At 45.1% G+C, this 124,569-nt stretch overlaps 3 protein-coding genes and 1 long non-coding RNA gene across 8 annotated transcripts; all 4 read left to right on the forward strand.

The window, feature by feature from the left end:
* Nucleotides 1-8,463: 8,463 nt before the first annotated feature.
* Nucleotides 8,464-17,734, forward strand: LOC125720240 (uncharacterized). Its single transcript, XR_007385398.1, has 3 exons — nucleotides 8,464-8,662; nucleotides 15,469-15,664; nucleotides 15,861-17,734. It is a non-coding gene; the product is annotated as an uncharacterized LOC125720240 (long non-coding RNA).
* A 46-nt stretch (nucleotides 17,735-17,780) lies between these two features.
* Nucleotides 17,781-90,141, forward strand: LOC125719904 (actin-binding LIM protein 3-like). Of its 3 annotated transcripts, XM_048994750.1 has the most exons (24): nucleotides 17,781-18,077; nucleotides 18,456-19,620; nucleotides 46,107-46,244; nucleotides 61,842-62,025; nucleotides 68,089-68,198; nucleotides 70,363-70,489; nucleotides 70,641-70,734; nucleotides 72,122-72,209; nucleotides 75,175-75,233; nucleotides 75,311-75,382; nucleotides 75,967-76,122; nucleotides 77,020-77,049; nucleotides 77,555-77,684; nucleotides 77,919-78,017; nucleotides 79,349-79,399; nucleotides 82,293-82,409; nucleotides 83,316-83,380; nucleotides 84,123-84,276; nucleotides 86,287-86,316; nucleotides 86,816-86,874; nucleotides 87,442-87,502; nucleotides 87,712-87,719; nucleotides 88,244-88,324; nucleotides 88,514-90,141. In XM_048994750.1, exons 2-24 carry the CDS (start codon nucleotides 18,459-18,461, stop codon nucleotides 88,625-88,627), a joined length of 3,189 nt encoding a protein of 1,062 aa, XP_048850707.1. In that variant the 5' UTR covers nucleotides 17,781-18,077; nucleotides 18,456-18,458; the 3' UTR covers nucleotides 88,628-90,141. The 3 variants fall into 3 exon arrangements, 2 of the variants coding, with proteins under 2 accessions (XP_048850707.1, XP_048850706.1); XR_007385239.1 differs by lacking the exons at nucleotides 46,107-46,244; nucleotides 61,842-62,025; nucleotides 68,089-68,198; ... (17 more) ...; nucleotides 88,244-88,324; nucleotides 88,514-90,141 and adding exons at nucleotides 22,395-22,552; nucleotides 22,936-22,997; XM_048994749.1 differs by lacking the exons at nucleotides 46,107-46,244; nucleotides 61,842-62,025; nucleotides 68,089-68,198; ... (17 more) ...; nucleotides 88,244-88,324; nucleotides 88,514-90,141 and adding an exon at nucleotides 22,395-22,565.
* A 648-nt stretch (nucleotides 90,142-90,789) lies between these two features.
* LOC125719875 (actin filament-associated protein 1-like 1) lies at nucleotides 90,790-111,111 on the forward strand. The gene is given in 20 exon segments (XM_048994670.1): nucleotides 90,790-91,265; nucleotides 98,000-98,125; nucleotides 99,183-99,266; nucleotides 99,863-99,939; nucleotides 100,145-100,180; nucleotides 100,182-100,257; nucleotides 101,230-101,328; nucleotides 101,637-101,848; nucleotides 103,815-103,994; nucleotides 104,099-104,230; nucleotides 104,699-104,795; nucleotides 105,488-105,631; nucleotides 105,854-106,062; nucleotides 106,458-106,603; nucleotides 107,111-107,183; nucleotides 108,050-108,155; nucleotides 108,606-108,773; nucleotides 108,951-109,141; nucleotides 109,712-109,840; nucleotides 110,030-111,111. Coding segments are annotated over 20 exon segments (2,334 nt in total). The 5' UTR covers nucleotides 90,790-91,243; the 3' UTR covers nucleotides 110,057-111,111.
* Nucleotides 111,112-111,506: 395 nt separating this feature from the next.
* LOC125719905 (grpE protein homolog 2, mitochondrial-like) lies at nucleotides 111,507-117,214 on the forward strand. 3 transcript variants are annotated; one of them, XM_048994753.1, is made up of 4 exons: nucleotides 111,507-111,665; nucleotides 115,017-115,176; nucleotides 115,333-115,414; nucleotides 115,502-117,214. In XM_048994753.1, the coding sequence occupies exons 1-4, from the start codon at nucleotides 111,583-111,585 to the stop codon at nucleotides 115,828-115,830; spliced, it is 654 nt and encodes a 217-aa protein (XP_048850710.1). In that variant the 5' UTR covers nucleotides 111,507-111,582; the 3' UTR covers nucleotides 115,831-117,214. The 3 variants fall into 3 exon arrangements, with proteins under 3 accessions (XP_048850710.1, XP_048850711.1, XP_048850709.1); XM_048994754.1 differs by having other exon boundaries at nucleotides 111,625-111,715; XM_048994752.1 differs by lacking the exon at nucleotides 111,507-111,665 and adding an exon at nucleotides 111,723-113,158.
* Nucleotides 117,215-124,569: the final 7,355 nt, after the last annotated feature.

A 124,569-nucleotide genomic window follows, 5' to 3' on the forward strand; every position in this document is an offset into this window, starting at 1 on the left:
CGCTAACCACTGCATCGCCGCTCTAACCACTGCGTCGCCGCGCTAACCACTGCGTCGCCGCTCTAACCACTGCGCCGCCACACTGCCTCATAATGCTCATACATTCCATCTCATTTTCTCAAGAGACACACCAATGAGAGCAGAGCACGGGTGCAGCCATTTACCGAGCACTTTTCAGACCCCAGCAGTGACACAATATCTCAGACGAACCAACTCGTGGGATGTGAACCAACAACCTTCCGATCAAAGGTACAGAATCCCAACCCACAGAGCCGCACGACCTCATAGCTTGCAGCTGCCGCCCCAGCTGTGTCAGGCCAGAAGGGAAAAATAACAACGCCGTATAGAAGATTTGATTTTACATGTTGCTAGAAATGCGAAAAGTCAGTCGAGCCTCTTCGATTTGTGAGCATCCACCAGCATTATGTCCATAAAGACTAAAAGCCTTGTGACACTGTGAACTGTTATTACGATCTAGCCGTCCATTAGACATACTTTATGCTGCCCTTCCACTACCAAGACCAAATTGCTCAGACACAACTGCAGTGCTACTGGTACACTGTGTCCTCCATCTATGCCTGTCTGCCTGTCACTTACCTGATATTCATGTTTATTTGGCTGTGTTTGTTTTTTCTCCAGAAAACTTTATGCTCTTATTTTGCCGCTGTTGAAACGCAGTGTCTGCATTTTTCTTTCCGACTTATTCAGGCTAAAAATAAACTTGGTACCACTTTACTTGACGGGGCACAAATACTTATTAATAACTCAGTTACTACTGAGATACGAAACAGGAACAAACATAGTAACCGCCTGAGATGAAAGATGCCTCACGGTTTATTAACGATGAGCAAACATGAGATCAGAATTTCACTTGTGTTGTTCATTACTTGTTCCTTCAGTGGTTCACAAAGGTTTGCAGGATTAACAGATATAGTAACAAATACAGTAACTGCTCGAGATAAAACGTGCAACATGATCATTAGTGGTGAATTAACATGAGATCAGTGTGTAACTAAGAGTTAGTTTGTGGTTAATTAATACATAAGTAATAGCATAGTACTTTAATTGTGCCCTGTCAAGTAGAGTTACTACAAATGCTCTCAGGAGAATTCACCTGGTGTAAATTACCTGCAGGGAGGCCTGCTGATACTAAGTGTCAGAGGTTAAATATGGCTCTTTCGGCTGCTGGTCTGTCATTAGTGGGCGTTTCTGCTGCAAACACCTTCTCCTCGCCAGTCGCTTCCTCACGTTCGTGTGTGAGAATTCTGACGAATCGGCATTCATCTGGCCAAAATCTGGCGCCACTCTTGTTTGTGCAGCGGGAGCCCGTTCAGTTCAGACATTTAAAACCTAAAATCATCCTTCTGTGAGCTTGCGTTTGCTCCTTCCGTTCTGGGAGCTGTTCGTCTTGAGACGTGAATGAAAAATTGCATCAGGGGTTTCTCAGTGCTTGATGAGACAGCAGGGAATATTTAAGAACAAGTACAGTAACTTAACAGCATAATCACAGTCATTTACATAAGGCTGAGAACCCAATAATAACGTTGTCCTTACTGAGATTGAGCATTAGCTCCTAGCTAGCAAGTATTAGCTATCCATCCATCCATCCATTTTCCAAACCGCTTATCTTACTGGGTCGTGGGGGGTCCGGAGCCTATCCCGGAAGCAATGGGCACGAGGCAGGGAACAACCCAGGATGGGGGGCCAGCCCATCGCAGGGCACACTCACACACCATTCACTTACACATGCACACCTACGGGCAATTTTAGCAACTCCAATTAGCCTCAGCATGTGTTTGGACTGCGGGGGGAAACCGGAGTACCCGGAGGAAACCCCACGATGACATGAGGAGAACATGCAAACTCCACACACATGTGACCCAGGCGGAGACTCGAACCCGGGTCCCAGTCCCAGAGGTGTGAGGCAACAGTGCTAACCACTGCACCACCATGCCACCCCCCTAGTGTTAGGTAGCTAGTGTTAATTATACTTTTACAACTCGCTTTTATATGTCAAGCTAGCTCTTAATCTAGGAGACCTACATGGTACCTTCATTAATTAGCCGTATCATAACTGAAATATAATAATTATTGATTAAATTATGGAGTGTGTCAAAGGAGAACAGGCTGAATTCTAAGAGGATGGAGTGTCGGAAACGCACAGAAAACAGTCTGGAAGTAATTTTAGGGATTTTTTTTTAATCATCACGTTCGACATGAGCCGGCAGACTGCATCTTCCCCTTAGCCATTTACTGAATTTGCAGTTCTGATGATGAGAATCGGCATCCATACGCACCGGACATATAGGTCAACGTGCTGAAATCCGAAGCCGTCTCCAACTGCGAAACCCGAAATAGCATTAATGGGACCCTCCGGAGTTCCTCTTTTCTCGGAGCTGTGAATATCCAGTGGCATCACATAACTGTATCTGAAAAGGGGCTGGGGTTCGATACACAACATGTGACCTGCATTATTTCCCAAAATTGACAGATATGTGCTCGTCCAGCAAAAGTGTTTCCCAACATTTAGAAACCATGCATGGTTTCTAACTCATTATTTATAACATATATATTTCAGTATTTCCAACCAGCTATTCATTACACACATACTGTACACATATGACACATGATTAGTTAAGTAATGCTTTTCTGTTTTAATAATAGATATTCCCCACTTGAAGACTTCTGGTAAAGTCTTTCGTCTTTCCTGTGGGGTTGTTGATACTGACAGACCTAATCAGCTGATATTTTTTTTTAACAACGTTATCAACACTCCAAGGGTACTTCAGACAGTCTGTTGGACGCGCCGCCTCACGCTATATTTAGTCTCATTGAAATTCTGTAAGTGTCACTGATACTCAGGTTCATGGCAGACATGATACTCTATGTTCCTCCCTAGTTCAGGGGGTGGGAGGGGGGGCGGGGGGGGGGGAGTTGGGGGAGGGGGAAATATGACTCAGTTAAGAGGGTCTGAAGGCATTAAACAGACGGGTGCCCTGGGAGCAAGCGAGATTTTCTCATCAGTGTTTGATCTGTGGTGATGTTACTGAGCAACAATTTAAAGGTGGGTACACAGGGTCTGCAGGCTGCAGATGTTCCATATTCCGGAAGGAGAAAGAAACGGTCGCATGTAAACGCACAAATCCTCATTCAAAAAATCCTTTATAAACCCTTTTTAAATATTCCTTTAGCCTTTTTTTTCTGCATTTGCAGATGCGTTCTGCGGCGTGTAAAACATACAGAGTGTAAACGTTGGCTCCAAACTCCCCGCAAAGAGCCGCCGTTGCCCCAAACGCAGCCTATTTTCTGCCCATTGGATCGTTTTACACGGCAGGGAGGAAGGTGGGGGTTTAAGTGCCGAAACACAGTGTGGCCTTCGAAAGGTCACTGGAGCACAGCCAGGCCTGCTTTTTATATAACACTTTAATAATACTGGTAAATCAGCTGTGGCGACTATCAAGCCACTCCTACGTCGTGCCGACTGCCGCATGCTGTACGTCACCGTGGTCCCTAAGCTTCAAGGATTTTCCGGCAAGCTTCCGGCAGACGCCAGTATCTCCCAGTATCGACTGCCTGCCCCCAGAGGCCACGTGCGGCCTGATCCGGCTCGGTGTCCCACCCCGAGTTGTGCAAGGCGGTAGCTCCCCCGCGTCACCGCTAACTTGGCTAAAGGCCGAGCAGGCCTCGGCGCGATCAGAAGGGCTGTGACAGGCGCCGGCCAGTAACGGGCTTAATTGGGGCAACCTTCGGAGAGATTTAGCCCAACGAAGGAGGGATGAAACGGCTTTTTTTTTGGATGTCGTGGTTGGATTTGATAAGATACGGGGGCACGAATTATCTTCAGGCAATTGCACTCTAAGAGAACCGTAAGAACACCTTACATAAGTAACCTTTCGTGGTCCTTTAGGGCTCTCTGCTTGAGGATCAGTTCATATTTGAAACATTTTCTACTGTTCTGTGCTATAGATTATGCTGAAAGAATAATCAGTCTTTATTTGTTCACGAACAGGAGAACGTATTTTATCTTATGATAAAACCCCATAAAATTAGATGTTCCAGGTCCAGCCTCACAACGAGCATCAATGGCCAAAACTGTGGAAACACTTCCAATCATTCGAGATTCTTCATTCAGCTGCTGCTCCAGTTACTTATCTAATCATCCAACGTATGATGTCTGTGACAGCCTTTGATTGTTTATAAACAGCACCGGCAATGTAGTAATTTTTAAAACATAATGCCAAAAATTCTAAGTGTTACCACACGTCTAACAAAATCTCACCTTCAGGCCGCAGCATTTAGCGACTTCGGAGGATAAATTCACACTCTGTCTTCTTCTTAGACAGTGGAAGACCCCCCCCAACCAACCCCCCCAAACCTTGTGCCTCTCTGTGTCGCTCATTAGATTGAGTTACAAGAACATGCAGGCTGTCAAGAGTATGTGCTAATCCACCAGGCAGCGGAGTCCGAAATGGAAGTTCAAATAAACAACTCGGACATCGTCAACGCAAAAACCTGAAGAGTCATACACTGAAAATATTGTCACCATCATGTCTAACTGCTTCAATCCATCCCTCTCCGCTTAATCGCTCAACACAATGGCCGCCAAACTTGAGCAATTTAAGCGTTAGCTCCTAATTTTCAACATGTCCTGTAACAAGTTAATTGAGGCCTTACAGTGACACCTGAGCTTTTACATACTAATGTCCTTACATCTGGTGTTCAGTGAGCTCTCTGACAAGAGGGATTGCCCAGGTATTCGGTCGCGGCAAGTCACAGCAAGCAATGACTCGACTGCTGAGTCATACTCCGACTATGTAGTTAACTGCTGCTCCAGCATAGGGTCAGAGTGAAGCTGCCCCCATAAAGATCCACACACACTAAAATATGTGGAAAATGTAGGAATGGTGCTTATAGTATAAAAATAAGGAGCAATTATGGGATTAACAGAAGCTGGAATGTTGAACCAAATTTCTGCAGTGTATAAAATACCTTTTTAAGCGAAAGTACTCTTTCTGAGATGCTTCAGTGAGCAGCCAATCGGACCAAGCAGATCTGCACCACTGAAATGGGAAAAATGGTCAGTGTGCATAATCAGCATATCGGAGAAACGCGAAAGTGTTCAATCAGAACTCAAACGTCAAACACAAAAGGAATATTAATTATATAATATAATAACATTATAATGCTAACTGCAATATTTCTGAATGTGTGGTTTTAAAGCATGATGCCCACATATTGACTAGTGTGGAAAACTCACAGTACTCATAATACTCACAATACTCGCGATACTCACGATACTCATAATACTCACAATACTCGCGATACTCACGATACTCATGATTAGTGAGGATTTTCATTGCTATCGTAGCACATATTGTCACGTCCGAGTGTTGGGCGAAGCGAACAAGGAGTGAAGATGAGGAAGCCGAGATGCAGGAAACGGGGTTTATTCAGGACCAACAAGCAGACAAGGTGAACCGCGGAAAAGACCTCAGTGACGGAAATGGGGAAACAGGCTTGAACGTGGACTTAAATACACACAGGACTACTCAGAAGTAACAGGAACCGGCTGAATACAATCAGGAACTCACGCGAGGTGACGTGGGGGGCGTGGCACACAGGACTACTCAGAAATTTCAGGAACTGGCTGAATACAATCAGGAACTCACGCGAGGTGACGTGGGGGACGTGGCACACAGGAGGATCGGACGAGCAGATCATGACACATATCCCATGATTCTCTCTTCATACGTATATGAGTAGAATGTATCTTCCAAAAGGGTTTTTGACCTCATAATATGGAAGGATCAGCTAAACGGTTGTGAAGTCACCCTTTGCGAGGTGTGCAGTCAGGAAGACCAGCGGGCTGTCTGGGATGCCTCAGTCGCCATGGTTAAGGTCCCCCTTCCATGGCGACGGAAGGTGACAAACTCAAACCGGCAATCTGCTAGTGTGGCCTCACAGGAATGTCGCCATAGTAACAAACTAAAAAAAAACATCAATTGCTATACCTTATCAACTTACCAGAAACACGCTCAGTAAGCTTAGTATAGCACAGTGATGGGCAGCATCCATTCATTGATAACCGATTATCAAATATAGGGTCACAATCAGTGAAAATTTCACTGAAATATTAAGGCTTATAGACACAATACTTGGGGGCGGCATGGTGGTGCAGTGGTTAGCATGGTGGTGCAGTGGTTAGCACTGTCGCCTCACACCTCTGGGACCCGCGTTCGAGTCTCCGCCTGGGTCACATGTGTGGAGTTTGCATGTTCTACTCATGTCGTCGTGGGGTTTCCTCCGGGTACTCCGGTTTCCCCCCACAGTCCAAAAACATGCTGAGGCTAATTGGGCTTGCTAAATTGCCCGTAGGAGTGTATGTGTGAGTGAATGGTATGTGAGTGTGCCCTGCGATGGGCTGGCCCCTCATTCTGGGTTGTTCCCTGCCTCGTGCCCATAACTTCCGGGATAGGCTCTGGACCCCACATGATGTAGTAGGATAAGCGGTTTGGAAAATGGATGGATGGATGGATACAATACTTTATTTCAGTGATTAACGTTTTGACAAGGACTTCTCTACCCAAATATGGATAAATGTAAATCCTGTTTCTGCAAGCAAAAAAATATGAGCATTATCCTTTAGTCAAGTAATTCTAGCTGACTGGCTGCTCTCTCTATACATTAACTGTGTCTGTGTCTGTGACTGAAATCTTTGGGAGTTTTCTTACATATTGAATGAAATTCATGTGAATGTACATTTATGTTCAGATAAGCTGAGTCTTAAGAATAGTGAAGCGAAGTGAATCAAAGTGAAGGGGAGATTAATCACCAGTGCCCTGAGCACTCCTGAAAACTGAACTGTTTAGCAGGGCAATAGTAAAAACATTCACCGCTCACAGTTCTGAACCCAGTATTGTTACTGAGACGTTTTGAACTGTGGGGCATGAGTGTTTATATTGTTATACATGTGTCCACTGTATGGAATTTCAGACTCAGGAACTACAAATCCAGACCAAGATTTTGTTTGTACCAACCACTTGAGTATTTTGTGACTCTTTATGCTCAACTGGTTGGTAGAAACAGAATCTTGGTCTGGATCTGTAGTTTCTGGACCAAAAATGCTCAACACTGTATGTGCCCGACTGTGTAAGAGTAGGGGTGCATTTCCTGTTAGCAACTAGCATAGGACCCATTCAGTTGCATGGTTGCAGCTAGATAAGTTACTAACATACTTATCTGCAACCCATTTTAACCCTAACCTGCACTTTCTTTGGTCCTGTTCCACTGCCATTTTATCAAACCAGTCCCTACTTCTCTACCTAAATAATGCCCCTAATCTACCCTCATATCACGGGTGTCTGTATCTCATCCTATCCTGGGAAAGTCTTACATTTCAGTCATCGTCTCCCCATATTTTGCTGTGGTCCCTTCTCAGACATTACATTGCCCATCCCAGTGTTTCCGCAGGTAGCCAGGCAGTACAGTTCGCAGTGTCTGTGTAACTTGCAAATAGCTAACAGGCCTGAAGGATACACTTTTGCTCCAGTGACACTATATGGACAAAAGTATTGGGACACCTATAGTAATTACCTGGCCGCATAAGCCACTCCCACCGCTGACATACGGGTGTATAATTAAGCACACAGCCAGGCAACCTGCAGCATCAGACCATGGTATCAGAATGGGGGGGGGGTCACACAGAAGAGGTTCGTTATCTTGGCATCATTCCAACAAGTCCGTTCTGCAAATGCCTGTCCTGCGTGAGCCGCCCTGATCGGCCACAAGTGAGGTGGAACCATCTGGTAGCAAGTTCAGCTGCAAAGTTGGGGGCCACACAAGCTCACAGAGAGGGACCCGATCACCCAGCATCCACACCCAACCTGAACGGCAGCAGATCCCATCAGCGATGGTCCAGCATCTAATGGAAAAACCTTCCCAGAAGATCAGAGGCTACTACAACAACTAAGTATGAGCCAGTTTCATATTAAAACCCCTTGATTCAGAGGGATATGTTGGACAGGCTGGTGCCCCAGTACTTTTACCATGTAGTATAAATGCCCCCATGCCTGTGTTTGAATGATACCAGTACTGTTTTTTGACAGCAAACCTCCCAGTCTTGACCTGTAGATAACACACCCTGAACTTCTGCCGTTAGCTTTGCATGCTAAATTTAATGACACAAAGCAACAAGCTGTTTTTTTAAAAACTGTGGTTCCCCTTTTAGGCATCAAGCAGCGTGAAATGCTCTGAAATTGTCCCAGGCAACCTCCTTAGCATCACCAATTATGCCAGATAGATTACAGACTTCAGTGACGTTAAGTTCATTAATTAATTCTTTCGGCAACCAGTTCATGTCTGTTTCAGATTTAGCTATCAGTTGCTGATGGCTGTTTGTCATTCAAGACTTTGGACTGTAGACCTTTGTACCGGTGAATGTAAATATGGTCGGTCCATGCATGATACAGCACTGAACCCTGGGGGAAATGTAGAGGTGTGGAGAGTTCAGGTCCAGAAAGTAAAGATTTGGTTGAGAGTTGGTTTCAGGAAGTTTCAATAACCAGGAAGTGATTCTAATCCCGAACACTGCTGTTCTTCAAAGTGTCGCATAAAATCTGGAACTGGATTAATCTCCATCTCAAAGACTCCTCCGCACCCTGTGGTAAGTCCTGGTCATGACTCGCGAGGCAGCATCACCGGCGGAACCTTAAATCACCGACGCCGCAGTCGCATCTCGCTAGCGTCTTACGTTCCTGCCAACGCATACGTGCCGGCGTGTGTGCGCGTGTATCTCTGTTTGCGCGTGTGATCGCGTGTGTTCGTATACGCTCGGATCCCGAAGACGCTGCAGCAATGAGCAGCAGAATGATGCGTCAGATCAGCTCTCCTGTCTCTACAGGACATCTGCGTCAGGAGACGCCCGACCAGAGCAGCCAGGATGGTCAGGAACTTGTCTGTTTCGTCTGCTGAAATCAGGCAAACGTCTCTGGAGGGTTACGGGCAAAACACAGACTCAGGAGGAGTTTCAATCCAGAGACCATAAGACTTACAACCACTGCCTTTAGTACTGTCTCACAATTCCAACTACATTCATATGGAACTATCTGCTGATGCTGACTAACCTCAGGCTCTTGCTCACTATACAACACAACTGCACCTTCGCTTTAATATACATGGATTGCGGTACTTTAATATATGCGCACTGTACATCTTCTATGTCTTCTATATTTTCTATATCTATGCACACGTCTTTGGAGGGACCACATGTAGCTTCACTGCATGTTGTTCTTGTGTAGCTATGTACGAGAAATGCGCCCCCCCCCCCCCTCCCCCCCCCGAGCTGCCGACTTATACAAATGTAGATTCTGATTTGTAAAGCAAGCAAAACACTCATATGTAAATACATGCACGGCAGCTACTGCGATAAGGAAAAAAGTTCAGTGTATTTCTTTGACTAGAACATGAGGAAATATTGGTTTAGAGAAACTTCCCAGGAGGCTGTTTGGTTAAAACCCTCCTACTCAAAATACACATCAAATCCCCAGTCAGCTCATTCACTGCATTACAACTGAAATATTACAATTTCTTTTTCAAAATCAATTAGTATTACGATTGTTTTCTGAATAAGAAAGGAAACATTAGACCTACTTTCTTTATAGAGTCTCTGCAGAAATTACACCACTGTTTTTTATACATCACACACAGAAAACACCGGTATTGATAATTTAATAACTTATTAACTGGATAATAACATATTTTTTTGACCACTCACGTGTCATTACATTGTGTTATTGACACAAGGATAACAAACACTTTATTGTGACTGGTCGGTTACTGGAATCACTGGAATAGCTTACAGGGGAATGCATATCCAAAATCCATCCATCTATCCATCCATCCATCCATCCATCCATCCATTTTCCAACCACTTATCCAGTACAGAGTCTGTGGGGGGGTCTAGGCCAGTAGTGTAGTGGGTATATTGTGATGATTCCCCCCACACCCCCCCTCCACGCACATGCACACCCCAGCGCAACACCACACAACCCCATAATATTCATTCTAAATTCCCAACCACAGCTGCATTCGCCCAGCGTCTGTGCCCCAGTTTCTGAAACGTGCTCTTTGGTGGTCAGGGTGAGTGAGGTGAGGGAGTGAGAGCAGCCGCACTGGCCGTCTCCAAATCCAGTGTTTGCGAAAACAATCAGCTCGTGAAACTTCCCTCACAAAACATACGCTTCCTTAATTCCTCGCATATTTTTATCCATCCATACATTTCCTGAACCCTCTTGCCCTTGATACAGACATCCGGAGCTTTCTTAGCAGGTATACAGCCATATCATTTAACAATACACACAATATTTCAAACAATATTTTAAACAATACATGCAAATCCTGGATTGTTTTGGCTTCCCAGGACTGCAATGGAAATAAGTTACAATGCAGAATGGATGTATGTATGCATGTTTAATTTGTCATTCACTGCCCCTTTCACCCCATTTTTTGGCATTTCCTGATGCCCTGGTCACGCCCCCTGGCCACCCCCATCAGCCACACCCCCCTGGCCACACCCCTCAGCCACACCCCCTGGCCACACCCCCGTTCCCTGTTCCAGCACCATGAAAAAGTCTATGCACGTCACTAGCCCTTACTCCTCTCTCATTCCCTCTAATCCATGTATATATTCAAATACACCCCAAGCACAAAAAAAGTGAAGTATTTACCTCTTAGGAGTGAATGAGCAATACCATCTACGCTAATGTGCCTGAGTGAAAGCGGCACAGCTGGAACGGCAAGGAGGCAACGTTGATTTCTGAGAGCGAGGGAAACACTTGCTGCGATCACGTTTTTCATTTGCGTTACTAATGTAATCACAGAGACGCTTTAACCAACGACACTCGTTGCCCTACAGAGGAGCTGCTCCATCACGGCATCTCTCGAAAAGTCAAGGACACAGTGTGAAGATTTATGGACGTTTTATTTATTTTTTTTTGCATAAGTATTGCCGCCGTGCATGGAGGAGTGCCAATTAATTCACATATTTGCTTCATGCTTTTGTCCAGAACAAGTTGTGAATAAAGCATCATAAAGCTGGATCTTTTGGGAGCAGCACTCGCGGGGAGTGTGGCTCAGCAGGTTAGCATGATGTACCTGTAATCAGAAGGCTGTCGGTTCAACACCCAAATATCTGTCAACTGAGCGATGTCACCAATGTACCAATTTTTCCAAAGACTAGCTGACCCCTTGCTCTCAAAAATGGCATGTTGCTTTGCATAAACGTGTCTCTTAAATAAAGCACTTTGATTCAGGTCCTTGAATGAGCAGATTTCAGGGTCAGAAGGCAAGCGAACATCATTTTGTCTTAGACAGGGGGCGCCAGCGGTGGAGCTTGCACACAGCGCCATATGGGTACTGAGTCAACTCCCAGCTACTACTTCACCAGGCTTCGGGCGGCTTTTAGTAAGCGGAGTGCTGCACTATTTATATACACTCACATGTAACACATGGAATCATCCATCCATTTTCTGTGACCACTTGCCCTATTCAGGATCATGGGGGTCCAGAGCCTAACCTAGGGGCCACAGGTGCAAGACAGGGAACAACCCAGGATGGGGCACCAACCCACGGCAGGGTACACTCACCACCATTCAGTCACACACGCACACACACACAATGCACATGTCTGTAGTCCAATATTTGTGCAGGCTTTACATTCTTCTATGGGTATAACCCTAATCCCAGCAATGACACCCTTAACCCCCCAAAATGGTCCCCACAACGTCAGAATAACAGATTTTTATCACATTGTGGGGACATTTGGTCCCCTTAATGTAATTTATGCATACAGTAACCCACAGACACACAAAAGGGCAGAGACAGACAGATAGACACACACACACACAGTGGAGATGGAAGGTATGAGGCCAACATGCCCCCCCCAGTAACTGAAATATAAAATAATAGTCCAAAACAGGAATGCAATAAAACCATTTTCGTCTTCATTGCAAAGTGATATTATGAAATATCTGTTTATTGTTTTTTTTACTCAATGAAATTACTTTTTCAGCTCATTTTAGGAGAAAAACAATCACTGGCCAATTCCTGGAATGAAGGACACAGTGTTTACACGCATCATGAATTGGATGGGGTAGAGGAAATATTCAGGCCACCAACCTTTTTAGATATTTTGGTGGGGGGTGTTCAGATTTTGTTGCACACAAGCTGGTCAATAAGGATTTTTATGGCATCGTGTAACTGTTTGTGCTATTGGTCTGGGAGGTTACTAATGTACTGTAATGTCCTGTGCCGGGTGTAGCATGTACCCATGGTAGCCTACTCCTGTCTGAACTCTTATCTGTACTCCTATCTGTACTCCTGTCTGAACTCCTATCTGTACTCCTATCTGTTCTCCTATCTAAACTCCTATCTGTACTCCTATCTGCACTCCTGTCTAAACTCCTATCTGTACTCCTGTCTGAACTCCTATCTAAACTCCTATCTGTACTCCTATCTGCACTCCTGTCTAAACTCCTATCTGTACTCCTGTCTAAACTCCTATCTGTACTCATATCTGTACTCCTGTCTAAACTCCTATCTGTACTCCTATCTGTACTCCTATCTGTACTCCTGTCTGTACTCCTATCTGCACTCCTGTCTAAACTCCTATCTGTACTCCTGTCTAAACTCCTATCTGTACTCATATCTGTACTCCTGTCTAAACTCCTATCTGTACTCCTATCTGTACTCCTGTCTGAACTCCTGTCTGTACTCCTATCTGTACTCCTGTCTGAACTCCTATCTGTACTCCTGTCTAAACTCCTGTCTGAACTCCTATCTGTACTCCTGTCTGACCTCCTATCTAAACTCCTATCTATACTCCTGTCTGAACTCCTATCTAAATTCCTATCTGTACTCCTGTCTGTACTCCTATCTGAACTCCTGTCTAAACTCCTATCTGTACTTCTGTCTGTACTCCTATCTGTACTCCTGTCGGTACTCCTATCTGTACTCCTGTCTGAACTCCTATCTGTACTTCTGTCTGTACTCCTATCTGTACTCCTGTCTGTACTCCTGTCTGAACTCCTTTCTGTACTCCTGTCTAAACTCCTATCTGTACTCCTGTCTAAACTCCTATAAGTACTCCTATCTGTACTCCTGTCTGAACTCCTATCTGTAATCCATTCTGAACTCCCATCTGTACTGCTGTCTGTTTTCCTGTCTGAACTCCCATCTGTACTGCATACCCTTGTCTATACTCTTGTCTTTACTTCTGCCTATACTGTCATCTGTACTCCCATCTATACTCCCATTTGTACTCTTTTCTATACTCTGGTCTATAATCCCATCTGTCCTCTTTTCTGTACTCCCATCTATACTCCCATCTGTATTCTTTTCTGTACTCCCATCTATACTCCCATCTGTACTCTTTTCTGTACTCCCATCTATACTCCCATCTGTACTCTTTTCTGTACTCCAGTCTGCTGTAACTATTGTAAATGTGCTTATTGCAAGGTTGTAGTCATTATCTCCTTGAAAGTATACTAAGAGATCACTGGGCAGCCAGGTTCCCAAACTAAGAGTCAATATGGAATTTTAACAGTGGGTTTAAGTCTCTTTGTGCATCATTAAGGAACCTTCCAACAAGAAAAGATTTCCCAAACTTTCTGCATATTTATAATACTAAGACATACTGTTTTAATACAGAGACGGTTATATGCACTGAGACTATTTAATTGGGACCAAGCATGAATATTTGTATCAGTTACATGAACATTAGACCGTGTCTGTCCCATTTTGGCTTTCTGTGTGAACTTTCCATGACCTGGGACAAGTGGAGAGTGGGGGAGGGGCAGGATTGGTGTGTGGGCAGAGGGTCTGTGTGGGCCTGCTTGGGAGCCACGTCTCACTCCCTGGGCGGGAGGAGTGAGGTCACCAGGTGTCCCATGAGATTGGCTGAGCTCAGTTTTATGGCAGCCAGCTTGACACTTTCTTCCCCCCTGGGGTGAAAATCAGTGCAAGGCCCGTGAAGTCAGTAACCTTTCAGGTTGTTATGGAAAGAGATGGATTCTCTGGGAAAACGAATCGTCTAATCAGAAAATTTATGTCATGTCCGGAACAGGGAAGCAGGCGAAGGTAGCTGTGGAAACGAATAAATGGGATTTATTCGGGCTGACATACTCAAAACAAAATTAATGACCGGACTGGGGAAAACATAGGTAACGCAGACTTAAATACATTGGACTAATGACAACAACAAGAAACAGCTGGTAAACACGAGGATTCCACACGAGGTAGACGAGGGGGCGTGGCACATGGGAGGAGCAGACGAGCAGGGCATGACGATTTAAATGTTGAATTCCTGGACAGGGAATAATTTTATTAGGTTCTTGCTTTGTTAGAAGTTGCTGTGTAGCTCCTGTTTCCAATCCTCCGTACACTTATACCAGGGCATCCACTGCAAGCTCAGCCCAGTCGCATTACTGCCTTCTCGACGGCACGTATGTCTGTAATGTGCTGTTCGCCTCACTCCTATGCCGCTTTGGACAAAAGCATCCATTAAATAAAAGTAACTGTATAATTTTAAAGAAGCATCCTTTGTCCAATTATTGTTACTTTGGTGCAGATGGCGGACATGATGACATCACTGAGGGCACAGGCAGTGAACACCAGGGGGTCACGGTGGGTCAAGCCAAACACAGATCATAGAGGTGCTTTTCTGATAAAAATAACAAAATAAACAAAGCTGGGCGGATGAGAGGGGGGTCAATAAAAGCAGGCGCTTCATTTGCCTGACATCAGCACTCCAGTCTAGAGCTACTAGGGGCCAAGACAAAAAACAGAGAGAGTTACTGATGTTGGCAATGAGAGCCGGTGGTCGCTTCTCATTGGTCATCACAGTCACATGACTCTCCCACTCGCTCTTCTCTTTTTATTGCAGCCATTTATATTAATAATATGAAGCCTTTGAATGCCAAACAAGACATATATACAAGTACCACTTGTGAACGGCAGTCGTGTTTCACACCAGTTCGAGCACATTAGTGTTATTTTTAATTTAAAAAAACTGTAACACTATACAAATAGGACAAATATAGCAAGATACTATTACTTATGCATTAATTAACCACAAACTAAGTCTTAGTTACATACTGATCTCATGCCTGTTCATCATTACTGAATGATAACACATCTATTATCTCAAGTAGCAACTATATTTGTTTGCGATTTGTTCATAATTTGTACTTCACTATTAACAGAGTTATTGTTAATTATTTGTGCCCCATCATGTAAAGCGTTACAAAAAAATGTTTAGTTAAGTGAAACAGTACACGTTTGTTTCATAAGACAGTTTTTGGGCAGGGAGTTACAATTCCTGCCGGGCAGATGTGGGTCTGTGACGAACTCCCACCGTACCACTGCCACTCCATTTGTGTGTGAATGCTATAACCGCCTACTTTCTGACTGCAGGATCCGAAGAAACAATTAAAGACACGGCACGTAACAAAGAACAACTCTGGTCTCTATTCCACATCGGACCAACAGGGGAGCCACGGTATTCTGGAAGACGCACAGACACAAGACCCTTACCGAAGTGTGAAACTGGCTGCCTGCAAGCATTTAGTCTGAATGCTCCTTCTCTCAGCTTTACCTCACACTCGGTCATGTAAGACAGATTCCATTCTCGCATCTTCTACATGTGCACCTTATTTGCCGCTTTGCTTTCCTTGTTGCAGTGTCTCCACCGTAGCTTTTATACAAGGAGCATAATTGCATCAAATAGTCAAATAAAAGCTGATATTAAGTATGATATTATTATAATGTGAGGGGAAATGATCTAACTTTCGTTTTACCCCTATTAGGGCAGCCTGCATAAACACACAGAAGGCAGACTCAGCAGATACCGACTGCAATGTCATCCTGTTTCCCTACGAAAACATCGAAGGTCCCGAAATCTCGCTGTCGCCTGGCGGGAGCCCAGCCAGGGCCAGACACGCGAATGTCACGCAACGTGCAGCGGAAGGGTCTTCGGTGGCATGAGGCGACATTTTTACAGGAAGTGGGGCGTCCACACAGGACGTGGCTGAGAACACAGTCTGAGGGGTTCTGAAGGAAGGGGCAATTTCATCCTGACACTGATGGTGACATCAGAGGCTACTGTCCCTTAACAGCTAGCCAAACACATAACATAATGAGAGGGGTAGAGGAAATGGCACCTTTTAAGGTTAAAACCTGAAACAAACTGGGCTCTGCGAAAATTAGGCCCGTCATACTGATTTCAGACTTTTCCTTACTATCCCCTCTTACTATGATGCACACGGAAACGAACATGAATAAGTGGAAGGGGATTAAATTTAGTCAGAGCATCTGTGGACAGAAGGTCATGGGTTCAGATCCCATGGTTGTGATGTCATTGTTAGGCCCCTGAGCAAGGTCTTCAATCCCAGTCGCTGCCGGTATTGGCCGATCCTGCTCTCTCAGATCTTCCTTGTGAGAGTAAATAAAAGCTAAACAAACAAATCCAGTAAAATTTAAAGGAATGAAAAGGTAGAAGTTAAGAAAGCATGAGCTAATACGAACTGGAAATAATTAATCTTGTATTTTATGGATACTGCAGCAAAACGGTGAGATTAGGCTACAGATTGCTGATGATCATGCCGTCCGGGTTTTACGACCCGATAAAACGACTTCTTGGGCATAACGGGAACAGAGCTTGTTGGATTAAGAGAAATCGTGCGGATATAAATATGGAAAGCCAATCAGATACTGAGCTCTAATGACAGCGAATCACGCGGCAATAAATCACAGCGGAGTAGGTTAGGGACTGAGACGTTCCCTGCTTCTGCGGCTCAGAAGCGAGCGTTTCATTACACCTTCATCACCCTCTTGCACCAGGGCCGCATCCAGAGTCTCTGTGAACGTCGCCTGAGGCAGGGGGCCGAGGAAAACCCCGTCGACAGAATCGCAGAGGCTATCGCCAGTGAGGACATTTCTCACATACCCAGTGGTGTCAGGACACGCATAGTGGCGTAGATCTGCCAGAAAATTACATCTCAATCTGCCTTTTACAGCAATACTCAAAACTCAGCGATTAGTAAGGACTTTTATAAAGGGTCATGCTACCTTTCTTTTAGGGATATTGTAATGAGGTTAATTATTCTCTTCAAAAATCTCCAAGGTTTTGCAAACATAGACTAAAAACATGCGCACAGCCAGAAACGAATGCTGACCAGAATTATTATATTCCTTGAATAAATAATATCGGGAATTTTATTCATTTATAAACGTTCACATACATTTTCATCCCATGTGCTTTACTGTCACACCATGTTATATTGGCAAATCTGTGCACTTCTTGAGCTCTGGGAAGAAACGCTTAATTGAATTATACAGCCGTGGGTATTAATGCAGCTGCTGCATATTAATATTCGACGCTGATGAGATAAAGAATGCAGAGTCAGTGCAGAACCTCAAAAAAACACACCCAATGTGCCTCTCAGAGAAGAAATCTTGTGAGCTTCATGATGGTAAATAAGAACGTATGATAAAAATGTAAAAGAATTTCAGATTGAAATACACTTCGGCATACAAATTTTTGATATATCCTCTTTTTCGATTTTGCTGCAGAAGACAAACCTAAATCATTTCACCCCAGCAACCCTAAAAAGTCAAATCTCACAAAAAAAAAAAAAAAAACACTTTATTACATTCTGACTTCAGCACCAGCGCAGTTGCAACTGGTATTGCCGATGTGGGGGGCGGGGGGGGGGGGGAGAAAAAAAAGTTCTTTCTTTCTGTCAGCCTGATTGGCTGCTGCTGGTGTCTGATGTCACAGGCTCATGTTATAAGTGCTCTGACGAATAGGCAGAGAGCCATAAGCGATGCCAGAGCGCTTCCTTTGACTTTGCAAGTGGGCAAGATAGATAGATAGAGAGAGAGAGAGAGAGAGAGAGAGAGAGAGAGAGAACCCAGCAAGCTAAATGAAATGAGAGTCTGAACACTTATGGGAACTCTTTTAGATTATCGCTTTCCTTTTCATAAGGATTACACCTGAATCAGAAAGAGCAGCACTCACAGAGGTTTGTAAATTTACCTGCATTTACCTTTCATTTACTTTGCTCTTTGCAATGTATATTGTAACAGATCTTCGGAAAATTAAGAAAAAACTGAAATATGCTTGGGTTTTTGATGAGACTGCAAACAATAACATCTACATTAAATATATGAAATTTCTTTTGTTCGTCTTTTATAATCTGTAATAAAATTCTGATGTGGACGGGGCTTAAGTTTACTACTTTAGGCTTTTGGGTGTGAAGTATTTAGGGTTTTCTGTACCTTGAAAATGTACCGAAACCGTGTTTTTTGTGAGGGATTTTACTCTAGCGTGTCGCCCTCGTGAAACGCTCACTGCTTCTCCCATTATTTATTTTTTTTTTATCGCCTGCCGTGGATGTCAGATCATGGAAAGTACGGAAGCAGGGGTGGAATTAAACGATTCCGCCGAGCTGAACGGCTCTTCTGCAGACGCGGTCGCCCCCGGATTCAGCAGCGCCGAGGCGGCCCTTCTGGGCCTGCTGATGGCGCTGTTGGTGCTGGGCATCGTCTTCGGTAACGTGCTGGTGATAACGGCCATCGCCAAGTTCCAGCGGCTGCAGACGGTCACCAACTACTTCATCGCGTCGCTGGCCTGCGCCGATTTGCTCATGGGCTTGGTGGTGGTTCCCTTTGGCGCCTGCTACATCATCCTCAACACGTGGCATTTCGGCAGCTTCTGGTGCGAGTTCTGGACGGCCGTGGACGTGCTATGCGTGACGGCGAGCATCGAGACGCTGTGCGTGATCGCGCTGGACCGCTACTTGGCCATCACCTCGCCGTTCCGCTATCAGATGCTGCTGACCAAGTGCAAGGCCCGCGTGGTGGTGCTGACTGTGTGGTTGGTGGCCGGCCTCATATCCTTCCTGCCCATCCACATGAAGTGGTGGATCTCCGATGAACCGGAATCCCTCCGCTGCATGAACAACAGCCACTGCTGCGAGTTCAACACCAACGCCGCCTACGCCATCGCCTCCTCCATCGTCTCCTTCTACATCCCCCTGGTGGTCATGGTCTTCGTCTACAGCCGCGTCTTCCAGGAGGCCAAGAAGCAGCTGTGGAAAATCGAGAGGTGCGAGGGTCGCTTTCTCAGTCACGGCAGCAGCCTGGCTAAGGAGAGTCACGGCATTGAAGCCAGGAATGGAAAAAGGACCAAATTTTGCCTGAGGGAGCACAAGGCCCTGAAGACCTTAGGGATGATCATGGGGATCTTCACCCTGTGCTGGCTCCCCTTCTTCGTCCTCAACGTGGTGACGGCCATCTGGAAGATCGAGAACATCAAGCTGACCTTCAGGATACTAAACTGGATAGGCTACGCTAACTCCGCCTTCAACCCGCTCATCTACTGCCGGAGCCCCGATTTCAGGTTTGCGTTTCAGGAAATCCTGTGTCTGAAGAGGGTGTCCTTCACCAAACAGGGAAGTTCCAACGGATACATATGTGGGGGGACCAGCTGGCTCAGTGAACTGCAATCCAGGAACAGGTGCGACTCGGGCGCCAGGAATGTGGACGCAGGGAACCTGGAAAAGGGTGAGAATATGTTGCCCCAGAAAACTCAAAGTCCAACTGAAACAATCAAAGCTTTAACCACTGCCCTTTAACTCTAAAAAAGCTCACGTCTCGTTGGTAATATATATATATTTTTTCAAACAAATGACCAATAACACACACAGGTTTAGAAAAGAGTTTTAATTATGTGTTTTATTCTGGAAACTTTGCCATAAAGTTGTATATATACAGGTTGGGCTGTGTGTTGTACTTGAGTTACGTGTAAATAATGTCCATTTTAGTAACATTTAATTTTCAGTTATCTACCTCAGTTTGTAATGTGAGACGTCCTGGGTGTTGTTATTTATGAAAAGCCAAACGCTCTTAACACTTTCAGACCTTTTTATTTCTACACTCAATAGCAACTTTCAGATCCTTTGATTTAAAAAAAAAACAACCATTTCATTGAACATTAGTTTCAACGTTGTGTTAAATTAATTATTTTTATACTCGAACAGAGTCTGACAGCTATGTAGAGTAAAGTATCCAGTTTGTTCTGGATAATCAGGGAAATAGGGTCAAACTGAGAAACATTCCATAAACATTGGGGGCTTTGTCTGAACGAACAGATGACCGCACGATAGTGATCGATGGCGCAGCAATGAAAGAGGGGAGAAAGTAACAAGCCGCTGATGGGAAGAAACAGGTGCAGAGAGTGAAACCTGCACTTACAACGGGCGCTTTTTCCAAAAACGCTTAAGCGTCAGATAATAATAATAATACTAATACTAATAATAATCACAGCCTCGGAAGACATTCAGGTTGTCTTACTGCTAAACTCTGTACTTAGAGGTTACAGATGCCCGCGCACGTTGCGTCATTTTTCACAGACTGGCGAAGTATTGAAAACAAAGCAATAGCTATACTTTCTGCTGGAAGACTAACTAGAATATGTATATACATAGTAAGTTCGTGTGTTTTTATATGTAAGTGAAGCATCGCAAAAGTGTTTTTTACATGAATGTTATTGTCTTACTGATCTGATGCTGTTGAGAAGCTGCACTGTGCCATCGTACTGTGGTGTTTATATATATATATATGTTTATCTGCATAAATGGCTGCTATTTGAAATCTAGCCAGGCGTCGGTGAACTTTCAAAGCATCTTTTCCCCCTCTCTCTCATAGCTTAAATGGCTAGTAGTTAGAGATCCGTGAATGTATACAGAGCTGTTTTTCATTTACAGAACGTGGTAAACATTTTCTGAACCTGTTACGCCTCGGGATTTGTCTCGTAAACGCACCAACAAAACGTGCGGCCCCTACAGACGACTGAAGAATTTGCTGCATGTTCAGAATGACGATATAAGTGCAACTTGAATTGTGTTTATGTGGATCACGTTTGTTCCTCTCCAGTCACTTCGATGCACTTTTATTGGTATATGTCGCCCCCTTATGGTTGCACTGAACACTGCAGGCTGTCTGCAGCAATTAGCCCATCAGAAAAGCCCGGAATATGAATTTATAGTCTGTGAGTTTGTATAGTGTATGTTCGATATCGTGCTTGAACTACATCGACACAGCAGCTAACCAGCTGTCTTTGCATTCCTTAAGCAATATTGAAAGTAGATTCCGCTAAAATGTACTGCTATCCTTAGAAACTGACCTTAATACTGAGACTGCATGCCTGTAGCAGAAGCGAAATCATTTCACACGCAGCTTCTTTCTTAATTTCATACTTTTTCGTAATCTGTCTGATTGAAATAATCAGCTACACCGCATCAAAAAGTAAAAAAAAAAAAAAAAACAGTCTTAATGGTGCAGTTGTTGTTGAGACAGTATCATGCTAAAATATTCTGTAAAATTAATAAGTGATGACTTGAACCGGATGTGCTTCTATTTCCTCATGGTGTAACAATAGCCTGTGTACCTGTGGTCCTTTGCTGCTCAGGGGTCTGGTTATCAGGCTATTTTTTTGACCAGCTGCTCGATGCATATTTAAAGGCTGTTAAAAAAAATCTCTGTGGCAGCTGATTACGGAGAATTCAGCATACATGTTGCATGCGATCAAAATGCACGTTTACCGTAAGCATTAAACCACTTACACGAGTCTGCATATCGCTGTGTTGAGCAAAACGTCAGTGTTCAGAGATCACGTGATCACATATTTATTAAACAAATGTCCAATGAAGTTTGTATTTCAGTAATAAATATCTTTAATGCGTATCATGTTGTGATTTTTTTTCTCCTATCCTTGCATCATACACAGTCGCAAAGTATATCGCAGAATTTAATTTCCTGTGTTGAGATGAGATGAAACTTTTTTTCCTAATAAAGATAAAATTGACCCAATAAATCCACACAGAGTATATGCTAAGCAGTCTCTCCTTAGTGAAACTCTCCCCCTCTCTCATACAGGCAGATTTGCAGCATTCACCAGTTAGCCCTCAAAGCATCTTTTTAAAGGTGAATTACCCAGCGTTTAAGCAGGATTCAATGACACAACCGTGAATGCATGAGAAAATATGGACCAAGTAGCTCGATACCCGAAATGAAACACATTATTTTGCGAACAGGAGGGGAAAGAGTTCCAGAATCAATGTGCTTTGTCATTCTTAAAAACAGAGAAAATTATGAAAGACATTCGTTAAAGGAGCCCGCTGGAGCAAACTAGAATTCAGTGAGACATATAAGAAGGTGCGAGGCCCTTTCTCAGGTATATTTCTGCAGCTAAACACAGCCGAGTCATTTATTAAATTACAGTGATTCGCTTCGTTGCTTTCAGATGCGGCTAGCTAATTATTCTTCTTTTGAATCAGAACTGGAACCATGAATGTCGGTCCAGCGTAGAGAATTGCTTTTAAAGAGACGTGGGAACCAGGACAGACTCACCCCGAACTGATGGGAAAGGGAAGGGTCACGTGACCACGTGACGCAAACTGGAGCCTGGAGCAGCGTTGAAGCGCATGTGCGAAAGGTATAATAAAGACACTAAAAAATATAATAAACTCTGCAAAATCTCCATTTAAACTCCTTCTCGGTCATCTGGTCTTTTGCAGCAAAACGATGTCAAGAGAATGTCGTGTTATTTTTGTAATTTTTATTTATATTTATTTTACCATGTCAGCAATCACACCAAAGGACGCAGGCTGTGCATGGCAAATAAAGATTATTCAGATTTTTATTCTTTCAGAGGAGTGAATCTGGTTGATGATGTAATGTTTTCATATCTGGGAGTTGATTGGGGAAATTCAGAATAATTTCAGCATGACCAATCATGGCACTTGATCAAATAACCTCCAGGTTGACATTCTCCACCCTAATCTATTCTTCTGCTTCTCTGCCCCCCTCATTCTCTAGGTATACAAAGCCGGTTATCAGGCAGCTCTTATCTCCGGAGTTTGCACAATGCCGAGGCTGCGGTCTTAGCTACTGCAGGTCTCCTCGCATTAACCCCGCTCCATCAGTGTGAGTCAGTGAGGAGTTTAATTCAATTCCATGCAGAGTTTCCAGGGCTGAGTTACGAAAGACGCAGGCAGCGTGCAAACAGAGACGGATCACCGCAGACGAGCAACTTGCATTATGCTGCCGAATTCCTCCTAGTAAAATGAAATATACGTATTTAACAAAAGAGGCGAATGTTTAGCTCAAATATTTCTGTACTTTTTTTTCTGTCGAGTGCCCCGAGACATCGCACATTCAGACTAGGGTCTTTTAAGGAAAACTCCCTTAATTAATTACCCAGGTGATTAGACGCCTGAGTTTAACATGTCCTGAACTCACAGGAATGTAGGCTCCTGTTTCTGATAAACCAGAGATAAACCTACCTGCTCCAAACCGAACACATATGAAAGCAATACAAAATAATGCATGTACACCCTGAGGTTGTGTAATATTATAGAATTATGACCATAACTCCTGGAAAACATGTCCCTCCATTCATCTTCGAATCAATTATCCCGACCAGGGTTACAGAGATAGCATATAATATGTTACCAATAACATCTCCAAATTGTAATTTATCAAAATATTTTCTCTAACAGTCTAAGACACTGGAAGTTGCCAAGACCACACTGTAACATCGTAACAAATTGTGTCTCATTTATTGGCTCATGACATTTTTGCAAAAGGAGAGTTGAGTCAAATATAAGCTCTCAATATCCTACATCCGGCGGTAACAAATCGGCGCCGAATCGTGTAGGTTCCCAGAGAGTAATGTTGTGATTTACCTGTCATGTACAATTCATAAATTCTGCTTAATTCAGAAATTCCGCTTTAAAATCCACATGCAGGATTAATGTTAATGAGTCATTAATGAGTCATTCTACCGTTATATTTTAAGTAAATTACCAAAAACAAAACAATAAGATCTGCAATTTTCAATAGTTTTAATGGCACTGAAAAAATGAATGAATGCATATCTTACAAACCCAGGTCTTTAACCTTTTTAATATAGATGGGAGTTGAGGGAAAATGCCAGGGCAGAAAGGGGGCACGGTCTGAAATATGAATCTTGCAAATGATCACAGATATAAACATTGAAATACTAGACTATTGATAGAACTATATTTGTATTCAAAATATATTTCCACCATAAAGGTTAAATTATGTGGAAGAAAAATGATTGACACAAAAGTTTAAGTAACAAAAGTTTGTTATTAAAACAGTTCTCCAGGGTTACGTCTCCAGGGTTACGTCTGCTGAGATGCACTCGTTCGTATATATAGTGTTGCATTTTTCAAGAATCTAGCGGTGCTTCCAGATGAGTATATTCGAGTCAAATCCAAATCTGCAGACCTTAAGACTACGTGATTAAAATCCGCCGTCTGAAATGTAAACATGAAGCAGTAAATCTGAATTTAATCACACCAAAATGACACTGACGTGGTGAGAAAATACGAAACGGAAGCTGTAGCCAGTGAGCGTTTGAGGAGAACTGAAATTATTCGCCCTTTAGCAACCTTCACCGGAAGCCCTGTAGCTGAAGTAACTTTTTATGAGTGATGTATCATTCCGCGCGATTTTCAAGAATTAACATACATATTGCAGAAACAAAAGCAGGCCTGCACATCAAACTTAAAGGACTCGCGAGATCTAAAGCACAGCTGGTAGATGGAGCCCTGCATATTTACCCATAAAATGAGCTCATATCATATGCACACTCTACATAAGACCTCTCAGTACACTGTGGTGCATTAATGGGAAGTAAAACAGGCTGATTAATCATGAACCATAAATATCTAAGTTCTTAAGGATGCACTTTGCTTTTCTCAAAGAAATGCCAAGAACCACAAAGGAAACTGGGTTGTGCTGCATGAAAACGGCTTAAAGAACCTGCCACTCATTTCAGAAGCGTTTCCTGGAACATCTGGAATGTGCCGGTCCTTATTCTAATCAGAAAGACAGGAGTTATTTCTGTGTAAGGCTTGTTACAACACAGCATGTAATAATGCCGCATAATGTGGTAACTTGACAAAATGCAAGAAAATGTCGTCACATAACGTGTTATTACATAATGCATTGTAAGAACACATTATGTAATTACACTGCAAAATGTTACAAATTTATACTACATTAAAATTTTATATTGCAACATTACCCTTTTATCATTATTGTTATTGTTACCATCATTCGGTTTGTTACATTCTATCGAGTTACTGCACAATGTAGCATTATTACATAGCGTGTTGCTACTAAGCTTTTTCTTGTACATATATGCACCATACACAAGATGTTTTCTTCAGCCCAGCTTCAGTATTTTATAAAAGTAATCTCTGGAAAACAAAAGATCTTAGTTGGGTATTCTAGGGCACTGGCTGTGCAAGGAAACCATTTTCCAAAAGTGTGAAGACCGTGGATTTTTAACGGCTAAAAAAAGCCTAGATACAATCAGACAGGAATTTGTCCCAACAAACAGCAATAACTGCCACCATTTTAGTTCAACCAAGGCGTGGCAAGAAAGGCGTCGAGAGTGCCTTCTCATCATGGACAGCTAAAGTCCACCTTCAGCCATCTCTGTGCTGAAAAATTAATTCTGAGAGAAGTAAAATGTTCTGTACGCAATATTCTGGATGGATGTTCTGGATGGACAGAACTGGGGTGAAAAGGTGTCTAGATCAGCTGGGTGTGCCGAGTACTGGTGACAGGTTGCTGACACTTGAATAGAACGTGATCTGTTCACCGATAGTGACACAAGGACCAGGATCAAAGCCCGTCATTAAGCCATCAGCGATACAGTTCATCAGAGCCCCGGAACACGGAGGATTCTGTTCCAGATCTAACAAAGACTGAGTCATTTTACAGTTTAAAACCGAGCGATCGACACCATGTTAATGAGATTCACAGGGAAAAAATCTGCCACTGAAAACATTGACGAACGAGAAACCTGTAACAGTCAGAGAATGTGGCTTGACACTCTCTACGAAAACAGACCTTTTGCGAAATGAGCCGTAGCCGTAAGCTTAATAAGGCACTTTCTGAAGTGTGCATCAATAACGCATGAAGAGGTTTTCTTATGAATGAAACCTCTATTAAATGAGCTCAGGGCAGCATCTAAAATGAGTGACTCGCGGGCTCAGTGATCGAGGCCCCTGCGCCTGTGGTCAGAAGGTCGTTGGTTTGAGCCCAACTTGAGCAGAACAGTCAGATGTCTGTGGGCCCTTGGGCAAGGCCCGTACCCCCAAGCCCCATGGGCACTGCTGCTGGTGGCTGTAAAGCTCGCTCTCACCTACATGTGTGTCACGGAGAGCAGGATGGGATAGGAAAAATGCGATTTTCCTTGTGGGCAGCAATAAGTGTTATTATTAATCTTATGAAATTACACTGGCTCACGGGAGCCCAAGGGTCATCCATACACTCTCATCTTTATACCCATTAAATGCAGATGTAGATGGACGGCACCTGTGCTATCAACATGCTAGAAATGGAATCAGCCCAGAACTCCACCAACTGACGAGTAGGGTGAGATCAGTGTACAGCCCAGTTCGGTTCTTTTGATTGACGTTCTGGCCGGTTCCACCAAACGGGAGGTCTATATCCCTAACTATACACCAGAGAGAGACAGGCTTGTGGCTTAATCTCCCACAGATGGACCAGAGCGTTTAATACACTTCAGAGGTCGAAGTGACAGTGATAGAGCTTCTTCTGTTTCCTGAAATCGATGAATTAATGCCTCACACTTTAGAAATAGGTGAAGTTACACCTATTGACTAACAACTGACTAATCAAAATGAGAAATATCAGAGGGAGTGTGCCTTTCAGAGCCACTGGGTGGATAGGGGTTTACATTATTACATTTACATTTTTAGCACATGCTTTTATCCAAAGCAATATACATAAGAAAGCAGGGTCAGCCAGTCTTGGTCAGACAGTCAAGGTCAGTCAGTCTGGGTCAGACAGTCAAGGTCAGGTCAGTCCCTGGACCAACTAGAGTTTAAGGGCCCTGTTTAGGTGCCCAACTCTGAAATCATTCTGCCAACCCTGTGATCTGAACCAGTGACCTTCCGATCACAGGGGCAGCGTTGTAACCCAGTGAATACACACCTTTGCTTTGGTACGAAAATAAACATCTTTCCCCATTGGAATGTACAATAAAGGTTCATTGCAAGGAGATAATTGCTTGGGGCTGCTTCTGTTTATAACAGACACTTGTGTCAGAAAATGTTTCAAAAAGGGGTAAGGGGACATGTACTGTTTAGTGTGTCACTGCACCCACCACACGACAAACCATCTCAGGGATGAGACCCTGAGTGCAGCCGTGCAGTGGGTGATACCTCAGCACTGCACTAGTCCGAATGGACCAGTGTGAGTTTTTTTTCCAGTGGCTGGAGTGTCAGTCCTGCCACCAACCCCCCAATTCCCCAGTAAGTTGGAGGACCCCTTTCAGGGCTGGGTGTAGATTAATGTCATATCACTCTGTCTCTTCACATAGAACCTGGACATTGCAGATGTTAAAGACCACATTTACAAATGATAAAATGTGGAGTGAAAATGAGATCTTGTACGATAGTTCATACGTATCTATCCCTTCTCTGTGACCATTTATCCAGCAAGGGGTCGTGCGGAGGGTGGGGGCCTCTCTAGGAATGCTCAGAGCACAGCAAATGGAATATTCTGGGTGAGACACCAGTCTATTGAATGACACACATATAATTTCACAGAAAGCCTGTCTTTGGACTGTCAGAGAACGCCAGAGTCCCATAGCGACCCCATGTGGTCACAAAGAGAACTACGTAAACATAAAGCCGTTGGTGGGATACCAACCCAAAGCCTAAACAACAACCCATGCTAACTGGTCCGTTTATGCCAGCAAAATCACTTAACTGGTGCCTGTTGGGTTAATGTTAATTTCTGCATATCATGATTGTTGTAATATAAAATGTAGATTTTATTTTGGTCTAAGTAACCACAATTGATATGTGAATTCAGTCAGAGAGCCAAGTGAAAAGGCAGCCCTCCAGGGAACAGCGCCGCCTGTGGTCGCGGTAATAGATGTCGAACTACGTTCATGTTGCTCCTCCTTCCACTTTGTTGGTTACGCTCCTCAGACCTGCTCATGGATCCACTGCGGCTCTTTTCAGTCCTACGCACTGCCAGACAAAAAGACTTCAGCCCTGCGACAGATTCGTAGCCTCAGTGGTTCAAAAATGTTCCTCAGAGTCCTTTTCTGTACATTTAAAGTTACATTTACCTGCAGCTAAGGGTATAATTGGCAGACCCTTAAGGGTACAGCCCTGGTGACAAGTAATTGTACCCTCAAAGGCAGAAATTGGTACCTTGTTCTGACAGAGTACAGAGATGTTCAGCTAAGTCCCCTATATGTGAGAACACACTCTTTCGTCGTCTGTTGCCCGAAGTGTGTGACTGTGTGCGCGTGTGTTTGTGTGTGTCTGTATCTGTGTGTGTCTGTGTGTGTGTGTCTGTATCTGTGTGTGTCTGTATCTGTGTGTGTCTGTCTGTCTGTATCTGTCTGTATCTGTGTGTGTCTGTCTGTAACTGTGTGTGTCTGTCTGTATCTGTGTGTGTCTGTCTGTGTCTGTGTGTATCTGTGTGTGTCTGTGTGTGTGTGTCTGTCTGTATCTGTGTGTGTCTGTCTGTATCTGTGTGTGTCTGTCTGTCTGTGTCTGTGTGTGACTGTCTGTGTCTGTGTGTGTATGTGTCTGTGTGTGTCTGTCTGTATCTGTGTGTCTGTGTGTGACTGTGCATGAGCGTGTCTGTGTGTGTCTGTCTGTATCTGTGTGTCTGTGTGTGTCTGTCTGTGTCTGTGTGTGACTGTGCATGCGCGTGTCTGTGTGTGTCTGTCTGTGTCTGTGTGTCTGTCTGTATCTGTGTGTGTCTGTCTGTGTCTGTGTGTATCTGTGTGTGTCTGTGTGTGTGTGTCTGTCTGTATCTGTGTGTGTCTGTCTGTATCTGTGTGTGTCTGTCTGTCTGTGTCTGTGTGTGACTGTCTGTGTCTGTGTGTGTATGTGTCTGTGTGACTGTGCATGCGCGTCTGTGTGTGTCTGTGTGTGTCTGTGTGTGACTGTGCATGCGTGTGTCTGTCTGTGTCTGTGTGTGTGACCTGTCTGCCTGCGACAGGCTGCAGGTTAATACATCACCCTGTGCTGGATGAGTGCTTACAGAAGACGGGGAAAGGATGACTATGTCATAGTGGCATTCACTACCTTTTTAGCATAAAATCAGCTCGAAACGCATATTTGATATTAATACTAATAGCCCACATCCATCTGGCATAGTCTATAAGGTTTTATTCTCGGTATCTTAATTTTTATTATTATATGCAAATGTATGCATTGCACACACAATTGTATATTTCAAATTCAATTGCTGAATTGTTTCCACATGGAACACATAAAGCCCTTCATGTAAGTGTTGAGCACAAGACAGTGAATTATAGTATTTTGCTTACTATTTGTGTTTCAGCTCTTGGTGTCAGAATTTTTGTTTATACATAAAATGAATTTACTGAGGACACTGCTCTGACGGTGAGATATTGTGTAATACGCTCCTGGTCCACTAGATGTCGATAACCCATTTACCTTTACGTTTTCAAAGATTTCTTTATGTATAAATAGGAGTCTATCCGTGTGATAACTAGATAATTGTTATTAAAATAAATATGTAACATTAGCGAAACATTCAGGAGAAGCAATACTACAAAAACAATTTAATTAAACATAAGAATTACCCATTAGCAGCTACTGTAGCTATGCAATAGAAGAGAATATTTAAAATTAAATCTCAAGACTTAACAGAAATTCCGTTTACACTTAAGCCCAATATAACTGGAGAGCAATGCAATCAATTTTGATTTTCTTTTTATTACTTGGAGGGTTTTCCGCCCTTTAATGCTCGCAAACTTGGTGCGCCGTTTATTCGCAGTGGGCGCCCGGCGCCTCTTTTTCGGAGGAGGTCTTACTTCCCCTTAAGGACAGTCAGTGTCAGGCTACCTCCCTTGCAGGAGCTCTCTCCGCCCGTCACTTCACACTCGGCTGAGCCACTTCGGGCTCCGCATGTCAGATGCCTGGCGTTTGGCGGAACCTCAGCCCGGAACGTGTCCGGAGCGCGATGCTGAAAGCCGCCAGTCCACGGAGCTCTGCGCTCGCCGGATGGGATGAAAGCGGTCGGCGCGGTCTCTTTATCACGGTCCGGCTTCACTTAAGCCCTCATTAAACTGAATGTAAATGTAAATAAATGTATGCAACAGTGTTATAAGAAATCGGCATCCAGTATTCGCCTTTTTTCACGTGGAGACCCAGCGCCGTAGTGAATGACACCCTGCTAAACACCGGGAAATTGCAGGCTCATTATTGAACAAGACTGATACCATCAGCGACCGAAATATTAAGCGCGGAATTAATAACAATTTGAATTCCGTGTTTTATATTTTTAGGGGGTGGCTGTTTTTCTTTTATTTTAATTATTTTTTTTGGTAATCGAGGATTTCCATACACGCCGGTAACCTCGCATCATGAGTAGTAGTGGTAAGTACTGCCTGCTTCTTCTGCTCATGTATAAATCATGGATTAACATGGATCGCCTTTAAACGTGAACCTATTTTATGTTAAGTCCGTCAGCAAAAAGCCATATAGGATTTTACCATCACATATAAAAAATATATAATTTTATTTTAGTCATAGCGATGCTTTAATATTTAAGGTGAGGAATTTTCGTGTGTGTATTTAGCGTGCTCGTTTCGCTTTTGGGCAGTTGGTCTATAAAGGAAAGTACTACATAATCTGATCTGCTGTTGATAAGTTTATTTGGAATCGATTTTTAAGGTAGTTTCTTTATTCTATTATAATATGCCAAATGTGGCTTCTTACGTTTCTGTGATTATGCATAAAATGAATTGGATGGTCGACTACATGTTAATAATTTGCTTTCACACTAATGGACTTCAAATGCGTTTTTGTTGTTCGGTTATAAGTGATATGCGCCAACTTTATGCTACACTGTCAACTGTCACTAAAACAGGGAGGCAGAACATCGAATGATGTGCAGTGTACAGTGTAGCCTATATCTGGACAAACCTTCAAAACTCACAAAGGCCCTGTTATCCAGTTGTATTTTTGCCAGTCACTGGCCACTCGTCACCTTTATTCACCAGCATAATTCTTTGAAATTTGCTTCGTCGGACTGCTAAAATTTAAGCGATTGCCAAACGCTGTTAGTCCGTGTCTTTTTGGGGAGGCACTGTATCAGGTGGAGATGTGATAGTGCTCGATTTGGTGACCATCTATACGAAATGTCGCCCCAGTGCTCAAGCAAAAATACTGTGTTGGCCACGTGGTGCGCTTCGTTACAAAGTAACAGTATTAATTAGAGTGGAGTTTAAATAAAACTCAATCAATCGGTTACTTATAAGTGATAAGTCAACATTTTGACAGAAAGGTAGTGCGGTTTGGACCTGTTTTCTCTCGGCCCTTGTTGTGATGATGGAAGACACGTTAAGTTGAATTTGTTTTATGTATCGTGCCCCTTATAACAAGATAAGCCAATTAAGGAGTTTATCAATACTGCCATTTAATTACATATTGGAATCACTAAACGTTGGTCTGCAAGCTCTAGCGGTATGACTTTATGACGTGAGTTAACTTTCTACGTGAGTCATTTGATTCTGTCTAGGCGGAGAGACGCGGGGGTGTTTTTCTCTACCCGAAGACCGAGACGTGCGGCTTGTTTAATACGTCTGCATGCTGGATCCATTAAGCTGAGCATTTTGTGGTTTACTAGATGTGCAGCATGCTGTAGCCATATGGGTTGTCCTAGTACCAATGAGAGGGGTAGTTCAGTTAAGGGGGAGCTATATCGGGAATTAAAATGACATTGAAACCTTCCCTGCATTGTAGAGTAGAGGTCAATGTAGAGGTGACGGGTCCACGGTGATGAAACTGCACTCATCATTCAATTTATAGCACAAGTTGCAATACTTAATCACTAACGATAGTGCAGATAATTTAAATGCGGGTGACCGCACTGATGTGAGGTGTGTCCGTTTAGCGGTATTAACATTGAAGGGCATTTTGCAATTACGCTTCAATGCTTCACGTGAGGAAGTGAGGAATCTTCCGCTTGAAAATGACACAATTTCACACTTCGGGATGCAGGCGGACAGATCAACTGGGCATTCTGATAGATGTCAGATGGCACCCCCCACCTCCAGTCCCCCCCCCCCCCCCCCCCCCCGCCCCCCCCCCCCCCATCCCAGAGTGTGGATTTAGCCTGAGAAAGTTGGCCGTGTTTGTAGAATTCCCAAGGAGGCTCGGCGAGTGTCAGCGGAGATAAGTCAAGTACGGAGCGATAATTTAGGGTGGCGACACACATCCGACAGTCAAAGACCTTGAAGTGTGGAGATGAGGGAAGAATATTAAGAGTTTGTGGGCATTATGAGACGCCAACGGCTCACAAGACGTGGATTTCCAAACTGTTGTCCTTTAATAATGGGGAACATTCCCCATTTAAGGCCTCTTCTAAAACATACAGACATATGCAATGCAGCCCGGCCTTTATAATCTGGAGAAGTGAACCACGCATGGATGTTTGGATGGTGTAGGTGAGCAGTTGTAAGGGACTCATATTTGTATTCCTGGAAGACATGATGTACCTGCCAGTACTCCTGCTTTAATCTCTCAAAAGCTAATAGTGGGAGTGAAGTGATATTAATGACGTAAAGAAAGGAGGTTTGTTAGGGAAGTTCTTAATAGCAGCTAAAAATTTATAGCCTCAAATATTGCACATGCCTCACAAATCCTGTGCCTCCACCTCCTCATAATCTCTTCTTTCATCGGGTTTTGACGTCTGATGAGGTGGTTTAGGGCTCTGTGTCTGTATCCAGAAGGTCATGGGATCAAATCCCAAGGCTTTTCGCAACTTACGTGCTGCTTTCGATAGAGCTGTCAATAATGTTAAGGTCGTAAATGTCAATAAGATAACCGCAGATAATGAGCCTACAGGTAGAAGCTGATAAATCAACTATTTGTGTTCATATTCAATTTTGTACTTAATTTTTGGGAAAAAAATACTCACATAAACAGCTGAACATTCATTTAGGAAACTAATACACAACTAAAATTCAGGTTTTTTTCAGCAGGGCTGGATTAATAGTGTTAATGACCCTGAGCAACAGTGCAGATGATGTCACATCAGGAAGGAACGGACATGAGTGGCGGCTCGCAAAATTCGGAAATGAACAACTTTAATTCAACTTCATGCCTAAGCCTAATTCAAAGCCTAACCATCACCCTAAGCCTAACCCTAACCCCCTTCCCGCCCCACAGACGTGCTCAGATGCCCATATAGTTAATCCTATTTCATTCATAAGTGCCAAATCACTAGGCAAGTACTATTCATGGAGTGAATTTTTACCAAAACTTAGGCGTCAGATTTATGCAAGTAAATTCAGAAGGTTTCTTTTGCTCTGAGTAAATTTATTTAAGGATGCAGGGAGAAAATGTTAAAATTTTCTGTCTCAAACAAAAATAGAAGAAAAACACTTCACTATTAGTGGGCAGAATTGTTAGAAAATCATAAAGTGGCTGGATTTTTACCTCTTCGCAATCGGCAGAAATAAAAATAAAAACTATTTATTCAGTCTGCATAAAGAATGACAAAGTATCAGTCATTCTGTGCAGGCCACATTGCTGAGTTTAATGTCCAGTAATGGCAACCTTCCTTCTCAATGACCACCATGAGTCTGTTGTCCATTAAACCAGTCAGGTTGTTGGTTTGATGCCATCCTGCATTGGCTGAGGCGGTTAGTACCGCCTCCTAGAGGCGGCTCTGAGAAGTGAGCTGCTTGCTACCTTGGAAAATCTCACACTTTAATAAGGCCCAGTAGTTCTCAGTGAGGGTTAAGTCAGGTAGTGAAGGGCACCAGGTCATTATTCAATCACCTTTCAAGCCTTTCTTGGCCAATCTATGGAAGACTTTGATGCATGGAAGGGGCATTATCCTGCAGGAATATCATAACCTTTTTGAAGGCTGCTGACTCCTTCCTGTACCAGTGTTTGAAGAAAGTATCTTTGAATTTGGGAGAAATGGACTAATTTTCTTAGGGTCAGTGCAAGTCAGAAAGGTCTTACAAGTTCATCTCTGATAACTGCAGCCCACAACATCACTGCTGCACCACTTTGCTGGTGCCTGAAGAAGGCGTCCATCCACTGGCCCATCTACCTGCTCCATCAAGAGCCACTCTCATCTCATCTGTCCACAAACCATATGTAAATTCAGCCTCGCGACGTGTCCGTGCCCATTCTTAATGTTGCTCCCTGCGTGCCTTGTTGAGTGGAAGTTATGCATCATGTGACATGTGTCTTTGTGACTATGTCACGTAGCGCCCTCCGCCTCGTACTTCCGGATTCCACTCAGAATGCTTCTTCCGTCTTCGCTGCCTGTCGTCCACAAAACACTCGATTATGCGCTGATCGGATTGCTTTGCATCACTCTGACAGGCGCTGTACTATTTTTTTTCCACCCTGCTCTCTGTAAGGTCCTTTGTTTTGCCCTAATTTATTAGTAATAATAATTTGCTTAATAATTCTGCACAGGGAGGCGTCTTACAATTTCCACACAGAACCAAACACGGAGCATTCTCTGTTTTTAAGCAGGTCGTTCTTAATCGCAGACTAATCTGGACTGAAACTATTGGTCAGAAGAGAAGATGCAAGCAATGTATACACTTGATTAATAGCAAAGTATACGCTTGATTAATAGCAAAGTATACGCTTGATTAATAGCAAAGTATACGCTTGATTAATAGCAAAGTATACACTTGATTAATAGCAAAGTACATACTTGATTAATAGCGAAGTATATGCTTGAGTAATAGCAAAGTATATACTTGATTAATAGCGAAGTATATGCTTGAGTAATAGCAAAGTATATGCTTGATTAATAGCGAAGTATATACTTGATTAATAGCGAAGTATATGCTTGAGTAATAGCAAAGTATATACTTGATTAATAGCGAAGTATATGCTTGAGTAATAGCAAAGTATATACTTGATTAATAGCGAAGTATATGCTTGAGTAATAGCAAAGTATACGCTTGATTAATAGCAAAGTATACGCTTGATTAACAGCAAAGTATACACTTGATTTATAGCAAAGTATATACTTGATTAATAGCGAAGTATATGCTTGAGTAATAGCAAAGTATACGCTTGATTAATAGCAAAGTATACGCTTGATTAACAGCAAAGTATACACTTGATTAATAGCAAAGTATATACTTGATTAATAGCGAAGTATATGCTTGAGTAATAGCAAAGTATACACTTGATTAATAGCAAAGTATACACTTGATTAATAATCCTGCACGAGGTGTAGATCACTCATATTCTAAGCGCTTATCCTGGTCAGTAGTGTCAGAGAACCTGGATTTTGTTCCAGGTGGTACAGGTACGCCTTACATGGGGGGCCCTTGCCTCCCCAGACACACACACTCACATCCCAGGTCACACTCTACGGGCGACCTCCAGACACCTGTTAGCGTAACTGTATGTCTTAGGGCTGTGGGATGAAACCTGACTGCCCAGAGCACAATATGGGTAGAAGGACATACAAGGTCCATGCCGACAGATAGACTGGAGGTGTGAAACAGCAGCGCTGGTCTCTCAGTAACTCAAATAATTGAATTAAATAGCCACACCTGCTGAATGCAATCTAGAATTGCTACACCAGTCGGCACCCCATCCTGGGTTGTTCCCTGCCTTGCGCCCATAGCTTCCAGGATAGGCTTCCGATCCCCGCGACCCTGAGTGGGTACAGAAAATGTATGTATGTATGGATGGATGGATTACCAGGTGGTCCTCATCTTTGGTAAAGAACGTAAGGAATGTCATTGTGTGAAATCAGACCAGTAGCCGAGGCCAAAGGAACGTCAAGGGTGGAGCATTTTTCATTATCTGCTCTTTTTGATGGTACGTTTAGTAAATTACGAATGAATTGTCCAGCATAGAATAGGCTGCATAAACTCAATTTGTATCCCCTCGGATTCAGCAAAAGCGCGTTTTATTATGAAACTTTATGTATTGGTTAATGCAGACTTATTTTTAGGCTCGTTTGACCGCTACGATGGCTGGATGGGGGGCTTGAAGATAATCAGTGTACAAACGGGGGGGGGGGGGGGGGGGGGCACTAGAAATTTTGGGCCTCTAACCCCAGACCAATCCAACTATGTTCAAAATTTTTTAGGGCCCCCGTCACTGAGGAGCCCTTGGAATCATCCTAACTTTACCAGCCCCCCCCCCCCCAGCCCTGCCCCCCACATGGCGCCCCAGTGTACAAGCTCCAACGGTCTGTGAGATTTCCATTAAGCATTAGATAGTACCATCCAGATCCATTAGCGGCTGGGTCTGTCTCTAGGGGTCGGCCATTTTGTCATGTTGCATATCTGCCAGGACACTGGGCCCAACTGGATTTTGTAGCCCTCGAAAAAATTGTTCATTTGTGGATGTTTTTTTGCCAAGTTGGGCAGGTTAAATTCGGCATCGCTGGCATGTCGCTCTGCTTTGGTTCTCCAGTAAACTGCCCCATGGCTCCAGGGGATTCACACCGTGGCTGTCCTCTCCCATGCCCACCCCCCCCAGCTCTAGTGTGGAACTAGTCTTGACCAGGTGACTCTCCGGGGGCGATGTGGGCGAGCATAGCGTAAAAATGCAATAAGAAAAGCCTGTTGTTTTTTCTCATTTGAATCCTAATACAATGTAGTCGATATTAACGTTAGCATGTAGCTAAACATTAAAGTCACCCATGTTGCCTTTTCCAGACAGGACAGCACACTAGGCTTGGGCACTTTGGACTGGGCATATGCACACACTTGCAATCAAAAACTTTGGGCAGTTTAGAGGTGCCAGTTAGCATAACTACACGCCTAACTAAATGCAAACTCCACATACACAGGACAGGGGCAGCATTCTAGATTGCTTACTGTAGAGCACTGTTTCCCAATACAGTCCTCAGAGACCCACAGATGGTCTACATTTTTGCTCCCTCCCAGCTCCCAGTAGGGAGCAAAAATGTGGACTGTCTGACAGGGGGCTTGGAGCGAGCAAAAATGTGGACCATCTGTGGGACCGGATTGGGAAACCCTGCTGAAGGGGCTGGGCAGCTAGTTGTCTAGTATTTTTGAGCCACCCCACATTTTCGAGTTATGGGCCCACTCAGGTGTAACCAGTTTAAGAGTCTTCGCTCTGGTTGGGAGCATTTTTAGTAAACACGCTCCACTACTTACACCTGAGATACGTTCCCAACGGCCGCTCGGAACTTGAAATGTTCGTGAGTCGTTATTCAACATCATTTTAATTGTATATGCAAGTACAAAGAGTTAGGATGCTGGGCGTTCGCACGCTACGCAGCTGCGCGGCGGGAGTAGCGGTCAGAGGTCGTACCAGGCGGAATTGGTGTTGCGGACGGGAAACGGGAGCCCAATGAACACAAGTTGGACTTACAGTCCTCTTCGTTCGTATGTCTGAAAGTTCGTAAGTAGAGGAGCTTCTGTACTGTACTGTAGTTTCAGTAAAACTCACAGGACTTTGCTCGGTCGTCATCCGCAATCCCTGCTTGGGTTCATTTACTTCCCGGGAAACTTTAGCAGACACCCCTCTGTGGAAAGATCGCTAGAAGTTTCTTATTAAATTTTCTCATTAACTCTGCCCTACCCTGCGTTCTTAATCAGCAACAGCCCAGAACCCATTTATTTGTTTCTGCTGTGGTCTTGGGTTTCTCAAGTATGTATATATTGCATTTACTAGCCATATTTCCGCCCATATTCCTGTACGTGCTGATGTACAAAGTCTGATAAAAGCCAGACTGTGAGGCTTTTCGCTGTGAATCTGACGCAGAGGCGTTTCACGGACATACCGGACGGCTGCTCGCTCCCCTCAGAGCGCTCGGCCCCTTGACCTCTGCTTTACATGCGCATCGGAGCGGGAGTCGGACTCATGTCACAGGCAGTGACAGAAGATCGGTGAAGCTCGGGCCTCACTCTCAGCTCACCAATCAGCTGTCTGACCTCCCGGGAAAACTCATGACCTCCAAGACGCCCTTCTACGCAAAGAATATTAGCGACCTTATTACGTGGTAGTCATGTTACTCTAGTCCGCTGCCATTGATCGCTTTCGAGTCTCTCCGGCAGCTCGAAAGCAGCAAGCTGATTTACTGTTCATTTTATTGCCGGTCACATGATCTGGATAACGCTACATTTCGGTTACCTCCTACTCCAGACTAGGCATGTTATTTTTGCAAAGGGACTCTGTTCCTCCGCTTCAAGCCTGGATGCTTTATTACAGAGTGTCCTTGACAGCCTCTAATCAGGCAGTCACAGATATCTAAACACATTGCAGGTCTGATTAGAGTTTAGGAGGGAATTAAAAAGGCAGCCCAGTGCTGGGCTGAGGACGCGGCTCTGTCATAACGGAGCTGTCAGCCCGTATCACAGAGGCCATTACGAGTGCTGCCAGGACCGTCTGGCCTGTTGTCTTGATTTTCCCCTCCCTCTTCCGGCTAATGGAAATGATATCCCTATTTGGATAACCGGAGTGTTGGGAAGTGGGTGATGGAGGGGGCGGGCCGGTCCCCGCGGAGAGCCAAGAAAACCATCATGGATGCAAATTGCAGCCTGGTGTTGCGGCAAGAGGGAACACGTCAGAAGCGTAAAGTCAGACGCAGGTCCCTGCTGATGGCGGGTGACAGTCTCATCATGCAGGTTCAGCCTCGGGGTCCCCAGGGCTGCCCTTTCTAAGCAGACCTCATTTCGCACGGCCCAGTGCTCCCAGCTTGCGGCTGAATGGACGTCCCCGACCCTCCCCCACATTCTGTCCCTCGCCCGCCCTGCGTCTCAGCTCCGGCAGGCCTTCCGCAGCCTCTCGTGGAAGATCCGAGCAAAGCGCCGGCATGTAGTACCGGAGATGGAAAGTTCAGGTGCAGGGAACACAAATCCAGACCAAGGTTTTGTTTCAACCAGCCGATTGGATACTCTGTCAGTGTGGCTCTTTATACTCAACTGGTTGGTTGAAGCAAAACCGTGGTCTGGATTTGTACTGTCTGGGCCTGAACTCTCTACCTCTGTGCAGCCCCACCGTCAGCACCAGCTCCCCATAGCTTGGACCCTCCTCCATTAAGACTCCGCCCTCAACCTCACTGTCGGCTCTCCCGATACACGACACATGTACCAAAGCCTGTTTTATTTTACCTATCAGATCAACATTAACCCTGAAAGACATTGTGCTTATTTCCAGACCGGTTTTAAGGCTCATTATGCATTTTTCAGGACAGCGTCGGGAAAAAAAACTGAGTGACAAATTATTTTTTTGTCGTTAAATTTATCTCTTCTTTAAACGATCTTATCTTTTTTTAGCCTCCTCGTCACTTGCTTATCTCATCCCGAAACAATCCGCCGGTTTCCATCCATGTTTGCTGCCGTTTCCTGATGTCCCTTTCGGACCGCTGCCCGAATCGCAGGCCTCCATATGGGTGCGACATGCGGTGCTTTTGGCAACTCCCCCCGGCCCCTCCACCAATCAGCACGCCACCTGATTCCCCACCCGCGAATAGACTCTCCCCTGGTCTCTCCGGTCCTCTGAGGTTTCATTATGTAAGCGCGGTTTTCGTTGCACCCTGGCAAATAGGCATTCTGGGTGTAGCAGTTCTTCTTTTTTAAACCATGCTTCCCTCTGCACAGACTGCATTGGAGGGCATCCCAGTCAAACATGACCTCCTGCAGTTGTGAATGGAGGGATTATGAATCTTCCCTTCACCCCCCTTTCTCTCTCTTTTTATTGCATGCAGTGACGCCGATTAAACAGACTTGGAGAAACACAAAGGTTCCTATCATCATATTACAGGCCAGGGTTGGTGCTGTTGCATGCACCTGTGTGTCCATGTGCACAGCTATATAAGTTGCTGAAATGCACGCATGCAAAACTGCATCTTTAATGTTTTTTCTCGCCAGTGTTGTTCTAGGGGCGTGACGGGGAAATCAGAGGCATGTTCATCTGTCTCTGAAATTACTACTATGTTTTCTCCCAGGGTGCACTGCGGCAAGCATCTCGCCATGATAATTAATTATATTCATTTGTGTCTGATGATAAAAATTGATACGTGAAGCATGAGATGTTCTGTTTTGCTATGTGGGAGGCTAAGTTCAGGAGGCTATAGAAGATGGTTCTTAAAAGACAAAATTTAAGACATATTATCTTAGATTTAAGTACATATTGCTTTTTTCGCATCATTCATTTGTATACCTAAATATTTATTGGTGCTATTCAGGTAAAACAGGGTGTTATCTGGGTTTATAGCTGCACTGTTGTATGACTGTAATGGTGTAAGACTTATTCTAGTAAAAAAAAACGTTTTAACTGCATACAGCGGAGGCGGAATGCTTATCTGTGGGATTCGCTGTTGATCACGGCATGTCGCATGCCGAGGGTTTCAAGAAACGAGGAGTAGCTGCAGTGTGACGCGGTGAATTCATGGTGCAGCTCGGCGAGGGTGTAGTGAGGCGCGGCTGTGAAACGACGGACGCAGTGCCGCGGGGGCGGCGTGCCGAATCACCGGCGCGACGCTGTGAGGCCGCGGCACTGCGTGGCGGCTTGGTGGCGCGTCGCGGTAAAGGTTGCGGCCGCGCAGTGCCAGCGCAGTGAGAGGGAGGCCAAGGAGAGCAGCTTGCGACGCCACTGCGCCCAGCGGGGATGTCAGATGTCAGCCCTGGTTGGTCCGCGCCCCCTCTCCGGCCACGTTCCGCTCGAGGAGATCCGGGGCGTGATTTCGGAAAGGTGACGCGGACAACGGAGACGCAGGCGTACAAAAACACACGGAATTAGCACGCCGTTGGGCGACTGCCACAGCGTTTTGTGTTCACCCCTGAAAGTTTGACACCAGATTTCACGTCGGCTCTGCGGGAGCGGCAGCTGCAACTCGGGCAAAGCCGGCACCTGACAGACGGTTCCACCTAATCGGCAAGCTCTTAGCTCGTTTCGTGCTTTGGCACATAAATACACACACACACGTCACAGACAGACAGATAGACAGACACAGAGATGGGCAGGCAGACAGACACACACAAACACACACACACACATCACAGACAGACAGATAGACAGACACAGAGATGGGCAGACAGACACACACACACACACACTGATATACATGCACACAGACAGACACACAGGCACAGACAGACACACACACAGAGATAGGCAGATAGACAGACAGACACACACACACACACACTGATATACATGCACACAGACAGACACACAGGCACAGACAGACACACACACAGAGATAGGCAGATAGACAGACACACACACACAAACACACACACACACATTTGTACTCATATCATTGTGGGGACTATGCATTCATTTCGATGGACATACTGTAACCCTAATCCCAACAACCACGACACCCTTAACCCCTACCCAGCCCTAACCTTAACCATAAGTAACAAAACCAAATACAAGACCTTTGGTACTTTTAGTTTTTTATTGCAGTCACCCCCACCCACCCCCAGACAAACACAGAGACATTTTTCTGTTATGGAAACCAGCCTCTGCCACTGGGATGCTAGCTTCAGGACTCTTTCGCTTGGCTGCGTAGCAGATTGAAGTCGGGCGCGAGGGAAGAGGGCAGAGGGCCGAGGGCAGAGGGCCGAGGGCAGAGGGCAGAGGGAAGAGGGCCGAGGGCAGAGGGCAGAGGGCCGAGGGCAGAGGGAAGAGGGCCGAGGGCAGAGGGAAGAGGGCCGAGGGCAGAGGGAAGAGGGCCGAGGGCAGAGGGAAGAGGGCCGAGGGCAGAGGGCAGAGGGCAGAGGGCAGAGGGCCGAGGGCAGAGGGAAGAGGGCCGAGGGCAGAGGGAAGAGGGCCGAGGGCAGAGGGCAGAGGGCCGAGGGCAGAGGGCGCGAGGGAAGAGGGCCGAGGGCCGAGGGCAGAGGGCCGAGGGCAGAGGGCCGAGGGCAGAGGGCAGCTCAGGCCTTGCGGCTCTTATCGTGCAGCTGACGGTGTCGACATGCAGATCCAAGAACATCTAAAGGCACCGGAAGGACCTGGCTCTGTCTGCCACCAGTGTTATTAGCCAGTCTGCGTTAACAGAATGCTTGTATTTGCTGACTTAAGCTCGTTTTATTTTGGGCTTTAATGTTGTATAAATACTTTTTTTTTTTTTTGTGTCAAGTATATGCTAACAATTACGACACAGAAGTTGCACCTCCTGTTTTAACTACATCCTCCTAATTTGGGTCTGAATAACTCGGGGGGGGGGGGGGGGGTGCCCCTGCCCACCGATAAGTTATCGTGTCCTAGTACTGTCTGTGTGTATGATGAACAACTTTGCCGGGGGGGGTGGGGGGGGAGGAAAAAAAAATAAAAACACAGTCTGCAGACGCTCTCTGGGTTACGACGGTCCGTATTACGATATTTTGACTTTACGATAGATATTCCAGTTGCATTGTTTTTTTTCACTTTCGGTACATTATTCATTAAGTTACATGAAATATTCAACACTTTTTTTTTATATAAATTTGGCTTTGTGTTAATCATTTTGCCCGACTGTAGGCTAATGTGAGTGTTCTAAGCATGTTTAAGGTGGGTTAGGCTAGGCTATGACGTTTGTTAGGTTAGGTGTACTTATTAAAATGCATTTTTGCCTTACGATATTTTTATCTAGCGATAAGTTAATACGTAACATAACGCCAAAAGGCCAGGTCTTGTTTGTGTTGCGTTAGATGGGTTTATGAAGCAGGTGTCTGGGAGGGAGTCACAAGGGCTATTGAAGTTGGTGGTAATTGAGGTTCAGGCTCAGTGGAAAGTGGTCCTGGCCCTGATTAAACCAGGTTAAGAAGACCAAGGTGACGTCTCCTCATCTCGACAAAATAATTCCATTGATAACATGACGTGCATATTTTTGTTTTAGAAAGATGCTTCCAAAGACATTAACTGCTGAATAAAATGGTGAAAGTGTGGCCTGCGATAGCTTGAAGGGAACCAAACAGAATTTGTTTCAATGTCTGAGCTGAGGAATTGATGTGCGGCAGGTCCGTCAACAAGATATCCAATTCGGGACAAGTCTGCACAAACCTGCACAAGCTTTTCCATGTATATAGCAGTTATTTTACCTTGAAAACAGTCTATACGGTTTGCAAACTACTCCAACGCTTTTCATGTAGCTAATCTGAGGTTCATAATGGAATAATATAGATTTGCCGTAAGATTTCTTGTGTGGGTGTGAGAATCTGAAAGGTGCGAGCTGGCAGCCCTGCCCTGTGCATCAGAAACCGTGCAGAAGATCCTTCACAGAATCCACGCCATTGGCAGCCGCACACGCTGTAGCCTGACCCCTGTAGCTACATTCCTGGGGCGATGTGCATCAGGCTACAGTGTAGGCTAGGCGGTTACGCCCGACCGACGGCGTGGATTCTATTCAGGAGTATAAGTCACCCTTAAGGGTGAAGTTTTGGTTTTGTTGTTGAGAAGAAATCCAGGAATTTTAGAATCGTTTCGGTATATATACCATCTTTAAATGCCTTAATTGGATTACATCATGCAGCTACTGCAGATTATCCCTCAGGTAACAGTCTGTAGGCCCCGGGAATGAATCCGAGCCCAACTGTGCAATGTCAAGTGGAACTGAAAAAATATAATTCAGAAGGTAATGGGCTACAGACGTGGGGTGGGAGGCGTATTAAAAGGCCCTGCTTTTAACTTCCTGTGGTGCACGCAAGGCCAGCTTCATGTTGGGATACCCTTATGGTGACATTTTACTTAAAGCTGTCATCTATAATGCAGTATAGATACCTTCATAGTGCATTATAATGGTTGGTACAAGAATTAATAAAGCATTACGGCCTGTTCAATTGATAATCATAAAGCATTATAGTGTTATAATACTTCATAAGAGCCAATGAAGCTCTCATCTATAATGCACTATAAATACCATCATAATGCATTATAATGGTTGGTTTAAGAATTAATAAACCATTACGGCCTGTTCAATTGACAGTCATTAGGCATTTAATTGTTGATTATAATACTTCATAATCTCCAACGAAGCTCTCATCTATAATGCGCTATAGATACTGTCATAATGCCTTATAACGGTCGGTGTTCAGGATGCTTTGTACTGCATTATGACGGTATGTATAGTGCAAGATGAGATGGGAGATTCATGAAGCATTCATAATGAATAAACATGACTATAATGTGTCATGCTTTTATATTAATATTATATCCATGTTTATAATGCTTTATGAATGCATTATAATGTGAATGTGTTCATAGATTCTTATAGCATTCATAGAAAGTGTTGCCACCTTATATAAAAATCGTCTCAGAACTATGATTGTCTTTTGTAATTAATTCTTCACAGAATTCATCTCAGCCTGTGAAAAGCAGACAGTGTTTACCTCTGTCGTGCACAATGCAGGAAATCAGTTCCCAAATGGGAACAATACTGAATACTGTAGTAACTGCTACATTGTGGGGGAAAAAAACTCTACTAAAATGAGCTCAATACAACTGAAAGAATAGCATTTAAGTTTATATTTTTAGCAAGGTTTATTATTCTGTTTGCCATATCTGTATATTTTATCAGTCATAACACATTTTGTTTATTGCCTTGCAGGCATTACTCGGACGATACCATTGACCATATTACGATTATGCACGGAATATTCACTTACAGATGTTTGATCTCCAAACAGATGTGTCTTCTTGGCACCAGGCTGACACATCTGAGCTGCACGCTTCCCTTCCGTTTCCAAACCGCCGTGTCTTTCAACTCCCCCGTCACCGTGCCCCTTAATAGCCCTTTCGGCTTTCTGGACGAGACGGCAGACGATTCCAGAGGCGTGTGGCTGGCAGATGCGGAGCCGACGACTGAGGGAGCCATGACTGTGTTCTGCATATGCAAAATCAGCAATGGGAGAGAAGTAGCCTCCCAAGCGTGCTTGCCGTTTGCCCTGACTTTACAGGGAACCATTCGTTCGATTTATGTTAGCCGACGTCAGAGGCACAGGTGCTCAAGCGTAACTTTCGTTTAGAACGTTTCGTTTAGATTTGTTTCGTTTAGATTCGTTTCGTAATGTTTGCATTGATAAAAAGACCAGCTCTCGTATAAACAACACAAGATTGTTTCTGACAGAATGTTGCAACCAATATTTGGACTCGAATCCCTGATGTTTTGATACTTCAACAGCCAGCGCAGTCAAGCGACTAGTGCCAAGACTGCTAGTTGATCCAGGGTTTGGAGCCAATAGTGGAATTACTGGTGTGGTCCAAGAACTTCCCCAGGCACTGGGGCTTTACCCTGGACTGTAAAAGCAGCGTCAGTCTATAATGGTCTGGGTTGTTCCCTTAAAGTTGATCTAGTGACATAAATCCCACTGCGTGTGTTCTCAGAGCGGTGGTTGCCAAACCTGGTTTTGAAGGATCCCAATAGTTTTATGTGTTCTGCTTTGCCGCCAGTATGCGATTAAACAAATGAGCTACTCGTCAGTTCTAGATATTATAGAATCAAGTGGGCTGGATCTGAAATATGACAAATATAATAAAAAGCAGGAGGTACAGAAAGAGCCACTGCGGTAGTCAGAGAACATCTGAGGAAGCACAGCAGGAAGCCTTCAACTGGGCCAGAGCGACAGCAGGAGACAGACTGAATACTTCACAGTGTCTGTATAGCTTTGTATGTGAACATTGTTTAGCACCGTTGCGCACTGTGAATGACTGTCACCTGTCAATCTGCAGTTCAATAAGTAAAATGTTTCATTTCAAATAATTTATTCAAGTCCTTCTGTGTTTCATGTGAGTAGAAATAGGCCCGACCCTGTACTGAAGGAGTGGTATGTAAATGAATGGATGTTTGGATGGATGGACACCAGTTGGTTCCATCATATATATATAGTCGAGTAGATGATTGATTGTGACATACATGCAAACACCCAAACGCACCCATAAACACGCAAACTGTCCCATGTTCCGCCTGCACATAGACACGTGGAGGTGGGAACTGTGTGAAACTGTTCTTCCTGTCCCCAGCAGTGCCCTACCAGCACAGCCCCATGGGAAGCAGGCGCAGCTCCACGGTCATCCACTGCTTCCGCTGCCAGGAGGTCTGCAGGGGTGAGGTGGTCCGCGTCCAAAACGCCCATTTCCACGTCAAGTGCTTCACCTGCCACGGTAAGGAGCCAATTACGTGTGACGATCGAGGTTGAAAACACTGTCAACTGCTAAATTGATTATATACACAAAACTCTCTGTCATAATCCTATCAATGTGAAACCATCCTGTTTTTTTTTGTCCATTTCAGCTGCTGTTGCATTTCAGCAGCTAATGTTATTTCATTAGTATACCGTATAAGGTGTACGCACTGTATAGTGTAATGCTTGTAGAACCATAACTGAGAGATTGTTAGAAAGGTGTGTCACAAAGGAATTACTGCAAAGCGGTAACAGGAAATTGAGCAGCGTGTGGATTCTGTCTCAGAAATGTGGACTGTCAAGTTTGTTCACCCACCCTGTTTCTGTTATTTAAAAAGCTGATGCACACATGCTTTTGGTGATTCTTAGGAGTGGTTGCTGTGGTAACGGTGTGAAGGGGCAGCCTCCCTGGGTTGGGTGGCGGCTATTCTCAGCAACACGCTCCGAGCGGCAGCCAATTGGAGCGCTTCTCGTAAGCTCTGAAGAGACTGAATAGAGGGCAGCGGAATCACTTTGTGTACTGTGGCATTCAGGAATCTTTTGGAGCCGAGTGAATTTGCCTGGCATAATCTCTCCTCCTGCCGTATATTTTCATGAATTATACCACTTCTGCCCTTTATCACTTTAGTGTACGTCTTTGCATGTTTTCATATCTTCAATCCACCACTCCTGTATGACTGGATCATTTGAGGCTTGCATTACTGCACTCTATTTCAGTTCACTTAGATTAGACTCGCGGGAGTTTTACTTACGCAAAAATATTCTGAGGGCAGAAGGAGAAAATGATTGGCTTAGAGAGATAACCAATCAGATTGTAGAGGAGGCAGGTCCACGCAACTGGAGGAGACAAGACCAAGACATCTGATCTAAAATACCATATTGCATTTTATTATTCAATAGGAGGCGATCCCATAGTATACAGGACAGGAGGCAACTCTACCTTCAGCATTCCACCCCCTAACCAGAGGACGGGGGTACCCGATGAGTTAAAGGTTTCAAAAATTGTTGGGGGGTCCGTATGCAAAAACATGGGCCAAATTGCGTCCCATGCTGATCTGAAATGGAGCATGGCGTTTTATTCAATATGGGACGATCCTTTGAAGTACAGGACGAGTGGCAACACTAAGTTTAAATTTAATTGAACAAATTTAGTCGAGGCCCTTTTTAGCAGAACCTCCTGGGTTTCAGTGTGACCCCCATACCCCAGGAAAAAGGGTTACTTTACTACAACAAAATCCCTGACGGCACCTTGTCTAATTCAGGTGTCAGGGTTCAAGGTTAAACGCTGGAAACAGATCAAATGAACCCATGTGCCTCTGTACCTGTGTGTCGATGCCGGGCCATATGGCGTGCGATTCTGCCTGAAAAGCATCATGGAAAGAGGTTCGAGTACAGAGTCACACCTTTTTTTTATGGCGAAAACACAGACTAGCGAGCCACAGGCTCAGGCTAGCGTCCAAAACGAATGCAAGAACAATTGCATTCTGAAGCATTCTGCGTCTTTGTGCTGAGATACACATTCTGAATGGACAGAAAGGCGCAAATCCAACAATCAGCATAATAAATCGAAAATCGGCTCATCTGCTTAGACGTAGTTTTCAGAGAGGCGGCCGCTCTCTGAATTACGCTTTCTCACTGCGGGGGGGGGGGGGGGGGGCGTGGAGATTACATTTTTACAATGGTTTTCTTTCATATTTGAACATGACATCATCACGCCATTTGAATAATACGCATCCACTGATCTATTCCTGCTAATCCGAACAAGGTCAGTGCAATCCAACCCCAGTGGCAGGATGCATTTGGTATATGCATCAGGGTACAGAGGGCAGAATGTTGGTCTCGGGGTATTAACACAGGGATTCGAAATTTCCAGTATTTCCTACTCGTTGATTTGCCCGAAAGGCTTGATTCTGGATAGCCGACAGAAATGGCATCACCCAATGGACCCTCTTGCGAGTACAAAGAGGGTGTGCGAAGTCTCCACACACATTTTTTGTGGGGGTGTATAGCAACAGTGATGCATTCGGAGATTTTTTTTTTTTTTTACAATCCTGTCCCGCCTGCCCATAAATGTGTATCACAAAAATATCTACACAGAACCACTGCTGTAAGACCACACTAGCAAAAAGTCTACCCACACCATTTTGTAACGATAACCGGGTAAAAATGGTAGTTTGGATGCACCTTCTTGCTCAGACATGCTACAACCAGGCCAGTTACCTTCTATCTGATTACGTCCTACAACCACAAACACAAGCAGCTCAGGCATGACGGACGTAGACAACAGGATGCCGAAATAAAGGGAAGCGTAATAATTTTATCCGTCTAACAATTTTATTTTATAATTGTTCCAGATAGCTACAAATCAAAAAACAACAGTCATGTTAAATGGCAAACACAGACAATTATTTATATTACATATAACAGAACATTTGTTTTTCAATTTGCTGTAAGCTGGTATTACAACAGAACATTTTCTAATTATGTTCTTCCATTCCAGAAATAATAATGCTTAGGACATGCAACAGGTAGCCAATAAAAAGCTCTTACACAGTGCTAAAAAGAAGCTAAAATTTATATTCCCAAAGACTCACATACCATCTAGTAATTTCTACAATGAATTCCATGATAGTCTTACACCACATCCAGACCCCATGGGTAATATCCAGGTAAGTACATTTTTATTTGCTTTCTGTCTCATGCACTTCTGGGAAAATGTCTTTCTCTTTTATTAATACATTATTGTTTTTGAGGGTTAAGAATTAAGCTCTTAGATGGTTGTTGTTGTTGTTGTTGCTACCTGCCTGGTGCATTGTGGATGGTTTCCCCAGAAAGCACATTATATAACTAAGTCATGCAAAGATTCCAGCATATACTGAGCTGTCTGTCTTGCAGTCCATTGGTAGTTAAAATCGAACAGAGGCACTATGTAACTCAAAGGGCATGACTATGAATTGGAAAAGCCCATGCAAATGATGAGGGGAAAATGAAGGGAAGGATTGTCATATTCTGATCTGATTTGGGTTCAGCTATGGAACCTAACCCCTCCCCTTTCCTTTCTATTCATTGATATTTTAACCTTGCAGCTATTTTAAATGTATTTATACTGAATAGTTTATGAAAATCTCAAACTATATATACATGTAATAGTGCTTGTGTGTCACTGCAAAGAGCTTTTATTCTTTAGCCCTTTGTTTTAACACTATAACCGGCAGCGTTTTGTCGACCTCCTTCAGCTAGCGGTAGCGAAGTACTTTGGCATATCACACCTTTCATTTTTGTTAATGGACCGTCGCGTTAGCGTACTGCTCTCTCATCAACTAAACACTGGGACAGTCAGTAATCCACACTGCTCACAGTGGCAGAGTTGCTATCCCAGAAAAGACATAAAACCCATAATGTAGTGGTGTTTACGTCATATGTTTCTTGTGCTCATTGGTTACGATAATATTGTGAAATTAATCTTAATTCCACACCGGTAATAAAATAATAAAAGTGTTAATTGTGAGCTCTGTGCGCCTTCACTTAAGATAGTAGCTGCTTTGTCATTTGCGAGATCAGTCACATTCTCGTTATTTTCAAGGATACAAAAGCAGATTTGAAAATCCTCATTGTCTTAAATCGTCTATCGAATGAATTCCTCCCTTTCCGCTCTTGTACCGTTCCTGCCGACAATAGCTAAATGTTGTGGAATAACATGCGGCCCTTTGTCAGTGCTGTCTTCGGTTTCAGTAGAGCGTTTTTCCAGTTTATATTGATTTCGAAAGTTCACACAAATGTCCTTGGAATGCCTCCAACCACACAAAATGGTATTCCAGGGAGAGAAGGGCAGTGGAAGCTCAATCATTGTATCTCATATGGCCAGTAATGCATTCACTTTACTCTTCAGCAGTTTTTTAACGTTAACACAATGGGTGTAAATGAAGCAAGAGTGAAGTGTTGTTTTGGTGTGGGGGGGGTGACTGGCAAGGCAAGGTGGAAGTAATCTGTCCAACAGTGGAAGGGCAATGAATATGTGTGAGGTCACAGCCAGCCTCTTACATTGCCGGCATCTCCTTTGCTTCCAGATGCACTTTCATCCAGCTCTAAATCAAACATTAGTTAGTTCCTTATCCCTCCTTCCACTTGGAAATTATTTTCAGTAGAGGCATCCATCACTTAAAGCGTTGACTTTCCTATGCACCATGATACCCGATGAGCAGAGCTGAGAATGTGACGGAATGGCGTTAGCAGCCTCAGATTGGCTGGTCCAGGTGCAGAATTGGGCAGTTCAGGTCTAGAGAGTAAAAGTGAAGACCGAGGTTTTTTTTCAACCAACCGGTTGAGTTCTCTGTGACTGTGACTCTTTATACTCAGTTGGTTGAAACAAAATCTTGATCCGGACTTTTATCTCTGGACCTGAACTGCTCATTTCTGTCCAGTTGTTTTGAATGAATGTGGGGAAAGGGGTTTAATGTTGTTGTATTTTCTCCTTTACCTGGGAAAGGCATCGATGTCTTAGGGGAGGGGTTAAGTCAGAGTCCCACCCCCCCCCCCCCACACACACACCTCTAAGCAATTATTATAGGTTTAAAGTAGGTTTGCGGTGAGGGGATACTGTGACCAATGACCCACCTCTCATAGATTTCCAGGGTCCTCTGTTTGAGATCGAGGTTAAGGGGTTTTGAGCATTTCTCCAATTGTCTGTCTGCATCTTCCTGTGGTTGCCCATAGAAATACCTTCGACATGCCTCTAGACCATCATGAACTAGGAGCCATACCGATGACATGTGTCACTATGGATCAAATGTAAGAAGATCCCTTTGTCAGAAATTTGTACTATTTTATTATATATTTGTGATATCGGCTAACTACAGCATGGTTAACTTTAGCATTGCTCAGAAATAGTGCTCTGCACTAGAAAGAGAATTATCCAAAGGCAAGATGCAATTTAAAAATATATGACAATACTGTTGCTTTGATTCAAACCATCTTCCAAGTGCCAAGAGGTCATATACTGATCCACCTTGCTGGGGAATATTCAGGTTGTGAATATAAGTGGCCATTTTTCTGGATTGTTGACTGATAGTAAGATTTTGCCAATTGAAAATGCTGCAATGCGTGTCAATGATCCAAAGGATTCAGGATAAGAAGGTCTGTGTCCTTGAGGGGCCTTGTTGAGGTCATCATTTAAATTTTATCGATAATCTGTGGAAAAATGTGAAAAGTACTGTCTATAAGCGGTTCTTAAACAGCTTTATAGAACGTGGGCAAATCTGCCAAGTCAGAAGCCAGACATTTTTTTCTTCATGCATTCATGCATTATGGTAAATGCTTTAAAAGTCTTGTCTAATCGCAGACTTCACTCTGGTTTGTACTTTTGGACACTTCCTGTGTTCGCGTTTTGCGCTGGTATCAACGTCCAATGTTTACATAGCAAGATAAATTTGTAGAAGCGATATTTAATTATCACTGGTGGACCTCTGTGTGCATATTACATAAGAAGTAATTAACTCTGCGTTCTAATTGGCTGTGATGCACATAACTCTTCCATATTACCACGTTCCATATGAATCCCACAAACGAAGCTGAGATGTGACAGAACAGGTTTATTGCCTCTATCTTACAGCTCCTAAACCACCCCCTCTAGGCCACACATATTTCTGTCAGAAATGAAAAACATTTTATTTTCCAGAAAGGTCCTGGCCGGAGCTCAGTCATTTCTCCATGTTTTTTTTTTCTGTGCAAATCAGCAGTTTCTCTGCACTACAGCTGCATTCTGAAGAATGCGGATTATTTGCTAATGTGACGCTTTTCTTCCTGAAAGAACAGCTGCTTAAGTTTATTTTTTAACATTCTCCTTTAGTCTTTATATAAAGAATGAGACAGCAGTAGATACCGAAAGGGCGGAATAGAGAAAGGCAACATGTCTACATGTTGTACACTACAAGAAAAAAAAAATCGCGTGCTAGGTTTGCTTTGCGTTGGTTTGCAGTTACTGACTTGCTGAAAAGCTGGCAATAGCTAGCAGGGCAGGTTATTAGGTGATCGTATAACTTTGACGGCGTGAACTGATTGGTCCGCCGGGTGCCTGTCGCAAAGGGACCACCAATCCTGACTTTGTTTTTCTAGTGTTAAAGAGAACGAGAAAAGTGATAATGAGTTTTCACTCGCGTGCCTTCTGGGTGGTCCCAGTAGGCGGGAGCGGACGCATCGTGGGAGGTGGGGCGGCTCTCGCACGGGGGTCACAAAGGGCAGCAGGTGTGAGCGTGCCCCGTGAGCCCGCGGGTGGCGGAATGTGGCCGGCGACAGCCAACCCAGCTTCTAGGGTGTCCTGAGAACTCATGACTTAATGAACGTCATCTCCCGCAGATGGTCCGACCAGGTGCTCATGGATGTGGCTGACGGACCTGCCTTTCTGACTGCTTAGCTAGAACTGACCTCCGCAGCTCTCAGCTTGGCCTCGATCAGCCAAGGAAGTCGCTATGCAGTTATAATGTGCAGCGAGAAAGGATTTGGTTACTCGCTAATACATACACGAACCTGCTTTATCTGCATAGACCAACAGATAGTGATTATCCATACTGTACAGAGAGACATTGGTATATGTAAACCCAAAATGCTGTTTTGTTTGTTTTTTAAATTGAATTCAAATGTATTTTGGCTGCATTATTAGGCACATTTAAAACTGTTACATTATCAGGAATGTGCCCCAGACTGTAGTAAACTGAAGATAAACGGTATATGTATGCTGGACCTGAAGTATGTAGGTTACTCAAAGAAAAGTGAACAGTTTAGTTTTGTAGAAATGGTATGTGGAGATATTTAACATGGGATTAGTGAGCTGATGAATAGTAGGGGTGAGGCCAAATTGTCAGGCCGTCCTGCAAGTAGAGAATTGATTTTGTCTGTTGCTTATCGATAACCCCTAATACAGGCCTTGACTCCCAGTCACCTCTGAAAATAGCTCTGCCATTGACCCTGCTGTAGGGCTGCCAGTGTTACATACAAAGCCAGGTGCTTGATTTTTAGAGTATCGGCCAAGTTGGGTTATCAGAGGCCACACACATGGCAAGACGAACATCCATCCAGCTACAGCCAGTTGCTTCCTGTTCCGCCTCCCAAGTTATACTAAAGCACACCGTCAGTTTGATTAATTGACACGGTATAAAAGCACCTGGTTTTCAGCTCCCTTCTTGTGGGGTTTCAGGTTTCCCACCTTCCTGAGCGTTTGTTTCCTGATCAGCTTCCCCCTGCTACCTTTCCTAGTTTTTCCCTCTTGATCCTGTGGTTTGGATTTCGGTTGATCTTCCTGCGCTCCCTGTATCGACTTTGATTTTCTGCCCGTGTTTGGACTACGGATTTGGATCGCTGTTCGGATTTGTTTGCGTTTGTTTGTCTTCATTGGGTTTCAGCCCTTCGCCGGTTTGCGGACTGCAATTCCAGAAATAAACTCTTGGCTCTTACACTTGGATCCTTTCCCCATCCGGGCCTTACAACACGGAAATGTTCGGCTGTAGCTCGCATATATTTTTCATCTGTTTGGAATATCTAGCGATGATCTCCAGATGTCCAGTGGTATATCAGGATAAGGAAGCTCGATAGCATGTTCGCTGAGCAAAATGTTAGCATGAATAAAACCAGATAATGTACAGTACTTTTAAGCATATGATGGTCGTCTATTCAAAAATCCATTCCATCCATCAGACTTCTAACTGTTTATCTACTACACGGTTGTGGAGAGTCTGGAGTCTTTTCCAGGAAGCACAGGGTGCTAAGTCTAGATACACTAGTGGGCAAAAGTACAGAGGCACCTCCAGTTTTTAGACTGTGGAGCTTCATGCAACTGTTGCTCCACTTGCTTATTTAATCCTCCAATGTATGATATTTATAATGTGTTACGGAGTTACGGAATACCTGTGTTACGGAGAAAGTGAAATGATCATCAGTTTCCTTGGTAGGGGGGCCTCCCAAGTAAGTGTTTGTCTCGGGCCCCTGGGCAAGAAGAGCAGGTCCAGCTAAGACACATTCACAGTCGCACATTCTGAGCTTACGGGAGTCTTTACTTACACAAAAATGTTCTGAGGGCAGAATGAAAAATAATTGGTTCAGAGAGATAACCAATCAGATTCTAGAGAAGGTGGGTCCAAACCACTAGAGGAGATGGGATCAAGACATCTGATTGGTTGGACCCACTTCCTCTACAATCGGATTGGTTATCTCTCTCAATCAATCTCAGAACACTTTTGTGAAAGTTAAAAGCCCATGAGCACGTTGTGAGTGATCTGGAGATACTGGTTTGCTTGGCCCTAAAGAAACACATCATATGGAGAAGATGCAAACTCCTCTGTCTAGTCGGCTGAAACAAAATCTTGGCCTGGATTCGTACTTTCTGAACCTGAACTTTCCACCTGTGCTTTTTTAAAAGCCCACATCTGAGAGAGCCCAGGGGTGCTAAAAGAACATTTAATGAAATGATTTAGTTCAGGGTTTTGTCATCCTTCCATCCACCCATCCATACATCCATTGATCTATCCATCCCTATCCAGTACACTGCTATCCAGGTAGTTGGCTTTTAAACGAATGTACCAGGTACCCAGGTTGAAGTGAGCACAGATCAGTGTTTCCCAATCCGATCTTTGGGCACCCACAGACAGTCCACCTTTTTGCTCCCTCCCAGCTCCAAAAAATGTGGACTGTCTGGCAGGGAGCTGCGAGGGAACAAAAACATGGGCCGACTGCGGGTCCCCGAGGACCGGATTGTGAAACACTAGCCTATAGTCCATCTCCGGACAAGCTGCAGCATATCCAGGACGAGATGCAAAAAGTGTTAGTTCGTTTTTCCTGATTTTTTTAATTTATTTTTTTTACTGGCACTCATGCCTGACTGACCGTGTCGAAATCCATTTCTCCCTCTCTGATGTTGCGGCATCGCAGGAGAGCGCGGTAGTAGCATATCATTCTGGATCTCATTTGTTCCGCCCTGAAAAATCGCCCAACTTTATCTCCTTTTGCATAAAGGCAGGCTCACTTTGAAAAAGTTCAAAGGGACGCCTCGCACCTTGCTGCTGGCGCGGGGGGGGGAGATAAGCCCGGCTGCCTGTGACGATTTCCATATGAGGCGCAGACCGACCCCCTTTGCTGCTCAGCAAAGCCCATCTTTGAGCCTTATGGCATATTCAGTCCCAGTCACCTTACTTCCATTATGCTCCACACAGGCATCCTAGTTTGACTACTCCTGATTATAATATGCATAATATAATTTCAGAAAGCCAGCAGTAGTATGAAGTTGATGGTAGTATGATCACAGTGATGATAATTGTTCATTATCACTTCACATGCATATGTTGGCACAGAAACAAACCCGCCTCATCCAGGACAGTGTTTTCCAACCCGGTCCTCGGGGAACCCCTGACAGTCCACATTTTTGCTCCCTTCCATTTCCCCAACCCGGTCCTCGGGGAAACCCTGACAGTCCACATTTTTGCTCCCTTCCATTTCCCCAACCCGGTCCTCGGGGAAACCCTGACAGTCCACATTTTTGCTCCCTTCCATTTCCCCAACCCGGTCCTCGGGGAAACCCTGACAGTCCACATTTTTGCTCCCTTCCATTTCCCCAACCCGGTCCTCGGGGAAACCCTGACAGTCCACATTTTTGCTCCCTTCCATTTCCCCAACCCGGTCCTCGGGGAACCCCTGACAGTCCACATTTTTGCTCCCTTCCATTTCCCCAACCCGGTCCTCGGGGAACCCCAGACAGTCCACGTTTTTTCTCCCTTCTACCCTGTCTGGTGGTCCCTGAGGACCGGGATCGGAAACATTGGTCTCCAGGATCTCGTTGTCTCTAGGGAAACCAAGGAATGTGCAGCTATCCTCTGACAGCAAAAGAGCAGGACACCCATCCTCCCCCCCACTGAGCATCGGAATGCCACTGAGCTCAGAATCACTGCAGCACTAGGATCATCCGTCTCTGGACACATGGACACAGTTTTATGTCTTTCTTCTTTTAGAAAACTGATTTCAAGAGTTCTGGGTAAATAAGGTAAAGCAAACTAATTATTGTGTAGAACGGCTGTTGAAAATATTAAATTTAACTAAAGCTAATCAGTAACTCCTGTAAACATACATTTACAATTTCCATGGATGTGGAGTTTATACATTCTCCTCATGTTAGGTAACCACTGTCCTAACTTGTGACGGACGGGCATCCCGTTCAGGGTGGCCCCTGCCTACTGCCCGGGGTCTATGTGCCCTGTGATGGACGGGCATCCCATTTAGGGAGGCCCCTGTCTAATTCCCTATTCTTATTGAACTAGCTTCTTGGGTCACTGTAGCTCTGTATCGGATGAGACGGCTGTATATAACTCTTTCATTTCTGCATAAAGGTGCTGTTTTTCCCGGCATTTCAATGGGATCATTTTCTTTTGCATGAGTCAGCGTATGATACAGGGATTGAAGTTTAGCGTGGTGTGCAGTGTTTCTGAAATCTACCAATTAGGTTTCAGCCATGTGACTTCTTTTATTACAGGGAGAGGCAGGGAGCCATGGTGACCGCCAGGGAACGAGGAGCAATTCACTGTGAAAAGGGGTGGAGCTCAGGGGTTGATATTGATTTAGAGAGAAGTCTGAAATTACATTGTCATAGGGGCAAAACTAGCAGCAAAGTACTCATAGGCCAAAGTACTCAAAGTACTCATAAGCCAAAGTACTCATTGGCCAAAGTAATCAAAGAACTCATAGGCCAAAGTACTCAAAGTACTCATAGGCCAAAGTAATCAACGAACTCATAGGCCAATGTACTCAAAGTACTCATAGGCTAAAGTAGTCAAAGTACTCAAAGGCCACGACTCACATCAGGTCACTAATGAAACACAACAGATTTTTCTTACTGCCTCATTCCAATGCCTTTCCTTAATTTGGGCAGGGCCGTATCAAAGGATGTTAAAAATTTTCTTGGTATTTGCCATTATTTATTTTTGTGAAAGGTAAAGATAACTGGAAACTGAACTGACAAACTGAAATCTAAAGGACTTCAGCAGGAAATGAGGATTCCCTTAGACTCACACACGTAGATTCAAGTCAATTCTATATAGAATGTAAAAACACAAAACCAAACGATTAAACTATTGAAGAATTAGACAACCAAAAACTACAATACATCATGCGTAATAGCAAAAGTTTATTGGAACTACTAAACATGGTTAAATTCTTAGGAAATCAAACAAATAAATAATCTAATTCTGAATCTCGTAGTTGCCTGTTAAAAGCTTGCTGTCTGACTGCATGGTGACTTTTACCGTAATGCACCTGTCTTCAGAGCAACTGAGCAGCAGATCAGATTCTTTTCATTCCTGTTAATATACTGATTGATTTGGGGTGTGCTTTTACTCAAAGAACCTTGGTAAGCCTTGCAGTTCCACTGACTCATAGGATTTTGTGAGTTGCTGAAGCAAATTGGGGTCAGGTGTCACTTGGTGGTGGGGGGGGGCGGGTCGGGGGTCAGGTGTCACTTGGTGGGGGGGGGGGGGGGGCAAGTGTCTCGCTCCAGAGCACAGCTGTCCTGTCTATGTGATTCTCGGTCTTCGGCAAGGAAGAATAGAAAAATCCTGAGCAGGGTCTCTTATCAGTGCATTCACAGCACCACAGCTGCCTGGGGGGGGGGGGGGGGTGGTATTCTATGCATCGCAAAGGCGTTTTCTTCTTGGAGCCACTCAGACTTCAGGAAGTGCTGTATAGTGCCGTGTTACTGCGCGCCGCTCAGGAAAGGAGTGATTTACGAGGCGCGTCGGGGAATCATCTTACAGTTCAGAAAGCATTATTCTAGGCTCCTTCCCGTCTGCAGGATACTGGAATCATCCACGAAACTACCCACAATTCAGTGGGAGCGACCACCAGGAAACACTGCACCATAAATGAAATTTCCTCTGCTTTTCCCATACTTCTGCCCTGGTAAATGTAGATTGCCGTTATTAATATTGCAAGTTTTATTGCAGCATTTTAGATATATATTTTTTTGATTGTGCAATCAAACCTCAGAATAATGCACTGAGATCTGCTAGTCTGCACTTGGTTGAATTCCAGATGAATTTGCATATTAATTCATTTTGCGATCGAATTCTACTGTCATTGGTGTATTTGAATTCTGATATTTACGCATTTTCGTATATGCTCACGCAGGGTCATGGCAAGAGAAATGACGTGAGGCAGATCGCAATGGAAAGGAATTAGTTTGAGTTCAGTCTAAGGTTAACTGGATTAGATTATCCTTCACCATTTACACATCATAGTTGCAGCATGCGAGCTACAGTGCTGCTCTTAAAATAACACGCAATAAAGGCCTGGTTGTATTTTATCAGAACGGAGAAATGTTCTCAGTTCTCGATGCGAAATTAAATGTAGCTGCACTGGTACTACACTGCTCTACTACATCTGATTCACATCCAGATCCTCTGCACAGAAAGACAGTCAAAGTTTATTTATTTGTTAGTTTATTTTAATTGGACAATATCTTGAGTATTCAAAATAGCTATAGGAAATGGAGTTGACTTAACGTTTCTACGCTCACATCTTGTGCATGCATATTCACGCAGCCCAGATTGCAGGCATGGGTCCTTTCGCATTAGCAGTAGTGCAGAAATGCATCTCCTGCTCTGAGCAGGGTGGGCGCGGGAGGGGGGGGGGGGGGGGCTCACCACCTGGTGAACACCATGTCTCTCACTGCCTACTCTTCCTGATAGTCATTTCATGCCAGCGTGTTCTTTCAAAGGGGGCCGTCTCTGCACCCGTGAGAGGAATGTAGCCGTCGCTGTCGATGCTAATTAGCCGCTGCCTGCATATCTGAAAGGTAGATGGCTGCACTGTGTAGATGGGCTGGAAGAAAGGGAAGCACAACTGCTGATGTCCATCATCCAGCCGTCTTACATAATCGCTTATATAGTGCAGCAACAGTGAGAGCCTGGAGGGTGTAGGGTGAGGGACGACCTGCAGGGGGCGCCAGTCCATTGCAGGGCACACACACACGCACACACACACACACACACACACACACACGCACACACACACACACACACACACACACACACACACACACACACGCACGCACGCACGCATATTCCACGTGTTCATATCTTTATGGGAACTCTACATTAATTTCTATGCGCATAACCCTAACCCCAACAATGACGACCTTAACCCCCTACAAAGCTGTAACCTTAACCATAAGCGACCAAACAAAATACAAGAATTCTGGCATTTTTGGTCTTTTGATTGCAGTGACAGATTTTTGTGTAAAATTGAGTTCTATCAAATGAATTTCCCCTTGTGTCCTCACAAGGACAAAATACCAGGTTTTTATTACATTGTAGGGACATTCATGTCCTACAGGAATTTGCAGGCAGTAATTTACCCAAAGCACCCTGGGTTTTGTTGGCTTGAACCAGAGATGCCGAAGGAAGCGCATGTCCACTCAGTGAGAATGTGTACAGCACTCTGCCAGCATGCCGCTCGTGCTCAGGCTAACGGTAAGGGGTAAAAATGCATTTTAACACAGTAAACCTAACCTAGGAAACATCAGAGCCTAGCCTACATTAAACATCCTTAGAACACTTAGGACACTGCAGTTGGGCAAAATCATCAACACAAAGCCTAATTTATAAAAAGTGTTGAATATCTTCTGTGATTTACTGAATAATGTACTGAACACGGAAACCGTTTAGCCGTCGTAAAGCTGGAATATCGCAACCCAGGAAGCATGTGCGCAGGCAGCGTAGAGACGCAGAGCACCTCCTAGGGGTGACTCTAGGAAAGGCGTCCTGCGAGTGTCCTGTGCCTTCTCTCGGCAGGAGTGTTAAACTCAGCAGCTCAGGAAGTGAGGTGCATCCGGGGTCGGAGCGTTGGCTATCGCCCCTGGGGTATTATTAGTACAGGACGACGTAATTGCAGGGTGGCACGCTATAGAATTACAGGCCCCTGGAGTGAGAATGCATGTTAGTGTTCAGGTTGCACGAGATTAATGGTCATCGTAACTGTTAGATGAAAAGGGCACTTTGGAGTCTTAACAAAGAACGCAGTTTAAGTCACGGGTGGCCAGTCTTATCCAGAAAGGGCCGCTGTGTGTGTGTGCGCGGGTTTTTGCTGCAAGTCCTTAATTAGATTACTAATTAGAGGACTGATTGGCTGAAAAGTCCTCGCACCTGGGTTTGAACGGCCAACCTAAAGGTTTCCCCAAAAACCTGCACTGGCCTTTCGCGGATAAGATTGGTCTCACCTGGTTTAAGGACACAAGCTCCTGTGTTGAGTCCTGATGCAAAACCATCAGTCAGTGTTAGTTCTGTAAATGTTTATGAATATGTGTGACTAAGAGTTATTTTAGTGTATTTTAATATCAATTAAAATCAAATCATAATCAGTTGAAAGTCAATGTCAATATGTATGACTAATACCGAGGCAAAATGGAGGTGGGGTTGATCTTTATTGTGTCTGTACACACAGATAAAGTCGCTGTGATTCCTCTTAGGTTTCCATCATGGAAGCTGCTCGGACGGCCGGAGAGCCTGAGGGAAGCTGACACTTCCGACTCCCTGATCAAACTGTAAATTTCTTTTTCAGCTTAATTTGCTAAATGTTCAATCCCATCTTCGGGATTAACCTCCGTCCAGTTCCCCAGGTTTCGGTTCGCTGGCCGCCCAGTAGTTTTCATTCTTATCGAAGACCCTCGTCTTTGCTACGTTTTTTTTTCCTAATTTTTAATGGTTTTACGTGCCGGAAACCGATTGATACGAGATGTGCAGGATTTCACGCGCAGTGTAGCGTTACCGTCGGTTTCTGTAAATCAAAGGCCCAGAAGTCTTTGTGGTGATTATTTCCTTTATGAGTTTGCATAAGGAGACAACAGTCCTGTGAATTCAATAATGGCACCAACATCAGTCTCTAATCAGAGACCCCCCAGTTGTGTGGTCAGCAGCTAAGCAGTTCTGATGACGACGGGAAACCTCCTCCGAGGGGGAGTGATGGGCAGCTATTTTACTGCTGTGGTTCGACTGGAGATAAAGAGACAGACAGAGTAACAGTGGTTGATATATAAAACATATGTGGTAACACTTTACGTAAAGCTATAAGGCAGTATAGATACCTTCATGATGCATTATAATGGTCGGTAGAAGAATAAATGAAGTGATAAGGAATTTTGATGTTCATTATAATCCTTCATTAGATCCAATGAATTTCTCATCTATAATGTACTATAAATACCTTCATAATGCATTATAATGGTCAGTATAAGGATTATTTGTACTGCATTATCTATAGTGCATTATAGATGAGACCTTCCTATAGCATTCATAAAACATGGTTGTAATATATTGTGCCTTTTTATAAATATTTATAGCCATGCTTATAATGCTTTATGAATGCATTATAACGTGTTATGAATGTGTTCATATATCCTCATTCAGAAAGTGTCAGCACAAATGTTGTATGAAGCCATATCCCAGTCGCTCTTCGTGGACAGGGTCACTGGCGCGCCCAGCCCCTCCTCCTCCTCCTCCTTTTCCGGTAATTCTACCCTCTAAGCCCCCTTCTGTACGTGCTGTTCCTGCAGTCTGCAGCTGCGACCTGGCCCGCTCCGGGTTCTTCCAGAAGAACGGCGAGTACATCTGCACGGTGGACTACCAGCGCCTCTACGGCACCAAGTGCGACAGCTGCGGGGACTTCATCACGGGCGAGGTGGTGTCTGCGCTCGGACGCGCCTACCATCCCGCCTGCTTCGTCTGCAGCGCTTGCAGGTGCCCCTCCACTGACCTTTCACCTTTCACACCCTCCACGTCTTGCGTAGTACTACCTGAAGCGCGGGATTACGTATTTAAACAGCAGCGCGGCTACATCGATAGTCTGCTTATCGTTCCCAAACAAGGACAGAAAGCATTTGAAAGCTCATTAAAATCACAGTTAGGGCTAATTAGCATAAATGCCTCTTGAATTCAATCAGTCCAAAGCATATTCATTTATCTAGAATCTCGATAGGATTGAGTCAGCGGGAGCCAGGGTTTCTAGCCATTCCTGCGTCCCCCTCTCACCCAGCAGCAGACACAGGTGCCCCCGGTTCGAGGAGAAGCGCTACTCCTGCACGGCTGTGTTTAGAGGATTAGCCTTCGCTAACCCTGCATTTAGCACATATTGAGTTTTCCTCCAGTTTACCACTCCTCCTCTTTCACATTAGCCCCAGCACCCAGGGGCGGGTGCACAAATGCTGCCCCCCCCCTCCCCCCCCGCCGGCAGGACATTGGCGCAATGGCGCTTGTCTTTACTCCCGTTATTAACCGCGCAACGCGCCGTCCTGCGCTCATATGCCTCCCATGAATGATGATGCTTCCTCCTGCGTCGCCTTTGCGACAGAGCAGCGCCGCAGGAAAAAGCACGTTAAATGCGCCCGATCCATTTAAAAGACATTAGTCACTGTTATGGAGACGCTCTGCCAGTTCAGAAGGGGACCTGGGACCTTGTGGCACTGGTGTAAGGGGCAGACAGGGGGCCTGGCTGTTTTGGGCCAGAACGTCAGGTGACTGGGACCATTTATTGGATTAATTTTCAACTCTCTTTACAATTTATATTAGGCTATTTTTGCCACATTTCCCTGTCATCCAGTCAGCAGTCCTTATAGCAGACACGCTCGCGGTGTTCCTAAAGAGTCCGTTTCAATCCCACGCATCTCCTAACAATCTGTGCTAGAGAATGATGGGAAGGTGTATAATCTGCCTTCTTTTCTGATATTGGTCTGCTTCTTCATTGTCACCTGCACTGACTGGTCTTCACTGAGGAGCTCAATAAGTACAGAGCATGAAGGCCTTTTTAGCATGAAGGCTTGCTGGGTCGGTGAACATCACCATAATATGTACAGGCACTCGCCACGCGTGAGACAGCCTGTGGATTTTGCTTCATGCAAACCAGGTATAATATGTCTCATGTTATGAGACATGCTCCTTATATGGTGTTAGGATTCAGGTCATCAGTGGTAAGACATCCCTCACCAGCATGTTTGAGAGCATTGCAGCATTATTACAGCATGACACTTCACTTGAGTGGGCAAAAATACTCTACTGAAGTACAAGTGAGCTAAGCAAACATAGTTGCTAATAGTGATGAAAGATGCGTCATGATTCATTAATGATGGACAAACATGAGATCAGTATTTCACTTGTGTTATTCGTGACTTGTTCCTTCAGTAATTCTTTCAGTGGTTTACGAAGGATTACAGAATTAAGATGTATTAACAGATATAGTAACTGCTTGAGATAAAACATGCATCACAATTTATTAATGATGAATTAACATGAGATCAGTACGTAAATAAGTAGTATTATAAGTAATATTAAGTAGTATTACAATACTACATTATTTGTGCCCTGCCAAGTAAAGTGTTACCTATTATTGTCGATGCTATTTTATTTATACTCTCAGTAGAGGTTTTCGATTGGGTGTCAAAAGCAGTCAGTAATCGCTGTAATAAGTGCAGTCGTGTGGCAAGAGGCGTCTGCGGTCGCCGAGGTGGGTTGGGACGTCGCGCTGCGTGGGAGGCAGAGCTGTTCATGTGGGGATTAATCCTGAGAACGTCTGTGGCCTGAGCGAATCAGGCCAGCCAAGGACACAGCTTTGATATACAATAAATATGTTTTAACATTTGGTGCTCCTTAGACTCGGGGGCAGTTTTGGGGGAGGGGGCAGTGCCTTCCTGACAACATGCATGTCCCTCCCCCAGTCTGACCCCCCCCCCCCCCCCCCAAGTTGAAATGGTCTAAAACTGCCACTGCTTAGACCCACCTGAACCCATTTCATCTCGAGATGATCATGTGACACGCCTGTAAAAAGAAAGACCGTGTTCTTATTACTACGAACGAATTAAAAGTTCTGAAAGGCTACTGTGGGTCAGCGGTTACCGGCCTCGTTAACGATGCCCTGTTACTACGCGGTAGGACGGCGTTACGGAATTAGCTGCTGGACAGTGAAGCAGACACCGTGCAGTACGAATAAACAGGCATTTAAGGATCGATAACTGGAAAAATACAATAAGTGGATGAAGATGATTGAGCACAAGTAATGTCCACTTTGCTTAGCCCTTTGGGATTAACGTTGTACGTAATCTCTGCATCAGTCCTGGCCCACTCTCGCCTCCTTCCCTCGCTATCTTGCCTTAATCAACTGCTTCACTAATGCTTCACTAATACTAATATTTCGGTGCTAAGGGCCGTAGTTCAAATGTATATTTGGATCTTAGTTGTTCCTGATTGCCCTGAAAGTAGGTTAAAAAAAAAGTGGCTGGTCAGTCCTTCAGGAAGGAAGCAACCCTTCACTGCGGGGAGGTTTTAAAATTAGGAATGTGTGGAGTAACATTTATTTAAAGTAGGTCGTCCATGTTTGCTTCAGGGTACAGTAAGACATGATAATTGCCGGTTTCGCCTTCCTGTTTTCGGGCGCAGAGGCCAGTCCCAGAGCTTCCGTTACGTAATGCGTCCGCAGATACACTGAGCTGTATCTGCACCGCTCTACTCCTCTACACCTCCTTCCATCTCTCCTGACCACCCACCACCAGCCACTGCCCACTGTTACCAGTTACCTGCGGGCAGGAGGGCGTGTGCTGGGAAGACCTCTGCCTTTGGACGCCGGCCAAGTAGCTGCACGGGGGGGGGGAGGGGTGGGTACCACAGAAACGTGCGTACACTGCTGGCGGGAGCCAAAGAGAGCGGGGCTGCCACGGACGAGCCCGGGTGGGCGGAGATGACGACGTCCACATGCAGACAGACGGGGCTGGGAGTCCTGACCCAAACCCAAACATCTGCATTTGGAGGAAGATCCACTATGTCTGTGGCATAGAAATACTGTCTGCTTTCTTGTGGATGTGCAAGGTTGGACCTCAGCCTTCGTTATCAGGTATCTCTTAAAGCAGGGGTCTCCAACTCCGGTCCTGGAGAGCTTTGATCCGGTAGGTTTTCTATCCTGCCTGGCTTCTGACGAGCGACCCCTGTTCTCAGGTAAATACCAGGAACAGCTGTGGCTCATCAGACACCAGGTAGGATAGACAACCTGGACAGCAGCTCTCCAGGGTTTTAGTTTGAGGTGGAGGTTTTGCATGAGTGGAGACTGTGGGGTATGTTATTCTGGTAAAATCACATTTCCAAACACCAATCTTACATCCTCTCAGGCATATCAGAGTGATAAAACTCAATTTCCAAAACTGTCTGTGTAGTATCAGTGCATCTAAGTCCCCATCTCAGTCTAGGTGGCTGATTTATCATGGTAAGGTCTCAGTCTCTGTGACCTTTGACCTGTGCCACCAGTGTGATGTAAACAGAGCCATATTGCATTGTTGAATGACTTTTTATGGTAGGATTTACGAATTAGTGGCTGTGTCAGTACAGGTCAGGGTCCTTCAGTCTGTAGAGCAGCCCCCCCACCCCCACCCCCCGTCCGAGCACTTTGTTAACAGACTTATGTGTAGCTCTGGGATCAGAGCGCCTCCTAGCATTTGGACTGTGCATGTGGCACCATGTGCTTCCAGTCGGTTACTCAGCCGAGCAGGTGGCTTGTTTTGTATTCATCGGAGACGAAGTTCGTCAGGCGCTGTGTTCTTTTACCGCCTGGCGTCTTTTGGATAAAGTGCCGTGCAGCTGAAGTATGAGCCTGGGCCGCAGGGATAAATCAGCGATGCCTGCTTAGCAAATGAGTGTGATTTACCGGGCAGATGCAAGAGGCATAAACTGTTTATGTGCGGAGCGCAGTGGAAAGGCCAGACTCGTAGGCTGCTTGGTGCTGGAGCTCAGTCTCCGGTGACTTAGCCGGGCCCCGGGTTCGACCCTGCGGTTCTCTGGAGATGGTACCTATTCCAGGGAAGTCTTACTTGGGTCCCTACAATTTTTTGTTTCTACTTTTTATAGTTTGATATCACGAAAACGCACAAAACAAGCTCTATGCCCTGGTCTCCGCTTGGAGAAATGATCTCCAGTTACCGTGACGGTAATGAGCTTAAAATATACCCAGTCATGCTAAGTTGTCTGGAAGTTGTCGCCTTGTGGTTTTATGTACGTCATGGCTTTGGGTCAGAGTTTGAGGCTGAAACTCATAAAATCAGACTTTTAGTTCCATGTTTTTATCTAAATAAGGTTTACACAAAATTGAATTCAATTGTGTTTCCATTTTATGACTGAGTAGGCGGGTCCCTAATGAGAGAGAGAGTCATGTGACCTTCATTGTGCTTATTCATTGGTTCCTCCTCTCTCCCGTTCTCTGTGATTCGTTTACACCGGAGTTCTCTGCTAGCCTTGCCTCCCAGTAAACCAGGCTAGTGCCGGTCCTAAGACCTCAAAACCCCAGTTGTCCATGTTCTGCCATTTTCAGCCCTCAGATCCATTGTGAATGTGCGATTGACCATTAGCTTCCCTTTTCCGTCCACTAGCCTAAGACATCCTCCAACAAATTTCAGTGAATTCTTATATAACGCCCGTTTTGATTGACTGTTCATGTTTGTGGCATGAATTGCTGGCAGGTTTGTGGGTGTGTCTCCTGCCCCCATTTCTGCATGTGGAGCTTGTATGTTTTCCCTGTGTAAGCATATGTTTTGCCCTGGACTGACATCCTTCCCAAGGAATCCTATCCCCTATGCTTCCTGGGACCAGGAACATCCCTATATGTTTCCGCAAGATGGAGAAGAATCAATGGTGCATCATCTCTCATTGGGTGCTGGTTTTTGGATGCTAATTTGGTACTTGTCCATCTCTGAAAAGTCAGCCGCCGCGCGCAGACTCTCAGGTCTGCCTTCCGCACGTGGCACTGCGTGTTTGTTCTCTGAGTGTGGCAGCTGGCCGTGGCACCATCCGCCATGCCGCACTTGCCTTTGGCAGTCGGACTGTGTTGGCAGGGGAGACACGACGGGTTGCTGCCAGTTTATAAAGCATAATTATGTGAAGATCTTCCGGGGAACTGATAGTTCTCCAGTTCCTTAAAAGCATGACTAATTAGGCAGCTGGAAGAGATTTTATTTAATCTTTAAAAGGCCCTATTAAATTAGCTCAGAATGGGCATCCTTCGGCAAACTTTTTGGTCGTCATCAATTTTTTCTTGCAGGTGCGAGACCTTTCCTAAAGGATGTGGGCAGTGTTTTTGTGTTAGATGCTGTTTAGAATACTGTCAGAGGTGGAAAGTTCAGGTCCACAAAGTAAAAATCCAGACCAAGGTTTTGTTTCAGCCAACCAGTTGAGTACTCTGTGATTGGGACTCTTTACAGTATATATAACTGGTTGGTTGAAACAAAACCTTGGTCTGGATTTGTACTTTGTGGACCTGAACTTTCCACCCCTGCAAGAAGGACGCTACGTCGATGCCCTGTACATTGTTGGTGTCTCAACAGGGCTGGCAACTTTCTAAGGTACAGATACTGCTAAGAGAGCTGTTTTTTGTTCTCGTCTCATGTATGTGTTGAGTAGTCGCTCTCCGTGCCGCTCTGATGGAATGTTGACCTTTGATGGAATCGTCACCCAGAATGTTCTCCTGCCATAGTCAGAGCACATCATCAGGTGCAAAGTAGCGTAAAGACACAATAATATAAACGGGCCACTTGACTGCGGCTTTTAATGAATACGAGTCGTCGTCATAATTCAGGAGAAGGATGCACCAGCAAATGTGACAGTATGCCTTTTCGTCAGAGTATTAGCCAGAGAGGCGAGCGCTGATGTGAGATAACGGCATTTTAATGAACAATCGGCGCTAAAGTTACTTATCAGTTTCGGTACCTGTCCGAGGCGTGTTTCCTGGGGGGCTGTTCATTCCCATAATCCGCTGCTCTGTGTTTATCGTTTCAGGAAACCCTTTCCCGTCGGGGACCGGGTCACCTTTAACGGGAAGCTGTGCATTTGTCAGCAGTGTTCCCAGATCCTCATCAACGAGCCCGTTAAGATCCACGGCCCGAGCTGTACGTATCCCTCCCTCTGGGCCTTGGGGGGTGCGGGGGGGGGGGTAAGCTCTCCATAGGTGCATTCTGAGGTTCCATCTCCGGATTTACCCTTATCAGATGAGCTTAAGTATTAGCAAATTCAAATTCAAAAAACTTTATTTAAAAGGCATAGAGGAGCAGCACACACACATAACAGATGTAACATTTGACACAACAGATGACACACAATAGACACACAATAGGCACACAATAGACACACAATGAACTGTGAACAATAATAAATAATAATCAATTATTCCCAGACACTGCAGATTCAGGTAAGGCTCAGAGGCAGAATAATCAGAGGCAAAGTGCTTTGAGGCCAGTAGGGTAGTGAAGTGGCCTCCTCCCACTGAAGCTGGGGGGGTCAGCTCTGTGTGTTGAGCTCCGTGCCCTTGAGGGATTCCTCCAGGTTCCTCCCGCAGTCCAAGGTGAACCAGTGCCTCTAAACTGGGCGTGAGCGTGTGCCCCTTGTTTGACTGGGTCACTGCAACTGTGCACTGGATAAAACAGCTATAAAACACGGATGGATGGATTCCAGGCTACGTGTCTATATACCAGGCTGCAGCAAGTTTTAAACGACAAACTGCTTCGTTACCCAGTTCCTCAGGATCAATTACTTTCTCAGAATACCAAGATCCATGGAATTCATCATTGTCACATGACCAGGGATGATTTTACAGAATTTCACTTATTACAATTTACAGTTTCCAGACCTTTTTCTCCTCTGCATCTTCTATTCCACTCAGTTAAACAGTCCCAGCGATCAATAGTCATACTCTGACGTACTGTTAATCTCTTTTAGATCGATGGCGCGTCGTATAAATCTCTCACAGCACTTCGTACAGTATCCCCAAAATGTGTCTGCTGATTGGGTGATGCTTCCTGACATTAACGGTTCTGCTTGATTTTCAGTCCACAGGAAAGTGAAGTTTCCTCGTCTCGTGTAGCACGGCCGATCGGTTTCGTGAGAAGCTGCTGTAATTTCCCAGGCAGAACTAATCAACCAAAGGCGTAATTACCCCTGTCATTTAGAATGATTGTAGGATGATGAAATGTCTTGATGAGGTGTTGAAATCATGCCTTGGCTCCATATTAATTGGTATCTACAAATGATGCTTATGAATTCACCTTTGAAAACAGGACCCCCTCCCATATATGGGGGGAATTTTGTCATTCAGTTTATACTTTATACCTTCACTCTTCATTATACTACACGAGGTAGTAAATTATTGGTCAGAACATGTCAATGAGAGCTTTAAATAGCTTGTCCGCTTGTGTGTGTAGGTGTCTTCTAGTGTGAATCAGGCGAACAGGAAATTAATCTTCTTTCCTGTCCACCTGTAGCATTGTGTGTGTTTTTTTCCCCACCCACGGCTCAGAAAGCAGTTTGTTTATTGAAACCGTAAAATTATACGATGCCCATTGGAAGGATATTGGCTGGGGTCCTAGTGCAGGGTGTGATTTCCTCACATGTGATGGTCGGTGGGATTCCTTTATTACTACTGTACAGAAATAAATCAATGGACTGTTCGGGGGGGGATGGGGGCACATTTTTAGAGGTACCTTCAAGCACAATGTACATTAACCCAAATCAGCTGAGCGAAGTCTTTGAGCTTTGAGCCAAGACACCTAAATAAAAAAGTCAAAGGTTGCAACCACAGCTTTCACAGCGGAAGCAGATGAATTTTTCCTATATATAACAATGTCCCTGTAAGCCGACAAGTGAAATGCAGTGACCTACCCCCGCCCCCCCGCAGATGGCCGATTCAGCAGATGACTAATGGCATCAACAGTGGACTGGGAATTGTTTGGTGCAGGGATATAACGTTTCAAACCTCAGGTGTCCATTGCTGGCAAAACCACAATATAAGTGTAGCAGGCAGCCCCTAAAACCAATGCGTTCCACAAGAGAAGACGAGATGATGATATGATGAAGACCTCCCTGATCCTCGATCAATAGGGCAGTCTTGGGAGGTCACACAGCTGAATTTAAACCGAATTTAAAAAATGACCTTACTCTGTGCACAAAATCAGTCCGGGTAGGAGTTCTCTACCTCTGTAAATCTGCAGCACCCCTCATCACCCCCCCCCCCCAAATTGTGGTCAAGGCGCCTCATGCAACAGCTCTTCCTCTTCCTAGATTGCGCCGGCTGTAAGGAGGAGATCAAACAGGGACAGTCGCTACTAGCCTTGGAGAAGCAGTGGCACGTCAGCTGCTTCAAGTGCCAGTCCTGCGGGGTCGTGCTCACTGGGGAGTACATCAGCAAGTACGTGCAGCTGCGCAGTCGCCCCGCAGCTTTTAATGCGCCAAAAGTGACGCATGCCGTCCGACCGCTTTTCTTTCATAGTTTTCCAACTGTGAAGATGGCTGGAGTGTGATTTAAGTTTTTTCTTCTTCTTCCATGCTTCCTCGTTCAGGGACGGCATTCCGTACTGCGAGGCGGACTACCACGCGCAGTTTGGAATCAAGTGCAGCGGCTGCAGCAGATATATCAGCGGAAGAGTGCTCGAGGTGAGCCGGAGGCCGCGTGCTCCACCGTGAATGGGGATGTGACCACAGGAAGCCGCTTCTTCACATCCCCACTTAATTGAGACGAACGTGACCCAGACTCACGCGGTGACTTCTGGATGTTATAGTGAAATCTTTGTTCGACACAAAATGTGTTAATTTCTGTTTGTTTTCGCTTTGTTTTCACTGTAAAAAAAACCTTTCTTGACATCCTTCTGCGGTTGCCATGGAGATTCAGTATTTTATTGGCACCCAATCAGATCGTAATCATCTATTGGCTGTTGTTATTGGCTCAGTCAGCATTGTGAAGCCGTCCTTGTGCTTGTTTTGAAGTTAAGATAATATTCATTATATATATATATATATATACCTTTACATGTTTGAGCAGAGTTTAACAAACCCTTTTATTTAATTAACAAACTTTTCAGAGCTGGCGACTGAGGTAAAAATTAAAGCTGAAGGAGATTGTAGCTCGGGAGTCAGTTTTGGGCACGTGGCGTGTGAGCTGAGGCTTAGCCAGGAAACACACAGATCGAATCGGCGTTCGGCGATGTGCGCCGGCGGACGCGAGGACGCCCTTCGCAAGTGTCAGGGTTCTGCTGAGTGCACATAAGCTATATGCGCCTGCACCCCACGCTGCGGTGGGGATATGCCGGAACATCACCGGGAAGCGGCCATGGAAGTAACAGCCTGAGAGAGAGAGAGAGAGAGAGAGAGAGAGAGAGAGAGACTAAATACTCAAAAATGGGGGTACAATTAAAAAAAAAGTCTTTTGGAGAATTTCAGCTTCAGACAGTTGAAACGAACAGGAGAAGAAGATGCATAACCTTTCATATTATGTAGCTAAGAATGGCGAGAGTTTAAGTGAGAAGAAGCGATGGCTGTCAGGCGCGTCAGACGTGGGCCAGATATCGAATCGCGCTTTTCTTTGTTGAGTCATGCTCTCTCCCTGGGGGGTTGACAGGATGCTCCCCTGTCTGTTGCATGAAAGTGCATCCTTCATCCGAGGCTCAATTTGACCTTTATGCTACAGTAGCGCTAACGCTAATTTGAGGTGTTCACTAAAGAGCAGCCGTGGATGGGAGTGTAGATGAAATTGGTTGACTTTAGGGGTGGGGTCCGCACACCTGCCCAGAACATGGTTTTGGGCCACTTCTGGGTCTGTTCCTGGTCAGAGGAAGGAAACAACACCTTCTCACACCTTCTCACACCTTCTTTTATCCATACCCTCACATCCCACATTTTATCCCAAAGCCTTGTTGAAACAATTCAGTTCCAGGATTCTACATTTGGGTGGAAAGCTCTGACTCTTACACAGTGTTCCTTCTTCCTCTTTCATGCTCCTTGGATCTGCATTTATCTCCCACCCTTCCACCGCTCTCCCCCTCAGGCCGGAGGGAAGCACTACCACCCCAGTTGTGCGCGATGTGCCCGATGCCAGATGATGTTCACGGAAGGAGAGGAGATGTACCTCAGAGGTGAGAAGCACACATCTGTGTTGATTCACCATTATCCACATCATCACATGACACTTTACCACGTCTCCATCTTCAGTGTACCTGGCCCAGTAACTTGCGGGTGTCAGTCCGCGCATGGGGGCTTTTACTAAAACCAAAAATGGTTCTGAGGGCAGGACGAAAAACGATTGGTTCAGAGAGATAACCAATCAGATTGTAGAGGAGGTGGGTCCAAGCAACTAGAGGAGGCGGAGCCAGCCAATCAGATGTGTGATCTGTAATGGTTTGGTTCAGAGTGTCTGTGGCTGTGTCCAAATTCAGGAGCTGCACCCGTTTCAAAAGCTCCTTCAAATACAGCCTAGAAATGCATCCTTCTTTTGCCATGAAGGATCCACCTGGTTAATCCTTCCCAGCCCGACATATCCCAAGATGCATTGCGCAGCAGTAAAGTGGGTATGTCCCGGCTGGGTGATAGGAAGGGCGCTTTGAGACTCAAGGATAAGGGAACAGCTGGTGACACAAATAGGAAATTATTGTCTCACTTGGAGATGCTTTCCATTTGCCTTTCAAAGAATACAGCCTACAAATGCTACACTATTGTAGACTGCGTTCTTCGAAGGATGCACCCCCTGAATTCGGATGCAGCTTATGTCTTGTGCCCAGTGCATTCTGGGAAACATTCCAGGCCCATTTCAGCCCTGTATTATATAAGTGGTTATAGAAAATGACTGGATATTTTGCAGTTTATAGTTCCAAGTTTAGTTTATTTGCTATATCCTGACTAAAACTAAAATGTGACTCTTTTGAAAACCAAACAAGTTTCTTGATACTGCATAGGCAATTAAAAGGGCAATGCTTTAAGGACTGAGGCTGTCGTCATTAGCATCAAATGAGGCGGTGGAAATGTCCCATAACGAAGTCATTAAATTGCAGAAGTCCATTCCTGATTGCGCGAGCAGGCTAATTTGGAAGATTCCGAGGGGAATTTGGGCCATAAAATATTTCAGATTTGTTCACCATTGATTTTATGTCTTGAGGAAAATGTGGTTAAGGGTTATAAGACGGATCGAATGATTCAGCAAAAATGGCGAATCAAAAGGAAACCCCTCAGTGACCACCTGAGATATTGAGCCGGTGAACAGATTAGAATTCATCGCGTTTATGTAAATAAGCTGGTGCTGTTTGTTTGTCCTGCACAGGAACATTGATCCTAGTAGAGTAATTGTTGCATTTTCACATTAAAGCAAAAGTGCTCCTTGATAAACAGTGTAAGCAATTCTCTAGGCAGGACAATGAACTTACCGTACCACACAGAGATACTAACAGAAGGCTTAAATAGTTCCACTCAAGGATCCAGAGGTCTGAATTCTGATTCATAATCATCTTCTCTAACTGGACCCTAAGTAATCCTAGCTGTTAGCATGTGTTGTCAATCCTGACGTGGATCGTCGGCAAGGACGAGGTCAGGGTGATTTAGTGAGAGACCGGGACTGTAGATGCTGGATGATGCAGAGTATTGATTTATGGACTCCGCACATATTACGCTTCTCTGAAGCTTTGCGAAAGATTTATGTGGCCAAATGCAACTCTAAATAAGACTCAGGTGAATGAAATGTAATAACATGGCGTCAGCTGGTAGTGATTCGATGGAGTTATTAATACAAGGTTTGGTAACAATCATCATATTGCATTATTGATACCTTCATAATGCATGATAATGAATCCATAAAGCATTATAAACAGGCCTATAACTATTTATAAAAAGGCATAACACATTATAACCCTGTTTATTATGCATTATGAATGCTTTATGAAGCTCTCATCCATAATGCACTATAGATACCTTCATAATGCATTATAATGGTCAGTGTAAACATTAAAGATGCTTTGTAGTTTCCCCCCACGGAAACACAGATGTGATAAATAGGAGAATCACTGGCTCACACCATCCCGATCCTTGTGAGTATGTGGGTGGTGGGAATGAAGGAGACAGACTTATGGCCTCGGATACCAAGCCCCCACCCTATCCCCTCCCCGGAAGCATCCTGACTGGTGGCTGTGATTCCCGGCTCTGATGTATGGGCTGTGCTTAGTCAGAGGCAAACCTCGTAAATTCATCAGCCCTTGCAGAGGCGGCCTGAAGGATGACATGCTTAACGTGGGGGGGGGGGGGCAGATTGAGAGCAGGCAGTAATCAAGACATAGCCCTGTCCATGTCAAGGCATCACTTGCTATATACAGAGAGAATTTGTTACTACCCATCTGTAGCAGCTCTGGCAAATATTTTGAAGACCCCTTGCCGCCCCCCCCCCATTAAAATAATGATCTTAAAATCATGTTGAACTCATGGTCCGTGTTTTATTTTACGAGTGGCAGCGGTTCACTGTCAAATGTGTCAGAAGCCGCGATGAATAAGCCACCATTTTCACGTACAGCTATAGAAACGTCTAAAATAACTCCTTCAGTTTGGATAGCTCTGGTAGCATCTGCTAACAGCGATTCTAAAAGTACTACCCACGATTTATTAACACTAATTAAAAAAACCTGTCAACTCAGCAAAAGATTTCATTACGGTTTCCTTGTTAACTTATTTATGGGTTTAGTGTGAGTGTGTGTGTGAGAGAGAGATAGAGAGAGAGAGAGAGAGAGAGAGAGCGAGAACTCACTGGTTAACATTCTGAAGCGTTCAGACTTGTCAGTGTTAAAGTTGTAAAATTCTTTTGTTTCTGACAGGCTCGGTTTTAAACTTGTCAAATTATTTTCTTGAGCGGCACAGTTAAGTGGCCCGCCGGGAGTGTCCCGATTGGCTGTGACTGGTGTTCAGCTTCAGCTCTGGATTGGTTTTGGGCCGTCGGTCCCGGTGTTTGAGAGCCAGGGTTGGTTTTGCCCCCATTTCGTCATCTGCGGACGCGTCCAGATGGAAGACGCCCTCAGTGCGGCTGGGTGAGGGGAAGAGAACATGCCTGACCACACGTTTCACTTACAGGTTCGGAGGTGTGGCATCCACTGTGCAAACAGGCTGCCAACGCGGAGAAGAAGCTGAAGGTGAGCACCGTGACGCTCTTCTGCTTCAGAATTACATAGACGAATGAAGTCACGATTGTTCCCTCTCCTTCCCACAGCAGAGACGCGCCTCCGACGTCTCCATCTCACCGCCGGGCTCCAGCATCAGCTCGCCGAGCCGGGCCATCTGTGTGAGTGACGCCCACGCCGGCCAATCGGACGCTTCCATTTAGGTGTCATGCAGTACCTCCACCAATCCCGTGAGGAGAGCCCGGTGTGCCTGATCTGTACCCCGTCAGATATTACAGTGACACGCTCCGGTGCTCGCGCTTTCAGGAGAGGAGCTTGTCTACGTTATTTTTCTTCAGTTGCCCCGGAGACACGCGGAGTATTTTGTTTCCACTGAGCACAGTGATAGAGGAGAAGCGCAGTTCCGTGATTGAAATCTCTATCCATATGGAAATTAATGCCATCCATCGATCTTCCGACCACTTATCGTGGGCAGGATTGTGGGGGGGGGTGGGTGGCTATGGCGCAAGGCTGTTGTATACCATGGAAGAGACGCCAGTCTATTACAGGGTATATGCGCACACACAGACTCACACACTGCGGGCAATTTAGAGATACCAGTTAGCCTAACAGCGCGGAAGGAAACTCTCTTTCACTGTTTTTTTGACAGCCAACTCGAAAGCCCTCCAAATCTAACTGCCCTCAAACCTTCTTTCGTTCTTTCACTGTGTGTGTGTGTCTGTGTGTGTGTGTCTCACCGTTTCAGGCCAAACTGGAAAATGAGATCTTTAAGTACAAAGACTATGATGCTCTGTCTAAGGTTAAGCCCCTGTATGATGGTCGGAGGCCCAGCCTCACGTCCTGCGAGCCCTTTCACAGATACGCCTCCAACGACAGGCTGGAGCGTTACAGCTATGGGGAGGTACTTCAAAGCCCCCTCTCTGCTGCTTGTGCACGTCCCGCCAGCTCAGCCCCCACCTGCATGCCCCCCACCCCCCCGTCTCTGTCCTGTCGACTTGACGGTTTATGGCTTTGTGACCACCCTGCGTCACAATGTGTTCTGCAACATAGAAGCAAATCTACCACTTGCATTTTCCGGCAAATGCCGTACAGTGGACAATTCTTATTTTTAAGAATGAAATGAAATTAAATTTACTTATATAACGCCTTTCACAACAGTCACCCCAAGGCGCTTTATATGGGTGTGTTGTGATATATTACAACATCACAAATTTGTAGGCCCTCTTATTGTAAAGGTATCAAAATTGCTAACAGTCTTAGGAACAGTGCTTTGATTATTGTGTGATAATGTTAGTGTTACATGAGATAACTGTTAAGTGAAAAGCTTCACAAAGCCATTAAACCTACATGACTCTCTGTTTGCTGCGTCCTTTTCTAACCTGCTGAATTAAAACTGCCGCTGGATCACAGTGTTTTCCCCTCTCATAATCCACGAAATGCATGTGTTCTTTCTTTTTAATGATTAACACCCGTGAGAGTAATTTCAACACCGAACGTGGAGTTATTGTGAACATATCGGTGCCAAAGATGCTACGACAAACAATGTGGACACCTTTCATGGTTTCACACTGATTACAGAAAGAGATAAATTACGTGTGGGTCATCATGCCAGGGGAATTCACTGGACACATAGTGACTTCTAAGTCCTATGGCTGTGTGCTAAGTTCCTTACGTTCCACTGGATTCCAGTAAGCATGGCAGGGTTTGTTAATCGTTAGTAAAAGCCGGTCATCTGTGTGATCTCGGGTCCTCATGCCAGGTCTTATTCTCTTTGTTCTGCACCCCCGGCCCCCCCCAGTCTCTGGGGATGCTGTCTCCATACTCTCAGGTAATTACCCCTCACCTGGAATCCGGCACGGAACAATGTTCTTCCTCCTTTGGTATTAGATGGGCTCCCCTTGTGTCTGGACGTGCCTCACTCTGTGGCCCTGTTACACGAGTGCACAAGAAAACGTCAACAGTCCGTGAAACTTTTCCTAACGTCGAGCATTTTTCGGCACGAGGCACACGTGTCATTTTGAACTGCTGAGCAAGCTTTGATAGCAGTCTGTCGGAATTCGGTCACTGTCTTTGTGATTTCAGCAGTCTGTCCGCATCGTCACCATCAGACAGCCATTGCGTTCGTGTCAATGTTGCACGGTCTTACGCCTGTTTCGTCACATCCCTTTGAGCATGGTTAGGTGATTGAAATCCATTACATTAATCTTGTACCGAAGAAATGTGTTATATAGGAGGATGCATTTCCTGGCTGTCATTTCCAAAGAGAAGGCAGCTCACATGATGCTTCCTTGAAGACCACCTCCCATGAACCGGATTTCTTTGTTCTTTGGTAGGAAATTTATGACAGTATGGACCTGCGACATCGGCGATCCTCCACCCCTGGGTACATTGACTCCCCCATGTATAGTCGCCAGGGGGTGTCCCCCACACTTCCCCGCTCTCCTCAAAACTGTTACCGCATGGGTGAGTCTACGTTGGGGGTCTTCAGTCAGGGGTTGGTCTTTGCTGAATATGGTGGTTGGGACATTTCTTCTCAGTGAGCAACTTTGTGTCTTTCCTAGCGTTTACGCTCAGTAGACACCCTGCACGTTAATATGTGCTCAGCGTACACTTTTGGCCGATAATCAGAATTGAAGGGGGTGGGTTTGAGAGCTGTCACTCACTCTCCTGCGCTGTCATTGGTGGGTTGGGCTGCAGGTAATGAGAGCGGAAGGAGTTCTCCTTATTATGGCCACATCGACGCCAGGACCCGCACTCCGACTACGTACCAGGCGCCCAGGCATTTCCACGTGCCAGGTAGGTCCATCATCTTTGATTTCTCATTACCGACCTAAAACACCTCCCCTCCCCCACGTCCCTCCCGCCATAGTGTCCAGGCTCTGCCCAGCATTCTGGCAGCGACGTCACATCCCCGACGGGCTCTTCTCCATCTCTGTCTCCTGCTTCCCCCATCTGTGTACCATCCTTCACGTGTGCGTGCCCTCGTCGACCCAGCCTGCCGCAGGCTTCTATCCCTTCTTGGTCCCTGCTGTTGCCTCTAGCCATTACCGCGGCTCTTAAGGGCATGCCGGTCGCCTTCGAGCCGTGCTGATGGGATGCCGTTTGGCTGATCGAGCTGGGAGCCCCTGAGAATGCAGAGCAGGCCCCCCTGGGTGTCTCTCAGTCACGGCACAGATGTAGCAGCGGAACAGGACAGAACTGTCAAGCCAAAAGAGGCTGAATCACATTTATGCAGCATGGCGCTGGGCTCCTTTATCAGGTCTGACCCAACATGGGCAGAATAGTCATGAATTTTATAGGAGCTGCATTGGTGGTACTGACAAATGCGCCCTTCCTGTTATCTGTCAGCGTACCCTCATTCCTGTAACTGTCACCTCTCTGCCGCATGCCAGCCTTAAGGGTCCTGGAGCTCCGCAGCTCCTGAGCTGCTGACTAGCAGAAATCTTCTACATCCCGTGTTTGTCATCGGAGAGCTGCCATCATCTCCCCCGTTCCCTTAAAAATCTGAACTTATTCTGCTGTTTGCTTCCAGCTCCGCCTTTTTTTTTAACAAAAATCTCCTTTCTGCTATTCGTTGGATATTCCAGGCTATAGGAAGCTCCCAGAATTAACTAGCAAAAGGCAATATAGTCCCAATATAGTCCCAATATAGTCCCAATATAGTCCCGCTTCTTTTCCCCGGCCCTTCCGAGTCGAGGCGTCGCCGCGTTTTCATCACCGTGTCCCAGTAAAAACCAGTTAAAAGACATATGGAAAACAAACTGAAAATGGGACTCGGAGATATGAGTGATTTATTTAACAGCTTAGAAGGGGCAATACAGAGATGCAGGGGATGGTGCTGTCTTTTAAAGCCGTGTTTCCCAATCCGGTCCTCGGGGACCTGCACACAGTCCATGTTTTTGCTTGGCAGGGCGTTTGGAAGGAGCAAAAACACAGACCGACTGTGTGTCCTGGAGGACCGGATTGGGAAGCAGTGTTTTGAAGTGCATACAGCATATATTTCCACCATCAGATGGAAATTTCTGCTTATCGCGTTTCATGAGGGCGTCTATTTCCCGACTAATGTCTCCTTGTTTTCCACACCTCCCTGTTTAATGTTCCATCCTCCATTCTTCTTCTGTTCTCAGCCACTGGGGAGACCAACATCTACAGGAACCCTCCTATCTATAAGAGACATGGTACGGTGTTGGTGATGTGATCACGCTCCTCTCCAGATGAGCTCCGGGCTCACTTCCTGTCTCCAGGGAGAGAATGTAGTGCGTGGAGTTGTGTGGTAGTGTGCCTGGTATCTTCTTCAAATCCCCAGTACAGTGTTCTGGGGAGAAGCAGTGGGAATACATCCGCATATCTCCCTATCATCTTAATGTTAATAATATGGACAGAATCTAACATGACATGCGGATCGTGCATAGCAGCAATGCATTGTGTTATTTGGCGTCTTGCGTTTTCTTTGTGCATCCTGCATGTCTGGACTATAAGAGGAAGAGAGACCTTTGCTTAACTTCCGCTGGTCCTTGGATGATGTTAATAGCACGTGCTGGTTTGGTGGGTGTGCTGTCCAAACTTCATAGGTGCTTCTATGAGGCTTTAGCGTTATCGACTGCATAAATCTCTGCATAACGAATCTAGCGGATGGACGTTTGCATATCAGACAATAGTACGTGCGTAAAGGTGCAGTCTTCTTCAGATATTAGATCATAGATAAGGCATTTATCTAACATTATTCTCATTTTTACGCATAATAGTCTTTTTCTGCTGGAAATTGTAAGAGTGCATCTTTGCATATAAATAGCATGTCTTGGTTCGTGTGCTGCGCTATCACTGAAGGCCCATCGAGTTACACTGCGTCTGCGTCAGAACCGTACAGACGCGTCCGTCATCGGACAGACGGATCAGTGGGTGTTTCCCAGACTCTGAGTTGGACAGTGGATTTGGTTTAGCTAATGCTAGAGCCAAAACCGACATACTCCCACACATGCGGTGTTTCTCAATATGCGTACTTGGCCGTGCTCGTGTTCTCGCGCGGACCCGTTTTACGACATGTTCCATTCCCGAAGACCAGTTCCATTGCTCAAGAACAGAAGTATAGAGGACGGTAAAAAATCCCCAGATGTCGTTCTCGCCCTCCCCGAAATATCAAGGATACATCGGATGCCTCCTCGCCAAACTAGACCTATCCCATGATTCATTGCAACCCAAGTTTATTCTTGGAAGGCAAGCTAGCGAGACCGGTCCTGCCAAGACCACAAGTACGATCTTCGCGTTCTTGGTATTGAGAAACACCCGTGGTCAGTGCTGTCTGCTGCAGACGAAGAAGGAATCTGAAGTGCTTGTAACTGCTCGAGTTGTTTGCGCAGATGTCACTGCCCTTCTTTATTTGTTTGACGCGAATGGGTCTTGAGACGCTATAAGTTCTCTGCGAATTAACATCAGTCTTTCAGACGGTAGCCGGTACCTCAAGCACGGTTTGTTCTATCCGACTGGTCCGAACTGAGAAGGATTAGGTGCTCGTGCGTGCACTGACTCACCATCCACTCTAACGATGACGTTAGTCTAACGATGTTCTTCTCCCTTTCTTCTCCATTTGTCTTTTTGACGTGCATTCGCTCACTTTCTCTCTGCCTACCGACGGACCCTCCCCTCCGTAAGTATACGCACATCCCTTGTACCTTCCATGCATTCCGTATCTCTCTGTTTCCTACACAAATCTACATGCCTGACAAGCGAAAATCCAAATTTCGTTTCACACAGACACGCTCCCTCAACCAGGTTTTTTCCCCACCTCTTTTGTGCACAAATATAGTCGTGATTGATGACTAGGCCTGATGAATCATTCAAATCTTTTTTTTTTAACAATATAACACCCATTACCAATTTTCCTACCCGTCTACAAGCAGGCAATGAAAATACATTTATTCTTGCTTTTGGTCTTTGACTCCCTGTGGTAATAAAAGTCAAGGTTTTAGCACGATATTAGGGGCAGTAGTTTTTGTGTTGGAAACAAGCTGCCCTCTCTGCATCACACACATAAACACAAGCATAACTTCCCGGCTAAACTGTAGTGGGGCAATTTATGCCCTAATCTGTCCTAATCTGTCCTACATTGCTCAGTTAATCTGTAAAGCGGGTACCTTCCACTCCTGGCACCCAAAACAGTCAGAGCTCAGCCTCTTCTCTAGTTTGTTGCCACACTGCTGTCAGTGGCTACGGTGACAGTCCTGTGTATTAATTAGCACCTGATTCACTCCCAGTGACATTCATTCGTTAAACAAATAAACACTTAAACACAGATGCAAACATCACATACGGTGTTTGACAACATGTAGCTAAAAATATTTATTGTTGTTTTTGATCTTATTTTAATTTCTTTACTGCCATTTAGTTAGTTACAGTATCTATTAACTTATTCAGTGATAGCTCTACCTACCTATCTACCTATCTATCTATCTATCTATCTATCTATCTATCATATTCGACTTAAGATATTTTATACTTATGATGGGTTCATTGGGACGTAACCTCATTTTACATCCAACAAATACTGACTGAGATCATTTAGAACTTCTTCTGTGTTCTTTGGGTCCATCTGGATATGTGTAGAGCCTTTCTAGTGTGCAAATATTGCAATTCAGTTAATTAATATCTTGCAGTCGTTGATATGTTGTAATAAGTACTTCCCTGTTTGCTGTTAACCATATTTTCTTGTTGTTCGTCGATATGGATGTGCAGTGATGTGCAGTGCACTGAAAGCACTGTTTGTTGTTCTGAGCTAGCCTTCTCTCCCTAACATTCAGAGGTGGGCAGTTCAGGTCCAGACAGTAAAGGTCCAGTCCAAGATTTTGTTTCAACCAACCAGTTGAGTCCTCTGTGACTGTGACTCCATATATTCCACTGGTTGGTTGAAACAAAATCTCTGTCTGGACTTTCACCCTCTGGACCGGAACTACCCAACTCTACACATTTTCTCTCTCTCAGTCTGACCCATAAAGGGCAGCAGTCCTGTGCGGGGCGGCCATCTTTGCTTCCCTTTCACTGACCCCCCTTTCTCTGCAGACCACCACCAACGTCCAGCCTCCAGGTCCCAGGCCGGCGAGGATGCCCTCCAACCCTCCGAATTCCCCTCACCTTACTACCCTGACCTCTACAATCCCCCCGAACCCAGTTACTACTTTGCAGAATCTCCCAAAGGTACCTCTTCGCCTCCATTTGAATGAAAACCACATTTAAACTATTAATTACTTCAGTCCAGTGATTTTTTTAGTGACCCCCCCCCAGCTGCAGGTTAACTGCAGATCATGTCGATTTAGTGATTTATTGGCAGCCTATAACAGTGTGTCCTGCTGGCGTTCGATCCGAGGCTTCCTGCAGTTCTTAAAACTCACCTCTGCCTCTCCTGATGAATAACAATCAGGCTAATCTTGTTTAACTCTGGACCCAGTGCCAGTGAGTAATTCTGATTTTTTTCAGCCCCTTCCCTGGGCTCAAATTTTCATTAAATAGTCAGCTGTGTTTCTGGTGGGGGCAGTAGTTTCTGGTAGTTGCCTCCCCATTCCAGGACCTGATCTCAGATGGGGGGGTGGTTTGCACTGTGCCCTGCTGATAAAGGCCCTGTCATGTGCATGCAGGAGTAATTGCTTTGATCCAATCCAATTACGACGTGCTCTCAGCAAGCTGCACTTCCCCTCTAATTCCTGCCGCCGCGTTCCGCTAGATAAAAGGCAGAACCATGAGATTGCAGTTCTGTTTGTTTTCTAGCGACCGCGTATGCTGTGGACGCCTGTCCACCCCCCTGCCACTTTATACTTTTCGATTTCAAAAGACACACAAGATCTTATCCACCTGAAGACTTTTACATTTGCTGGAGATTTAATTCACTGTTTTTTTTCCCCTCTCCCTTTCCCCATATTGCACTTTTTGTTTTCCTGAATTACATGTTGGAGCTCGTTAGCAAAACACAAGACGACAGATTAATGTTTCCCTTTCAACGAATCGGCCACATTTTTGTTTGATGGCGCATTTTCGCCGGTGCTTGGCAGTGATTTCCGGGAGCCCTCCAAGGTGACCGTTCACATGTCACTGCCTCTCTGCCCACAGCTCCTCGCGCCCGGAGATTTTCGTCTGGAGGGGAGGACGAGAGCTGGAGTCACAGCCTGAACAGGGTACGGCCGTGAGGCTGTCTGGCTTCCTCCTGTCCCTCATCGTCTCTCTTTGCTCTGTGATGTGTGTGTTGCCGTCTGCTCTTACTCCATCCGAAGCATCTACAGGCGAATGCTACCGCAGCCATTTCTGAGCTGCCGAAAGACACGTTTGTGTTGTTTTTTTTTCTATGCAAGTTGCTGCCTATTTCCTGCAATTTTTGGTTCTACACAAATGACAAATGCGACACACGCAAACGGAACATTTATTGCATTTCTGTAACTGCATCATGCTTCGGTCTGTTTCGGAATAACACGCTGTTCTAGTAAATACTTTATGAATATCGCAGTGAAATGTTAAATGAAAGGCCAGCTGTTATAGAATGTGATGACTGTCTTGTTGACTCATATGTAAGTTCTGAAGATCACAATATATAAACATATGTACAGATAATATGAGAGCTGGGGACACGTCGAGGAACCCTCGCTTACTTTGATGTACACTGATCACATACGATATGCGGATAAACCTTCACATTATGGCTTCCTGGTGACTTCCTCAACAAGATTTTACTGCCAAAAGCAAACTCAGATGGTATAAAACATTAAGGACGGGGCGGTTATTTTTACTATTAAACGCATAAAAAGAAATAAAGGAATTCAGGGAGGAAAAAAACCTCTATGGGACAGAAGGAGATTCCAACATTGCCACTCCCTTTGCACACAAACCGCTCCCTGGGTGACTCACTGGTTCGTCCCATTCCAGATCCAGGGTGGAATTGGCAGGATGATCCTGAAGGAGGAGATGAAAGCCAGAACAAGTTCCTATGACAACGACCCCTGGAACAATGCGCGCAGTTCCCGGAGTAGCAGCAAGGAGACGCTACACAGTATGGGCTACAACTACACCATGAATGGCTGTAAGGAATTACATACTATACATATTATAGACATTGAAGATTGTATGAGAGCTTCATAAAGCATTCATAATGCATAATAAACATGGCTATAGCATGTTATGCCTTGTTTATAATGCTTTATGAATGCGTTATAAATGCGTTCATAGATTACCAAAAACATGGCCTTAAATAAAGTGTTACCAAAAATGATGCTGGATACTCCGACCTGCACTCCAGCAGAGACCTTCCAGCAAATGGCCTGGGCTTTACACTCAGAGCTCTGCAGCTGCATCACAGAGTACCGTTCGCAGGCTTCAGCTCTCCATTAGCCTCCAAACCTTCCTGAGGGGCCCCTGCTTCCAGCCTCGCTTTATACTTTCTGTGCACCTCTGCTCCCCCAATGAATTACCTCCCATTTGTCCTTGTTCGCTGTCGCCTGCCCATTCTATATTTAGGTCCAGGGCTTTTTATAACATTTTAGCCTTTAGCCATATGTAGATTTCATGACTGAGTTACGTGATGGAGGGCCCCGTTTGTCTAAAAAGCCAAATTCTACACTTGTTTGTGACATACATCCGCTCCCAGCCACACTCCATAAATCCAGCCCAGAGCAGACAGACCCGTAATAGGGCGGCGAGATCAGTCTGAGTGAGGAGAGACCTTCAGACTGCAGCGATAAATCTTCGGTGATACCAGTTATGATTCTATGATTATGTGATCTCTGGAATTACAGCAAGGGCCTCCCCACTCGAGGGTGTGTGTGTGTGTGTGTGTGTGTGTGTGTGTGTGTGGGGGGGGGGTATTATAAAACATTGCCCTTTCTGTGAAAGTACTGGGCTGTCTATTTCAGCTCCTACCTTTTCACTCACCTTTCTAGAACCTTCTTAAGGAAATCGATCAAAAATAAATCACTATTTCCCTGCAATGATTGTCCATCCATCCTCAGATTTAGAATCTCCCCTCCGAAGCCATATAATGGTCTAATCTGGTCAAATATTTCATTTGTGTGCACTGACTTAAACATCCAGAGTGACTGACCCAACTTTTGATCGAGGGGTTCCTGGATCCCAGTTAACACGCCTCCCCGTCTGAGAGCCTGAGGGGGGGACTGAGCTGTCTGATTGGTCATTTTCAATGGTCATGATAAGCCAGACCAAAGGGTTACAGTGGGCTTCTCAGATCAGGTCGGGGATAGCGCCTCCCCATGGCAGCCTATGGTACAGCGGCCGCTGGGACTATACGCAGACTTCATCTCTCATAGTAACAGGTTAGCAGAAGACCCTCCGGCTTCCGACTGACGTCAGCTGTCTCACACAGTAACGGGAACTGCACACTGTAATTACCCCAGTGAAAATGTAACCCCACCAGCGGTTAGTGTAAGCGCAGCACTGCATCTGGGACGCCAGGGGGGAGGGGGGTGCGACGCGGGCTATTTTGCGTAAATCCCCCGACAGCAGCTGTTCTATCTTGGATGACCTTTATTGCTTTGCCGCAGGAGGCTCCTCCGAAGCAGGCCTGCTGAGATGGTGCGGTTCCTTTAAGGAACTCAAAGAAAGAAGCCGTTTCCCTCCGAATATCGTTACTACACTGGATGAATGGGTGTCCGTGGCTCCGTGTGTGTCTGAGTGTGTGGGTTGCGTATATATTACATTGTGGGGATCAGATTGCCCTACAATGTGATAAATACCTGTTATTTTGATGTTGCGGGGACCATTTCGTCCATCCCCACAAGGGGGAACTCAGTTTCATAAAGTCTATGACTGCAATCCAAGAACTAAAAATGCCAAAAGGCTTGTATTTTGTTCGGTTGCTTGTGGTTATGGTTAGGGCTGGGTTAGGAGTTAAGGTCGTCATAGGTAGCAGTAGCGTTTTTCCCATAGAAATGAATAAAAAGATAAAAAGATATGATTATATGACTGTGTGTGTGTGTGTGTGTGTGTGTGTGTGTGTGTGTGTGTGTGTGTGTGTGTGTGTGTTTGGGGCTGCCTGCATGGAACCAACAGGGTGTCTTTTCTACCTCCTTCCCCTCAGCTCCACGCTCACGCTACAGCATGGACAGCGGTGAGTGAGTCAGCCTGGGGTCAAAGGTCACAGTGGGGGAGGAGCGAATCAGAGCCGTGCAAGTCGGTGTCTTTGTCCGTGCACTCGTGTGGTCTGCGTGCAGCCTAGCACTACACTCGCGGGATGGAGGGCCAGTGAGATGGGCCATTGTTTTCAGGATAGCATGCAAACGGTGACCAATACATGGGAATCAGGCCTTTATCCAATCATACACAGGGCTTTTATTTAAAGGGCGGAGCTGGAAATTTAATGCATGCTGTGTAGTGAAACGTTAACCACCAAGTAGAATAGCTTTTATTTTCCTGGGGTATTTTCACATCATTCCCCAGCCGGACTGTAAGCGTGCATATAGACATCCACCCCCCGATGGTGTTGTGTAAACTGGCATTTACTGGTGTCGCCAAAGCCCTTGCAAGTCAAATGGGGTCTTGCGCCGTGCCTGTGAATGCCCACCGCCTGCTTAGCGAACTTTGACACGCCTGCCTTTCCTCTCCTGCAGGCTCCTACGTCTCAAAGTCGGCGTCGTTGCCAGGATATGGCCGGAACGGGCTGCACAGGGTGAGGCTGGTGGGCCGGGGGAGTGCCGCGAGAGGGAGAGGTGGGGCGGAGGTGTTAAGCAGGGTCTACTTCGGTTCAGGGTTATCCCGAGCGCCATATTCTACAGTCTCATTATGATTAATGAACATAATGGTTTTTTTTCTGGAGCAAATTGCTATGTATTGTAACTCAATAAGTAGGGCAATACACTAACAACGCAAAGGTTACGCTTCATGAACCATTGTTGCATTTTTGAGTCCACTAGATGGTGCTCTTGGTTTGCTTTGTGCGCTTTTGTGAACAGAGAGCACCATCTAGTGGGCTCAAAAAATACAGCAAATGGTTCATGAAATATTATTTTGTCAGTAGTTGTTGGATCCCCAGGGAGTGTGCATAAATTATTACCCTTCTCTCTACTGTAACTCGTTTCGGATAAAAGCTGGATGGATGGATGGATGGATGGATGGATGGATGGATGGATGGAAAGAAACGGATCTCAAAGGAAATCACGGGGTTATTAAAGCGGTTCTTCTGGACCATTTTAGCGCCGTTCAGCTCCGTCTTTTCCACCTTCTTCCTTCCCCGCAGCCTCACAGTGCGGATTTCTTCGAGCACAGCAGCGGCGACACAGAGAACTGGGGATTCCGAGGTAGGCGGCCGGTTTGCAGTGTGAGCGGCCTGCTTCTAGCTCGGCTATTCGTTCGTGATTAGCATCTTTGGTTTATTAACGATTAACACGCTGCGACCAAGAAGTGTGCTGTGCAGCTAAAATATCCATGTGCTCGTTCATGTGGTGAGCGTCTGTAAGAGTATAATAATCATCTTTTTTGCTTCTTTCTCTTTTTTCCCTTCCAACAGATTACAGGGTATGTATCAATATTCATGGTACAGGAAGTCAGCAGTGTGCAATCAGAGAACCAGGGCCCACAGAAATGAGAGAGGTGTGCTAGTTCTGACTGACAAAATTATATTGAAATCCTAAGGAGGGCTGCGTCGTTGCTGAGTGTCAGTAGCTAATACTTCATGTCCCTTAGGAAGCGAGTCCCACTGTAAGGTCATAAGGTAAAGAGACATTTCCTGGACTCATACCCAGAGATAATCAGCACCAAGCCCGTATCTGCAGGAGAGTTTGTATAGTGAAAGTCTGGGGATTTCATAAGCTTAGAGGGAATCTTCTGGCCAGTATGTTTGGATGGCAGATTTTTAGTGGTCTCTAAGACGAATCCCTCGATTAAAATAAAAGCCATAAAATGACGCCATATCACTCTTCATATGATGAGGATGTGCAAACAGTCTGGCTGAGCCAAATAAATATAACTTTAACCGAACCTTTACGACGTTGTTTAAAGTCCTGTGGTGTCATTTATTTCTTAACATCATGTTCCTACAGATTTATCCCTACAATGCCCTGGTAGTGACCGCTAGGGGGCAGAACAGACTGCCAAATGATGTAGACAGGGCAAGGTTAGAGGTAAGTGCAAAAGGTCCTGAGAAATTAAACCAATTCAACTGCCTAAATAAGCTGATATGAATGAAAAATCGATGTAACCCAATTTTCCTTAGATATATACAGTATCTTAGAGAAATATAGGGAAGAGCTTTTTCGGAACAGAATTCCCTAAAACCACAATTGCCTGCTCTTATTGCTCCCGGCTACCAGCGTCATTTGTCTCCTGAGGAATTTTACCAAGTGTTTGGCATGACGGTGGTGGAGTTCGAGCAGCTCGCGCTGTGGAAGCGGAACGAGCTGAAGAAGCATGCGAGACTGTTTTAGCACAGACGGAAAGTAGCTCAGAGAAATGAGAGCAGGCCTGGACTCACGGCTCCGCAAAACATCCCGACGTAGCCGCACAGGACAAACGAAGAAAGAGAAAGCGGGCCCGCGATGGAGGTGCCGTCCCCCTTCCATCGGATCGACTGCCACCCGTTTCTCTTTTTCTCAAACTCCTATCCAGTCTTCTACTCTTCGACCGCTGCAGTGACGTTTGACTAGTTTTATGCAGAAACTGGATTTGCCTTATTTTAGGACAGTGAAGGACATACCAGCAAAAGGTGAATGTTTATGTTATATGAGCCATATCAAAATGTTGGAGCTGATGATTCCTCCTAACGAAGTACATACATTTATGAACGATATCATTTTCTCATTTGTTGGGAAAAAAAGACAACAATGTCTTAATTAATATAGAGAGTGCTAGAAACATATTTTATCATTGGAATAATAAATTTGTGCTTTAAACATGTACTTCCCTCAGTAAAAATGTTTTGATTTCTGTAACAATCAAGATGAAAAGTGCATCATGGGAAATTTATTTTCGAAGCGTCACTTGGTGAATGTGAGTGTGTCAACCATTGTTTATATTTTGTTATTTTTCAGTATTATTCTTTTAATTTTTAAATGAAGTGAATGTATGTTGAACTGTCTGAAACTATTGGGGACATAATCATTTCTTCTGGCATATTAACACTGCTCAGTATCACTTATGCCTGGATTTTATTGATCTTTTCATGCTTTTCAACACAAAGAATGGAAAAGAAGCTTCATTTAATATATACTAATTTATTTAAGCTTTCTTATAAATTAATCTGAATTTTTATTCACCAGTTACTCCGTCATCATGCCCACAAATTGCAATAATGAGACTCATCACACCTAATAACTCTAATAAAACGTTATGCACCTAAGATTTAAACATTTTTTATAAATTGATTTATTTACATTTTTTGCATGCTCACTTTTTTCTTTTTCATTTACATTTTTCCTACGTCATGAAATGAAAAAAAAGTATATAATTACATTTTCGTGCAAGAAAACTGAGAAAAACGAAATGCTTTTCTGAATGCCTTTATTGGGTGATTTTATGGTGTTGAATAAACTCAGAGGTAATTAAGCTTTTGTGTATAAGAACATCTTTAGCTATATTCTTAGCTAACACTAAATATAATTCAGCAAACGTTATACTGCTTTATAGCAAACGTGTTTGTTGACATGCTTAGGTCCTGAATAATTACTCTATGATTGGCTGGAGACAATGGACTCACTGATTTATTTATTTATTTTGCATTTTATCTGCATTGAGCTTTAGTTCTTACCATTGTTACAGAGAGCTTTTTAAAAGCAAGCAGGGGTCCGAGGGGGGGCCCTTTTCTACTCTTCCAAAATCGTCACTTTCTTCCATTTACGTTTTTGTATCTGACTGCAGAAATCTGACTCTTCTTAACACGTCAGAAATATTAGTCACACGCTTATGTGTCATTTCCAATAAAAATTTGGCTTTTCATGCCTAATTATGTATTTGTAATCATTTTATATTCCTCCGAATGATGTCATTGAGTGCATTGTGCTAAATTGCTCCATATGTAAAACACTAAAATTATATGGAAGACTTAATGAAAGATTATGAGACTCCGTTAATAGCAACATGATATGACCATTATAAAGACAATAGCTAAAGACACCAAGTGTGTAATTTAATGCAAAAAAATTTAACTAAAGATATACTGTGAGTATACGTAGCCTAAGAATTGCTTTAATTAAAAAGTAGCACAGGTGGAAATTTCAGGTCCAGAAAGTAAAAATCCAGACCAGGATTTTGTTTCAACCAACCAGTTGAGTACTCTGTGACTGTGACTCTTTATGCTTAACTGGTTGGTTGAAACAAAATCCTGGTGTGAATTTTTACTTTCTGGACCTGAAATGTTCGCCTCTGAAAAGTTGTGCTGGAATATATATGTGTACAAAAATATATTATATCGGCAAATCCCTCCCTTAGAAAAGGACTCACATTTCTCTTGTCAGCTCAGGCCAGAACGACCTTGAATGATTGTACGGTCTGATAAAGTCTTGTAGGTATTTATCCTGGTGCTTGGCGGTACCAGTGAATCTGATGACAGCCCCCCCCCCCCCCCCAATGGGCCGAGAGCTGAGTCACTGCAGAACGCCAGCGGCTGTTATGGACCTTTTCGGTCAGCCAGGAATAATAAACGGCAATCCGGGCGAAACCGACCACGACAAGGCAGATGCTAGTGCGGGAACCTCTTCCTTTTACTTTTCGTTATAAACAAGGGGGAAATGGGTTTTTGATAAACGGAAATGCCGAGTAAAACTCAGGTTTGACTCACCCTTAGTTTATTATTATTATTATTATTATTATTATTATTATTATTTATTGCTGTTGTTGTTGTTGCTATATTTACCCGGGAGAAGCGCTCGTCTTCGGGTGACCACGAAGTTCGCTTTAGGACCCTGTGAGTTTATAAAGGGAGAAGGAAGTAAGATGCTCGCACTTTGAATGACTCCATTAACATCTGCCGCTTGTACTACGCACGGGGCTGCGTGTCTTGCCTGGAAGCCGCTGCTGGTTCCCTGAGATATAAAACTTTTTCCTGCATGGATGCGGCTGCTGGCAGCTGTAAGTGTCCGATGCAACAGTATTTGTCATCTTCGTGTTTATTGTACGGTAATTATCATGTTAATCAGCTGTTGGGATATTGTGCAATTATTTACTGAAAACATGCGTAATTGCGACGGACTACAGCTGGTGATTTACGACTGAATCGTAACATTGTTCATAAATGTTACGCACAGCTCATTTTAATTTGATGTACTAGACTTTATGGAACATTAAAACATGTTTCATTTTCTACACCCTGATAATATTTTGACGGATTGAATCGTGCTTCGCGTAATATCGCAGGTGTTTGGAATCATTCGGTTGACTTGCATTGGTTTTAATGCTCAACCGACTGAAATTACAACATGTTGCCGTCGACTATGAAAAAGCGATCAACAAGATAGGCTCTGCCTTCATTTACTTCGGAACAGTGTCTTTCATGAAATGTGTGTTTGTCGGACAATAAATGCATCTATATACATGGAACATTAACGACTGATAGATTTTGATTTTGTATTGAATGGGACGTTTAATTCTGTGGTTCTGATTTCTGGGATTTTTGCGGCGTTGCGTTTATATAAACTCGAATGCTGGCATAACTCGCCAGAACACGTCCGCTTCATTACACCTGGACCGTCAGAACACGGTACCAATTTGTGCTTTTGAGGGTACAATTATTTGTCACCGGGGCTGTACCCTCAAGGGTCTGCAAATTATACCCTTAGCTGCAGGTAAATGTAACTTAAAATGTACAGAAAAGGACTCTGAAGAACATTTTTGTTCCGCTGCTGGGACGTTAATGTTGTATTTACCTTGGGGAACAAAACCGTACCAGGACTGCATCCTGTTTTCTGACAATTTATGAATATTTGTTAGACAAATATGTCAGGACGCTGTTGTTAAATTGTGTAACAGCTTTTCATAGTAATGTTTAATGATTGCTTTCATCCATTCCTTTCCTGATGAGGGCTGCAGGGGTGTGTTTGAATGCGATGTTTAAATTGACCGCTATATTCGTATAGTTGCTGTCATGTGTGCAGCAAAGGGACAGGCATTCTTACGGCTTCGTGTGCATTTCAAAACAAGCCCCGTGTTTTGTTATTGCACATGGATGTTTATCTGGGACACAATGGAAGACGAGTTACATCTGGAAAAGAAGATTTTTACTCCTACACTTTAAGAAACCAGAAGGTCGCCTTCAGGAAAAAGTACGAGTTCCCTCAAGTGACTTTTAGCATTTGAGCCAAAATATTTTCGGCCCAGTATTTAATTTGTTTTTGTTACTTTGTTTATTTGCTGTACGATTGAATCATGCAGTAGGGACAAAATGAAATATCGAAGGCAGAAAAGGAAGCAAAATAACTTCATTTCAAATATCAGATCTTGTCTAATCCATGTTTTTTTTCCCCGATATATGATTTTAAATACAATAATCGCGTCAAATGCATTTAGATTTGTATATGCGTCTTTCCAGAAAGTTCTAAGAGGCTTTATGTTGAAGTAAAATTATTTTATTCTTCATAAAACGATTACTGTTGTCAGTCAATTAATATTTTAATAATGCTATAAATAACGCTTTGTCCCTCTCCTGACGATTGATATTCAAGTTCTTCTAGTGCACAGGCCTCTGTCTCTGCAGACCGCTGTGGTCATGTAAGACGGGCATTTCCACTCGCACATGACGTTGGGTTTTCTCTTCATAAACGTGGGCCTGGATACTCCAGTCGTTCACCCCGCTGCCCTTTACAAAAACCCCCGGGGGGGGGGGGGGGGGGTCTTGGGCCTCGGTCCTCTCCCCACCCTTTCCATTCTGTGCATTTGCTTCTCGCCTACGTCTGCCAAGCTGCCATTAATAACACCATAACATCGCAGCGGTTTTCCGCTGCTCCTCATCACAACTACAAACTAGTTGAGTTCTCTGTGACTGTGACTCTTTATATGCTCAACTGGTTGGTTGAAAGTAAATCATGGTCTGGATTTGTACTTTCTGGGCCTGAAACTGTCTCCTCTGATCCTTAGCCAGTATGGGTATAGTGCAGTAACACTGAACAACAACATGTAACTGCCTATTCCGATTCGGGGTGAAGTTTTCTTAATTTAATTGCCTTTTTCATTGTCGATAGACGAGGCCTGATTTAAAGCTCCATTTAAGAGCAGCGATGAAAGCACACAGTTCCTTCTCTATACTTTTTGCTTTGAGCTGCAGAGTGAATGAACCTTCAGATGCATTGATACTTTCATAGATATTTGTGGACAGAAGGACAAAGCCGCTACTCTGATTGGCCGATGGATTTACAAAGAGTTTTAAAGAGGAAAAATGCACAGCATGCATAGATGTGAAGTGAAGTCATAAAGCGTATGAAGCTTGGGCAGCGGGGGGGGGGGGGGGGGGGGGTACGCCGGCCGGGCTGAAGTGGGTCTTTGTCTGGGGATCTTCTGTCTTCTCTGGAAATGTCAGTTTGAGCTGGAAAGAGTGTGGAGCGATAACCAGACACTTAAGAGACCTCTGACCAAGGACTGATCTTGGGGTCACTTGGCAAACGTCATTTATCATAATCTCCCAGTTTCGTTTGCTGACTCTCAGTATGGTGCTCGGTCATTGCACCTACCAACCAATGTGAGGTCACCCCGCTTTCTCCGATTCCTTCTCTGTATTATAGACGTAACTGGAGGACTTCTGACAAGCACTGGGATCAGCTGGTTGCAGACAACCCTGTTCGGTCAATTTCCAAGCTTGATCTCTCCCTGAAATTTCTGGATTCTTCCTTCAATCCTGCTGCCTTTTTCTTCAGTCCCTAAAGAGCCAATTTCTCAGATGTTTACATACTTATGTCTAGTGTTATTCAAAATAATTTTTCAGGTCTTTACTGTGCTATGTAAACATCCAGTAATAAGATGAACGTGGGCTTGTGCCACGTGAGATCTCGCCATTTCCCGGCTTAGCACCTCCAGGGTGACGTTCCCTGATTAGGTTCAATTTTGCATGCCATCACCAACTACACGCCCAGATAAAAATACTCTCCGTGTAAACGACAGGATGGACAGAGACGACTTTTTTTCTCTGAAAGTGGAACAGGAAGGTTGGGACGATTGTTCATATCTGAATTATGGTTTTGAGCAATTCCTCCTGAGGGCTTGTTTAGGCTGTTGACGTGTCTCCTGTGGTCCCCCCCTTCCTGTTGACACCTGCAGTGCTTGGATCTTCCACCATCTATTTCAGGGGTTCACAGATTTAAGGAGACAAAGCTTTATGTATAGAAAGGGTTGTGTGTTTGACACTCACCTCCAGTGTTTGCATGGGTTTCCACCTGCAGTTAAAAATTTCCATCTCTGAATTTTGTGAGCCTAGGGATGGGTTTGCATCCCATAAAAGATGTTTCCTGGAATAGGCTCCAGGCCCATCATGACCCAAATTCTACTCAGCCAGGGCGAGCTGGTAGGACTTTAAGTAGTTCCTGCCAAACGTGCTTTCACCGGAACGTTGACAACAGAAGTTATAAAGCAATGGTTCTGTCTTCTTAAATGCCGGAAAATAATCATGGTGGTGCAGTGGTTAGCACTGTCGCCTCACACCTCTGGACCCGGGTTCGAATCTCTGCCTGGGTTACATGTGTGCGGAGTTTGCATGTTCTCCCCATGTCGTCGTGGGGTTTCCTCCGGGTACTCCGGGTTCCCCCCACAGTCCAAAAACATGCTGAGGCTAATTGGACTTCCTAAATTGCCCGTAGGTGTGCATGTGTGAGTGAATGGTGTGTGAGTGTGCCCTGCGATGGGCTGGCCCCCCATCCTGGGTTGTTCCCTGCCTCGTGCCCATTGCTTCCAGGTTAGGCTCCGGACCCCCCGTGACCCAGTAGGATAAGCGATTTGGAAAATGGATGGATGGATGGATGGATAATCACCCGTTTTGGAATTTTGAGCAAGCATAGGACTTAAAAAATATGTTCATGCATCGCTTTGTGGTTTTATTGAAAGGCGGAATGTTTCATGTAGACCAATGAACCTTCTCAGACAGGCTATATGATCAGCATCAGCACGTTTTTCTCTGCATGAAATGAGAGGGGACTGCACAACACGAGGCAGAAAGGTAGGACAGAGGGCTGTTGTTGGGTCTAATGTAACGTCATTCATCTTAAGTTGGTTAAAGGTGGTTGTGTGTCGTGGAGAATGCACAAGAAACACAATGCAAGTCTCTGGAAGGCAGACTCACAGGAACAGGAAGCAGAAGGTGCAGGGAGATACAGGCTAACTTCAGCCTGCACAGGAAACAGCTGCGGGGCGTATCCTTCTACCCAGAATGCACCTGGGCCACACAGATACACTCACCTTTTCTGACTGTCTGTGTTGTCTGCTTCTACGACAGTGTTTCGCTGAGACTTGCTTTGCAGCGTTTCGCTGTATTCAGGGTGGCATCACGCGCCATTGGCGGATGATGTAGCAAGCAGGTTGAGGCAAGGGGGTTTGATTGGACGTTCTGAGTCGGGGCCCATGTTAATATCGTCCCGTCACGTTGACTTGACTTCATTGGAGCAGAGAGGAGAGGCAGCGCTGTGGTTGGGTTTGCTAAGTGTGTTGGGGTTAGATAAAGTGACTGGCATGTTGGGGGTGGGAATGTAGGGATTGTGGGAATGGGGCTTGAGGGGGGGGGTGATAGGATGTTGCACAGGAAGGGGAGTGGCTTGGAAACGGAGTTGGATACTCCATTTTTGGCACCAAAGTATTCTCACACAGACAATGGACCGCCGGGGTCCCCTTGAGACCGCAGGCCATGGGTAGTGGTCTTCATGCCGCTCCGTACAATAGCAGAAACATCCTACAGCATGCTTTCATCAGATTAGCCTTCTGCTAACTTTCCGTTCCTCCTCCTAGCCAGCCTTCGTCCACACGCTCAAAACACTATTGTGAGTCGTTTGTTTTCTTTATCTCGTTTCATTCATTCAAGGACAAATGTATAAATGTTCTGTTGGGGGGAGGGCAGCCATGCAGTTCCTTTGAAGAAGTATGGAAAGCTGTACATGAGTAGGCTACTCATTGTGTGTAAATGTAGAAGCCGTACACAGAAAGGCACCTAAAGCTGCTGTAAAAATCACCCGTTGACACTTTCTCACGTTTTTCTCTGGAAAATGGAGGGCATTTCGTCCCCCTCAGCTGTTGCCATTGGTAGGTCTCATTTTCGCTCTTTTTGTCTGTCATTGAAGGATTTTCTAGGACAGATGTGTGAGTGCGCCTAATTGAGCGAATGATCTTCGTGTCAAGGTTTTAAAAAATCTTTCGATTTCAGCTTTCACGACCCAGGACGCACGACGATTTTGTGTCCAGCCTGCTAAATGATTCGACTTGCTTGTAGTCATGCATGTCAGTTTAGCTTTCGCAATTATTGAGAACAAGAAGCAGACAATCGATTCAAAACAAATTTTAGATAGGTCGATGACGTTTTGTATAATGCTAACATCTGTGTGGATGTTCACTATTGCGGTTGACTGATCCTGGCCTATGGACTTTCCTAAGTTTTGAGGGCTTTGAGATACCTGCCCCTCGTTGACGGTCTCAGGATGGGACACCATCATTCTTGTTCACGTGCTGATGGGATTTCAGAGTCTGCTTATCATACACTGCGATTCTGGAGTTGAAGTGTATTGGAAACCAAGATGAAAAAGCACATCTGGATTCAAGCCGGTTGTGTATAGTAACACCATACTATGGAACAGCCACTTGATAATGGATCGTCGAAGGGCTGTCATCTCTTCTTATTAATGCGTAGGGATCGATGAGTCATGGCAGCTGTTCTCGACACCTCCCTCCGATGTTTCTGATTCCAAGAGGAACAAGTATAGAAATAGAATCTTGACGCTTTTCCAGAGGTGCTGTACCAAAAGACCCATAATGGATTCTTTGTGCGTTCTGCAGATCTCGACTCGACGGACGGTCCAGAATGTAGGGTCCCTTAGCACTTCCTCCTCTTTCATGAGGAATTTGGGCGAAACAGTTCGGCCATTGTCTGTGCACCGCTGAGCAGTGTTCGCTGGGGATCAGCATATAAAATCGATTCAGGCCTTGCCCAGTCACGCCTGTTTACGGCGTCACACTGTCAGCCATTCACATGGATACTTTAGGCAGGTTTGTCCAGCCGATGATCCAAAATTTCCAGATGTTCCGTGGCTGTGGCATCAGCCGAGGGTACGGCGTCCCGCAGGGCGTCCCCGAGTTGTCAGAAGCTGCTCAGCTGTGGGAGCATTACTCTAGTTCGATCACATCCAGAGCAGACTGTACTTTTTAGATGTGCAGAAATAGATTAACAAGTCTCATAATATAGGGTGACCAGATAATCCACGTCATCCTGGACACCTTGAGCTACTTCAGGTTTTACAAACTACCTTAACACCGAAAGGTTCATGTGATTGGCTAAATAGTTCCATTCTTCTTGTGCTTCGATTGGTTTGTTTCCTTGATTGAAAGATGCATCCAGCTGTTTCACATTAACATTAGTGACACATGCATGATTACAGCAAGTGCAGGAGTATGAACACGGTCTCTGAGGGCAGTACTGATTCATAGATGGGAGGGTCTGATCCCATGACATTGTGGTCAGAACTTTGCAAGGACAGCTTCAGAACCGAGAATCTCAGGTTTTCAGAGGAACCGTAACCAGTTTTCTGGGTTTAAATCAGTTTGTCCGATTGAGGACTTGAGAAAGGATTGTCAGGAGGGATGTACTTCTGTGCTTTTGGTTTCTTCTGACCGTTGGTTCCTTACAGTGATGGAGCAGCTGGTGACGGAGCTGAACGTCTTGCTGAAGCTGCTGGACCAGGAGACCCTGAGTCCCGCCACGGCCGAGAAGAAGGCGGCCGTCATCCACCTGCTCAGACGGCTGCCATCCTCAGGTGGGAGGACTTTCCGGCACCTTCTCCAAGCATCCATGATGGATTCTGCCGCTCTCTGGATCATGTGGTCCTCTCCGGTCTCCAGAGAGGCTACAGAACCACGGTAGCTCAGGAGGATCTGACTGCAGAACCTCCACCAGGGGGAACTCCACTGTGGAGCCGGAAATCACAGGACCTCCACACCTCGCCCGGACATGACGTCATGCAAACTTCAGGAAGGGAGGTGGTGCCTCTACTAGGAGGCTCAAAATCACCTCCACAATAACACTGGATATGACGTTAGCGTAACGTCACAAACTGACTTTGTCATCTCTATTAAAATACACATTCGCTATTTCAGAGAGATTAGCGCAACATCGGGACCAGATGTTAATTTCATTTAAATCTATGGGAACTGCCGTTAATAGTATATTTTAAATTGGCTATTTTGATGTGAAATTCTCACCTCCGTATCTTAGGATATTAAGAGAAATATCTGTCTTCTACATTTTAAAGGAAACCAGGTGCTTCCTTTCCAGGGGTTCAGCCTAATGAGTTCAGTAGCGTCGTGTCTGGGCCTGATGTGGAGGTCATGTGATTTCCAGCTCCACAGTGATCCTGCTCACAGAGATCACTTGGCATTCTGCAGCCAGACCTTTCTCCAGTAGCCGGGTAACATCATCATGTCATCCCCTCTCTATCAATAAAAAGGATACAGTAGCATGTACTGTAGCCCTGAACCTGAAGGTCGCCCCCTGGAGGGTGTCTGTGATAGTGCTCCGAAGGGAGCTCCACCTGAAGTACTTTGGCTGTATAAATGATTAAAACGTGTAAGCGCTCAAAAAGCAGCTAAGCGTTTAAAACAACAGTCTGCATGAATGCAAGATGGTCTGCTGTGCCGCTCGGTGGAGTGTTCGATCTGCTGTGTCCACTGTGATGTGATTGATGTGTGTGAGAGGGAGCTGTCTGATACTGCTGCCTGGAGGAGATGTGGTCTGGCAGAAGAAGGGGATGGGAGGCTGAATCCGAAGTAGTAACATCTCTGGGTTTATTCAGTGCTTTTCGATATCTGTTGCAGTAAATGGCACTGATGGTATCTACATGAACACCGCGTTCCATGGAAATGGCACGAGATTCGTGGAATCCCTCTTTGAAGATTTCGGTAAGGAAGTGGTTGGTTTTGGCGGCGAAGTACTGCGTCCCGGTTGACATTTTTTGCAGTCGTTGTTTTGTGAAAAAACACGTGTGCCGGCCATTGCTGCGAGGAGCTGTGTTTTTAGGAAACGGTTAGAGCAGATTTTATTGCAGTTTCAGGCAGTGTGAAATCGATATCCTGAGCTCTTGGCAGGACAATAAACCGCGAGAAAGAGAATATGAAAATGAAAGGCTCTGCCATTCAGGGCAGGGCGTGGAAGCTGTCACACGATGAGGCCACTTTATTAACGGTGTCTGTAAACAAGCCTCGGATTGACGGGGTTTTACAGGACATCGAGGAAATTGAGAATCCGCAAGTAACTGCTTTCCCAAGTTCCCCCCGTCGTCCTTACAGGTCTGGAGATTATCTCTCCTGGATAAACTCCTGTTACGTTTTAAGACATTTTAAGTTCATCAGTTGACAGCTGTTCTGAGTAAGGATGAATGTGAATTTCACTGGAGGGCCACATGCCTCGCTTACCAACATCTAGCGCAGAAGCGAACTTTGTCAGGATGAAAACACGGTTGTATGACTTTACTAATTTCTGATCTCTGATCCTTCAGACTGTGATTTCAAGGATTTCGGTAATACAGAGAAGCCGGAGGAACAGAAGAGGGACAGCATTGTCCCGTCGAAATCAGTAAGCGACGTCCTGTCACAGAAAAACAAAGCACCCTGAAGGACTGTTTGGGTCCTGTGAATATTTCGCTTCATTTCAGGTCTGCTTAACACTGCTGCCGTTCTCAGCTGGCTAAGCCTCGCATAGCACAGTGTACTGTTCCCAGATCAGCTTCCACGTCGAAGGCTGCCGTGATTTTCCATATACCTGTTCCCTTATTCTGCAGAGTCTAGAGGATTCACCGCCCCCTCTGCCCACCACACCCCCCCCCAGAAGAATACTACGAGGTAGCTGATCCGATTGGTCCAGACTGTGTGCCCCAAAGCATTACCCCCCCGAGTGAGTGCAAACACATTTAACTCTTATGCTAAAACTGGCCAGTTACATAGGGGCCCGGATCCAAGACATGAATTTATGAGTCATTAAACTTTTCTGTGTCGACTTGCTCATGTCGTCTATAGCTTTTGCAAATCTCCCAAAAACTCCTAAAAAAAATTCCAACATAATTTCGTATGCCAACAACAGCGATATATCGAAACCGCGACGAGGACAGCAACGATGCAGCAGGATCGATTGGGGGTAATATACAAGGCTGGCTGCTGCCAAGGCCCTCGAATGACCTGCGGTGTGGGGGAAGCGAAATGATCAGTTTTCTCAGGGGAGGGGCTCCCAAGTAAAGATTGCCCCAGGCCTCTTAGGGATGTAACAATGCAGCGTGGCATAAAATCATTTATTAACGTTAACACTAGAGGGCGCAACAGACATAATCTCAGTTTTGCTTTGAGATTTTATTTTTGCATGTCGCACCGGAGTGTGTAGAATAAGGAAAAGGCTGCAAGAAAAAAAATAAACATAAATTTTGTAAACATAAATGCCTAAGAAGGAATAAATAAGACCTGTGGCATCTTAGCTCTCTTCAGTCTTATTTTGTTGAAATATGTTGTTAGTATATCGAATCATCAGCCCTGAATCGTCTGTCACATTGTTTCCCAATCCGGTCCTCGGAGACCCACAGACAGGCCACATTTTTGCTCCCTCCCAGCTCCTGAGAGCATGACTGTGGACTGACTGTGGGTCCCTGAGGACCGAATGGGGGAACACTGGTCTGTCAAACTGAATCGTGAGTAGACTGCATTGTCACATGGCCTCTGGAGGGGCAGATCCAGCCCTGGATCTACATGGTGTTATGCACTTATATACATATACATGTGCACCTTTCATTTGAAGGACAGGCTTTTGGGTTCATGACCCCTGATCGCTCGTCTCTACCCCCCCCCCCCCCCCCCCCCCCCCCCCCCCCCGATTGCATAGGCAGCTCCAGTCTTGTCAACTCCGTAGAAGACGGCTACTATGAAGACGCTGAGGAAGGCTACCCCCCCACGCAAATAAACTGCCTGCACAAAGGTTCTGGTAAGCTGGATTGGCGTTGGAAAAGTGGGTCACTTAGGGACTATGACCAAGTACAGTGGCCCAGAAGTGCAAAAAGCACAACCGATTAAAAAATGCACAAGAAAATTAGGAAAACGCACCAAATAAAAACAATTTTGAGAAAATGTGGAACATCATGTTTTGTGGTTTATTATTTCTTTCAATTTTCTTAATTTGTTGCTTTGTTTTTTAATGCATTTTGTTTTGCACTTAAAAAAAAAACTAAACACCTAACAGGTCCAAAACCTTGGCGCACTAAAGTTCAGGAGTGTGTGCTGCTGTCTGTGCAGAAGACGACTCGGACGCCCTGAGCAGCTCTTATGAGTCGTACGACGAGGACGAGGACGAGGCCAAAGTCCGGCAGCTGAGTCACCGGTGGACCTCGGGGGGAAAGACGGCAGGCCCCGTGAAGCCATGTCACGTCTGTGCCGTCCTGCTGCGGAAGAGGCGCTTCGGCCAGTGGACCAAGCAGCTGACCCTCATCCGGGAGGACAGGCTCCTGGTGAGGCCTGCACAATGGCCCCATGTGACCTGCGAGGGCCATGTGACCTGCGAGGGCCATGTGACCTGCGAGGGCCATGTGACCTGCGAGGGCCATGTGACCTGCGAGGGCCATGTGACCTGCGAGGACCATGTGACCTGCCAGTGCCATGTGACCTATGTGGGCCATGTGACCTGCCAGTGCCATGTGACCTGCGAGGACCATGTGACCTGCCAGTGCCATGTGACCTATGTGGGCCATGTGACCTGCCAGTGCCATGTGACCTGCCAGTGCCATGTGACCTGTGGGCCATGTGACCTGCCAGTGCCATGTGACCTGCCAGTGCCATGTGACCTATGTGGGCCATGTGACCTGCCAGTGCCATGTGACCTGTCTCATTCTGACACATGCGATGGCTAACCTCCCTTACTAACCTCTGATGGATGCATTGTACAATGGTCATCATTTTGCCATTGTTCCAGGCTTACCATATTAATCAGACCTTTCCTTAATCGGTGCTGTGTTCCAAGTCGATATATCCAAGATCTTTGTCAGAAATTTCAAATGGGAAAAGTCGGAATTCCGAATTGGAAAGTCGGAGGAACCTCTGCAGCCCTGACCTCAGAATCCAAGATGGCTGCTCCCTTCATCAGCAGAAGTGAACGCTGCAGTTACACACCGTTTATTAGCACTTATGTCTCATTTGTATTTGTAAGTCAGTCGTACACATACTATTGTCCAACCGCTATCTGTGGACATGTTGCTAAAGTGTTTTTATGGCCGAAATAACGCAGAATGCATTATCAACTGATATTGCTAACAATGGATGACGATGAACCAGGCTAGAACTGGGGCCTGTTTAAGAAAGCAGGATTTCTCGCATAGCCGGATAACTTGTCAGGTTTAAAGTAGTCTGAGCCAAATATAAGTGAATGAAGATAAAGGCCTTTTGAATGGGTGTACCTTACATCTGACAAGTTGTCCTGCTGAATAAGAAACCCTGCTCTCCGAAACAGGTCCCTGCTATTGCTAAATGACTTTCCGCCTTGTTGTACTGGAATGCAGTTATTCCCGGGTCCGACATCCGAAGTAAACGGAACACAGCACACGACTCGGGTGCAATATACAGACTGTTCCTTGCGTCTGGGTTTCTTGCCGACAGCCAAATTGTTTGTCAAACTGGACGTGTGTCGGAAGAGGATAATCACACTTTTAGGTGCAAGAAAAGCGCTGGGAAACGTGTGTGATACTGGAGTGGTTGCTTTGCCATACAGTACAGCGGACTGTTACGCGGCATGTACTGTATAGCATAGCAGTGAATAAATGTATGTGAAAATAACATTTCGAAAAAAAAAAAAAACTTTGGTATGTGCACGTCGAAAAAAGTTCCATGGGTTGTAAGTCTGGGAAAGTCTGTATTAAAGGAAAATGACATGCAGCAGTATACAAATAGGTATGTTTAGGTATATATAGGTATGTTCCTATGTGTGGGTGGTGTCTGGCTCCTGGGTTATGGCTTTATGTCTGTGATCAGAAGGTCACGGGTTCGGGTGTCAAGTTTCATTTGCCACATACACAATCACACCCTGTACCACTTTGCGGTGAGATGCTTTAATGGCCGCTTTCTGCATTGTTCATGATACGATATGCATTAGAAAGAGAAAAAGTTTTAGCAGTCTAGCAAGATGAGAATGAATAAAAATAAGAAAAAAATGACTGCAAAATACACATAAACAAATAGACAAATTAGACCGAAACGAATGGACAAAATACAGAGAAAATAGCCAAAAATGGACAAAAACGAACAGACAAAACAGACAAAAACATAGAGCCTTAGATCAACAATTAAAAATTCCATGACTGGCTGAGTGATGTCACAGCCGGGCCCTTGTGCATGACCCTTGACCTCTTACTGACCCTGATCCTCGCTTGTAAATCAATTTTGGCCGAAAGCTCAATGAATGAACGTGTCCCCCATCGATCGCAGTGTTACAAGAGCTCCAAGGATGTCACCCCCTGCATCGACCTGCCGCTGAACCTGTGCAACGTCATCTACGTGCCCAAAGACGGCCGGCGTAAGAAGCACGAGCTGCGGTTCTCGCTGCCAGGCAGCGAGGCGCTGGTGCTGGCTGTGCAGAGCAAAGAGCAGGCTGAGGGCTGGCTCACGGTGACGCCCCTCCGCCGTTACCGCCGCTCCGGGCTCCGTTGACCTGAACACACGCAGCGTGTTCAGCTAAATCTGTTTCTCCTCTGTGCTCAACGTCTGTACAGGTGATCAGGGAGGTGAGCAGTCAGGGAAACATAAATTACGGGATGGATGGATCCATCTCTCCCATGATCCTCCGCAAGATGGAGCTGGATCAGGTGACTGTGATCGAGGGGCTGCTCCATCACTACCCAGAGGTGGGTAACTCGGGTCCAGAGAGTAAAAATCCAGACCAAGATTTTGTTTCAGCCAACCAGCCGAGTATAAAAAGTTAGTCACAGAGTTGGCTGCTTGAAACTAAATATTGGTCTGGACTTCTACTCTTTGGACCTGAAGAACCTACCGCTTTGTCTTACAGATGGGGATCTCCTATCTAAGTGTCAACACGAATTTTGATCTTTGACTTCCTATAGTGATCTTAAAATGTGAATCGTATGCATGCATTTCATTTTATTCCCAAGTACATACTTGGGATAGGTTCTGGTGAGGAAGGGGCGTTGGTTTCAGATGAAGGGGGATTTCCAGCCTGCGTGTTCTGTACACATCCAGTGTGTCTTTGGCCCCCACCTTGTCTTCTCTGCACTGAACATGAGCGAGTTCATCTCCCCTGGGGGGCTGTACATCTCGCTGCTGCTTGTTCTTATGGCTGACTGACTCTCTCGCAGAAACTGTCCGCGGACAAGCAGACCACTGACCCCCGCGGCTCGTCCCCCCGCCCCGCCAAGGACGGCCGTGAGCACGCTCAACCTCCATCTACCCTCTGTACGCCGTCCGCATCTCTATCGCCCATCCGAACCCCCCGGTTCAGACCAGTGTTTCCCAACCCGGTCCTCAGAGACCCCATGACGGTCCCTCCCAGCTGACAGAACCGTGGACCGTCTGGAGGTTCCCGAGGAACAGATTGGAAACGGTTCAGGTTCCTTTATTTGTAGCTGTAGGTAAATATAGTTTACAGAAGAAGAATCCTCTGTTAAGTTTTTGGACGCATAGTACTGTACATACAATGTGTGTGTGTGTGTGTGTGTGTGTGTGTGTGTGTATATGTATATATATATATATATATATATTATATATGTCTATATTTATTTGCTTGCATGTATGTATGTATATATACACAAACACACACACACACACACCCTGCACGGTATATATACCTGTCGCAGATTAATTCGCCTACACCATATGGACAGAGATGAGTATAACAGTAGTGATGCATCCGTTCCGTGAGACATTCCCAGCTATACTCCGGAAGCCGTATGCTGGCCGCCCACTTAAACCCCCCCGAGTCTGGGAGGCGCCCCGGGGCACGTTCCTTTCGCAGTGACCCCAGTCCCCTGCCTCTCCCACCCTACCCCCGCCCCAGATGTTGCTCCTTTTATTGATTTTTTTTTTTTGCGCTGCGTTGCTAAGGGTCTCACTGGTAGGACCTCTCCCCCCCCCCCCCCCCCCCACAGGTAAAGCGAAGCGGGGCGCTCTGTCGGAGCTGACGGGCACGATGAGCGTGGCGGGGCGTAAATTCACCCGGATTATCAACTTCCCCAGGAAGAAAGCCCCCCTGCCCCGAGCCGCCCCCCCGGATGAGAAGAATCCCAGATGTGGTGAGTAGGCCGGCCTCCTTCCCCTGTGCGCCTCCTTCCCCTGTGCGCCTCCTTCCCCTGTGCGCCTCCTTCCCCTGTGCGCCTCCTTCCCCTGTGCGCCTCCTTCCCCTGTGCGCCTCCTTCCCCTGTGCGCCTCCTTCCCCTGTGCGCCTCCTTCCCCTGTGCGCCTCCTTTGCTTTCGTCCTGGCGGTAGCTCCTCAGGCTCCCTCCCTCCGCCCCCAGGCCTCCTGAGTGTGCTGACGGAGTGCGGCTGGGAGAAGCGCTGGTGCTCCCTGTGGGCCGGCTCGCTACAGGTCCGGTCCGGCTGCGTAGACTCGGGCCCCCCAGTCACGGTGGACCTGTGTGGCTGCGAAGTGTCCTCCGGACTCGACCCCAAGCACCCCTTTGCCTTCCGGATCCTAAGAGGAGGGTCAGAGGTCATCACGCTGGAGGTATGAAAGCCTAAGTAGGTATATTACCATGACAACCAGCCCCATCAGGACCCATGGTCAGCAGAGAAAGAAATGGCTGTAATATCTATTTATATCTATGAGATTTGTCAGCTATTGCTAAATTTACAAATTACAATATAGGACTAAAAACAAACCGTATGAACAGTTGCAGTTAGTAGCTATTAAGGGTTTAATATGAATGCTGGAGGGGATACCCCCCCCCCCACCCCCCCGGCCCACTAGGGCTGCATTAGGAATCAAGGGAAAATGGAGGTTCTCAAATATTTGCCTGACGAGCAGCCAGGAAGCAAAAGTGTATCAGAGTAGCCAGGAAACTAGCTAGCAAGCAGGCTTCAGCCGCATGTGGCCATGCCAGCCTGTGACTGCGCCCGCAGGCCTGCTCCTGCGAGGACATGGGCCGCTGGCTCGGGCTGCTGCTGGCCGAGACCGGCTGCGGCGCCGACCTTGATGCTCTGCGCTACGAGTACGTGGATTTGGAGGCCGTCTCCAGTGTCCGGGACGCGGCCCGGCGCTCATTTCTGTGAGTGCACCACCCCCCCACCCCCCGTCATCATTGTTGAGGGTGCTGGATTCAGTATAGTCAGTGTAGTGTACTAGATCAGTCAGGTCAAGCATGCACTATATGTGAATCTAGTGTACTAGATCAGTCAGGTCAAGCATGCACTATATGTGAATCTAGTGTACTAGATCAGTCAGGTCAAGCATGCACTATTATGCGAATCTAGTGTACTAGATCAGTCATGTCAAGCATGCACTATATGTGAATCTAGTGTACTAGATCAGTCAGGTCAAGCATGCACTATATGTGAATCTAGTGTACTAGATCAGTCAGTTCATGCATGCACTATAAGCGAATCTAGTGTACTAGATCAGTCAGGTCATGCATGCACTATATTTGAATCTAGTATACTAGATCAATCAGGTCAAGCATGCACTATATTTGAATCTAGCATGCTAGATCAGTTAGGTCAAGCATGCACTATATGTGAATCTAGTTACTGTTCCCCTGTTGTTTTCCATGCACTAGGTGGGCGACCTCCACCAGCTCCATCTCAGTGGGATCGGAAATGTACGATGAGGTGTCTTATGAGGAAGTACAGGTGTGCATTTCCTACTCACAGCCACAATCACCTCCCCTCCTCCCAGCAGGTGGGGTGGGTGCATTAGGGATATGGCTGTCAGCAGTATCAGTTGCCTTAAATACTTAATTACATCGCACCGTAAGTTTTACAGAAGTAAAGCCTACATCTTTCCACACGTGTATAATCCAGACCATAGATCTGTTATAAATCCACACCATACTGGCTTTCCACAATGCTCAGTTTCTAATTTTAAACTAACTTTCTTACTCTAAGTACTTTAACGTCCCTAAAATCGATTTATGTATAATTATTTTTATACTCTGTTAAAGTGTCAATGAGTTTGTGTGTTTTTGCATAGCTGTGTTCAGGAGTGTTGGGTACCCTAGTGGGGTGTGACAGTTAGATTTGAGAAATGTTTTTATTTAATTACATATATATAATGAGTCTCAGTTTCCTGCCATTTAGATGCATCTGCAGAGACGAGAAAACACGTCAGATTTGCACTCTTTTCCTCTGTTCCATGTAGCATATGATGCGAGTGATACATCAGCTTGTGGGAGTTTTACGTTCACAAAGGTGTCCTGAATGCAGAAGGAAAAATGATTGGTTCAGAAAGATAACCAGTCAAATTGGAGGAGGAGGGTCCAAGCGACTAGAGGAGGTGGGACCACGATATCTAATTGGTTGATCCTGCCTCCTCAAGTTGCTTGGACCCACCTCCTGTACAATATGATTGGTTCAGAGAGATAACCAATCATTTTGCCTTCTGCACTCAGAACATGTTTGTGTATCTAAAACTCCCAAGAGCGACGCGTCAACTGCTTAAGCTACACAGGTCTCAAAACATGCCTCACCAGTCACCCCACCCTTTCATCCCCTCTCAGCTTGAGGAACAGGGCCGCAAGCCAGTGGCCCATGGGAAGCTGCTCTCGACGGATTCCAGCAGGCACTCAAATAACAGCCTCCAGGACACAAGAAACCACGGCTGGAGTAAGGGCCTGATTCCATGTGTTGGGCTGGGAATTTTACATACTGAGCAGATTCATCATAATCCTGTTTCTACTGTTGTTATTCTCACCTACATGTGTGAGTCTGTCTCGCATATGTCAGTAAAGAAGGGATGTGTGAGAAATGAACTCTTGTGTACCTGCGTCTCATGTAAACAACAAATAAAGTGTCTTATTACGGGTGTTTGGCTGTTTCTGACTAACAGGCCAAAGATATACTTTCCAAAAAAAATAAATGTAGCTCCTAGAAGGTGGAATTGCTTTCTCGTTATAATAAAATGGCTCGCAGTTTAGATTCCCACATCTTGTGTTCACACATCAGCGTCTGTAATGCTTGGCTCACAACGCAGTGCAAAGGTTGTTGTAAGCTGGCTAAGTAACTCAGACTACAGGTGAGTGGCCAGTCATGCAGTCCTTCCACCGGTGCCCTCAGACACTAACCATTGCGGGAAGTACGGGAAGACGCGGGCGGAGGAGGATGCCCGGAGGTACCGATGTGAGGAGGAGGCGCTGGAGAAGGAGAAGGAGAATATCCGTAACACCCTACTCTCACTGCGCAAGGAGAAAAGGGGAGTCAGGGAGGAACTGAAGAGTCCCGCAGGTGAGCGAATCCGTCTACATCTAATTCCCGTTTGCTAACTTTAATTCGACAGGACAAACACATCGACAGACCAGTGCATGTACATGTCTTGGTTAATTAATACATTAATTAAGAGCGTACTACTACATTATTTGTGCCCCCTCAAGTTAAGTGCTACCTGATGATTTATCAAAACAGGAAGACCGCAGAAGCTTCTGGAAGAGCGTCTAGCCCAGCTCGAGGAGTGCTGTAGGGAGAAGGAGGGCCAGCGGGTGGACGTAGAGTTAAAGTTGACGGAGGTGAAGGAGAACCTGAAGAAATCTCTGGCAGGAGGCATGCTGGGGGCGTCTGTGGAGAGCAGGACCACCAGCAAGGCGTCTACACCACAGGTCAGGCACCAGACATCAGGACCAGGCTCAACCTGTGAAGACCTTCCTGTCAAACGCAGCAAATCTGTCAACAACACCCCCTTTGGGGGTCAAAAATCTACCGTCTAGTGGCATGATGCAATCCTATGTGGATTTCAGAAGATATCTACTTCCATAATTCACCCTAGTACACTATAGACCAGGACCAGGGTTCCCCAGTTCCGGTCCTGGAGGACAGTCAGCAACAGAGTTTAGTAATTAGCTGATTAAGCTGTGTTTGACGAGGACAATCTGCAAACTCTGTTGGATTCTGGCCCTTCAGGACTGGAATTGGGCAACCCTGCTATAGACCGAAAAGAATACATATGATTAGTATTATGGTAGTAAACTGGTTATTTTTCCAGTAAAAATTCTGTTTTTATTATTCACTATATAGGTAAAAGATTCACTGTATATGTGACTATGAATATCCATTTGTCTTCATAATGGTTAACGATACTGATGCTTTGCATTGCAGGATTTAACATACGTGTGATAGGAGTATATTTCAGGTGCAGTAAATCTTTATTTTGGTTTATCTTCTGATCCAAGGTTGAGAGAAAGAAAAGCGAGAGTCCCAACAGTAATGCAGACCTTCCAGTCAGTAACGGCTCGGAAATCCGCAAGAGTGCCCTTCCGGTATACGCATCCGCGCGAGGAAATGTCCTGCAAAAAGCCAAGGTACACGCTGAAGAATTCGGCACGTGGATAGTACTTAATGAGAATGGCAGTATTTTTAATTTGTTGGAGTGCAAACACACATTGTAATTATAAGATTTAACTTCTTGATTAGTCTATGAACCTTTCAATTTTATTTTCGAATGCTCACATTCGCGGTGCTGATAATCAATATTTAATACTTTTCTGCAGGAATGGGAGATGAAGAAAGGAAGCTAGGTGGACGAGGTTTCCTCCCACGGAACTTTCCAAGTGTTCTGAGTGTGGATCTGTGTTTCTCCTGCCTCTCCCGATAAAACCGAGCCTGAAAATCAGTCTTTTTAATCCCATGGGCAGAAATGAAACCTTCCGATATACCAGACAGTCGCGTGCAGATTACAAAGGCGTCCGTCATTTGGGAAAATAATCTGATGGATGAATGGCGATCAAAAGATATAGGTGTAGATTCAGAAACGTTGCACTATTTACACTGATTCCAGAACATACTCATCACAGGCTTCCTTCTGAGTTTTGACATGACTGCCAGAGTAGTGTCAGGCTTTGATGAGTACGATAAGGCAGACACTTGAAAATATGAGGGCTCCGATGAATGATAGCATGTGGTTTCAAAAGGCAGTAAGTAAAAATTAATGGTTACCAAAAAAAAGTACGAGCTCTTCAGCAATCTTACATGGCAGGGGATTTGATTTAATTCTCCTAAAGTTTGTTCTGTTCATTTTTAGTAAAAAATTGTCATAGTTCCTAAATGACATTACTTATGGTTCTGATTTAAATATCTACCTTTAAAATGTACAAATGTTGCACTTTATTTAATGTTGTTAAATTCACGTTTCATTTCTTCAGTGTGAACTGACAGAAAAAAAACAACAAATAGAAATACGATTTCAGAATTAACTTTTTACACACATTTCTGTTTACAATTTGTGTCATTTCTGTGTGTTGTTTTTATGTTGTGTACTGTAAATTTCTTTGCTTTTGATAAGAAAACTTGCAGAAAGATCTGTGTATTGTTAAACCTGAAAACCTATGGCACGCCACGGTTTTATGAATAAATTCTGCACGTAAACATTTTCCGTGCTCCCTTCTGGGGGTATCGGCATCAAGAAATTAAATATGTCAGTCTTCATGAAGGCAACGGTAAAGCAATGCGAATAAAACAGGTCTGTCGACTGCCAATGCCTACAGCAAATCCTGTTTAGACATTGTGCTGCATCTCTACCATATTTTTATATAATGCTCCCTAAAATTGGTCTAAATAAACTGGATACCTAGAATTTTAGCTTGGAAAATGGTTCAGTTTCGGCCCAGTTTGGATTATGTATGGGTGCACATTTTTTACACCAGAAAATGAAAACCTTGTTTTGTGGGACACTTCGTTATATTAGTACTACATAGTAGTGTGGTTTGCAATAGGAAATCTAATATTTGGGCGATTCGAGACAAGTCTGCACACACATGCACATTTGCATGCAATGTAAACAGTTTTATTTAACTACCCAACGCTTTGGATGTAGCTAATTTTAGGTTTATAATAGAAAATACAGATTTGCTGTAAGATTTCTTGCGGAAGTGTAACGCCAGATGCGTGAGAGCTGGCAGCCCTGCCCTGCAGCGGGGATCACCGCACCCAGCCCCGTCCGCGCGCGCTCCCTCCGCCTGCTCCGCGCGCTGCCTCCGCCCCCTCGCGGCACCCTCGGTCTCTAACCCGCCCCCGGCGCCTCACGGACCGCCTCTTCCTCGCCGCCATGGCGGAGTTTTGCGTCCTGCTGGCCCGGAAAACGTCGAACGCCTTCTGGAGACTACTGTCCGTCGGCCCGGGGGGCAGCAGGTGGATGAGGGCGGCTTTTGTGGGTGATGTAGCGAGGGGGAGCCGACTAGGTAGCTAACCAGTGGTCCGTCAGTAACCAGGCGGCTAGCTAACACCTGACAGCTAACCAGCCGCTACATCTGGCTAATTTAGTATAACACCTCATTCAGCCATAAACTGGCACTAGTTAATGATACCTCGGTACCAGTAGGTTTTAACTTATGTTCGGTAACGTAACCCCGAAACTAGTTCCCGTGACTGGCTAGTTAGCCAGCTATCTGTGTGATTTATTAGGGGTATTTTTCCATTTCCGAGTCTGTGAACAAAAAAATGGGTCGATGTTTTTTTTTTTTAACCCGCTGCTTGTTACTAGCTATAGGAGGCTAGAACTAGTTTATATTGTCTATATGACAGTTTTTAAGGGATCGTCAGCCATGGTATGCTTAACCATGCAGTTTTGCTGGTTGCCCTTTGTTTTGATCTGCTCGTTTAATTAGTAATGAGCCCCAGGGCATTACCTTACCTTAGCCTGTACCCCCGGATGACGATTAGTGTTGCTCATATTTCGGTTTCTTTCAGCACAACTCTTTAACCTGATAAACCACGCGGTAGCCAGTTAGCTTAATAAAGCGCGTGGTGTTGATCGCAGTCATCCTGCTGTCCGTGTACATTTGTGGGTTTTATGTGGTCATGTTTTAATAATAAAAAAGGGGACACACGTATTTCGGCGAGCTTTCTAACTGGCATTTAATGTATCTGTTCGACTGCAGTTTTTTTTCCTCCACTGGAGGCTATCAGGCTACATTGTTGCGCCATTTAATGTGCGACGCTTTCTTCGCTTTGATTATTTTGCACAGGGTTGCCAGCTCTGACACACATGCTTTCAGACTCTCACGCAGGAAATATTAGGGCAAGTCTATATTAGTCCATTATAAAGCTAAAATTACGTAGTTGGGGTAGTTTGCAAACCGTACGGTCTATAGACTATTCACAAGGTAATACAACTGCAACTGCATGTGTGCGCAGACTTGTCTCGAATTGAAAATCTCACGTCAGCCACCTGACCAAAGTTGGCAACCCTGATTTTGCACCGTGGAACTGAACCCGTTTACTGGTGTGTCCTGGAGAGCTGTGCATATCCACACACCCACTGTGTGTGTTGATGTCATTGGGATTGCAAGTACAGTACTGTTGCGTCTTATGTAATGCCGAATACTCGGTGCCTAACGTGCGTTCAGAAGACGATCGTTTATCGGGACATTTTTTGTACACGTTTCATCTTACTGACTGAATTTCATCATTAGAAACTCTAGCCTTGCTCACACTTCATTTTAAAACGCGTCTTGGCCGATCGGACCACAAGCAGACGGCCGAGACACGTATCCATTTACACATGTGTTTATAATGCATATTCAAGGTGTACAGTTGACCACTTGTGATCAGATTTATTTGCTGCTTCGCGCGGTCATTGTGAAGACTTTGTCGGGGACACATTACCGCTTATACTACAAAAGGTATGTGGTCGAATGCGCACGAGATCACTTTGGCGAGTGGTTTAAGTGATCGGATCACGGAATGCGCCTTTGTGGTCGTTCACGCTTATTTTTAGCGCGGTCCACTTGCGGTCTGATTTCCCAAGATGCATTGTAAAACCACGTTAAGTGGGGCCTGTGATGCACTTGTAGTTCGCCACAGTGCTGAACTTTTGCATCTTTGTCTTCTGATGCAACTTCTTATCCTTCACAGCACGAGATCCTAAACAAACTGGGCTTGGACTCTTTTTAGAAGCGTCCCCGTGGAGCGCTATGCCTCACTGCACTTGCAAGCCATCAGCATCTTTCTGTAATTGCAGTGTAATTTTCCTTCCAATCTGTTGTTTAGATAGTCGGATGATAATCTTGTTGAGAGATCTCGCTGCTGCCTGCCCCGCTGGTTCTGTGTGTTCCTCTTCCAGCTGTTTTTCCCCCTGCAGTTTGTTCCTGATTTGCACCATTAGTGTGGCATATTTGGATCTCCTTGAGAAAGTCCACAGAACCTTACTTTCAATCCGCGTCAGCTGCATCATTCCCGATTTCCTTGCCGTTTTTTTTTTTTTTTGTACTTGCAGCGCAGTTTCAAGGTTACTAGTGTTGATTTTACCAGTGTTGAGCAAGACAGTCAGCGAAGGCTTTTGGTTCTCTTACCATCCACCAAAGTTATATAACTGTCAGTAAGCCCTTAATGATGGAATTCGGCCTTGCTTGCTCAGCGAGGCCGTCCAGACATTGTGCTCAGGACTCAGGATCAAGAACTGAGTACTCAGTTCCTAGAAACTACTTTGAGAAATTGTTACTCCAGTGGAACTTGTCAGTTTGAAACTGTCATTTTGAAATTAACTTTTTTTTTTTCTGTCAGACAACTGCCCTTGATGTTGCACCCTTCCATACCTGGCTTTCACGTCAGTCGCCAAATTATGTAGAAGTTAAATTGGTTCTGCTGACCATAGGGGACAGACTAGTTTGGAACCGCCTTTTAATTTAGGGGTACTTCTAAATGTGCCTCTTGTCTTGGGTTGCTCTTGTTTGTTTAGGTGTGGCTGGCACTGTGGATCCCGCCGTTGTGGGTTGGATCCCACTTCTGTTGTCTGTGTGTATGTGCATACATATGTACATACGCTTATGGGCATGTATGGAGTTCCGCGTTCTCCCCCTGTCCTGTGGGTTTCTCTTGGCTGCTCCAGTTTCCGCCCGCAGTCCAAAGACATGCCATTAGGCTCAATGGTATCTATGAATTACCCAGAATGCACGACTGCGTTTGCATTAATGTGCCCTGCTACGGACTGGCATCGCATCCATGGAGGCCTGTAAATAAAAGTTCTTTCAGGATTGCGATGTCAGGTTGAGTGCTGGGTGAGGCAGCTCTGCTGCAGTAGAATGCAGTTTTCTTGTGAGACGCCCATCTTCTGCACATGTGTGACCTCTAACGCATGTAGAAAGCAGCCTGTGTGGACTGGAATCGACACCTGCAACGTCGTTTTCAGTAGCAAACTATGAAAATCCTTGCTGTATTTGTGATTTATGTGTGGGTACACTGAGATAAAGGCTGTGATAACACTGGATTATTAGTACTTGGTGTTGAATGGCTAGTACAGTGTAGATTGATATTGTTCGGCATAGCAATTTAGCTTAAACATGGCAGTAAGGTTATAACCTTCCCAGAAATTTTCCATTAACTTCCCCTAGAATGGGAAATTAAGATGCAGAATTTTGGAAATATTCCAAGTTGGAATCTTTGCATGGGAATGAACAGGAATGTGAATTAATGGGAATATTCCCAGAATTTTGCAACCCTGTATGGCAAGATGTCTTTTTATATCAGTTGTATCCTTTCCAGGGTCCTGGTTCGTTCCTCTAGCAAAGCCGCGGAGCAGTGCAGCTCTGGAAACTACTGCCATGACAACGACAACCGGGAGGACCAAAGGCACTTGGTCACCAATGTGAGGACATTGGAGATGCAGGCCAGCAAGTTGGAGGAACAAGTTCAGGATCTGACTGTAAGAGCACCTCCTGGATGGGCCGAACCACCCCCCCTACATTAAAACAATTTTTGCAGTTTTTATTTTGTTTGTTTCTAAAATTACGAGCAGGATGTTTGGTTTAATGCATTTCCGTCAAGCCGACTTGAAAGAATCAGTACAATGTGTTGGCAGGAAAAATATAAAAAAGCTTTGGCTGACTGCGACACGGTACGAAAGAAGACGCAGAAGTTTGTGGAGGATGCCAAGCTGTTTGGTGAGTTCGGCACCTTCTCCAGACATCCTGCGATTTAACCGAGCCAATGCACGGCCCTCACTCTCTCTCACCTCCTGTCCCGCACAGGCATCCAGAGCTTCTGCCGGGACCTGGTGGAGGTTGCCGACCTCCTGGAGCAGACGGCGGTCGAATTCGAGGGCGAGGAGAGGGTGTCGCTGAGGCTGAACGAGATCCAGAGCAGCCTGCAGGGCGTCTTCACCAAACACGGCCTGGAGAAGATGACCCCAGTGGGCGGCCAGTACGACCCCTACGACCATGAGATTGTGTGTCACGTTCCGGCTGAGGGCGTCCAGCCGGGCATCGTGGCCGTGGTCAGGCTGGACGGCTACAAGCTGCATGGTCGCACCATCCGGCACGCCCTGGTGGGCACCGCCTTGCACACGCAGGAGCAGTGATCCATCACGTGCCGATTCTCATTGGCTGGCCCGGCCTACAGACTGAAGCTCAAACCTGCCGTCGTTCTTAACGGTTTTTTTCTCGCGATTGACTTGTTTAATATTTAACTAATTTAGTATTTAAAATTCACGTGTTTGTTTGTGTTCTATATTTCCTAACTTTATTTTGTGCAGTTTAATGAACGTTATTTATTCGAAGTGTCTTTTTGATGCTTGTGGGGATCCCTTAGAACCTCTGAAGGACGTGTGGAGGCTTAGGGTACTGATGCTAATGTAAAACACGCCTACCCGGTTATTATGCCCCTAGTGGCGGAGGGATATGTTTGTTCGAGGCGCTCTGAGGTGCGGGCAAGGGGTCCCGGTTCGCTGCAGTAGGACTAGAGTGTGTTGACATGGAGTTGACTTAGTGAAGCAGGCTTTTGGAATGTGGTGGAGGGCGAATTGAGGGCAGGATACGTATTTCCAATTAAGAAGGACTTGGGGACCTGTTCAGTGTTTATCCTAGTTTCCTAATACATCTTTGCTAGCTGGAGGTGCTTCTGTTTTAGGTATTAAATCCACACTATCCATAGAGTGCCTTGAAATGTAGGATCTTTCGGTCAGATTGTTCGAATTTCGGACCTTTCTTGCCGTCCTTTCGGTATTGAATCCCTATCTGTAAATATTAGAATATATTGATCGCAGTGAAGTTTATAATTTAAATTGTGACATTATCAAGCCTGATATTTGCATGTTGTCAGTAACTTTGCCGGTTTTGGAAGTGTTTTTGTTATATGCTAACCGGTTTAATACCCTTCTGGGAAACTCACGATTCTCACTCTGGATTATGTTTCAGGTTTTATTTCAGTTTGCTGTTTTTTTTTTTTTTTTTTTTAACTTCTCAAAAGGACAGAATGCAACAGACTTGACTTCGTGCTTCAAACTGAAAGTGACTGTCCAAACCCCAGGACACTGACAGGTGACAAGCAATTACTTGCTGCACTGTTGGAAGCCGGCTGTTTATTTGTGCTTCGGGGCCGCCTGCAGTCTCCGCGATGGTTGGCTTTGACTGAATGTATGTAATTTCTGTCTCTTTTGCTGATGGAGTTTGACGATTCCCTGCTTGTTTTGGGAGAACAAAGGATGCAATTTTGGTGCGAGGTTCTGTAAAAATAGAAATCTCACGGCGCACTGGTGAAAATAAAAACGTAATGATGCTTTCCTCGTGCGCTCTGTGCTGCTTTTGATGTAAAGAGGTAAAACAAATGGGTCCAGTGCTACGCCAACACATCCCAGCGATGGACCTGTGGGCATTCTGGGCGATTCTCCTTAATAAACAGCCAGAGAATGTGGTGTTTTCCCTCTGCTACAATAAATGTGCTTCACGTCTGCAATGCAACGAAGACACATGCGCGAGTACTTTGTTACAGCATACCATAAATCGGTTACCGGGTATTTGAGTAACAAATAATAATACTAAATATAGTTAATCGACTCAAATTTCAGAACTTCACTAGTTCGGGATATATGACCAGTGACTCTTAAGGCTCAGTTCGTGTTGTTTGTTCCGTACAATCGTTTTAAGGGTATTTCTAACAACTAATGCGGGTAGGAAATGACCAGGCGCAATAACCCGATAAAACAATCGCTTGCTTATTGACAGATTTATACACGTTATTAATTATGGATGTACTAGCGCAAGTAAAATACTCTTGCCAGTAAAATACACGTTATTTATAGATTAATGGATTATAGATTTGATAGTACTTAGCCTATTTGAGGCCCTGACGTATGTTTAAGCACTTGAGTCCGCTTTAAAAACATTTATCAGCCTCATAAAAGTTACTCACTCAAAATTTGATTTCTCCTGCACTTCAATTTTTTTTCTATGTTTGTATTACTGTATTTCTATATTCCCTCCAGCTAGTAATAAATATTAACGTAGGCATAACCGGAAGTTGTTAGTTAACAAATATTAATCGGCGTTTGTCAAATATAAAGGACCAATCCGGAATTTAAAGCCGCCATTCAGGATCATGTTTCATACCACGAGAGGGCGGCAATGACTCAAGTACGTGAATCCAGTTTGACGCAAGTTGCTCCCATTGAAAGCCGTATTTCTAAAATTCTCTCTCTCTCTCTCTCTCTCAAACTCATGATGCAGTTAATTGTTTGTCAGTGATTGCTTCTGTGGATGCCCGGTACACAAGGGGTTTCCCAAAATTGAGAACGACGCTTCAGGCCTTTAGCTACTCCTTCCTCTTTTCTGACGAGTTGTGTATAGCCATAGCAGGCCTCGGTGTGGCGATACTAGGTAAATTATGCCAGTGAGTCAAAACGGAAGTTGTACGTTTTCTCATTTCCTCGCGCTCATTCAGAACTCAGCCTGCGGCCTCTTTAACACAGTGCTGACATATAAAATGTGTGTTGTCTTATTCATGTACACCAACTGGCCGTAACATTAAAACCACTGAGAGGTGAGGCGAATAGCATGGATTACATGCATTGCAATATCGCGCGTGTGTGTGCGGAGTGAAGGCTTGCCGGTATGGTATAATGTGTATGGTGCTGCATAGCCGCTGACTGGTCAGAGTGTCCATGCTGACCCCTGTCCACCACTGAAAGCACCTACAATGGGCATGTGAGAGGCAGAGCTGGACCATGGAGCAATGGAAGAAGGTGGCCTGGTCTGGTGAGTCATATTTACTGTTGCATCATGTGGACAGCTGGGTACGAGTGCGTCATTTACCTGGGGAAGAGATGGCACCAGGATGCACTCTGGGGAGAAGGAAAGCCAGTGAAGGAAGTGTGATGCTCTGGGCGATATTCTGCTGTTACTTTGACACGCATCACCTACCTAACATTGTTGCAGACCTAGTACACCCCTTGATGGCAACAGTATTCCCCAAAGGCCAGGGCCTCTCTCAGCAGGATAATGTTCCCTGTCCCAGTGCAAAAATCATTGAGGAATGGTTTGAGTGTCATGTGGTACTGTGTACTCTCAGATTTGCCAAAGCGTTCCCTTTCGATGTCTTGTAATAATAGGTCTCTGTAAACACACTATATGAATGCCTTTAGGACAGTGTTTTCCAGTCAGGTTCTTGGGGACCCATAGACTGTCAGCGTTTCGGTGTCTCCCAGCTCCCGATAGGGAGCAAAAATGTGAACTGTCTGGCAGGGAGCTGGGAGGGAGCAAAAACATGGACTCGAGCACCAGGTTGGGAAACAGTCCTTTAGGGTACAGATCTTGCCCTTGTTGGTTAGATGAGTCCGGGAGTCCATTGCACTGTCCAGTGTTGGGTTGGACTTCCCCACCACGTCCAACACTGTGCTGAAGGAGGAGAGACTCTGTATCACATCTTCATTCCATTTTCTAAATACACATGACAATTAAACTTAAAATTTGAAGGAGTGTATAGTTATGTTTGAGCAGAACTAAGCACTCTTGTTGGCTTAGTATGATCCATCCATCCTTCAGTGCACCTTCATAATGCATTCATAATGCATTCATAATGCATTCATAGAGCATTCATACGCAGCATGCAAGTACACCTTAGCATCCTAACATCCTTTAACAGCTTTAATATACATTAATAACAAACATTGCATGATTATACAATTATAATGTTTATCATTACATAATATTTGCTATTAATGCACATTACAGCTGTTAAGGAATGTTATGATGCTGAGGTATACATACACAATGTTTATGGATGTTTTATGAACACTTAATGAATACATTATGATGGTGCTCTGGACGCTTTATGAATGCGATATAAAAGCATTAAGAAGGTGCAGTGAATGTAAAGCGTTACCCGTTAATTTTCATGTTCCCTGTGAAGTGTTACTCGTAGGTGACCTGCATCTGACGGTGCATTTATGTCCCTCCGATGGTCCTGCATAGGTACAGGAGGTGTGGAGTCCGAGGGAAAGATGAGAGGTGTGGGAGGGTCATGTGACTGCTCCATGTACCCTCGACACGGTGTCTGGGAGACCGTGCTGTTTACACACCACACAGAGCATTGTGGTATGGGGGCTGCCCTATGCAAATTAGCCCTGTCTCACTGATCCTGGACCAGCGGCCTGTTTCAATAAACACTGCGGTGTTTTAGTAACCAGTGCGGTGCGTGTGTCAGGTGGTCTGTTACCATGATCTGACAGCTTTGTTTTTTAGTCATTTTATCTCTTTGACCATGTCTGTGCTTGATCTTACCAGTAAATGTCAAATCTGCGGTAGCATTTCAAAAGAAACATGAATTCATTCCTTTTTTTGCACATTTAATTACTCTAAGTGCATTAATAATAGGTTTTATTTATATAGCGCCTTTTTCACACTCAAGGACGCTTTACGATGCAAACGATGATGCAGAAAAGGACAGGAATGTTGTTAATAGTGTACGTCTCACATGCTGTTGCGATCGATTAACTTATTTAATTTATAGATGGCTTAGATGGCTGAGAGATAAAATAATTATTGTGAATATCAGCCCTGAACAGCTTTTTAATTTAATTTATAAAGTTTCCCAGGAAAGCTAAGAGGAGCTTTGGATAACAATATCGTCTTTCTACACAAAAAAAAAAAAAAAATGGGTAAGAGGAGTGAAATATTTTTCACTGAAATCATTTCAGCAGTAGATATGACTGAAGTAACTGAAAATATTTATATACAAATAATGGATATAATTACTGGGGTAACTGCCCGGCGTTTTTCAGTGAAAACACACACCACACTATCCTTACTTTGATGTGACAGCCAAACACCAATAAACAGCAGGTGAAGGTGGTGAAGTGAGGCTTCGGGGGGGGGCGCGGGGGGGCTCCTGCTTCCTGCATTTTTCCTTCTAGCCTCTGCTCCTCCTTTCCTTGAATGTTTGCTGAGGCTGAACGTCGTATAACAGCAGCTGCCACTGAATGTCGGAGGGAGGCGGGCAGGTGTGTGTCAGCCGCTGGTTTGGTTAAACAAGATTTGAGTGATTAGGACGTTTGGAAAACTAGCTATGGCAGCCCAGGGGTGGGGGGGGGGTGATGCCTCTTTCATGGCCCCCCCCTTACAGTCTTGTTCTTCTTGCACTCCCCAAATTCTTTAGCTCCCCTGTTCTACCCCCCCATCCTCCATCCTCCTTTGAGACAGGATTGAACAGACATATCTCTTTGAGAACCTTGTGGGGGGGTTGGGGGAGGCTGGGGTGGCATAGGGCACATGCAGAGTTTTTTTGCCCCCCCCACCCCACCCCCAAAGTGGCCTGAGTAGAAATTGTAGTTCACTGGCAAGAGTAGCATTACATCTGCTCAGCAGTAGCTCTTTCTCGGTCCCTTGTAGGCAGGTATTTGCACTAACACACTGAGGCAGCAAGGTACAGCTTTTCGGCCCACCCTCCCCACCCAAGCGCAAATATCACACTGGCTGGGGTACACTGTGCTCAGGATGCCAGTCCGTCACATGGCGCACATGCACAGGCACACAGCTGGGATGGTTGAAAGAAAACCCTGGTTTGGATTTTGTACTTTCTGAACCTGAACTGTCCACCTCTGTATAAAAGTATCCAATGTGGTACGTTATGCTAAGGAGATGGAGGGGAGCATATTATCTAAATATCATTTCTCCTAAGTGTTATATCCTCCAGCTAGATCTGTATGGGGGGGGGGGGGGGCTCAGTGGGTGACACCCACATGGTTGTGGGTTCTAATCCCATTCCTGCTCTCTGCATGAGGAGTCACCTAGCTGTCCTCTGGCTCTTCCAGGTTCTTTCTTCTAACATGCCAGTGTTTCCCAGCCCAGATCTCGGGGACCCACAGACGGTGCATGTTTTTGCTCCCTCCCAGCTCCCGGTAGGTCTCCTCCTGATTGGGCAGATCTCTGTGTGCATTTTGCCCTCCATTTGTGATGCTATAATCATTGTACTGGGCCGCTTTTAAAGCAGCTCCCTGAGGGAGATGTACTTTTACTTGAAACACTTGTGCTAATTAGGCAGTCTGGCTTCTCTCCAGCAATTCTGAATACGTACTCTGAAAACCAAGGGGTTTGGGAGACGAAAACGTGACGTGTTTTTGTCTAAATGCTTTGATCATATCCAGAAATATATATACACACATGTATATGGAGTGTGTTTATATATGTATGCCTGAGTCGAATAAAGACGAGGGAGATTTATTTTGCGGTATTACAATAAATAAACTACAAGCATGTTCTTCAAAAATTCATGTAGCTGGACGACTCGATGGACACTGCTTCAGTTCCCAAACCCCTCCTCAGGGGGGCCCCAACCGTTCCATGTATTTGTTAAATTTCTTTACCAGCTTGATTAATTTTGCTTCATTGTTACATAATGTTCAATGCTTGTTGATTAGCCAGACAAGACGCGCCGATGGTCAGGTCAAGAACTGCGTGTATGCACTGGATGGTCACTGCAAACACTGGGATAACTTTGGGAAAGGTTTCGATCCGGTTAAGCTAACATTGTGTAACACCTGTAAACTTTATTTTCTTTGACTACCTAAGACTTTCCTACACTACTGTCTATCGAATTTATATACATACTTAAAAGCCGTAGCCAGTTTTCAGTGATTTAACGTGCATACGTTTGCCAAGCAGACCCCATTTCCCAGGCTAATGTGCAACATTAGTCATGTGACTTTCACTTTTCTTCCCATGCAAAGTGCCTCCATGGAGGTTAATGTGGCCGGATACAAAGGGATTCGCTGACCCGTCTATAGGCTCTTCATTTCTCCACTCTTCTATACTTCCCACTTTTTCCAAGACCGTTCTCTCTCTCTCTCTCTCTCTCTCTCTCTCTCTCTCTCTCTCTCTTCTTTCTCTCTCATTCCTGTCTCCCCCCGGATCTCCGCTCGTCAGTGCAGGTGAAGTGTCAGGACAGGTGCGTGGGCGTGCGTGTGCGCTGCATGAAGGCACAGGTGTAGCGCAAGATTTATCGATTTTAATCACATCGTGTTGAGCAATAATTGGCAGCCTGGAGACACACAAGAGGCCCTGATGACTGATGACTGATGAACGATGAGAGATATGGGGGATGCGAACAGCAAGGCCCCGGAATAGTTTTCGGAACTCAGTTCACTTTCACAATCAAATGACATTTTTAGCCTCTGTATTTCACTACAATTCCTTCTGACACCTTGTCAAATGTAATCCATCATAAATATGTAAAGTTTGACTCTCAAACACAGTTTTTTTTTCCCCCGCTGGGCCCTTGAGCAAAGCCCTTAACCCCCCTGAAAAATGTTTCAGTTATAAATGGCCTGACCCTGTCCTCAAACCCCCAGCTACATCCTCATCTGTATGTGTGTGTTCAAGGAGAAGATGGGATTCAATTCAATTCGATTTATTCTTATATAGCGCCTTTCACAACAGGGTCACCCCAAGGCGCTTTATATGGGTGTACAACATCAGTGGAATAGTAAAAAAAAATTGTAGAAAATGCAATACACCTTTACTCACTTCCCATGGCAAATAAAGTCCTGTTTTATTTCCACCTGTATCGCACTGTGTAGTAAATATATGAAGGTGTGAGTCATTACATTTACATGTGCATGGCTGATGTGAGGTGGAGAGTGGGTGATGCACGGCTTAAAAAGGAACCTTCTGGATAACCTTTGCAGGGCCTGTAAAGGCTTGCTCAGGCAATCGACAGTTAAATAACCTCCGCTCTGTCTGAACAGTTTGTACCGGAGACGCTTTCATATTTTGCCTAAAACTGAAAGTCAAATCCGATCATGTAAATTAGTGATAAATCTTTGAAGCCACCGTTACATTTTTTTTTTTAACGTCTTTCCGTTTCCTTTTTTGCTATAAAATGTACATTTTGATTGTTTTTTATCAACTGCCATTATAATTAGGTATAAGGCATTTCCAGTTAGGAGTGTGCAGTGGGCTGGCATGAACAGCTACGATTAATGCTTGCTGTGATGGCTATCGTCTAGATGTATTGTACCTCTTTACTTGGTTGAGAACCCTATCCATGCAGGAAATCATAGTGGATTAGTGACAGAGGTTTCTGGATTTATCTAGAACCAATGGGTGTGGTGTTTCAGGATATACTTAAATACTTAAATTTTCCCTGAAAGCAAGTTCCGCACCAAGGCCATGTCACGAATCGAAGATAAGCATCTTTTCATCTCTGCGTATTCATAAAACAGCACACATCGCCTACTGACCTGAGTATTTCTTTTCTGTAAATTCCCCGATAGCGATATTGGATTTATTACGTTAGATTACACCGCATCGGGTGAAGGCATTTGTTACCGAAATGCTCTGTCAGGACCAGGAACACAGCAGAGCCACGTTGCTTTTGTGCCAGTAACAGGTGGTTAGCAGTTAGCATGGGTGTGAAACGCTGGTGGGATGATCAGTGCGAGTGGGTGGACATTAAAACTGACGCAATAACTGTGTTTGCGTCGCACTTGGGGGTGGTATGATTCTGGGAACCAGGATTCCTGGTAGATTAGCCTGGACTCCATATTGGGTCAATTTGTCCTTGTTCCTGTTGGGAATGGTTGTGACCATTCAATAGGCAATGGGGGGGGGGGTATTATGCTATTACTTATGTATCAATTAATCACAAACTAAGCTTTAGTTAAAAACTGATCTCATGTAAATTGATCATTAATGAATTGTGATGCATGTTTTATCTCAAGCACTGACTATTTGTTACTATATCTGTTAACTCTGTAAACCTTTGTGAACTACTGAAGGAACAAGTAATCAATAATACAAGTGAAATTCTGATCTCATGTTTGTTCATC

The sequence above is a fragment of the Brienomyrus brachyistius genome, chromosome 24 (assembly GCF_023856365.1).
Source record: "Brienomyrus brachyistius isolate T26 chromosome 24, BBRACH_0.4, whole genome shotgun sequence".
Lineage (NCBI taxonomy): Eukaryota > Metazoa > Chordata > Actinopteri > Osteoglossiformes > Mormyridae > Brienomyrus > Brienomyrus brachyistius.

Coding starts and splice junctions, on each gene's coding strand:
- LOC125719905 (XM_048994752.1), top strand. CDS start 113,049: ATGCATATTCAAGGTGTACAGTTGACCACTTGTGATCAGATTTATTTG. Junction 115,177..115,332: donor AACAAGTTCAGGATCTGACT/GTAAGAGCACCT, acceptor ATGTGTTGGCAG/GAAAAATATAAAAAAGCTTT. Junction 115,415..115,501: donor GGAGGATGCCAAGCTGTTTG/GTGAGTTCGGCA, acceptor TGTCCCGCACAG/GCATCCAGAGCTTCTGCCGG.
- LOC125719904 (XM_048994750.1), top strand. CDS start 18,459: ATGGAAAGTACGGAAGCAGGGGTGGAATTAAACGATTCCGCCGAGCTG. Junction 70,735..72,121: donor TCAGCGGAAGAGTGCTCGAG/GTGAGCCGGAGG, acceptor TCTCCCCCTCAG/GCCGGAGGGAAGCACTACCA. Junction 77,050..77,554: donor TGCTGTCTCCATACTCTCAG/GTAATTACCCCT, acceptor GTTCTTTGGTAG/GAAATTTATGACAGTATGGA.